We start from the raw sequence: 130,410 nt of genomic DNA, 5'->3' as shown, positions 1-130,410 counted from the left end.
GGGGTGAAAATCAAGGTAGCCAGGGCTGCTTCCTTCCAGAAGCTGCAGGGGGAACATTTCTTTCCTTGTCCCTTGCAGCTTCTTCCAGATGCCACCTGCATGCCCTGTGTTGTGGCCCCATCTTGCGGGTGCGTGACTTCTTCCTCTGTCCTCACATGTCCTTCAGTGGACTCTGAGCCACCTGCCAGCCTTTTGCCAGGACCCTGGTGACCGTATGGGGCCTGTGAGGATAAACAAGGCACTCCTCCATTCTGAGGTCCCTCATGTAACCACAGCTGCGAATTCTCATCACCACAGGAAGTCACATGTGGACTGACCTACTTGCAAGAGTATTATTTAGCCTTCTGCACTTGCCTTTTGCTACGAAGTTTAATTATTGTGTGCTAAATCGGCGTCTTCACAAAGTTTTTGGAAAGATTCTTATTGTGGGCCCGGCGGCATGGCCTAGCGGCTAGGGCCCTCGCCTTGAACGCACCAGGATCCCATATGGGCGCCGGTTCTGATCCCAGCAGCTCCACTTCCCATCCAGCTCCCTGCTTGTGGCCTGGGAAAGCAGTGGAGGACGGCCCAAAGCCTTGGGACCCTGCACCGGCGTGGGAGACCCGGAAGAGGTTCCTGGTCCCGGCTACGGATCGGCGCGCACCGGCCCGTTGCGGCTCACTTGGGGAGTGAATCATCGGAGGGAAGATCTTCCTCTCTGTCTCTCCTCCTCTCTGTATATCTGACTTTGTAATAAAAAATAAATAAATCTTTTTTTTTTTTTTAAAAAGAAAGGTTCTTATTGTGAAAAACTATGCAAGAATTCCAATGTTTTGCATCAAAGTAAACTTGATCTTTAAATTCTACATTTTAAGAAATACTCATTTATGTATTTACTTATTTTGAATGTCAGAGTTTCAGAAAGGGAGATACAAAGAGATTTTCCATGCATTGATTCATTCCCCAGCTAGCTGCAACTGCCAGAGCTGGACCAGGAGGTCTCTCCAGGCTTCCCACATGAGTGGCAGCAGTCCATGCTCTGAGCCATTGTCCACTGCTTTTCCAAGCCATTAGCAGGGAGCCAGATCGGAAGCAGAGCAGAAGGGGCACAGTACCAGCATCACAGGCTGTGGTTTTACTTGCTATGTCACAACACCAGTCCTTAAATTTTATTTTAATAAGCATGTTTATTTGAATGGCAGAGCAACAAGGAGACATGAGAAACAGATCTTCCGCTCACTGGTTTCCGCCCAAAAAATGGCCACAAAAGCCAGGGCTGTGCCATGCTAAAGCCAAGAGCAAGACATTCCATTCTGGTCTAGAACATAAGTGACAGGGACCCAAGTTCTTGGGCCATCAATTGCTGCCTGCACAGGTGTAATAGCAGGAAGCTTGAACCTGTATTGTGTCACATTGATGGCTTCTTAAGTTACTTTTTTTTCCCTGGGACTGTTTTGAAGTATCCTCACCTTGTATATGAAAGGTTGAAGGTGAGTCACATTTTTTCCCAGAACTTCCCTGCTCCAGTCCATTTCTCTATTAAACGATGTTACTTAAAGGAGTGGGGCTTCAATCCAATAGGAAACCGAGTTGAGTGAGCTGCAGCTGGTACCCCTAGTCCAGAAGCTGAGGTCTTTGCTGTCTGGCAGTCTCTCCCTCCATCTCTGGGCACTGAGGGTCGGTGGTAGATGGTTGGCAGCCCAGTCCTAAGTGATGCCTCTGCCCTGGTCCTGCCCCAGTGGCTCAGGTAACACACAGGATAGCTTGCACCTGCAGCCTCTGTGTATGCTAATCTGGTGTGGCAGGCATCTAAATAGTGAACCGGCAGGCAGAAGTTCTTTTCCTCTCTTGGTGTATCTCCGTTTCTCTACCGCTCAAGCAAGAGAGGGAAAGAGGTGAGGGGGGGAGCAAGTCCAACCTCCAACCTTGACAAACACACTCAGGGTGCCCAAAAGCACCCAGCAGGCCCATCTCACCTGGATGGGCTCTTCCTTCTTTGCTACCACTGCTGCATGTCGCTAAAAACACTATGTGTGGGGCCCGGCGACGTGGCCTAGCGGCTAAAGTCCTCGCCTTAAACGCCCCGGGATCCCATATGGGCGCCGGTTCTAATCCTGGCAGCTCCACTTCCCATCCAGCTCCCTGCTTGTGGCCTGGGAAAACAGTCGAGGACAGCCCAGAGCTTTCCCTGTACCCGCGTGGGAGACTTGGAGGAAGTTCCTGGTTCCCAGCTTTGGATCAGCAAAGCACTAGCCGTTGCGCTCACTTGGAGAGTGAATCATCCGACGGAAGATCTTCCTCTCTGTCTCTCCTCCTCTCTGTATATCTGACTTTGTAATAAAATAAATACATCTTTAAAAAAAAAAACCACTGTGTGTACTGTACCCTTGCGTTTCCATTGGTCCTAGTTTTCTGGTTATTTTGAGGAAATATCAATGACTTCTGATACCCATCATGTCCTACCTGGAAACACAGGCTCCTGGGAAATACCACTGAGCATGCTGGGAATATCTTTATAGTTCCCTTCCCCCTCTTCCGGAGGGAGAAGTCAGCCTCCTGCCTCTTCTGCACAAACATCACAAAACACAGGCCATGCCTGCTAAAAGGTTTAATTAAGATCTGTCTGTAGCTCCTTGGTCTCTGGGCAATGTTCTTTGTTTACTCAGCTCCTGAGTGGCTACAAGTATAAACATAGTTACCTGCCTGTGGAGAGCTTGCTGTGATGGGACTGCTCTTCCTGAAGGTTGTACAAAACCATTATGATTTCTAGGATTTTTAGTGTTTTTCACATTTTACATTTAATACTGTGAAGATTAAATATAGACTAGACTGCACAGTGAAGTCTTTCTTGCCTGTATTTTCCCCATTTCTATACCTAATAGAACACATGATTTTGTAGTTTTGAGGTTTATCTGTTTATTTATTTTAAAGGCAGAATGACTTCTTTTCTTCTTCTTCTTGTAAAATGTATAGAACAGAAAATTCCACACCCCCTTTATTTTTTTGTAATTTTTAGTTGCCTGAGAGAGAAAGATATTACCCATTGTTCCACTTCCCATTGACCTGCCCGCACGAAGCCAGGAGCCTGGACGGCAGTCCTACTCAGTGGACAGGCACCTGACCGTCCATGCCGTCACTTGCTTGCCGTCCAGGCTAGAAGCTGATGTCAGCTGCAGAGGTAGCATGCAGATCCAGGCATTCCACTATGGTGTGTGGGTGTCCCAAGTGGCAATTCAACTGCTCCAAACCCTTGATCCAAATTTCACCATTTTTAAGTGTATGGGTCCCTGGCATTAAGTGTACTCACACTGTTGTGAAAAAACCATCACCAACCATTTCCAACCATCCTAAGGAGAAAATCTACCTTTTGAACAGTGCTCTCTTACCTCCTCCCACCAACTCCTAGTTACCACTATTTTACTTTGTGTCTGAGAATTAAAGGGACCCCCAATTAAAGACAATCAACCAGTATCTGTTGTTTGTGACTATTTCTTTCATTTAGCATAATGTCTTCAAGGTTTAGCTATGCTGTAGCTTATGTTGAAATTCCCTTCCTGGGCCTGGTACAGTAGCCTAGTGGCTAAAGTCCTCGCCTTGCATGCAGTGGGATCTCATATGGACACCGGTTTTAATCTTGGCTGCTCCACATCCATTCTAGCTCCCTGCTTGTGGCCTGGAAAAGCAGCAGAGGATGGGCCAAAGCCTTGGAACCCTGTACCTGTGTGGGAGACCTGGAGGAAGCTCCAGGCTCCTGTCTTCAGATTGACTCAACTCTGGCCGTTGCAGCCACTTGGGGAGTGAATCAACGGATGGAAGATCTTTCTGTATTTCCTTCTCTCAGTAGATCTGCCTTTCCAAGAGAAATAAATGAGTCTTTTTTAAAAAAGTCCGTTCTTTTTTAAGCTACATAGTGTTTCACTGCATGTCTAAGCTGCATTTTGTTTACCCATTCACGGGCAGCGAGGCACACCTAGACATTTCTACCAATTAGCTGCTCTGGACTTAGGGTACAGTGGATTGGGGTATACACAATATTCTCCGAACAACAGCCAGAAAAATCTTTAAAAAAAAAAAAAAAGAAAACGTTTTTAATTGGGAAGACAGATTTACAGAGTAAAGGACAGAAAGATCCTCCATCCACTCACTCCCCAAGTGAATGCTTTTCCAGGCCACAAGCAGGGAGCCGGAAGGGATGTAGGGCAGCAGGACATGAACCAGAGTCTGTATGGGATCTGGGAGATATGCCAGGTAAGGATTTAGCCTCTGAACCATCATTCCGGGCCCAGAAAGAGCTTTCTAAAGTGGATAGCTAAGCAAATAATTTCCCTCCTGAATACTTCCTATGGCACACTAACATCAAAATAAGACACCTGTAAGTGATTTCTAGACAGCTAAGGTGAAGATGACTGATGGTTCTAAGTGTTGTTGACAAAGATGCAGCGATAGACGTTGATATTGGTGGCAATGTAGGATGGCTGAACATTGACTATGAATGGGGAAGCTTGCAGCCTAGCAATTGAGGGGCCCAAGTCCTACCTTGAGGACCTGGGTTCTATTCCTGGCTGTGGCTGCTGGCTCCTGTTTTCTACTGCAGGGCCTGGGCAGCATCCCTGAGGGTCCAAGGAGCTGCATTCATACCACCCACCTGAAGACTGGCTGGAGCTCCTGGCTTCCAGCCTGGCTACGGGCTGGTTCCCACAGCTGCAGATATCCTGGGGAAGGACTCTCTCTCTCTCTCTCTTTAAAAAAGATTTATTTATGTTATTGCAAAGTTAGATATATATAGAGAGAGGAGGAGAGACAGAGAGAAATATTTTCTATCCAATGATTCGCTCCCCAAGTGACCGCAATGGCAGGTGCTGCGCCGATCCGAAGCCAGGAGCCAGAACTTCCTCCAGGTCTCCCACACGGGTGCAGGGTCCCAAGGCTTTGGGCTGTCCTCTGCTGCTTTCCCAGGCCACAAGCAGGGAGCTGGAAGGGAAGTGGGGCTGTCGGGATTAGAACCGGTGCCCATATGAGATCCTAGCGCATTCAAGCCAAGGACTTTAGCCACTAGGCCATGCTGCCAGGCCCGGAATCTCTTTTTTGAGTAAATAAATAATAAATACACTTAGCCTAAGACACAGAAATTCCGCTCCTATCTGTTTACCCAAGGGGAAAAAAATCAATACATTTATTTACAACAAGACTTTTGGTTGCTTTATTTACTTATTATAGCCAAAGGAAATTATTCAAACATCTATCAATAGATGAATAAGCTGTGTGGTGTTCATAAAGCATATTATTGTTAAAATATAGATTTTTAAGATTTATTTACTTGAACGAGTTACAGAGAGAAGAGGGAGAGACAAAGAGAGAGAAAGAAAGAGAATCTTGGGTCTGGCGGCGTTGCCTAGCGGCTAGGGTCCTCGCCTTGAATGCGCTAGGATCCCATATGGGCACCGGTTCTGGTCCCAGCAGCTCCACTTCCCATCCAGCTCTCTGCTTGTGGCCTGGGAAAGCAGTTGAGGACGGCCCAATGCATTGGGACACTGCACCCGCGTGGGAGACCTGGAAGGGGTTCCTCGTTCCTGGCTTTGGATCGGCGCAGTACCAGTTGTTGCGGCTCACTTGGGGAGTGAATCATCGGATGGAAGATCTTTCTCTCTGTCTCTCCTCCTCTCTGTATATCTGACTTTGTAATAAAAATAAATCAATCTTAAAAAAAAAAAAAAAGAAAGAAAGAGAATCTTTTAACTGTTGGTTCACTTCCCAAATGGTCTCAACAGCCAAGGCTGAGTCAGGCTGATGCCAGGAGCCAGGAGCTTCCTTTGGGACTCCAGTATAGGTGGCAGTGCCCAAGTACTTGAACCATCCTCCGTTGCTTTCCCAGCTCATTCGCAGAGTTGGATGGGAAATGGATGTGAACTAGCACTCATATGGAATGTGGGCACTGCAGGCAGCAACTTTACTCACGATGACACAACACAAGGTGTGAAAAACACTTTAAAGATGACTATCATACAAACATAAAAAGGTCACAGATTTTATTTGACTAGCAAATCAATGAGTGATTCAAGAAGATGAGCTGATTCAAAGGAAAATGCGAAGTACTACACAATGAGGAATAATGAAATAACTTCACAAACTGGTGCAAAAAACAGCACAACTGGTCAAATTGAAGTTCACATTCCACTGAATGCAATGCACCTTTCTATAAACAATAATGAATTTGTAAAAAAGACTTGTTTTTATGGGAATGGCAGGTCATATTCACAGAGAGAAGCAGAGGCAGAGAGAAAAGATCTTTCATGCACTGGTTCACTCCCCCTAAATTGCCACAATGGCTGGAGCTGAACTGATCCAAAGCCAGGAAGCAGGAACTTTTTGTGGGTCTCCCATGTGGGTGCAGGTCCCAAGGCTTTGGGCCATCCTCAACTGTTTTCCCAGGCTATAAGCAGGGAATTGGATTCGAAGTGGAAGATCTGCGATACAACCTAGTGCCCATATGGGATCCTAGCACTTAAAGGAGGAGGATTAGTCATGGCATTGGGTCATGGATTTTCTCGTTGTTGTATAGCTCACAGGCATTGCATCAAGTCTTTCACTGTATTGCCTGAGAGAAGCCACTCAAAAAGAGAGGTGCAGGGCCTGCTCCCCATTTTTGGTTTTTCTGGCCTTGCCTCAGTTGCCTTAGCATTGTCCCAGGATCCTGGCCTTAGATTTTGCATCATACGCCTTCCTTGTCTCACAGGCCTCATGGGCCTTAAGCTGAGGTTAGGGGTTAATCCTACACACACCCAGGATACTACCAGCTAGTGGGTGTACTGTCACTGTGTGTGCGGCTGTCTTCCTCTACCACGGGCTAGGGGCGCCCAAGGCAGCCCACAGGGCCTGGCATGCTGGAAGGTGACAGAGGTGGCCACAAGGTTGAAGAATGCAGAGGACAAAAAGCCAAAGGGCAATCAAGGAGTTAGTTGGTAGAAAGCCCATTTCAGGGACTGCCAACTCTCAGTGGGCTCTGACTGTCCCACCAATTCTTTGGGTAAAACCAGTGGAGGCTGAGAGTCAGCTGTGATATTCTTTTTGGTTAATCCCTCATTGCTTTGTCCTGTCTCTTAGGCTGCTTCTTGCTTGGCCAGTCTGCTATTCAAAACCTGCCTGGTCTTCCATGCAGAAGGGGAACCCAGGGGGCAGTTTGACAAGAAGGTGTTCTGTTTGTCTGCCATCTGCAGTGTTTTGGTTGTTACAACATTTAAACATAGGTAGATTGCACACAGATACTCCAAAATAGAAACAAATAGCCACTTAACAAAGGGTATGGCGTAAACATCAGAATGTTAAGGAATACATGCCCACAGGTTACAAGGGAGCAAATTAACATACCCATCAACTCACAGCTACCATTTCATCATTTCTTCTTTTTTTTTTTTTTCGTGTGTGACTTGCTTTATTGTAACTTCCGTTCAAAATACACTGGGATCTTATCTGTGCCTCGGGCAATGCTGGGTGTCCGGAGTTCTCAGCACTGGTACAACTGGGAGGGCACCCTGCGTGGCCCACACACCCTGAGGCCCACGACCCCGGCTTAGGACCACTTCTTGGTGACACTGAGGTGCTCCAGCTGGTCGACCATGAATTGGTGTGGGCAGTAGGGGAGGAACTTGGCAGACACTGGCCGCCTTCAAGGCTTTGGCCCTGCGCACCGCTGCGTGGCTGCACTCCTGCTCCGCGCTCATGTAGCGTCTGCTCGGCCAGTAGTGGTTGCCGGCCTCGACGTCAGAACATCGGGGCATCATGTCCTGCTTCATGAAAGTCGACATGGGCCGTGGCCCCAGGTACTTCCCGCTCCACTGGCGGCCCGGAAGTGGCTATGAAGGAGCGGGCGGTGAGGAACATGGCGTCTGTGCACAAGAACCCGAGCTGAAACCAGCTCCACAGGCCGGAGAGCACCCCTCAATGCCGCTGGGAGCCCGGCTTAACATCCACAGGGGACGGAACGCCCCCCACCCCACCATCTCCTCAGGCGCAGCCATTAGCTTCTTCTTCTTCTTTTTTTTTTTTTTTTAAGATTTATTCATTTTTCTTGGAAAGGAAGATCCGATTTTTTTTTTTTTTTTTGCAAAGTAAGATATACAAAGAGAAGGAGAGACAGAGGGGAAGATCTTCCGTCCAATGATTCACTCCCCAAGTGAGCCGCAACGGCTGGTGCTGAGCCAATCCGAAGCCAGGAGCCAGGAGCCCTGAGCCTCTGGAGTCTCTTCTAGATCTCCCACATGGGTGGCAGGGTCCCAGTGCTTTGGGCCACCTTCCACTGCTTTCCCAGGCCATAAGCAGGGAGCTGGAAGGGAGGCGGAGCAGCTGGCACATGAACCAGTACCTATATAGGATTCTGGGGCTTGCAAGGTGAGGACTTAGCCATTGAATCATCATGCTGATCCCCTCACCCCCATTTATTTTTTAAAGTTATTTGGAAGACAAATTAAGAGAGAAAATGAGGGCCCAGCACGGTAGCCTAGTGGCCAAAATCCTCACCTTGCACACACCAGGATCCCATATGGGTGCTGGTTCTAATCCCGGTGGCCCCACTTCCCACCCAGTTTCCTGCTTGTGGCCTGGGAAAACAGTCGAGAATGACCCGGGCCTTGGGACCCTGCACCCGCGTGGGAGACCCTGAAGAGGCTCCTGGCTTCTTGGGAAGTGAACCAGCGGATGGAGGATCTTTCTACCTCTCTGTAAAATCTGACTTGCCAATAAAAATCAAAACAAAAACAGAGAAGTCAAGAAAGCAGAAAGACACGGAAGGACAGAAAAAAAGCCTAACCCGGCCTCACAGAGCCCACTGTCCTGTGGAACGCAGGCTGTTTGCCACAGCAGGATACCCGTTCCCTCAGAGGACCCAACCTCCCTTGAAGACGCCTAAATCTAAGCCTCCACTCAGCGCCGGAAGTCAGGGAGGTTCACTACGGTCACCTGACCCGCCCTTCTCGGTTCTGATTGGGCTTTGAGAATACGTGCCTCTCCAGGCGCGTACGGTGATCCCTCCCACCGCTCGAGGGAGGAGGGGCGCAAGTGCCACGGGACGGAGGCATTGGTCGGGATCCTCAAGACGCAGCCAATCGGGGCGTGCTGTCTTCCGGCGCCAAGCGCTTGACGCCCGCGCGGGAACGGGGCTGGCGGCGCGCGGAGTTTGGATCCGGGTTCTATCCTCCAGGAAGCTGCGGGACAGGTGAGTGCGGCGCGCAGGCCTACGGGTGGTCCCCGCTTCGGCCCAGCCCCACCGCCCTGGCCCGCCCGTCGGAGACCGCCGCCGGTTCCCTGAGATCCCGGCTGGGGTTGGCGGGGCAGCCAAGGGCTGTGTGTGGCAAGCAGTCCGCGAACTCCCAGGGGCGCACGGAGGCTGTGGGAACCTTCCCAGGCCCCTGGCGCCGGCACCCCCCAGTGTGCTCTAGAGGAAAGTCAGGGCTCGTTGCGTGTGATCCCCCTTGGTCGTGAACCCGGCTGTTACTTCGAGTGGGTCTGTGGATCTCGCGCCTGGCACCTTCTGCCTCGAGTGGGTTCTATGGGTCTCGCGCCTGACACCTGCTGCCCCGAGTGGGTTCTGTGTGTGTCGTGTCTGACACCTGCTGCCCCGAGTGGGTTCTGTGTGTGTCGTGTCTGACACCTGCTGCCTCGAGTGGGTTCTGTGGATCTCGCACCTGGTACCTGCTGCCTTAGGTGTGCAGCTTCGCCGTAGCCAGGGTGGGCCAAGTTGGTGAAAACCTACACTGCACACATTGCTGGGGTTCGAACCCTGGTCCTGCACGTTTTAGCTCTGTGGCTCTCTGTATGTGATGCTTTTCGTGTATCCTGATTTTCCACCCTCATTCCATGGAATTGATCTCCTGCGGCCTGGAGTCCTTTTAAGGGTTCAAGTAATCTGATGTATGCAGAAGGTGTTTGCGAGAGGGCCTGGTGCATGTTTGCCACACACGAATGGGTGAAAGTTGTCCTTGTTTGAGACAGGAAGACTCGGAAACACGAGAAGGTTGCCTTTGTACTAAAAGGGTTTTGGGGGACAGAAATAGGAAGTGAACCAAGAGCTCCCGACATCATGTGTTGCCCCAACCTGTGCTGGTATCATGGAATTTCAGACACCTGCTGGTGTCTGATGAAGTGGCAAGGGACAGGCGTGGGAGTGGCTGCTTGAGAGCACACGAGGGATGGGCCAGGCAGAAGTATTTTGTTTGCCGAGCAGTGTAGCAAATCAAATTGAACCCACATTTTGTTAGCTGGGTTGCTATACTGTTTGCAAGTGGGTCTTGAGCCACTTGCAATGCTGGTCTTTGTGGTAGTCAGCTTATACATAGAATTTCTCATCTTAATCTTAGTTTGGAAAAGTAGCTGTTGCCTTCATTTTGCCTAGGAGGAAACAAGGAGTTTAAGAAATTAAATAGGGGTTGGCACAATGGCTCAACAAGCTAATCCTTTACCTGCAAGTGCCAAAATCCCATATGGGAGCTGGTTCTTGTCTTGACTGCTGTACTTTCCATCCAGCTCCCTACTTGTGGCCTGGGAGAGCAGCAGAGGATGGCCCAAAGCCTTGGGACCCTGCACCTGTGTGGGAAACTCAGAAGAAGCTCCTGGCTCCTGACTTCAGATTGGCTCAGCTCTAGCCGTTGTGGCCACTTAGGGAGTGAATCAGCAGACAGAAGGTCTCTCTGTTTCTCCTCCTCTCTGTAAATCGACCTTTCCAATGAAAAAAAGTAAATCTTTTAAAAAATAAAAGAAATTAGACAAAGATCTGGTATAGCAAAAACATGCACAGGGGAATTATACACATTCACTTTAGCATCACAGGGTGGAGGAGGAGAGGGAATAGATAAGGGGAGTGATTGGGATTTTTTTTTAAGGATTTATTTATTTTTATTTAAGTGTACCTGGAATGTGCTATATCTTCCAAAGAAACAGAACTGAATTTGTATGTATCTTTATTTTTAAGAGAAGAAAGGATAGAGAAGACTTCAAGGCAACACGCAGTAACCTTGGGAGTTGAGTGCGGGGAGTGCCAGGGGGTCCCATGAGCTGTGGGGTGAGAGTCTGGACCCCTGTGAGTATCCCAGCAGCCACCACGCTAAGCAGTGCTGTTCCTCCTGAACCCCTGACTGTGCCTCCTCACAGCCTCTGCCTTGTCCACAGGCTTCACCTGTCCTTCAGGGTCCAGTTCATGTGCCAGAATGTCAGAAAGATGCGTTCACTTCTCAGATGGATGGCTACAACAGCCAGGGCTGGGCCAGGCTGAAGCCAGGGGCCAGGAGCTCCATGGGGGTCTCCTCCTTGGGTGGGGGCTGTTCACTGCTTTCCTAGGCGCATGAGCAGGGGGCTGGATTGGAGATATAGAAATAAAGCAGCCAAGACTCAAAATGCTGGTTCTAATTCAGTGCTGTTGAAAAGCTGCTCTAACAGGCATTGTGGCCATGCCAGAGGGTTAAGCCACCACTTGCAATGCTAGCATCTATAAATAGATGGGAAAAGACAGAGATCTTCTGTGCACTGGTTCACTCCCTAAATGGTCACAGTGGCCAGTGCTGGACTTATCCAGAGCCAGGAGCTTCTTCTGGGTCTCCTACATGGATACAAGGGCCCAATGATTTGGGCTGCCTTCTGCTGCTTTCCCAGGCCATAAACAGGGAGCTGAATTGGAAGTGGGGCAGCCATATGGAATGTCAGTGCCATAGGCAGAGGATCAGCTTGCTATGCCACTGTGCCAGCCCCAGTATCTCATACTGATGCTGATTTGCATCCTGGCTGTTCCACTTCTGATCCAGCTCCTTGCTAATGCACCCCAGAAAGCAGCAGAGATCAACCTAGTTCCTTGGCCTCAGAGGGAGAGCCGGATGGAGTTCCAGACTCCTGACTTCAGCCAGGACCCAGCCTGGCTGTTTGTGGCCATTTGGGTAGTGAACCAGTGAAAGATTTCTATCACTCTACCTTTCAAATAATAAATAAATCTTTTAAAAATTCATTTATTGAAAGAGTGACACAGAGACAAGAAATCATCCATCTGCTGATTCACTCCCCAAAATGGCTGAGAGACCAGGCTAGGCCAAACTGAAGCCAGGGGCCAGGAAATTTCATTCTGATCTCCCATGCAAAGCAACTGGGCTCTCAAATTGGGACCATCATGCTCTACCTCCCATGACACAGCAACAGGAAGCTGAACAGCTGGCAGAGTAGCTGAGATTCTAACCAACTCCATTGGATGTGTCAGCACCATAAGCTATGGCTTAGTGCACTGTACCACTACACCTGCTGCTGAAGCCAACAAGTTTTTAAGAAAGCACTTTGTGGAGCCTGGTGTGGTAGCCTAGTGGCTAAAGGCCTCGCCTTGCAAATGCCAGGATCCCATATGGGCACCAGTTCGTGTGTCAGTGGCCCTGCTTCCTATCCAGCTTGCTGCTTGTGGCCTGGGAAAGCAGTTGAGGACGGCCCAAAGCCTTGGGACCCTGCACCCATGTGGGAGACCTGAAAGAGGCTCCTGGCCCCTGGCTTTGGATCGGCTCAGCTCTGGCCATTGTGGTCATTTGGGGAGTGAATCATTGGACAGAAGATCTTCCTTTCTGTCTCTCCTCTGTATATCTGCCTTTCCAATAAGATAAATAAATCTTAGAAAGAAAGTATTTTGTCAGCTTTTCCCTGTTGTGTGGTGATTATTTGTTGGCATGTCTATTTCCTCATAGTCTGGCAGTTTCCTGAATGCGGTTCTTATGTCATGTAACTTCAAGGCCTGACCATGATGTCTGGCACAGTATATCACTGGGTAAATAGTAACTGAATGAAATGTACAAGTCTAAGAGGGGAAGCTCCGGGAGTGACCATTTATGAACTTTGTTCTCTAGAATGGCAAGTAGCTCTTCAGTTTGTTTGAACATTCCTGTATTTGGTCCCATGATTAACAGCCTTCCCCTGCATCTCCACACCAATCCTATATCCCATCCTGAAATGCATTGGTTGGAGTCCTGGCTCCATTTCCAATTCCGACTTCCTGCTAATGTACACCTTTGGAGGCCCCCAAAAGTTGGGTCCCTGTTACCCAAATGGGGAGATTTGCATCATGTTCCTGTCTCTGGGTTTTGCCTGGCCCAGCTCTAGCTGTTACAGGATAGTTGGGCAGGGACCCAAGGATTTGGGTCACTGTCTGCTGCCTCCTGGGTTACATTAGCAGGAAGCTGATTTGGAAGCAGAGGAGGTAGTCCTAGAACTGGTACTCCAGTATGGGCAGCTTCACCCAGTGGGCCACACTGCAGGTCCTGGGAGGCAGCGAGTGACCGCCCGAGCAATAGGTCCAGGTGGCCGGCCTGCATGGAGTCCTGGCTACCAGCGTTGGTCTGGCCCAGGATTGATCACTGAAGGCGTTTGGGGAATGAACCAGCAGATAGAAATGCTTTGTTTTTATCCCTCTGTCTGTCTGCATCTCTCTGTCTCTTGTACATTTTTAAGAACATCCTGTGTCTTATTGAAACAATGTCAGGAAGAATATTACACTCATAATCCTTTTGATCACTTCAGCTTTTGGGGTTTGCATAGGTCCTTTCCAAGTTTTGGCTATAAAATAAGCTATACAGATTGCGCTGTATACATTTCCTAGGTAGCTTATAACATTCAGTGTTTTGCATTATGTTTTTCAATGTTAAACTATTACAAGTAGCTCTTCAGTCTTTGTGGTTGTCATCTGTTTCTTAAATTGTTACAACATTGCTTTGCCGCTTGGTTTACTGGATCTGGAACAGTGTTCTATAGAGTTAGCTGTTAGGAGAGTCTGTCATTTTCTCTGAGTTTATTTAGTATCTGTGGGTTCTGATGAGCTGTATGTCAGTTCCCTGATCATTGGTCATAGAAATTCAAATGCATTTTGTACATTTTAAATGTTAACTCCTTACCTATTGCTCGTTTACTAATTTCTTTTTAGAAATGCTTTACTGTGAGAAACAAGATACATTAAAAATACATTACATACATAATTGAAAGCATGGAAAGAGGAGGCCAGCGTTGTGGCATGATGGGTAAAGCTGGTGCCTGTGACACCAGCCTCTCATATGGCATCGGTTTGTGTCCTGGCTGTTCTACTTCTGCAGCTGCCAGCTAGTGACCTGGGCAAAGCAGTGGGAAATGGCCCAAGTGTTTGGGCCCCTGCACCCACATGGGAGGTCTGAATGACGCTCCTGGTTTTATCCTGAACCAGTGCTGACCATTGCAGCCATCTTGTGAGTGACCAGTGAATGGAAGATCTCTCTCTCCCTGGAACCAGAAGTCTGGAGCTCCGTTCTGGTCTAGCTCGTGGGTGGCTGGATTTGAACACCTGGATCAGAAGCAGAGCAACTAGTGCTTGAACCTGTGTGTTCCCATAGGAGATGTCAGTGTCACAGCTTAACCTGGTGTGCTACAATGTGGCCCCCTTGGTATAAATTTTTGAAAAGATTTATTTGAAAGGCAGGGTGACACATACCTACACACACACAGAGGGAGGGAGAGAGAGGCCTTCCATTTGCTGATTCACTTCCTAAATGGTAGCAGCAGTTAGAGTTGGTCCAGTCTGAAGCTGGGAGCCAGGAGCTTCTTTGAGGCACCCAGGAACTTGGAGCATCTTCCACAGCCTTCCTAGGCCATAAGGAGGAATCCAGAACAGAAGTAGTGCACCTGGGAATTGAAACAATGCTCATTTGAGATGCCAACACCACAGCTAGAGGATTAGCTTGCTACCCCACCACATGGCCCTGAGAATTTCCATTCCTTTGATCCCTAAACACAGAGGTTCCTTTCCCCTGTTCCTCATTGGCTGAACAACTTGGAAGGCATCATCTGAAGCCAGGTCTCCTGTGTGGGTGCAGGAGTCCAAGCACTTGAGCCATCTTCCACTGCCTTCCCAACTGCATTAACAGGGAACTGAGTTAGAAGCAGAGCACCTGGGTCTTACTGGTGCCCCAATCTGCGATGTCAGCATCAGAAGCAGAATTAACCCACTGTGCCACAGGGCTAACCCCTGCCAAATTTATTGTGCAGAAACATTTACCATGAGGCCTTTTCTTTTTTCTTTTCACTCTCTCTTTTTTTCTTTTCTTTTTAAGATTTATTTGTTTTTATTGGAAAGATAGATAGATAGATAGATAGGAGAGACAGGAAGATTTCCGGCCACTGATTCACTCCCCAAATGATCACAATGGCCGGAGCTGAGCCGAACCAAAGCCAGGAGCCAGGAACCTCTTCTGGGTCTCCCATGCGGGTGCAAGGTCCCAAGACTTTGGACTGTCCTCAGATGCTTTTCCAGGCCACAAGCAGGGAGCTGGATGGGAAGTGGAGCTGCCGGAATTAGAACCAGCACTCATATGGGATCCTGGCATTTGCAAGGCGAGGATTTTAGCTGCTAGGCTACAACTTTTTTTTTTTTTTTAACTTTTTCCATTTTTTTTTATTATATTTTTGACAATCTTTACATAGTTAATTAGGGTAAAAAGGTTCAAGGGCTACAGGAAAGTGGGTAACACTATTATTTCCACATTGTTTTTTTCATGTATCTGAGGTAAAGGGGGATATTAAGGGAAAGCCCCACCCAGGCTGCCACCTACCCCAGGTCCCTGATGTGGGGCATGCTCTCAGGGACCTGCTCAAGTGGTTTTGATAGTTCACCAGTTATGATTTGCTGCCAATCTTGCCATTGGCAAGCATGGTGAGGTCAGTGAAGAGTCCACTGACTGACATAGTACATCTTAGAGTCTCTGTTTACCCAGTTTTTCACTGCCAACATATGGCTGAAGTAGTTGACTGACTTGTTCTGTCCTCCGTCTTTTCATGGTTAGGGTTCTGAGTCCGGCAGTTCGATTGGGGAGATCCTCAAAGAAACTTTGTCTGAGGTGTTCCCAGACCAGATTCTTGTATGTACTAGCAAGTACAGGGCCCGGTACAGTCCATTGCCCCAATCAGCTGGTGGTTGCAGTTGCTGGGTTGGTTCTGTTTTCAGCCCCGACTTCCACTGGAATGAATGGGTGTTGCAGACCAGCCTGGTTCTGCCCAGCACATACTTGGCCCTCACATAAACCAATGGGAGTTGCAGCCTAGTCAGAATGACCCACAATAACCCCCACCAGGCCCGCCCCCTACCCTGGTTTGCCACTATGTGTAGCAGACTAGTCCAGTCTGTCCCACATTCCATTTGGCTCTTGTACATGTTGATAGGTATTGAAGCTTAGTTCCATCTAACCAGCTCAACTATCCAGCTCTCACACATGCTGTTGGGTGCCTTTCTGTTTAGCCACCCCAGGCCCTGTCCTAGTTTTCATGCCCTCCAGTGGGAGTGGCAACCCAAGAGGGAGGAGCCCACTATTTCCCTTCTAGGCCACTCCCACTCCGGGATTATGCACTCTCCAGGTGGTTCTGTAGTGTAACTTGACAGAATTAGCCCCCAGTGCCAGCTTCTGCCAGCTGATGCTGAGGCTAAGCTCAGACAACCCTCACCCACCCTAATTTTTGTTTGCGCCAGGAGGAATAATCAGCCCAGCCTGACTTTTCCCTGATCTAGTCCACATGAGGTGCACAGGTGTTGTAGCTCTGATTAGTCTGGTCTGCCCCCATCCCAGCCCACACTCTCCAGTGGAAGTAGCTGTCCAGCAAGGGAACCCCTCTATATTTCCCCTGCCAGCTCTGCCCCCTCCCTCCCTGGTTCTCACATGTGCTGGTTGGGTGCTGCGGTCATATCTGGTACAGGTAACCTCACCTTGGCATTCCATATTGTGTACTGGTTTTTGTCACGGCCGAACCTGACTCGAAGCACACTCTGTTCTGGTGCTTGAATTTGCCAGTAGGTGATGTGAACTGGTTCAGCCTGGTCTGCCCCTGACCCATGCCAAATGTATGCCAGTGGGAAACTTTCCATGGCCTGTTCTTGGCTGTTTCCTAGCATGCTTCTTGCGCTTACTTGCAGGGACTATGTCCTGCCAGGGGTGTTGCCCAGGCTCCTCCATCAGAACCTCTCCCAGTGCCAGATTTTGCACATACCAGGGGGTCCATGAGCCAGCCCTACTCAGTTCACCTCCTGTCCTAGCAGGTACAGTGGCTTTTCCTGACTGGCTTTCAACCCAATCTGGTTCTTGCTGTTGGATGTTTCAGCCCAGCCACAGCCCACATACAGCCACATACCCACATACAGCTCACACATGGCTCAGAGGGGTTGAGACCTAGCCTAGTCCGTCCCACATCTACCCTGGTCCTCCAGAGCACCAGATGGTGTTGGATTCTGGCCCGGCTTGGTGCTTCCAGTCTCAGTCCACACTTATGCGAAAGAAGACTACAGCCATATCCTGATCGCCCCTTGGTGGAAACCTCCACCCAGTTAGGGTGTCCCCTTAGCTCCCCAACCGGGCCTGTTCCAAGCCATAGATCACGTGCATGCCAGTGGTTGTTCTGACTCAGCTTGGCACAGCCCCTCACTTGTCCCAGTGGGAGGAGGAGAGACAGAGAGGAAGATCTTCCATCCGATGATTCACTCCCCAAGTGACCGCAATGACTGGAGCTGAACCAACTTGAAGCTAGGAGTAAGGAACTTCCTCCAGGTCTCCTTCACAGGTGCAGGGTCCCAAGGTTTTGGGCCGTCCTCGACTGCATTCCCAGGCCACAAGCAGGGAGCTGGATGGGAAGTGGAGCTGTCAGGAGTAGAACCAGCACCCATATGGGATCACAATGCGTTCAAGGTGAGGATCTTAGCCGCTAGGCTCCAGCACCGGGCCCCCTCTTTCTATCTTTTGATAGAAAGTCACAGTCTTCTGTTGGCTTAGATGAGCTGTCTTGTGTTTCGTTTTTGTCTGGGTGCATTCTCTAATCTTGTGCAAAGGGCAGCGACTGATGTAGTCCAGTCCTGCAACATGTTCTCCAGGATCAGACCACATGTCTGTGATTTTCTCTGAGGTCAGGGATCAAGTGCAGTGGTCTAGTTGGGGAGCCCTCTTAGAAACCTCACCTGGGAGGTCTTTGGACCTTTATTTTATGTTCCAACTGGTGCAGGGTCTGGTTCAGTCTGTCCCCTGCACCAGCCAATGAGCATGCCAGTGGATGCAGCTGCCTGGTAGGTCCCACCCGTAGTTCTGGCTCTCAAACCACCGGTTCTGCAGATTAGTTCAGCCCAGGCCCAGCTGTGGTGTGCACCAGTCAATGCTGTGGCCTAGATGGGGTGACCCCGAAGAACTCCTACCTGGCCTGCCCCCAACCTCAGTTTTCTCATGTTCTATTGGGTGCTGTGGCCTAGTCTACCCACTCCCAATCCTGGTTCTTGCATGCACCAGTGGGTGCTACAGCCTAGCTCAGCCCAGACTGCCCTAACCCCAGCTTTTGCATGCACTGGCAATGCTGCAGCCCAGCCCAGCCCCAACACTCACTGCTATTGGGTACTGCAGCCTGGCGTGGCCCAATCCACTGCCAAAGTCAGCTCTTGTGCAGATTTGCAGGTGCTTTGGCCTGACCCGGGGAGTCTCTCCAGATTTCATTTCTGATTCACCTCTCTCAGCTCCGTTGATACCTGTAGGTGCAGTGACCAGTTCATGGAAGCCCTAAGAAATCATTTTATGTATGTCAGACAAGTCCTCAGTGGTTCCCATTCCAGTCCATCCCCCACCCCCTAGCAGTGCACCGCCCTCCATGGGCTCATGGCAGTGGTGATGGTGGTGGAGTGGCTCTAGCTGATGAACATCCATGGTGGCACAATGGGCACTCTACTCCCTTCCCCATAGATCTTTAAAAAAAAAAAACAGGCAACTATGCTGGCATGCTGGTAGTTGACATAGCATTTGCTAGGGCTAGGATGCCTGTTGACTGCTAGCTGCTGTTCTCTCTGCAGTGTAACCCTTGCCTAGGTACAAGGCTGCTGCCCACAGCTGGGGCAGACCTTTCCTCTTAACAGATTTTCAAACAGATTTTTAGTTACCTGCAGGCACAATGCAGAGCTCCAGAACTTCCTCAATCTCTTGGTTCTACTTGCCTCTTCAGTCTGTCTTAGGTGCCTCACTCATCTAACTGGAATCATGCAATATTTGTTCTTCTATGAGTGGCTTATTTCTTTTAACATAATGTCTCCTTCAGGGTTTATTTTGTTCCATAGTGTGGATTTTTTTTAAAGGGTGAATACTATTGCATTGTCTGTATATACTACAGTAAAAGAAAACTCCCCTCTTTTGTGTTCCACACCCATTAAATACAAATGGTTACTGACTTAGGATCTGATTTTACTTCACAATTCTCAACTTTATGACAGTGTGAGAGCAGAACCCACTCAGTAGAGATTTTGCTTAGGGTTTTGAAGGGGTCCCTGAGCAGTGACAAGCACCAGCTGTGAGTCAGGCCTGCAGGCACGAGGGGAAACTTTGGATGCACTCTGGCACGACCAGTTGCTGAGCCAGGCTGCGTAGGATGGGGGGTGGGGATGTGTTTCCCTTGGTGGCTGGATTCTTGGGCTTCCCCTCCAGCAGCTCAGTTCTCCACGATACCTCCTGGCTTCCCTGTGATTTAACCTGCTCTGACACTGCCTGGAGTTGTGCAGCCACAACGCTGCCCCTGTCCCTGCAGACTCTTAAGTGCTGCTGGTGGATGCGGACGTTAGGCACAGCTTTCTGTTTGGGTTTGAAAATGTTCCAGAACAACTCCCAGGACCCAAAGCAAACAGTCTACTGATGAAGACAGCTCAGGGGCAGCAGAGAGAGAGAGAGAGAGCAGTGAGGCACGGTGCAGGGGAGCAGGGGCGCACCCTGTTGTCTCCTATCCCCCACCCCCTGCCGCCCCCAGAACACACCTGGGCCTCCACAGGTCCCTCAGCCTGGAGCTCTCCAAACCCGCTTTGGAGTTTACAGAAGGTGTTGCCTGGCTGTTAGGGAGGAGTCTGTCGACAGCCCCTCTCCCTTGTCTGGAGGGAGTTTGTGTTGAATGAACTTTTGGGTCACAAAGTATGTGTACATTTTCCTTTACTATCCCCCCCCAAATTGTTCTCAGCCAAAGTGTTAGGCTGATACACCATTACAGATAGGGTGCATATCAGGAATGCAAAGGATGGTTCAACATTAAGATCATTACTTTTCACCATGTTAATAAGCCTAAGGGTTCTATTATTGTGTCTTTAATAATGTTATGTATAATATCATTATGTCTTAATTACCCAAAGATTAACACCTAGTTATGGTGAAACCACTTATGCAGTTCCATTATGATTGACACTGCCTAAATATAATGGCTGTCTCTTCACACACATGTCTAGGCCAAAGGGGAACCCTAGAGGCATTTTTAGTAAGGTCAAGAAAAAGAGAAAGATACTCGCCAATTCCACTCATATTCAGCATTGTACTGGAGCCTTGCTGACTCAAGTAAAGAAATCGATAAAGAGGCATAAGATTTGGAAAAGAAAAGTAATACTGTTCCTATTTGTAGACAGACAGCATATCTAGACTGCTACAGAAAATCAATAGTAAAACTAACTCAAAAATACAGTAAGAACAGCAGAATATGCAATTAATGTGCACAAGTCAATAGTCTTCTTATACACAAATAACCTTTGGGGTAGATAATGGTTTGGGTAATCCCATTTATGGTGACAGCAAAAAGAAATAAAATATAGGTATATAAAACCACCCAAGACTTTAATTCTTCTTTTTTTAAATTTAGGGAGCTGCATGGTAGCCTAGCGGCTAAAGTCCTCACCTTGTACATGCCTGGATCCCATATGTCACTGGTTTGTATCCCAACTGCTCCACTTCCCATCCAGCTCCCTGTGGCCTGGGAAAGCAGTCGAGGACAGCCCAAAGCCACGTGAGAGACCTAGAGGAAGCTCCTGACTCCTGGCTTTGGATCAGCTCAGCTCTGGCCATTGTGGCCACTTGGGGAGTAGTGAGCCAGCAGACAGAAGATCCTCCTTTCTGTCTCTACTTCTTTCTGTATACCTGCCTTTCTAATTAAAAAAATAAATACTAAAAAAAAAATATTTATTTGTTTATTTTGAAAGACAGAACTACAGAGAGAGGAGAAAGAGATCTTCCACCTCCTGGTTCTTTCCCCAAATGGTCACAACAGCCTTATACCAGGAGCTATAAGCTTCTTCTGCGTGTCCCATGTCAATGCTGGGGCCCGAGCACTTGGGCCATCCTCTGCTGCTTTACCAGGTACATTATCAGTGAGCTTGATTGAAATGGAGCAGCCAGCACCCATAAATGATGTTGGCTTGGCCGGTGCCAGCTTAACGCACTACAGCACAATGTACGCCCCAATCAAATCTTTAAAATACCTCTGGAATGCAGAAAAATGCTTTTAAATATGTTAGAAGAAATCCTTGGTTTTGGGATAGGACAGTCAACACTATGAGTATTTGCTTTGTGTAAGTTAATGTATAGTTAGTGACATTTCTATAAAAGTATCAGCAAGTTGTGTGTGTGTGTATGTGTGTGTGTGTGTGTGTGCTAGGCAAGTTGGTTCTGTATTTTATGTAGAAAAAGCACATTGCAAGTGTCTGAGAATCAGATCTGAGACACTAGACCTGTAGATGTTGAAGCGTTCTGCAAGTTTTGTCATGAAAGTTGTACAGACCAGTGGAGTACAATGAAAAGTCTAAAAATCTCCCCCTTACAAAGAGAAATGTAGTGTATAATAAAGATGCTGCATTCGATTATTGAGACAGAGATGAGTGTCTTAACAAATGGTGGTGGGACCACTCCAGCAGCCATTTGAAAACACAATATTATATCCATAACTCATATCAAACCCAGAGAAGAACAGATGAGTATTCCTTAACTTGAGTGTGGCAAAGGCAATAAAACAAAAAGATAATATTCACTCTATTAACTAAGTTCTTCATTATAGAAGAGAAAAAGTCTCAGAGTAAATGTTTAAGGATGAATGAGACACTAGGAGGAAGGATTTACAATGAACATATTAAAAAACTATTGTCATCAATCCAAATTGTAAAAGAAGTACCAAAATGTAATAAAGGACAGAAATACGTGGGCAGATATAATTTTTTAAAAAGACTTATATTATTTGAAAGGCAGATCAGATTTTACAGAGAGGAGTGATAGAAAGATCTTCTGCTCGTTGGTTCACTTCCCCAAGTGGCTACAACAACTAGAGCTCAGCTAATCCAAAGCCAGGAGACAGGAACTTCTTTCGGGTCCTCTCATCCTAATGCAGGGTACCAAGGCTTTGGGGCCCTTCTCTACTGTTTTCCCAGGCTACAGGTAGGGAGCCAGGATACAAACTAGTGCCCATTTGGATCTCAATGCTTGAAAGGTGAGGTTTAGCCACTGAGCCATCACACGGGGCCTGAGATGCAAATTTTTAAAAAATTTTTAAAGTGCTTAAATACTGGGGGAAGGGTAATGTGCAGTTTTCCTCGAAATAGGAATTGAAAATCAGACTGCTCTGAAGCACTGTTTTTCACTTCTCAAATTGCAGTCATCTCAATGCTTGACAGGAAACCCTGTGACTGAGGCTGTGGGGTGACAAATGGGAAGTGCCCTCAGAAAACCTAACAGACTGTGCATGCATTAAATCCCACTGCAAGAATATTTCCTGAAGACTCATTTGCACGGCTGTGTTATGGAGAACCCAGTAAGGCTGCCGCCTACAATGCCAGCATCCTCTATGGGCAATAGTTCAAGTCCCAGCTGTTCTACTTCCGATCTGACTCCATGCTAATGAATGCTCTGGGAAAAAAAGAGATGACCCAAGTTCTTGGGTCCCCTGTTCCCACATGAAAGACCTAGAATAAGCTCCTGGCTGCGGCCTGGCCAGCCTGATCTGTTGCGTCCATTTGGGGAGTGAATCAGTAGATAGGTCTGTCTCTTCTCTCTCTGTAACTCTGTCTTTCAAATAAATCTTTTTTTTTTTTCTTTTTAATTTATCTTATTTTTTTGCAAAGTCAAATATACAGAGAGGTGGAGAGACAGAGAGGAAGATCTTCCGTCCAATGATTCACTCCCCAAGTGACCACAATGGCTGGAGCTGAGCCAACATGAAGCTAGGAGCCAGGAACTTCCTCCAGGTCTCCCACACAGGTGCAGGGTCCCAAGGCTTTGGGCTGTCCTCTGCTGCTTTCCCAGGCCACGGGGAGGGAGCTGGATGGGAGGCAGGGCTGCTGGGATTAGAACCAGCGCCATATGGGATCCAGGCACATGCAAGGTGAGGACTTCAGCCGCTAGGCCACATCACCAGGCCCAGGTCTTCCTGTTTTTAAGATTTATTTGAGGGCCCAGCATCGTGGTCTAATGGCTAAATTCCTCATCTTGCACGTGCCTGGATCCCATATGGCGCTGGTTCTAATCCCAGCAGCCCTGCCTCCCATCCAGCTCCCTCCCCGTGGCCTGGGAAAGCAGCAGAGGACAGCCCAAAGCCTTGGGACCCTGCACCCACGTGGGAGACCCAGAAGAGCTCCTACCTAGCTCCTGGCTCCTGGCTTCGGATTGGCACAGCACCGGCCATTGCGCTCACTTGGGGAGTGAATCATCGAATGGAAGATCTTCCCCTCTGTCTCTCCTCCTCTCTCTATATCTGACTTTGTAACAAAAATAAAGAAGTCTTTAAAAAAAACAAACAGAAAGACCTGTCAAAATGTTAAACGGTAACCTCCTAGAGAAAATTCTGTATTACTGAAGTTTTGATGATCTGTGATTACTTTAAAATTTGCTGTACCTGAGATAATTGGCCCTTTTCCATTCAGTTAGTGTTTATAGCCATTGTCTGTATTCCCACAAAGCTAGAATATTTTAACTTTTTAGCAAGTTTAATTGCTAAACTTCTCATTCAATCTAGTATTAAGCCTTTTTACTATAACATAAATGAATATGTTATCTCAAAAATTTTAAAAAGGGAGAAGAAAGAGACTGGGAGAGAGAAGAGAGGGAGAGGAGGAGGAAGGGAAGAGCGTTATGTTCCTACAGTTGTGTCTACAAATGATACTGAGACTGTTCAAGACTAAGAATTTTTTTAAATAAAAATTATTTGGATCCTATAAAAAGGCACATTTGTAACAGCAGGAAAGTACACATGCAAGGTTATTTAGCACAGTGTTATCTGTAATTTGTAAAATATCGCGGAACACTGAAATGTCCAAACAGGAAATGTGTTGAATATATCGCAACGCAATGGAGTGGTGCGCCACCACACAGAGGAATGAGGCAAAGGGTGTGCCTGACTGTAATGTGTAGGTGGGAATGCTGTCCACCTTTTATGTAAGAGAAGGGAGAAATCAAGAGACTGCTCATTTTCGCAAAAACAAAGAAGGAAGAATGAGCCAGAAGTTTGTTTATTTATTTATTTATTTTTTAAAGATTCACTTATTTTTATTTCAAAGTCAGATATACAGAGAGGAGGAGAGACAGAGAGGAAGATCTTCTGTCCAATGATTTACTCCCAAGTAACCGCAACGGCCGGTGCTGCACCGATCTAAAACCAGGAGCCAGGAGCCTCTTCCAGGTCTTCCACACAGGTGCAGGGTCCCAAGGTATTGGGCCGTCCTCTGCTGCTTTCCCAGGCCACAAGCAGGGAGCTGGATGGGAAGTGGGGCTGACAGGGTTAGAACCGGAGGCCCATATATGATCCAAGTGCATTCAAGGCGAGGACTTTAGCTGCTAGGCGACGGTGCCGGGCCCTGAACCGGAAGTTTAATGAAGTTTGTAAAACCCTCAGGAGATAGAGTGGCAGAAAGTTCTAAGACAGGCTACTTATGAAGGAAAAAAGGGTGTTCTAAAAAAGATCTATTTATTTTTTGGAAAGTCAGATTTACAGAGAGAAGGAGAGACAAAGGTCTTTGTCCACTGGTTTGTTTCCCAAGCGGCTGCAACAGCTGGATCTGAGCTGATCCAAAGTCAGGAGCCAGGAGCTTCTTCTGTATCTCCCACGCGTGTGCAGGGTCCCAAGATGCTGCTGCTCTCCCAGGCCATAAATAAGGTGCTGAATAGGAAGTGGAGGAGCTGGGATAGGAACCGGTGCTCATATGAGATGTCCGCACTTGGAGATGGAAGATTCACCAATTGAGCCATCATAATGCCGGCTCCTGTTGTTTTAGATTTGGTTTTCACAGTGGGAAGATGTTGTGATTCTGAAACTGCTTCCTGTAGTTTAGAATTGAATAAATGAAAGAGGGTGGGATTTTTGTGTGTGTGGTATAATAGAAGGGTGTGTTGATACAATTGTAGAGGTAGTTACATTACTACAGAAGTTTAAGTCCATGCAGGTTTTTTCATAAGGCACATTTTTCAAGAACTTTTCACCTAGTACTTTCACAATATCATCATAGAAAGACACTTTTTTTTTCCTAGAGCTTGGCTGCCTTAAAGATCTGTGAACAATGACAGATATCAATGAACCTAGCTAGGTTTTAAACTTTTTTCTAAGTGGAAGAATCCACAATACTCTGGGGAGGTGGTCAGTTCCATGCCCCAGCTCTGCTCAGTCTAGGAAGAGGGTGAACAGGCTGTGCCAGAGAAAGAATGCCCTGTAACTGATGGGACCATGGGACTACTGGATTCACTGTGGAACCCAGTGAATCAGAGGAGAAATCACAGGGGAAATTAGAAAACAGTATTGAGGCAAGTGAGAACAAACACAGTCCAGCACAGCTACTGAGCGGATGCCGTCACAGCAGTGTGCATTTCCTTGCACCAGAAATATGCTTGTATTTAATAAGGGATTTACAGCTATAAATGCTTCTCCCTTGAAGATCTTATATCAACAACCCAGCTTTACATTTTAGGAAACTAGAGAAGGAAGAACAAGCCTATCCCAAAGGTAATAGAAGGAAGAAAATAAGATTATAAGATAGAGAAGCAAAATAGAAAATTGAAGAAAGGTAGAGGAAATCAGTACAACTTGGAGTTAGTTCTTTGAAAAGATATATAGGGCCCAGGCTCGGCAGCGTGGCCTAGTGGCTAAGGTCCTCGCCTTGATCCCATATAGCCGCTGGTTCTAATCCCGGCAGCTCCACTTCCTCTCTCTCCTCCTCTCAGTATATCTGACTTTGTGATAAAAATAAAATAAATCTTTAAACCAAAAAAAAATATATATATATAGGGCCCGGCACCGTGGCCTAGAAGCTAAAGCACCAGGATCCCATATTGGCGCAGGTTCTAATCCCAGCTGCTCCACTTCCCATCCAGCTCCCTGCTTGTGGCCTGGGAAAGCAGTCGAGGACGGCCCAAAGCATTGGGATCCTGCATCCGCGTGGGAGACCTGGAGGAAGTTCCTGGCTTCTGGCTTCAGATTGGTGCAGCACCGACTATTGCACTCACTTGGGAAGCGAATCATCGGATGGAAGATCTTCCTCTCTATCTCTCCTCCTCTCTGTATATCTGAGTTTGTAATAAAAAAATAAAAAATAAAAAAAAGAGAAAAGATATATACATATAAACCTTTAGATGGGCTAAGAATTTTTTTAAAAATGACTAAGATCAGAAATAGAAAATGGAATATTGCAACTGATTTCATAGAAATGAAAAAGACTTGTAAAGAAATGTTGTGGGGCCCAGCGGTGTGGCCTAGCGGCTTAAGTCCTCGCCTTGCACGCACCAGGATCCCATATGGGCACCGGTTCTAATCCTGGCAGCTCCACTTCCCATCCAGCTCCCTGCTTGTGGCCTGGGAAAGCAGTTGAGGACGGCCCAATGCATTGGGACCCTGCACCCGCGTGGGAGACCCGGAAGAGGTTCCTGGCTCCTGGCTTTGTATCGGCGCGCACCGGCCGTTGCGGCTCACTTGGGGAGTGAATCATCGGAGGGAAGATCTTCCTCTCTGGCTCTCCTCCTCTCTCTATATCTGACTTTGTAATAAAAATAAAATCTTAAAAAAAAAAAAAAGAAATATTGTGGCAACAAGTGGATAATGTAAGGAAATGGACAAATTCCTGCATTCACATAAGCACAAAGATGGGGTCATGAACAAATAGGAAACCTGAAGGGATGTAAAACTAGTGAGGAATTTGAGTCCATGATCAGGAATCTCCCAACTAGGGGAAAATAAAAAAAAAGCACCAAATGCCTTTGCGAGTGACTTCCACTACAGTTTGTTTATGAAATTTTTATTTAATTATATTTGAAAGGCAGATTTTTGCAGAGAGAAGGAGAGACAAAATCTCTTTTATCTACTGTTTCACTCCCCAAATGATTGCAGTGGCTGGAACTGAGCTGATCTGAAGCCAGAAGTTAAGGAGCTTCTGGCTCTCCCATGCTGGGTGCAGGGTCCCAAGGCTTTGGGCCATCCTCTGCCTTTGCAAGGTCACAAGCAGGGAGCTGGATGGGAAATGGAGCAGCCAGGACATGAACCGGTGCCCATATGGGATGCTGGTGCTTGCAGGCAAAGGATTAGCCAGTTGAGCCATTGCACCAGGCCCCTGTACCAAGCATTTAATGAGGAATTAACCTGGGTACTCCTAACCCTCCAGCAAATCATGTCGGGATATGTAAAGCATCTCTGCAGGGGCCAGTGTTGTGCATAGTGAGTTAGGCCTCCGCCTGCAACTCCAGCATCCCACATAACCCACTGCACTTCCAAACCAGCTTCCTGCTAATGCACCTGGGAAGGCAGTGGAAGATTGCTCAAGTACTAGGGTCCCTGCCACCCACATGGAAAACCTGGGTGAAGCTCTTGGCCTTTGGATTTAGCCTAGTCCAGCCCTGGTTGTTGTGACCATTTAGGGAATGAGTCAGTAGATGGGAGATCTGTCTCTCCCTCTTTGTAACTCTGCCTTTCAAGTAAATACGTCTTAAATAACAAACACCGGCTGCAGGTCAACAAACAGCAAATAAAACCAGATTTTTTTTAAAGATTTACTATTTTTATTGGAAAAGCAGATATACAGAGAGGAAGATCTTCCGTCTGATGGTTCACTCCTCAAGTGGCTGTCACAGCCAGAGCTGAGACAATCTGAAGCCAGGAGCCAGAAGCTTCTTCCTGGTGTCCCATGCAGGTGCAGGTTCCTGAGGTTTTGGACCGTCGTTGACTGCTTTCCCAGGCTACAAGCAGGGAGCTGGATGGGAAGTGGAGCAGCTGGGATTAGAACCGGTGCCCATATGGGATCCCAGCACGCGTAAGGTGAGGACTTTAACTACTACACTATCACGCCAGGCCCAATAAAACCAGATTTAAAAGTGAAGAAATGGGGCTAGCATTGTGACATGGCACGTTGGGCCACTCCTTGTGACACTGGCATCCCACAGTGGATGCCAATTAGAGTCCTAACTGCTCTGCTTGCAGGTGTGCCTCAAAAGGTAGCAACTGATGGTCCACGTACCTGCGCCTGTCACCTATGTGGAAGACTTGGATGGAGTTCCGAGCTCTTGGCTGTGGCCTGGCACAGTCCTGGCTGTAGTAGCCATTTGGGGAGTGAACCAGTTTTTGAAAAATTATTGGTTGCTGGGGACTGGGAGGAAGGGGAGATAAGAAGCTACTGTCTCTGGGGTATGGAGTTTCACAGTTACAAAATGCAACATTTCTGGAGGCTTGTTGCACAACAACATGATGAAACTCAGCAGTACTCAATGAACACTTAAAAACGGATGGTACGTGGTATCCCGTGTGCTTTTAACTCCCTCTGAAAAAGGAAAGAAGTCGTGGCTGTCACTCCCAGTGGCTAAATAGGAAACAGTATGAGCATCAGAATAAGTGATGATAATGGATTAAAACCCTGAATAAAGTAAGTATTCTGACTAAAGAATAATAATAATAGGAAAGGGCAAAGTTTGTTGTTTTTTTTTTTTTTTAAGATTTACTTTATTTTCATTGGGAAGTCAGATATACGGAGAGGAGGAGAGACAGAGAGGAACATCTTCTGTCCACTGATTCACTTCCCAACCGGCCACAGTGGCTAGAGCTGGACCGAGCTGAAGCCAGGATCCTGGAGCCTCTTCTGGGTCTCCCACGTGGATGCAGGGTCCCAAGGCTTTGGGCCGTCCTTGACTGCTTTCCCAGGCCACAAACAAGGAGCTGGAAGGGAAGCAGAGCCGCCAAGATTAAAACTGGTGCCCTTCTGGGATCCTGGCACATGCAAGACAAGGACTTTAGCTACTAGGCTACTGTGCTGGTTCCAAGGGTAAAGTTTTTTTTTTTACAGTGGAATGCCAACTACTGCTGTAAAGAAAGGATCTACTGGTACAGCGCGATGGCCTAGTGGCTAAGTCCTCACCTTGCAATTGCTGGGATCCCATATGGGCACCCATTTATGTCCCGACTGTTCCACTTCCCATCTAGCTGCTTGCCTGTGGCCTGGGAAGGCAGTAGAGCATGGCTCAAAGCCCTGGGACCCTGCATACACATGGTCTTTTTATTTGAAAGGCAGAGTTATGTGGCTCACTCCACAAATGCCTGCAATGGCCGGAGCTGATGAGATCTGAAGCCAGGGGCCTCCTACAGTCTCCACATGGTTGCAGGGTCTTGGGCCATCTTTCTCTGCTTTGCCAGACCATAAGAAAGGGAACTAAATTGTAAGTGGAGCAGCTCGGACTTGAACTGAACTGTTGCCCATAAGGGATGCTGGCACTGCAGGTAGAGGCGTAGCCTACTTGCCACTGCACCAACCCCCAAGATTTTCTGTCTTACAAGCTTTTTCTCGGTTGCTCTTTGCTTATATTCTTTCATTCTCATTTTTTAAAAATTCTCTTTTTAACATTGTTTAAATGGTTGAGAGGGATGCATGCCTATGTGGTCTTCTAATTAGGATGGGGAAGTTCAGATACTGAGGAATGTGAGTGGGACAAGTGTTTCAGTGTTTGTTTTTTTTTTTTCTTGTGTCCATAGGGGAGGAGGAGGAGCTTGTCTTTGCTGTCAAACCACATCAGCACCTGGGGATGAAGAACATTCATTTGGTGATACCTTAGAGCTCCTCAGGTGGGGATGAGTGTTCCAAGGGTGTCATTCGAGTAATTTTGATAGTTCTGAGAAGTAGTTGGTTTCATTGCTCCAGGGTTGAGAAAATTTTTCTAATGTCTACTGGTTGACAAAGTCCATCTTACTGCATCCACAGACCCAGGAACGTGCTGCAAAGCTTGGCCAGGAGAATTGTCCACCTGTTTTGTTTTCCATCCTTTGATGAAGCTATTGATGTCCCTTGCTGGTCTATATGAGCTGGCCAACATGTCCCTTGTGCGCATTTGGGCATGCTGTTCACTGAACAGGCACCAGCAACTGAGGAGACCCAGTCTCAATATGTGCACTGCAAGGTCAGACCCCACATCCTGTGGTTTTCCCTGTGGCCAGGGTCTGAATCCAGCCATGTAGTTGGGGAGTTCACCAAGAAACCTGGTCTGGGGTGACCTCAGACTTGACTCCTGTGTGCGCCAGCTCGTGCGGGTTCATGTTCAGTTTGTCACCTGCACCAGCCGATGCAGCTGCCTGGCCACTCCTGCTGCAAACACATATCATGCGAACCGATGGGTGTTGCTTCCTAGCCTGGCCTGCCTGCCTCAGACCCAGTTCTCAGACATAACAATGGGTGCTGTGGCCTAATTGGGGCGACCCTCAATAACCCCCACTGGACTTGCCCACAGCCCTAGTTTTATGTGGGTACTAGCCTTTGCTGTGGCCTAACCCTGCCCAGTCTGTGTCCTGTCGAGCTCTCGTGTATACCCATGGGTGCTGTGACTCAGCTTAGCCTGACCCGGCTCTCTCACATGCCGACAGCTGCTACCACCTTGTCTAGCCTGGCCCACTCGTAGCCCTGGTTCTTGTGCTCATCAATGATAGGTACAGGCTAGCAGGGAGGTGCCCACAGTTCCCCTGCTGGACATGTTCCCAGCCCCAGATCTTGTGCCTGTCAAGGATTATTGAGGTCCATCTTGACGTGACTTATATCGAACCCTGGAACTTGCTAGCTGGTGTTACAGCCTAGCCCCGATTGGCCTGCCCCCAATACCAGCCCACTCCCTATCCCAGCTCTCATACTCACAGTGGAAGCAGCAGCCCAACATTGGAGCCCTAAAGTTCCCCTAGTAGGTGTGCCTCTAGCCCCAGTTCTTACATGTGCCAGTGAGTGCTGCAGCCCCATATGAGATGGCCTACACCCCTTACTAGAAGGTGGTGCAGCCTGCCTCAGCTCGATCCACCCCAAGTCCTAGCTCTTGCTGGCAAATGCAGCAGCCTAGTCCAGCCTGGGGTAATCCTAGCCCTTGTGTGAACTGGCAGGTTTTGCAGTCCTACCTGGCCTGGCCTGCATTGTGTCTTGGCTCTCATTCATGCAAGTGTGTGCTGTGAACTGACTCTCCTTGGCCCATCCCCAGACTGGGCTCACACATATGCCAGTGGGTGAGACAACCCAGCCTGCTGTGTCCTGCTCCCAGCTCCAGCTTTCATGCTCACCAGAGGGAGCTGTGGCTTAGCAGCAAAGTTCCCCAAGTTCCGCTACCAAGCCTGCTCCCAGCAACAGATCTCACATGTGCCTTTCAGTGCTGTGTCCTATCCTGACTGGTCTGCAGCTCTCACCAGTGGTTGCTACAGCTCTGCACAGCCTGGCCTACTCCCAGATCTGGCTGGCTCTCATGTGACCTGGTGGGTGCCGCAGCCTAGCTCAGCCTGTTCACACTCATTCTGGCTCTCGCAAGTGCCAGCAGGTAGTGGAGCCTAGCTCAATCTGGCTCATCCCAGACTTAGTCCATATGCATGCTAATGGGTGCTGCAGCCTTGACCAGTCTGGTCCACCCACAGCTCCTGCTGTCATACTCACCAGTGTTAGCTGCAGCCCAACGGGGGAGTCTCCAGAGTTGCGCACGCTGGCAGGTGCTTTGATCGAGCCTGGCATGGCCCACCCACAGTCTGAGCTCTCACTGGCAGTTGTTGCAGCCTAGTCCAGCCAGACATGGCCCACACCCTGTCCTGGCTGTCTTGTATGCCTGTGGGTGCTGAGGCATGTTCTGCTCCAGCCCTGGCTCTGTGCTCCCAGCAGGAGCTGCAGCCTAGTAGGGCATTTCTCCAAGTTCCTCTGTCAGGTCTGCTCCCAGCACCAGATCTCACATGTGCCAGTGGGGATAGTGGTCCCAATTAGCATGGTTGGCCCTCAACCTCAGCCCTTGCATGTGCCAGTGGGTGCTGCAGCCTGGCCACACCCGTCTTCCCAGCCCCAACTCTAGTGTCAGATTGGTTCTTGGAATAAGCACTGTGGTCCAGCCAGGCTTGGCTATTACCACCCCCAGCTCTGCTTATAAACTGGTGAGTACTATAGTTCCACAGAGACAAGCCCACAATTTGTCTACAGAATCTGCCCTCCAGATCTGGTTCTCTTGCATTCTGGTGGGTGCTGCGGCCTAGCCTGACATGGTCCACCCCCTTTGCCAACGCTTGTGGATGGGTTCTGCAGCCTAACTCAACTAGGCATGCTCCCAGCCCCAGGTTTTGTGTATACCAGTGGGTGGTGGACAGTGCTATTTAGCCCATCCCAAGTCTCCCTTGACCTGACTCAGACATGCCGTACGGTTACCCCACTTGAAACCACTCTGTCAGCTCCCTCATCTACCTGCAAATTCAATGGCTTGGTCTATGGAAGCCCCCAGAAGACATTCCTCCCCTGCCAAACATGTCCTCAGCTGCTCCCACTCCAGTAAGTCCCCAGACTCCCTGCCCCAGGCAATCTGTAGTGTTCCCTCTCCTCACCTGGGGTTGGGGGTGCCCAGGTGGCATTTCCCAACCCAGAGTTCCCACCTTCCCCACCTATAGAAAAATACCAAATAATAAGCAACTGTGCTGGTATTCTGCTGTAGTTAACAGTAATTGACACTAACCAGCTACTTAACCAGCTACTGACTTTTTTCCCAGCAGTGTAACACTTGTGCAGGAACAAGGCAACCTAGGATGCCGCCTACAGCTGAGGCCTCCATTTTCTTACTGCCAATCTTTCAACATACTTAACATTTTACATGTGTCTCTTGTAGACAGCAAGTTTAAAGTCATCGTTTTCCTCGCTTAGATTACTATTCTTTGTAACTAAAGCAATTTGTCGATTTACATTTATTATAACTAATATTTGAATTTAAACCTCTGTGTGTGTGTGTGTGTGTGTGCTTTGCATTGTGTTTTTCCTTTTGTCCCTCTTTTGTGTAGCTTCCTTTGAGGCAAGGGTTGGTTTTCTTTTTAAAAAATGATTTCCTTTTCCCCTTCTAACTAGATGTTAGTGCCACATGCTGCTTTTTATTTTTACCCAAGAAAGCACAACTTGCACATTTACCTTTTCCGTGTATAAAGCTCATCTGTGCTGTTGTGTTCCTCCTGGGGATTGAGGGCACAAGGACTGTGTATGCATTAACTCCCCACCTCCCTCTTCACTTTTGTGTTATTGTTGGAGTGTTATTTGTTCACGTATTTCACATTTTCATTTTATTTCATAGAAAAAAAAAAACTCTTCCTTAAAAAAAAAAAGTCTGGGACAGAGGTAGAGAGGATGAAGTCTTCCATCTGTTGGTTCGTTCTCCAAATGACAATACCTATCAGGTCAGAGCCAGGAGACTTCTGTCACATACTGCCTAGGGTTGCTCTCACACCATGGTTCAATAGTTATGAGACTGACTGGTCTGTAAAGACAAAAATATTTATTGTCTGGCTCTTTACATAAAAGGTTTGTTGACCACTACCCTGGGTTACTGCTGGATAAAGATAAGAAATTCTTAGGCCCAGTGTGGTGGCCTAGTGGCTAAAGTCCTCGTTGTGAACGCGCCAGGATCCCATATGGACTTAGAGCAGGGAGCTAGACCAGAACTGGAGTAGCAAGACCCAAATCAACACCCAAATGGGACGTGATATTGCAGCTTTACCCATGATGCCATAGCACTGGCCCCCTTTCTCTTTCTTTAATATTTGCAATTTATTTGAGATATCAAGGTAGACAGCTTTTATCTGCTGCTTCACTCTACAACTGCCCACAATGGATAGGACCAGAACTGGGAACTTCATTAAGTTCTGCATATGTGGCAGAGACCCAGTTACTGGAGCCAATTCCTGCTGCTCCCTCCCTGGGTCTTCACTGGTGGGAAATTGGAGTCAGGAACTGTAGCTGGGGTTCAGCCCAGGCACCCCCAAGGGGAATGTGGGCATGCTAATCACTAGGTTGCAGATGATCACATTTCAATTATCAGATGTTATTTAGAGCTCCTCACCTCGTCCCATGCTTTTGTCAAATAAATTTTAGAGGCATTTTTGTTGAGTTTTGAGACATTCTTTTGGTGTTCTAATTGAAACTTTGTTAACCCATGAATTGGTGAAGAGTTGCTGTCTTCCTGATGTATAGTCCTCCTCATTTAAGGACATGAGATGCTTGTCTGTACAAATCCGTATTTCTTCCAGTCATATTGGGTCGTTTTCTTTGTATCAGTTATGTATGTCCTTTGTTGGGTTAATTACTAGTTGTTGTAGTATTTGTCATTGCTATTAATTGGGTACGTTTTTAAAATTGTATTTTCTGGTTAGTTATTACTACTACATGAGAATACGTTTGACTGGAGGATTTATATTCATCTTTTATTTAACCACTTTTCTGAAGTCTTAATTATCCATTGTTGTTACTGCACTTTTTATGGATTGTGCTAATATATGATCAAGTTGTCTGCATGTAATGATAATCTTCTATTTGGAGTAGTTTGCATTGGCAAGAGTGTCCAATATGAGCGTGAACATGAGAGCAGTCTTGTTGACCCCTAACTTTGATCAATTTGCCCTTAGTGTAAAATACTTTTGGTTTGAAATACTATTTTTTTTCCTTTTTAAGATTTATTACTTTGCTTAAAAGGTAGAGTTACAGACTAGGGTCGGCGAGACAGAGAAATGTCTTCCATCCTCTGATTCACTCCCCCAAAGACCACAGTGACTGGAGATGGGCTGGAGCGAAACCAAGAACTTCTTCCAAGTCTCACGTGTGGGTGTAGGAACCCAAGGATTTGGGCTGTCTTCTGCTACTTTCCAAAGTGAAAAGTCAGCATTTGAACTGGAGGCCATATGGGATGCCAGCACCACAGGCTGCAGCTTTACCCTTTACTCCAGCTGCCAGCCCCTTAAAATACTTCTAGTTCTGTGTATTAAATCCATTTGTCAGAAATGCTTTGAGTTTTATCAGATGCCTTTCAAAATTACTTTGATAACACATGCTGCTATGTGGTTCTATAGAAAAAAGCAAGAATTGGGACTGGCATTGTGGCATAACAGTTAGAGCCAGTGACTGAGGGCCCAATGCCATGGTTCAACTGGCTCCAAGTGCCAAGATCCCATATGGGTGCCAGTTTGTTTCTGACTGCTCCACTTCCCATCCAGCTCCCTGCTTATGGCCTGGAAAAGCAGTGGAGGATGGCCCAAAGCCTTGGGACCCTGCACCTATTTGGGAAACCCAGAAGATCCTGGCTCCTGGCTTTGGATTAGCTGAGCTCCAGGTGTTGCAGACACTTGGGGAGTGAACCAGCAGATAGAAGATCTTTCTGTAAATCTGCCTTTTCAATAAAAATAAAATTTTTTTAATTTAAAAAATAGCCTGAGACGCTCTATTTGGACCCCTGTGACCCATCAGGGAGACCTGGATGAAGCTCCTGGCTGCTCGTGGCCAGCTGGGGGGTGAGCCAGAAGATGGAGGATCTCTTGCTCTCTTTCTATTTTTTTGTCTTCTCTCTCTAACTCTGACTTTCAAAATGAATAAAGAAATCTAAGTCCAGAGAAGCTAATGTAACTGGTAAGGACCTGGGGTTCCTTCCAGTGGGATGCTGGGAGTTGAGTTTTTTCCCAGCCATGTGTCCATGAGCCAAGTACTGAGCCATGCACTGAAGGGTGGAGTGCAGTCCTATAGGGGAGTACGCCTCAATGGAAGCAAATCCCAATCCCAAACACCTGCTCATCTGATCACGCTGGTTTTTATTATTTGGTTACATTCATGTGTCCATCAGTGGTTTCACTTGACGTTTTACTCCATTTATGTCTCTGGGATAACCCCTGGTCATTGGGATAAACCTTTTAAGACATCCTCTCTCCTTTAACATTTTTTTGTCTTCTCCAATACATATTGACTGAGTGCTAGACACTGTAGATTGCAAAACCAGCAACCCATATTGCACCAGCACTTACAGCCTGATGGAAGAAATAGCCCACCAGGCAGTCACCAAAGTGAATGCTGTGGTAAACACTGCTGTGGGAAGCCATTTATCTTTATGGTTATTGCACTTGGCTTTATCCAGCACGCAGTACTGCTCACAGTCTGCCAAGCACCGTTCTCAGTGCCCCCCAGATACCAGTTTGCCTAGCAACCACGTGAAGTGGGCGTTAAGTGAGAAGGCTGAGGTGCCAGGAGGTCAGGGAGACGTCCAGGGACACTTTGGTAGGCGGCAGAGCCAGGGTTAACTGTGTCGTTTGTTCAGAGCCCATGCTCTGTGCCACTGGCAGCCTGCTGTCTCAGTAGGGTGTTCACCTAAGGGAAGTAATGAGCAGATCACCTGGACGGATCTGTCAAACAAGGACTGAAAAAAGGCATTAGTTCACTCCCCAAGTGTCTGCCACAGCTGGACCAGACTGAAGTAGCAGCTAGAGCTCCATCCAGGTCTCCATAAGAGTGGCAGATCCCCAAGACCTAGAATCATTATCTGCCTCCCAGGCTGCATTCACAGTAAGCTCGATTGGAAGTGGAATAGTTGGGATGCAAACATCAAGAGGTAGCTCAGCTGCTGCACCAAATATTTTCATGGAGAAAAATATTTAATTTAGATGTATTTATTTGTTTGGAAAGCAGAGTTACAGAAAGACAGATGCCTTCAGTCTGTTGATTCACTCCTCAAGTGGCTGCAACAGCCAGGGCTAATCCAGGCCAAAGCCAGGAGCCTGGAGCTCTAGTCTGGTCTCCCATAGGGGTGCAGGGGCCCAAACACTTGAGCCATCTTCCATGCTTTCCCAGGAGCATTAGAAGTTATGTTGAAGTAAAGTAGCATGCGTGTGGAATGTTGTCATCAGAGGTATTCCACTGTGCCACAGTGCTGGCCCCTTAGAAGCGTTTTTTTGGGCCCGGCCTGATAGCCTAATGACAAAAGTCCTCTTCTTTCATGTGACTGGTATCCCATATGGGCACCAGTTTGTATCCCAGTTGTCCCACTTCCCATCCAGGTCCCTGCTTGTGGGCTGGGGAAGCAGTAGAGAACAGCCCAAAGTTTTGGGACCCTGTACCTGTGTGGGAGACCCAGAAGAAGCTCTTGGCTCCTGGCTGCAGATCAGCTCAGCTCTAGCTCTACCTGTTGCAACTACTTGGGGAATGAACTAGCAGATGTAAGATCTTTCTGTCTCTCCTCCTCTGTAAATATGACTTTCCAATAGAAATCAATAAAATTTTAAAAAAATTTTAAAAAGACATAATAATCTAAAAAAGGCATAGTGGATAAAACCAGTTCCTGTGATGCTGGGAGCCCGTATAGGTGCCATTTGGAGTTCCAGCTCCCTGCTAATGGTCTGGGAAGAGCAGCAGAAGATGACCTGAGTGCCTTGTCCTTACCACACACATGGAAGACCTGGAAGAAGTTCCTGGGTGCTGACATCGATCTAACCCAAACTCACCCAGTGAGCCCATCTGGGGAGTGAGTCATCTCTCTCTCTAACTCCAACTTTCAAATAAATAATTAAATAAACACACCTTTTTAAAAATGCATTTTTGTATTTTACTTTTGTTGTACTTAGTTGCATGTTTTCTAGTTAGTAGTCTTTTTCCTTAGTATTTTTTCCCCTTTTTAAAGACTTGTTTATTTATTTGAAAGGCCAAATAACAGGAGGCAGTCTTTCATCTTCATGTTTGCTCCCCAAATACCTACACCATCCAGGACTGGGCCAGACCAAAGCCAAAAGCCAGGAACTCTATCTGACTCTCCCAGAACGTGGCAGGTGCACAAGCAGCCACACCATCCACTGCTGCCCCCCTGGGTGCACATCAACAGAAAGCTGAATGGGAAGTGGGGCTTGCCAGCATCCCAGGTGGCAGCTTATCTGCCAGGCCAGATGCGCCTGGGTTTGCTGTTTGCCACTGGTCCTGTCTATGGGAGGAACCTCCTGTATCTGCAGTGCTGCCTGTGCACCAGCTCTGGGTGGTTTTCACACCATCTTTCCCCTGATTTCTTTGATTTCTTCTTCTTCCCTTCTTTGAAAATGGTTTTCTAGCTGCTTTTGTTCAACTCAGCACATTTTAAAATCAGCCTTGTGCTGATTTGTGTTATTTTGTATATGTAAAAGAGAAGTATAATATGCCAAATTACCCTTGTGATTCTGGTGGTGAGTTGAATTCAGGAGTTTGGTTTTAAGCTTTGGCCTTACTGTTTTGTGCCTTTTCTTTTGTTTTGTGCCTTTTCTTTTGTGTTAAAAATGATTTTGCCCATCTCAGTTTGTTTTCAGTTATTTTTCCTTTTGTCTGATCTTTACTATTGTTGGTGAACAGTTTTTTTTTCAAATATCTGATAGTTTTATTAATACTTTAATGGAATACTTTGTGTCTCAATATTCACCAACTTTTTTTTTTTTTTGAAGATTTTATTATTATTGGAAAGCCGGATATACAGAGAGGAGGAGAGACGGAGAGGAAGATCTTCCATCCGATGTTTCACTCCCCAAGTGAGCCGCAACGGGCCGGTGCGCGCCGATCCGAAGCCGGGAACCAGGAACCTCTTCCAGGTCTCCCACGCGGGTGCAGGGTCCCAAGGCTTTGGGCCGTCCTCTCCTGCTTTCCCAGGCCACAAGCAGGGAGCTGGATGGGAAGTGGAGCTGCCGGGATTAGAACCGGTGCCCATATGGGATCCCGGGGCTTTCAAGGCGAGGACTTTAGCCGCTAGGCCACGCCTCTGGGCCCAGATATTCACCAACTTTTTAAAAGATTTATTGTTTTTTTTTATTTGAAAGACAATTACAGAGAGATAGAGGGAGGAAGGGAGATCTTAAAGCAACTGATTCACTTCCCAAATGGACACAACAGCTGTAGCTGGACCAGGCTGAACCCAGGAGCCCAAGGACCTGGACCATCCTCCGCTGCGCTCCCAGGCCATAAGCAGGGAGCTGAGTGGGAAGTGGGAGACAAACTGACACACATGTAGGATACTGGCACATCTAGGTGGAGAACTAGCCAACTATGCCATTATGCTGGCCACCCAAGTGACTACTCAATCACTGTGCCACATGCTCACTTCTTATTTTTTAATTGATACTTAATTATCATATTTTGGGGGAACAGCACTGATATTTTCATGCATGTATGCAATGTATAATGATCAAACCAGTGTAACATATGTATAACCTCAAATGTATTATTTCTTTGTAAACTAGGCTTCTCACTTATAAATGAAACACAAGCTATGTAGAACTTCCAGCTTCCACAGGTTAACACAGAGCATTGTTAATCCCTGCTCCTATAGTTTGTGGCACAGATAAGGGTAGGTCTTCTGTAGAAATGACTGGCAGAGGGCTTGTCATCCACAGGGGAAATGAACGCTTCTGCTGTGCCGGGTGACAGCTTCCTCTCGCCCCATAGTTTTTTGTGTGTTTTTGTTTTGTTTTAAAGATTTATTTGTTTTTTGGGCCTGGTGTGGTGCATAGAAGCTATGATCACGCCAGGATCCCATATGGGCGCCGGTTCTAATCCTGGCAGCTCTACTTCCCATCCAGCTCCCTGCTTGTGGCCTGGAAAAGCAACTGAGGACGATCCAAAGTCTTGGGACCTTGCACCCGCGTGGGAGACCCAGAAGAGGCTCCTGGCTCCTGGCTTTGGATCAGCTCAGTTCCAGCTTTTGCAGTCGCTTGGGAAGTGAATCATCGGATGGAAGATCTTCCTCTCTATATCTGACTTTGCAATAAAAAATAAATCTTAAAAAAAAAAAAAAGATTTACTTGTTTTTCTTGGAAAGGCAGATTTACAGAGAGAAGGAGAGACAGAGAGAAAGAGTGAGCCCATCTACTGGTTCACTCCCCAAGTGGCTGCTGTGGTTGGAGCTGAGCCAATCAGGAGCCAGGAACTTTTTTTTGGTTTCCCATGCAGGTGCAGAATCCCGAGGCTTTAGGTCATCCTCCCATTGCTTTCCCAGGCCACAAGCAGGGAGCTGGAAAGGAAGTGGGGCATCTGGACTCAGACTGTTGCCCATATGGAATCCTGGTGTATGCAAGGCAAAGACTTCAGCCACTGAGCTATCTCACCATTGCCCCAGTTTTAAAGTGGCCTTTAAGGTTTGTTCTGCTGGGCAGGAATTCAGCAACCCTCACGTTTGTAAAGGTGCTGAGTGCAGGTCTTCTGTCAGCTGAACCCGGGTGAACAGGACCTGGTGACCTCTTCCCCACCTCCACATCCTGTGCCACACTTCTCTCAAGCCAGGTCCCATTTTCCTGCAAGCCCTTTCCTAGTAACCCTTTGCTAAGGGGCTGTTTCTTTCATCAAGTGAGCCTTCAGGTCGTTAAGGATTGTGCAGTTCAGATGTCACTAAAATACCCAAGAAAGTCTGATTGCTGTGAGCATGGAGAGGACGGTGCCTGCTTAAAGCACCAGATCCTCTCTTTCCGTCAGGAAGTCTTGTGACTGATGGAACCCCGACTCTACTGATAACTGTCTTCCCTCACTTTGTAGAGTCATGGCTGCTGTCCCTCAGAATAACCTACAGGAGCAACTGGAGCTGCACTCAGCCAGAAAACTTAACAACAGGTCAAACCTTTCCAAACCCAAAGCTTCGTAAGTATTGTGCGTGGCTTTCTGTCATATGTGTGAGATCGCTCCCTCTCCTCTCTCATTCTGTGCATGAGGAAATGAAGTGATGGGGTTCCAGGCTTTTCCTGCCTGGCAAATTAATAACAGAGTGACTTGGCAGCATTAGCTAATAATTTATCCAACATCTCTTTTGAGTTCCTGGCAACATATTTTCCTAATAAAGATTGGCTGTGTAAATGAATTTTTAAAAAGATTTATTTTTATTAGAAAGTCAGATTTACGAAGAGAAAGAAAGACAAAAAGCTCTTCCATCTGCTGGTTCACTTCCCAAGTGGCCGCAGTGGCTAGAGCTGAACCGATCTGAAGCCAAGAGCCAGGAGCTTCTTCCTGGTCTGCCATGCAGGAGATCCAGGCCTTGGGCCATCCTTGACTGCTTTCTCAGGCCACAAGCAGGGAGCTAGAAGGGAAGTGGAGCAGCAGGGTCATGAACTGGTACGCATACGTGTGCATGCAAGGCAAAGATTTAGCCACTGAGTCATCATGCCGGGCCCCAGAGTGTCCTTGTAATGCTCTCTCCTGCTGGCTAGTATCTTCATCAAGATGTGGACACCGTTCCGGGTACCTGACTTTACAGGCACCACTGACCTTTACGTCCCTGAGTCTGGCCAGTAGCCAGGAGCTGGCCTCCTTTATGTGTCCTTCAGGTCTAGGCAGAGCCTGCCGCTTTAATTCTTTTCTTTTTTTGCCTTATAATCTGCATGAGCAGAGCAAAAGTAGCCACGTTGGTTTCCTCCCTTTTTCATTTAACACCATTGCTTCCCTCTGGAGAAGGCTGTGTTTAAGTACTTCACTAGGTAATACCACCCTGAAAATGAGCTCCTGAGAACTGAGAGTCTCAAGACCCAAGAATTCGCTTCTCCATGGGAAGCACCCAGAAAGAACACATTGTACTTTCACTCCCTCAATACTTTTTAAAAATCAGAGCCACGTGTATCCTCTGCTCATTTACTCATTTCTAATACAAGTAATATAATTGGCCATAGACATTAGTAAAATAAAAATCGTTTTAGAGTTGGTGGCTTTTTTTTTTCCTTAAATGAATCCATCTAATTCATTGTCTTTCCATTGCTTTTTTAGAGGTTTCACTTTTAAAAAGAAAACCTCTTCCGACCACAATGTATCCGTAACTAGCTTGTCAGTAGCCAGGACACCTGTGTTGGCTGAGAAGGATGTCAATGTCACGGAGGCCTCTGCCTTCAGCGAGCTGCAGTCCCACACTGCCAGTCAGCAGACGAGGATTGGCGACTTCTTTAAGAATGTCCCCACAAGCCAGCAGACCAAGGGCACTGAGGCACCCCCGCCACCATGGCCTGCATCGCAGCCTCCCCAGCCAACATCCTGCACTCCCCAGAACGTGCTGGTTGCAAAGACACCTCGCAGCACTGTCCTCAAGAAACTGGACTTCAGCTCCTCCCCAGACTGGCTCAGTGCCCTCCACGGCTGGGACGATATGGATGACTTTGATACCTCCAGGACCCCAAAAGCACTTGCCACACCCTCCAGAAAGCCCGGGGTGAGAGTAAGCACTGCTCAGAAGCCAAAAAGAGCCAAGAAGAACTTTTGTAAACCCAGTACCACAAGGCCCGGCTCAAGCCCTGCCTCCATGGCCTGCAAGCAGGTGGACTTGACTGAGAAAGACTGGGGAGACTCGAGTTGGTTGGGTGGCAGCGTGATTTGCATCAATGATGATGATGATGATGACTCCATTTCCCAAGTGCTAATAGAAGATTCTCAGGAAAACCAGTTGCTGGAAACCCACATGGGAGATAAAAAAGGTAAAATGGACCGTTGTCCCTCGAGTTCAGTGTGGTGATTGGCTCTTGAAAGACAGGACTGGGCATTGAGAGCAGCAGTGAACCTGCTGGAGCTCAGAGAGCTGTGTGCTGTATTGAAGTGTTTCTTCTTGTTGAATGTGGCTTTGGGCCACATTCTCGAGGCAGGTCACAAACTGAAACGAAGGGTTTAATTGTGCTGGTGTCATTTTTTCTATCAGTATCAGGGGTAGCTCTATGGCTTTGCACATGGAGACAGTAAGGTCTACAGGGTGAAAACAGCCAGCTCACGGTAGAATTGCAAATGAAACCAAGCCTTTCACTGTACATGGTTGCTATATGACTTGGTACCCTCAGTTGTGCACTTGTTGATGCATAGTGTGATCTTGTGGCCCGGTTCCAGTACGGGCACATGGTGCTTAATGACAGGGTATGTCCTGGGGGAAGGCATGGGTGAGCTATGCCATCACTGCGTGACATCAACAGAGGGACGTGTGGGTGAGCGATGCTGTTACTGTGTGACATCACATCGTCCTTCCCAAACTTGGGAGGCGTAGTCCACTGCACAAGTGGACCTGGATGGGGGTGGCAGGTATGACCTGCCACCAGCAGGTGCCTCTGCTGAGTACTGGAAGCAGCTTGCTAAACATAGAACAGGTACAGTAGCAATATGACATAAAAGGTAAATGAACAAACAGAACAGTAGGGCACTTCCTGTGACTGGCATTCCCAGTGCTGGAATTTGCTCCAGTGAGTCAGCGAGTGTGAAAGCCGGGCCGCTGTTCTCTGCTGCCATAAACTTTCTAAGCGCTGTGTGCTCTGCCTGCACCCAGTTCAGGACACACTAACTATCAGGGCTGTGGTTTCCTATGTAACTATGTTTGTGGAATACCACTGGAAAAGCCCTCCTGAGGCCACAGTACTCTTGGAGTTTTTGTTGCCATGGTCGAAGGAATACACTATAAAATGACAACGGGCAGGAGTCTGGCATGCTGGGGCTCAAGGCGCAGCTCCACTCTACCACAGCTTCCTGGGGATCCACGCCCTGGGGGCCACAGTGATGGCTTGTGTCATTGAATCCCTGACGCCCACATAAAAGAGCTGGCTGGAGTTCCAGCTCCTGACTTCCACCTACCACAGCCCCGGATGTTGTGGGCTTTTTGGGAGTGAGTCAGCAGGTGAGAGATCTTTCTATCTCTTTGCTTGTCAAATGACAAATAAGATTTTCTAAGATAAGATGCCTTGAAAATAGGCATGCATAAAAAATAAATAAATGTAATATACCAAATTCATGAAGCACTAATACAGTTACTTATTATCAAATATGTGTTGTATTATTGTGGTCAGTATATACTGTCCCTAATTATATGAGCTATACTTGTAAATACTTGGAAGCACAGTGGGTTTGTTTAAAGATTTATTTGAAAGGCAGAGAGCTAGAGCTTCCATCTACTGTCTTACACCCCAAGTGGCTGCAGTGATTGGGGCCAAACCAGGTCAAAGACAGAGACAGAAAACGCCATCAGTCATGTGGGTGGCAGGAGCCCAAGCACCCTGATCAACTTCTGCTGTCTTCCCAGGCAGACTGGTAGGGAACTGGATGGGAAGTGGAGTATCTGAGACTTGAACTGGTACTCATGTGGGATGCAGGTGTTGCAGGAGGAAGTTTAACTTGCTGCTCTACAATGCCAGCCCCCACAGTAGGTTTGCTGACAGCAGCGTCGCCCCAGAAGCTCGAGTAGTACATATGCACTGTACTACCATGCTGCCACACTGCCACGCTGCAGCATTCCGGCAACACGCACAGGGATGTCTGAGCCCCCTTGTTACCTGCCACATACATGACCTGTTGCTGTGTGGCCCATGAATGTCATAAAAAAATGGCATGCAGCACATTTCCCACTTAAGCCTTATAGCTACTAGGTACTCAGCACTTGACTGAGCTTAGCCAGTGTGGCATAACCACCTTACAAGAGAATTGTAAATATGAGGCTGAACATTCTGAACACATGAGAGGACTGAAACTGTGTGGCTGTCACTAAAAGTGTGAAAGTGACCTGAGAGCAGGCCTGGTCTTGTGCCATCCTATGTGGCCTGGAGGTCCTGCCGCAACCAGGTCCTGTGGCTGAGGCAGTCACCTGTGCAGGCGGCCACCCCTGCTCATGCTCCTACTGCACTTAGTTGTTCACTACAGCTGTGTGTGAATGCAAATAGAAAACAAAGTGTGCGTGTTGACACTAGGTAGGGATCACATGATTTAACGAGAGATAGGCAGGAAAATCCCTGAGCAAATCTTAGGCCTCAACCCCAGACTTCACCAGACTTCATCCAGGGACTCTGTAACCTGACTGCTGTGCACGTGAGAGGGTTGTCAGGGCTTGGGCCAGGGGCCCTTTCTGCCACCCCCCCTTTTTTTTTAAAGATTTGTTTATTTTTATTGGAAAGGCAGAACATAAGATATTCCACCTGCTGGTTCACTCCCCAAGTGGCCACAATGGCAGGAGCTGAGCTGATCCAAAACCAGAAGCCAGGAACCTCTTCTAGGTCTCCCACGCAGGTGAAGGGTCCCAATGCTTTGGACTGTCTTCCACTGCTTTTCCAGACCACAAACAGAATGGGAAGTGGAGCATCCTGGATATGAACAGGTGCGCATATGGGATCCCGGCATATGTAAGGCCAGGACTTTAGCCACTAGGCTACTGTGCTGGGTTCCCTTTCTGCCCTTTTAATCATCAGAAGGACTTGTGTTGATCTGCTGTTTTCCTTCAGGTGACAGTGAAGACCAGAAGCATTTGGAGGTGATGGAGTCAGATTGCAATAAGGAAGTCCCACCTGTCGATCTGGATGATGATAACTATGATGTGGATTTTGTTCCGCCCTCCCCGGAAGAAGAGCTCTCTTCCACCACCTCTTCCTCTTTGCGGTGCTCTAGGTAACATGTTGCTGCAGCATGTTTATTGCAAGTTTGGACAAAAGCATTAAAAGTCCTTATTTATATGTTTTATTTATTGAGTTAATAGTAACTTAAAGATGTACCATCTCATCAGTTCCACATAGTTGATTTTTGGCCTGACTGCATTGCTGAAAATAGCAATATTTGACCATTTCATTTGGCATTTGCTAAATTTTAGCAAATGAGTGATGAGATTGTTGTCATCATGTACTGTCACGAGCAAACTTTCTCCATGACTGGTGGAGAGTGTAGATTCCTGTCTGCCACATTTCCCGCATCCTCAGCTCAGCTCCAACCCCTTGCAGTGGAGTGGTTTGTTAATATTACATGCATGTCATTTGAAGAGCAGCAGATCCCTGTGCGTACCCTCAGCAGGGAAGGAGGCCAGCGTTGTGTATGAATGACCCAGTCTTGTTTCCCTCGGTTTGTGTTTTAACAGAAGCACTAGGAGGTCTGACAGGTGGAAGAGACAAGTAGAAGAGGAGTGTTTTCTGTTGAATAACTGAACTAAGGAACGGTTAGCGCCCTCTCTTTCTCAGTTCAGTCATGATCATAGCAAGCTTTAAAGCCAAGTGAGGTCCTTAGAGAATCCAAGCCCATAGTCTCCTGAGTGACACGGCCAAGGCCCTAGAAGAGCCAAGAATTGCCACTCATGACAATGGGCTGGGACCAGCATAGTGCCTTCCCCTGGCCCTCCTGGCCTCCTGGTGGAGGCTTGGCACTCGTTATAACCAGCCTTCTACATAAGAGTGAGGAAATGCTTGTAGTCCCCCAGTTCCAACAAAGGAAACAGTGTCTTTGCCCATGTTTGGTTTTCATCCTGCTCCACATATGTGTTTGATTTTTGCATTGTTGTAACCCATATGTAACAATAAATTCACATTCTGCTGCTTTTAACATTATTTTTCAAAACTTTCCCCATATTGTTGCATGATTCTCTTCTTTGTAATAGCTGTGTAATTTATTAGGTTGTCATACCATAAATAACTTTACCTGCATTTTTTTTTTAAAGATTCATTTTTTTTTTATTCAGAGTTACAGGGAGAGAGGGAAAGACACAGAGAGAGACTGAGAGATCTTCCATCCACTAGTGAATTCCCCAGATGGCTGCAACAGCCAGGCTGAAGCCAGGAGCTTCATCTGGCTCTCCCACCATGTGGGTACAGGGGCCCAAATGCTTGGACCATCTTCAGCTGCTTTTCCATGCCATGCCATGCCATGAGCAGGGAGCTGGGTAGAAAGAGAAGCAGTCAGGTTATAAACCAGTGCCCGTTGCCGCAGACAGCAGCTTTACCCTGTAAAGCTACAATGCTAGCTTCTGCCTACGTTTTCAGCAGTTGGAAAAGTGATCATTTCTGATTGATTCTCTTTATTTTCCATTGCAACCTTATACACAGTTTTCACAGATGTTACTTTGGTTTATGTTAGGTATACATTTAAATTTTTGCTACTATTTATTTATGTATTTATTGCTTTATTTGTAAATATTTATATATTTATTACTTATTTAATGCTGGCTATGACCTGACTTTTCCAAGGTTGAATGATCAGACAATAAAAAGAGACATGGGTTTGTCTCCTATATTCCAGATTTCTTTAGTTGGCGCTCAATTCTCCATCTATTGGCCCTAAATGACCAATTCTGCTTTATCTCCATTTATGCCCTTTTGCAATAACCCTAAAGTTTCAGTGAGCCTGATGAGACACACTGATAAACGTTGCTGATAATATGACAGTTTTCTTTAATTACAACATGTTATCATTTAAGAACCAATATATTGTGGGCCTGGAATTGTAGTGTAGCTGGTTAAACTGTTGCCTGCAATGCCAGCATTCCATACAGGCACTGATTCAAGTCCCTGCTCCTCAACTTCTGATCCAGCTCCAACTAATGCACTTAGGAAAACAGCGGAAGATGGCCCAAGTACCTGGAGCCTGGCCACACATATGGAAGACCTGCATGGTGCTCTAGGCTCCTGGCTTTGGCCTGGCCCAGCCCTAACCATTGCGGACTTTTGGGGCATGAGCCAGTGGAAGATTATCTGAGTATCTCTTCCTTTCAAATAAATATTTAAAATTTTTAAAGATCTAGTATATGCCCTTGTCTTGATTTAGTTAGAATATTGTATTTCGGAATCCTGCTTTAGGAGAATGCAGTTGATCCTGGGATGCCAAGCTGATAAAATTGTCTTTTTTGATTTTTCCCAAACCTGTCTTTCAAGGCTTGTTCAAATTCCGCCTCCGTGGAGAAGCTTTCTCAAATTCTGTCAAGTGCTGTCTTTGTTCAGCTTTCCACAGGACCCTCACTTAAACACTCATTGAGTATTCATTGATTTTGCTACTTTTAAAGTATTTTATTTACTGATTGTGTATTTTCAGATTTGTTTATTTGAAAGAAGCAGTGTTAGGACTTCGAAGCACTGCTTTACTCCCAAAATGACTGCACCAGTCAGAGCTGGTCTGGGCCAGGGCAGAAGCCAGGAATCTGAACTCCATCTGGGGTCTCCCGTGTGGGTGGCAGGGCCCAGGTATTTGGGCCATCATCTGCTGTCTTCCCAGGCATGTTAGCAGGGACCTGAGTTGGAGTAGCTCTGGGATTCAAACCAGCACTCTGATCATAGGTGTGGGTATCAGGCAGGAGCTGTACCACAACACCACCCCTCTTTTTATATGTTAATATATTTGTGTGTAATGTGTATGATTTCATTATTTGCACATAATATGAGAAGTTGGAATAAAATGCCTTAAATTTTAAGAAGAAAGGGGCCTGGCACAGTAGCCTAGCAGCTAATGTCCTCGCCTTGCATGTGCCAGCATCCCATATGGGCACCAGTTCATATCGCGGATGCTCCACTTCCCTGTTTGTGGCCTGGGAAAGCAGTGGAGGAGGATGGTACAAGGCGTTGGGACACTGCTCCCACATGGGAGACCCGGAAGAAGCTCCTGGCTGCTGGCTTCAGATTGACTCAGCTCTGGCCATTGTGGCCACCTAGGGAATGAATCAGCAGATGGAAGACCTTCCTATCTGTCTCTCTTCCTCTCTGTATATCTGCCTTTCCCATAAAAATAAATAAATATTTTTTAAAAAGAAGAAGAAGAAGAAAGAAAAAAGAAAGGAAGCACAGATTTTTAAATTGAGAGAAGGTTGAATACCCCTTCTCTCTGACAGATAGCTAGGAGCCTGTGAGGATTGTAATTGACAGGGTGAGATTAGAATCAGGTGTTAGGGAAAGGGCACCATGAGAGAGAAAGCTGAGGACTCTTGGATTCCAAAGCTGGGAGAATGGGGTCCGGCTTCGAGAGGGGTTAGAATGGAAGAGGTAGGAAGCCACGCCCCTGTTCTCTGTGATTTGTCTGGCCAGTTGTAAAAGAAATGATGCGTTTGTTTGGCTTGGCATGAGGCCTGATTGGATAAGAGTTTTGCTTTGCAGTGTGTTAAAGGACCTTGACACCTCACACAAGGATAGCCTGAGCATATCAGAAGACACTTTGTCAATTCCTCAGAAACGGACCCCGCCAGAACCTGATCCAGGAACCACAACAGGCTGTGAAGGTACAAAATGTTTTTAGATGAGGCGCGTAATGGAGCTACTTACTTTGCATGCACCCTAAGACTGTGTCTCAGCCTATGACTGTGTAGCACGGAACAGCAAATTGACAGTCTCCTTTGTTCTGCTTTCACAGAAGCATCCTTATGGGTGTCAGCATGTGCTAATCTAGTCCTCTGATGAGCTTCATTCTGTCTCAAAGATGCTGCTTATCAGGCCAGCACTGTAGCGGAGCGGGCTAATTCTCCATCTGTGGTGCTGCTCCACTTCTGACCTAGCTCTCTGCTAAAGGCCTGGGAAAGCAGCCGAGGGTTGCCCAAGTCCTTGAGCCCCTGAATTCATGTGGGAGACCTGAAAGAGGCTCCTAGCTTCAGATCAGCTCAGCTCTGGCCTTTGCTGCCATTTGGAGAATGGCAGCGGATGGAAGATCTCTTTCTGTTTCTCAATCTCAGTAATTCCCAACTTTCCTTCAGAGGAGAAGTTCTTACATCTACTGACTGACTCCCCAAGTACCTGCACTGCCCAGAGCTGGGCCAGGCTGAAGCCAGGATCCAGGACCCTGTCCGGTCTCCCTGTCGGGGGACACACATTTACATGTGTGTAGCATGGTCTGTGCATGGTGTTTGTTTCCTCTGAACTTCTGATTTTTGGTCTCTGAATTTTTTGCGGAGGATGTTCTATCTGATGGCCTGTATTCAGCAACCTTGCAGTATTAACACAAGTCTCACACTGGCCCTTCCTGCAGTTTTTGTTAGCCCCATTCTACACATGGGGAACTCGGGTGGGTTGGCTGGCCGCATGAGTCAGAATCAGATGGCAGTAGGCCCGCGACCCCAACCCAGCAGCTTGCGCTGATAACCTGTGAACCAAGCTGGCTCTGTGTCGGTCATTTTCACTGATAAAGATGGTTAGCGAGGACAGGGGCAAGGACAGTCCTGCAGAACGTCCTGGGGGCCTCTCTCTCTGCTGACACCAGTCCAGTTGTCGTCACTTGCTTCTGCCTGTCAAGTCACGTGTCTCTCCCTTGCCCTTGTGCATGCCAAAGGCCTGGTCGTGGGACTCCAGAATGTTCCAAGGGCAAGGAGAGATGCTAACCCAGTGTAGAAGCAGCCCTCCTCATTTTCTTCCTCTTTCTCTTCCTCCTCTTCTTCCCGACGCCCACCCTACACTGTGGCTGTTTAATTTTTCTCCTGAAGCATGAGGAAAGTTACACCCAGCTGGCTTGGTAGTTGTGAAGCAGGTACACGGCTGTCCTTCCATGAGTGGGAGACGTTGTGACCTGTCGTTCTCATATTCCGTTTAGGGAAGTATATGCACTAAGGTGGCTGATAGGGTTACCTCTGTAATTGTTTCCTTTCCGTACAGCTCACAAAACAGCCATCTGATAGCATTTCTAGAATTTTCCCTTGTATTGATATCCAGATCACTTTGGGCAGGCCCTGTGAAGTGTTTCTGAAAGCATTTGCAGGGGCAGCATTTGCATGGCTTCACCTGGCTCCATGCCATGATTCCTGTCGTTGCATTTGTCAGTGGCCAGGCCCCAAACCTGGCCCGGGGATCTTGTTTGTGTCCTGGGGTACAGCCTGCCTGACAGGGAACCCAACTCCCTTTCTGGGAGCTGGGACTCGTGCATCCTTCATGCAACCTGCCAGACACTGCCCCCTACTCTGCAGCCTCAGGACCATCCTCCTCACCTAGCAAATAGAATCACCTGGGGGCCTGCAGGTGCCCTGGCACCCTCATGGGCTGCTGGCCCATTTGCCTCTGTCCCTGGTCATCCCCCGTCTATTTGTTCCTTCCTCTGCCTCTGCCTGGGGTCCCTCCATGACTGCTGTCCTTCAGCAGGTTGTACTGGCTTCTCTTGCTCCTTGGAGCTTTCTCTTCCCTGTGGTTCTTGTGAGCTCCTGAGAAAGCAGTTTTCCCCGCAGCCTACCACACTGAAGGTGGAGCAGGCATCTTCTTGCTCATCACCACCCTGAACTGCCTCTTTACTGCATCTAGAACCCCAACTGGCATGGCAGTGAGGTCCTTTCTGTCCAGCTCTGTTTAGAGCTGGTGCCAGCTGGCTGCATTCCATAGCACAGGCTTCACCATCAGGATTTCTCTCCTCTCTCTCCTCTGGCTGTCTCTCATTTGCAACCCTCACTACCTTCTTTCTATTTTCTACCTTCCTTAGTGTCTCAAGTTCTTTTTGTGTGGGGGCAGGAGACCAGCAACAACTTGTCATGCCTGTTGAAAGGAGAATTTCCCTTTCCCAGCTGGTCTACCAAAATTCCAGAGCTGGGACCAGCTTTATGGTGCAGCATGTCAGGCCGCCACTTAAACGCAGCTGTCCCATATCAGAGTCCGATTCCTATCCAGCTCCCTGCTGATGCTAATGCCTGGGAAAGCAGTAGGTGAGGAAGAAAGTGCCTGGGCTCCTGTCACCCACATGGGAGACCTAGGTGGAGTCCATGGGCCCTGGCTTTGGCCTGGCCCACCTCTGACTACTAGATCCACGTGAGAAGTGAAGATCTCTTTCTGGGCATATCCTCCCTCTCTTTGTGTACCACTTAAAACGATTAGTCCATCTTTAAAAATAAAATCAAATTTCCCAGAGCTGATTCCTATTATACCACCTCAGCTCAGATGCCCACAGACGGAGTTGGGAAAAGCAGAGCAAGGGGCTGCCAGCAAAGGGAAGCCTGGGGCTGGGCAGGCCAGGCAAGGGGGCCTCTGGCCCGGCTAACCCTTAACTGCACACTTTGGGTTGACACAGAAATATTTACACATGAAGTTATTAAACAATCACAGTATACTGAAAGAGCTTCATGCCTTCCAACAACCTTGGTTACCCTAAGAAAACTTACTGTCCTGAGATTCAATGGAAATACTCTCATGGCACAGAATAAAGACAGTCTGATTGTGCAACAACGCGTGGTTGTTTACAATCTCGTTTTTCCATACTCTGTACTTTCCATTCCATTGCCTTGTAGCTGGGCAGGTACATGTGCGGCAGCAGCTGCTCCAGGTGATGCATCTCATCTGCGACTTGGTTGATGCCATCCCCACCGAGGCACTGAGAGCCCTAGAGGGCGGGAGTGAGCTGCTCCGGCAGCGGGACACAAGGTACTTTTATGTCGTTCCTTCCCGAACATGTCTTTCGGTGTTTCTAACCCCCTCTTCAGTCCAGAGCAGACAGAGCTAATGGTCCAGCTTTCCAGCCTGCGCATTGCATGAGGGTGCTCATCATGTGGCTCTGTTCTCACTGTATTCACTCATCAAACCATTCCCTTAGCACTGGATTCAGACTCTCAATAGGGAATGATGATGCGTTTTGCTACAACTTCTATTTAGAGTGAAAACTGAGGGTGCACTTTTGTGGCCGGCCGTGGTAGACTCCTGAGTTTAACAGGCCGTTCCCTTTTCTCCCTTTAGAAGGAAGCTGCTGGCTGAAGCAGGTTTTGACAGAGACGAGCCCCATCTCCTGGGTTCACTGTGGAGAGTTGGGCCCGATTCCCTGGGGAGCCCCGTGCACAGCGATCCCTGCCCCTCGGCAGCTCCTGCGAAAGCGCTCTATTGTCCTCGCTTCCCCTCAGCTTCTGTTTCCACTGGGAAACATTTGACCACTGGCCCAGGAAAGATGAACTTCTCAGCCCCAACAAAACATCTCTTCGAAAGACCCTCCTCGAGTTCCCATTTACAAAAGTCCTTTGTGGGCAGCAGTCCCTTGTGGCCTGAAATCTCCAGGACCCAGAAAGGAAGTGAGGGCTGCTCTTTCCCAGGAAGCATGCTCACCAGCACTGCGGTGAAAGAGCAGCGTACACACACGGCCAGGAACGCCCAGGCCACCTGTGTCATTGACAGCTTTGACATAGATGACTTTGATGACGACGATGACTGGGAAGACATCATGCATAGCGTAACCACAGCCAACAAGTCGTCCACAGCCGCGTACCCCCCTATTAGGGAAGGGGGGCCGCTGAGGACAGCATCCGAGAAACTCTCCTTGGCCAAGAGCAACCGGCTTACAGCGGTGACCACAACGCCCTGCGGACACTTCTCGGAGTCCATTCAGAATGACGCTGGTAAGCTTAAGATCAAGTGAATGCTTCTGTATTATGGGAAAACAGGACTGTCCAAAGCAGGAAATGTGTAATACAAGGCCACAGCAAGTCAGGGTTGCCTGCAAGCCACCGTTGCTTCTATGCAGATTTCTACTGATAATATGAATTACAAATCACACTTTGAAAAGCAAGTTGCTCTTTTGTCTGTGCCGCAGCTGTAGTTTTATATAGTGTGTAATTATCACCTATTGTAGTAAAGCTCCAAAGTCATTACAAACGTGCCTTTCAACTAATGGGTCTTTAGCCTCAAAACAATAAAGCTTGAGCTCGGGAGGGCCAGGTTTTTGATGATTTGGGAATGGGGAAAAGATAAGATGAATTCTTAGCAGCCAAAACTTGATTAATTTATGACATTGGGGATCAGTTTGCCCACCAAAGATTGATTGATTGATTTGAAAAGCAAGATCAGTCTTACAGCTTCTGGTTTTCTCCTCCAATGGCTATAATAGCCAGGGCTAGGCCATGACAAAACAAGGAGCCTGGACCTCCAACCAGGTCTCCCATGTGGATGGCAAGACCCAAGCACTTGGGCCATCTTCTCCCGCTTTTCTAGGTGTGTTAGCAAAAAGTTGGATTGGAAGCAGAACAGCTGGGACAGAAAGAGGCATTTATATGACTTTGCTGGCATGACAGGTGGTGGCTTAACGCACTGAGCCACAGCACCAGCTCCAGGGAGCATGTGTTATGTCTTCTTTTTTTTTTTTTTTTTTTTTTTTTTTTTTGGCAAAGCAGATTTAAAAAGAGAGGATAGAGACCTGCCATCCACTGGTTCATTCCCCGAAATGGCTGCAACAGCCAGAGCTGAGCCAAGAGCTTCTTCTGGGTCTCCAGCCACTGCCGTCATCCACTGCCGTCATCCACTGCTTCCCCAGGTCATTGGCAGGGAACTGAATTGGAAGTGGAGCAGCCAGGACTTGAACTGGTACCCATGTGGATGCTGGCTCCACATTTGGAGATTTAACCTACTATACCACAGCACTAGCCCCTCCTTAATGTCTTGAAAGGATAAACTGTGAAGCCATCTGAGGCAGAAGAGTCAGAAATCTCTGGATGTAGTTAAATGATTTCCTTGTGCCTTTTGGGTCCTGCAACAGACATGTGTTGCATGCTCGCCCCGTGCTGTGTACTGTGTGAGTTCTGGTTACACCCTGGTGTATAAAGGAGTAGTGAGCAGTTCCTGCCCTTTGGTGCTCACAGTATAAGAAGAGAGAAGCTGTGGGGGACTGAGGTTAGCCACTGTAAAAGCTCCAATGAAAAACCCAAATGAATTTACAGGCTTACCACAATGCTGTGAGGGTGTCGCAGGATGTTTCTTAGTGAAAGCGAGCTTCTACGTGCCAGGTTGCGTAAAGCACAGCCCTTGCTGCATTTGCCGTTGACAACTTAACACCTCGGAAGCTATTCTGACAGTCATGCTGCTGACCTTTCAAATAACCATTAATTTATTTTTGTATCAAGTTAGAATGTGTCACACTTGACGTTGGCAATTATGTACGAGACAATGGGGTGTTGGGTTAGAGTGGGTGCCAGGGCTGGCACGAGCGCGTGTTGCTTTCTGTGCTGTGTCCAAGTTACGACAGCCAGGAAGGAGTGAAGCAGGATGAGCGTGAGAGATGCGAGGGAAGGAGAGCCAGGCAGCTCAGAGAGTCCCCGGCGAGTGGGAATGCTGGATTGCCAGCAATCGGGACGGCAGGTGTGGAAAGGAGGTCAGACAGCCGTTTTCAGACTCACTGGGCCTGGAGTGTCAGGAGCAGCCAGGTGACACCGAGTAGGGCTACAGAGGGAGGCCTGGCGTTCTCCGCATGTGGGCAGTATTGGAGGCCCGAGGAGTAGGAGGGCCTCAGACAGATGGGGAAAAGAGCCCCCAGGAGTATCCGAAAGGCTCCCGCAGGTGCAGGACAGATAGGCTGAGTGCAAGCCAGGAAAGGGAATTTCAGGCCAGTAGAAGAGCTGTGGTTGTTCTCAGGGTCAGGGGTTTGTAGAATCTGCAGGACTGGCAGGCACTCCTGCAAGGGCCAGGCCAGGCGTGAAGGTGGGCTCTGGGCTGGGTGGCCAGCGGTCACTGTCTGTGCAGTGTTTTCTTTCGAAGAGTAGAATGCTCTCTCAAACCCAGGAAAGAGGGTTTTGATTGTTTTCACCATAAAGCAATGATTAATGAGAAGAATTAAACACACCTTGCAGGCAATAAGGACGAGTGTTGAGACATCACATGGTACCCCATAAAGAATGGGTCAGTCAGAAATTTAAAAAGAAGTGAACCAGGGGAGGCTCTGTGAGGAAGAGGAGGGCTGGGACTGACTAGTTACATTACATCAGTGCACTCAGTACCTCTTAACATTAATTCTTTTTTTCTCAGACAAGCAGACGCAAAGTTTAACCTCCAGAAACGTGAAACATGAACGTTTCCAGAGTCTTGACTTTGCCCATACAAAAGACATGATGAAGATTTTCCACAAAAAGTTCGGTCTGCATCATTTCAGAACGAATCAGCTAGAGGCCATCAACGCCGCTCTGCTCGGGGAGGACTGCTTCATCCTGATGCCCACCGGTAGGTATTTTTAGACAGGAATTGGCAGCAACTCCCTGGCAGATGTTCAATGAAAGCCCTTCACAGAAATGGAAAGCACGCCTCCCCAGCATCTCTGCCACCGAGGGACCTCTTAGACCTGCTGGGTGAGAGGAGGAACATGTGCTAGTTACCTCAGCCTTGCACCCACATGGTTAGCGTGATTGTTTGGACAGCCCCCCAAGATCTTCCAACTTGACACCCTTCGTGTTGAATTAATCTAAGTGTTTTTCCTTGGTAAGTTTTCTTTGCTCCAGCCTAAATAAATCTGGTGATTGCAGTGGACTTGACGTAGGCTGGTATTAACGTGGTGAACAAATTTGGCAGCTCCAGGGTGTGGCTTGTATGCAAGGCAGTGTGGCAGGGGCTTGGCCCTAGCTCCTCCTGTGTGGCTTGAGGAGGTTGATAATAAAGAGTCCTGCTCCCCAGAGGGCCACAAGGATTAGGTGAAAAGCGCTTGTCCCAGTTTGGGGGAGTCCAGGACTTCCCACCATGCTCCCTGAGCTGCTCAGCTTTCTCCCCGAAAGCAAGAGAGCATTTCCTGGAGAGTTTGGAGGGGCAGCTCAGAGCATCCCAAGGGACCTCAGCACCTGTGTGTCTCCTCCCTATGCCTTTGACTTGCCTTGCGCTGATCTTCAGCAGGTCACTAGTGCCATCATTGTTAAATCGCATTCACTGGGTGTCTGAATTTTAAAATCACTTTTAAAATTTAGGTGATGATGGTTTCAGTAATCGACATTTCAATCTGTATTAATTTGTTCAATGCATGTCTTTCAATTTGACTCTAGTTTGGTATCCAAAACTCTTAACATTGGAAAGGCCGTTGGTGATGGACCAATTCAGTGATATTCAGGGCTTTCCAGAGTCTTTTAGGGCCTTTAAATATACATATACATATACATATACATATACATATGCATATACATATACTTAGAGACAGAGCGTGCACGCCAGGACTGACTTGCAGCCTCATACCAAACACCTCCTGCTTGTTTGCTTGCTTTTCTTATTTATCTGGAAGGCAGAGGGATCTTCCTGCTGCTGGTTCACTCCCCAAAAACCTACAACATCCATGACTGGGCCCAGCCCAAGGTAAGATTCCAGAACTCCACCCTGGTCTCCTGTGTAGGTTGCAGGGACCCAGGTGCTTGAGCCATCACTGCTCCTAGGGTGCACATTGCAGGAAGCTGGATCAGAACTGGAGGAGTCAGTACTCAAACCAGATAACATAAAGACTCAAGGGGCAGGTATTTGGCCTGATAGTTAAGCCACCACTGGAATTGCCATGTCTAGTATTGAAGCGTCCATTGCTGAGCCCAAATTCCTGCTAATGCACACCCTAGGAGCAGCCCTGGTGGCTCAAGTCACTGGGTTCTCACCACTCGTGGAAAATTTATATCAAGACCAGGTGTTGTAGGTGTTTGAAGAGTTGAACCTACAGGTAAGAAATCTCCATTGCTGCTCTTCCACTGCAATTAATTAATTAACTGATTAATTTTAAGAAGAAATGAGCAGCTGAAAGCCTTCGGTTTCATCCTAGGAATAGTAAGGCAAGTTTTGTGTGGTCTTTAGAACTGTGTATTTTATTACGTTGTAATTACTATTACTTTCTACATTGTATAGGAAGTAATTCTTTATTTTACCATGATTGTTAGAATTTCCTGCCCTGATTCTGGCTTTTACTATTGGAGGTATCTGTGTAAGATGTGCTGGCAGAGTATTATTATGCGTGATGGAGTTGGACTCACTAGCTTGGCTCCTTCTACATAACATGTTGTTGGTGCCCTGCACAGCACCTCTTGGTGTCCTGTTAATATTGTATGTGATTTCCTTTGTGACTTGTTGCTCGCAGGATAGAACCTGACAGGTCTTTGTTCACTGTGTCCCTTTCAGGAGGTGGTAAAAGCCTGTGCTACCAGCTGCCCGCCTGTGTTTCTCCTGGGGTCACAATTGTCATCTCTCCCTTGAGATCACTAATAGTGGATCAAGTCCAAAAGCTGACTTCCCTGGATGTAAGTTATGACATAAAAACACTAGTAGAAGCATGCTTTGGGAACCATTCTAGTTCTGTATACAGGATAACTGATAACCTTCTTTGTGAAAGAACTCGTGACTTAACAGAACATAGCAGATTAAGTTGTGTTGTTCAGCACAAATTGTCGAAAATTCTGAAACGGGTAACTTGTGGTTCATAGTTAAGTCTGACTTTATTCTACAAGAATGTATTTTCAGTTGTGTTTTGCTGATGTGACTTTTTTTGTCATATAAAAGGATTTCCTTTTCTATGCCTGCCAGATCAGCATAGTTCTCTCTCCCTTGTGTCTTAAAATGCAGTCACATGCACATGCCCACACACATATGTCCCTTTTTCCTCAAGGCTGAATTTAAGGAAAGGTATGACTCCATTCCACTGAACTCTTCAGATTGTTTTCAACAAAGACTGCTTTCACAGTTGTGAGTCACAATTTCTCAACAAGGCCACTGGTTTGTTTTTTTCTTTGTTTTTTCTAAAAAGTGTCTTAGTACAATGAAGGTGGCCAGGCATCTGTGATATTGTAATGTTGTAATGCATTAAAATCCTCAAGATATATTAACCTAAAAATATAGGCATCCTGGGGCTCCGGCACAGTGGCCTAGCGTAGCGTAACATAGCAGCTAAAGTCCTCACCTTGAACACGCCCCAATCCCATGTGGTTCCGGTTCTAATCCCAGCAGCTCCACTTCCCATCCAGCTCCCTACTTGTGGCCTGGGAAAGCAGTTGAGGACGGCCCAAAGCCTTGGGACCCTGCACCCATGTGGGAGACCTGGAGGAAGTTCCTGGCTCCTGGCTTCGGAACAGCACCGGCCATTGCAGTCACTTGGAGAGTGAATCATCAGACGGAAGATGTTCTGCTCTGTCTCTCTTCCTCTCTGTATATCTGACTTTGCAATAAAAATAAATAAGTCTTTTAAAAATATCTATATATAGTCATTCTTTGGACCGTAATCTCTTTGTGTTAAATTCCTATTTTATTTAAAATAGGAATAGCAAAGCAACCATAGAAAAGGAAGTAAACAGGCTGGTGGTATAAAGGTGCCGCCTGCAGTGTCGGCATCCCAAATGGGTACCACTGAGTCCTGGCTGTATCCAGTTCTGTCCAGATCCCTTTTAGTGCTCGCTGGAAAACAGCAGTGGATGGCCCAAGTGCTTGGGCCCCTGCACCCATGTGGAAGACCTGGAAGAAGCTCTAGGCTCCTTGCTTTGGCCTGGCCCAGCTCTAGATACTGTAACCATTTGGACAGTGAACCAACAAATGGAAGATCTCTCTGTAATTCCACCTTTCTTTCTTTTTTTTTTTTTTTTTTAAGATTTATTTTTATTACAAAGTCAGATATACAGAGAGGAGGAGAGACAGAGAGGAAGATCTTCCGTCCGATGATTCACTCCCCAAGTGAGCCGCAACGGGCCGGTGCGCGCCAATCCGAAGCCAGGAACCAGGAACCTCTTCCAGGTCTCCCACGCAGGTGCAGTGTCCCAATGCATTGGGCCGTCCTCGACTGCTTTCCCAGGCCACACGCCGCCGGGCCCATAATTCCACCTTTCAAGGTAAAAAGATAATAACAATAATAACTTTAAAAAAAAAAAAAAAAGGAAGTAGGGCCCAGCGGCGTGGCGTAGCGGCTAAAGTCCTCGCCTTGAATGCCCCGGGATCCCATATGGGCACCGGTTCTGATCCCGGCAGCTCCACTTCCCATCCAGCTCCCTGCTTGTGGCCTGGGAAGGCAGTGGAGAACGGCCCGGTGCTTTGGGTTCCTGCACCTGCGTGGGAGACCTGGAGGAGGTTCCTGTTGCCCGGCTTCGGATCGGCGCGCACTGGCCCGTTGCGGCTCACTTGGGGAGTGAATCATCGGACGGAAGATCTTCCTCTCTGTCTCTCCTCCTCTCTCCTCCTCTCTGTATGTCTGACTTTGTAATAAAGTAAATAAATCTTAAAAAAAAAAAAAGGAAATAAACAATGGGAAGACTATTGAATTTTGCTTAGTAAGAATTTTTAAATCACACATTACCACTTAAGCAGTATTCTCAACAGGCTGCACATCAGGGGCCCTGGAATGACATCAGGTGGCCTTCCGCCATTTCTGGATACTGATGCGGTTGGATTAGTAGGAGTGGCCCTCTCTACTTCTTTCTCCACTTTCCCCAGATATAGGAAGCAAAAAGGAGATTGGAGGTAGTGTCTCATCTACTTTCCCCCATTCCTTGACTCTTCCCCACCCTAACTGGTAGTCTGCATGGGCATGCATCCCTCTTGTAAACATCATCAAAAATAAAAGGAATTTATTATTAATTAAGAAAGAAATCACAGTGATTTCTTTTGTTACTTCCCCCTTTTACAAGAGGTGAATGACAGCAAGGGAAAGCCAGGGGGAAAGAATGAACTTTGATCCAGTTGCCCCAGTGGTTGGCGTGGACCAGGCCAAAGCCAGGAGCCAGGACTCCACTCAGGTCTCCCTCTTGGGTGACAGAGACCCAAGTACTTGGCATTTGTCTGCCACCTCTAAGACCCATTATCAGGAAGCTGGATCAGAAGCAGAGCAGGCACTTCCCTACAGGAGATGGCCATTCTAGTTGGTGGTTTGACTCACTGCAGCCACAACAGTCTTGACAGATTAAATGTGTGATTTGTGAAACATTTTGAAACCGAAGAATAAATATAATCTTAATTCAAATTAGTGCATAAACTTTAAATCCTGTATTGCTTTTGTGTTTAGATTCCAGCTACGTATCTGACAGGTGATAAGACTGACTCAGAAGCTGCAAGTATCTACCTCCAGTTATCCAAAAAAGACCCAATCATAAAACTCCTGTATGTTACTCCAGAGAAGGTTTGTGTGCATACCATTGTTTTAAAATACTGTAATCTTTTTAAAGACTACTATAGAAATGCTTGCATGAACATTTTTTTAAATTTTGATGTTTTTGGTATACAGCATAATGTAGCAAATTCCAGAAACTTGCAATGGTAACATTTTACTATAATCATTTTATTGTCCTTTTTCTCCAGTTTTTTTTTTTTTTTTTCCTCAAACACTTGGGAACAGGTTGAAAGCATGATTTCCTTAACCCTAAATATTTCACTGTGCCTTTCCTAAATATAAGGAGCCTTTTCAGATAGTCTCAGTGCAGTTACAAAATCAAGAAATGCACGTTGATACAATGACATTACTTAGTTTCACTAGTTGTTTCACTGGCGTCCTTTACAGCAAAGGAAAAGCCCAGTATCCTCGATTTGAGAGCAGCACTCTCTCCCTTTCCTGACTCTGGCAGCTTTCAGGAGTGAAGGCCAACTGTTCGGGGAGCTGTCCTTCGGCTGGCATTTCCTCCAGTTTAGATTCCTGCTGTTGGTTTTAGCAGAAGCGTCTTGGGAGTGGGGCTATGCGCTTATGCAGCCCGTTAGGAAGCATTCAGTGTCCATGCAGCCTGTTAGTGATGTGCATTGGCTGATCCCCTTGTTAAAGCAGTGCCAACAGTGATTGCACCTTTTTTTTTTCTCTTTGTCCTTTGTAATCTGCAGACCCCTGTTGTGGGCACTTTATGTCCTATTACTCTTGAGCCTTTTACACACAGCTTTGAACAGTTATTCAGGATTCCTCCCCAGATCACTCAGTACTGTGATGGTTTTTCTTAGTTATTTGGCATCCTTCCATAATAGAGGAAGACCATGTATTCCATGTATTTAAACATTGGTGTCAGTATTAGCTCAAGGGTTCTTCATTTCTTCAGTGGGTTACAGTCAGTTGTCATTATACATTCTGGTGGCTTCATTGTCCTAGATGTGACCATGTCCTTTTGGGCTGCTTCTGTTGAGCTGTGAGTACTAGATGTACCTCTGGCACTGGGCTGCCATGGCTTTCAGGTGCTGTTACGAGACAGACCCCGGAATCCAAACACAAGCAGCAATGTTGTCCACCAAAATATATGCCCACATGCCTTTAACACCTGTTCCCAAATTAAAAATAAGTTTAAAAACAAACAAAAAAACCAAAACCACCTGTTCCCGGTGTAAACGTGCAGTGGCCTTCAGACACTTTGGGGCCTGAAAGTGTTTTAGAACCACTGACCTTGGTAACTGCAGCTGACTGTCCGCCATGTCTACTTGCTGTTTTCTACTTCTGCCATTCTCTCCACAGGTGGAAATAAGAACCAGTGTTCTCTGCAGATCGTAATGCAGCCATAAGTTAATAAGATGACAACTTTGGCATGGTGCTATGTTTAAATGTCCCTTGTGTTTCTGGTCTAGGTATGCGCCAGTAACAGGCTGATCTCTACCCTGGAGAACCTGTACGAGAGGAAGCTCCTCGCCCGTTTCGTCATTGATGAAGCGCATTGTGTCAGTCAGGTAACTGCTACCCTTCCGTCCTGCAGTGTCGTCAGGTGCACGCCACCATGAGCCCGCATGTGTGTGTAGGACTGAAGGCGGACTCACACTCATTGCACACGTCTGCTGTTCCATTGCAGACCAGAGTCGTGCTTAGTATGCTGACCAGTTTGCTTTTTCCATAAGGAAAATCTGAGCAGTCTGAAAATCGGTGTTTCTGTTTCAACTAGTGGGGACACGATTTTCGTCAGGATTACAAAAGAATGAATATGCTTCGTCAGAAGTTCCCATCAGTCCCAGTGATGGCTCTCACGGCCACGGCCAACCCCAGGGTCCAGAAGGACATCCTCACGCAGCTGCGGATCGCCCAGCCCCAGGTGTAAGTTGTGGAGAGACCAGAGTTTCCCAGAGCTGCTAGCACGTTAGGGCCGCCCATGCCAGCAAATGAGCATGTCAGCCTGAGACAGTCCCTTCGTGGGTCAGTGGGCAGCAGAGGCCTTCGTGGGTCCAGTGGGCAGCAGAGGCCTTCGTGGGTCCAGTGGGCGGCAGAGGCCTTCGTGGGTCAGTGGGCAGCAGAGGCCTTCGTGGGTCCAGTGGGCGGCAGAGGCCTTCGTGGGTCCAGTGGGCGGCAGAGGCCTTCGTGGGTCCAGTGGGCAGCAGAGGTTGGAAACTGGAGCCCTGGGGCTTTGCTTCGCTTGGTAAAATCAAAACTCCCAGCAGCCGCTTGGGATGTAGGGATGAAATGCATGCTGTACCTGGTGACCCCGTGTGATCCTGGAGTGGATAGGCTTTTCCTCGCCTGCTTTTGGCCACCAGGTACTCCAGGGTTTACTGCACAAAAGCCGGCAGATGACCTCGTTTTACTGTTTCCTCCTCCCCCCCAGAGTCCCACTCATACCCAGGATGTAGAGAACATCACAGAAACCATGTAGAACAGCTTTTCTGCCATATTTTTATCCCTTCTTGCTTCTACCAGTTCCGTGATTGTTCAAAAACAACAGCAAATCTCACTTCTATATCTAAGTTGGGCTGAGTGAGTCCTACTCCACCTGGGATTGTAGTGTCAGATGTGGTTTTTGTTGTGTCCACTGACTGATTAATTGCTTCTTTACCATCTGTTGCATACCAAGGTTAGAGTATTATTTTCCCTTGCACTTTATTAGCAAGCACTTTGAATTTGAGGTTTCAGGCCATTAATGGTTCTGGAATGGCCTAAGGATTCATGAATGATGAAGAGAATAAGGTGAGTTTTTAAAACCCATTGTTTGTTCACTTAAATGTGGAGACAGACTGGCTCTCTAAATACTTTGGGTGGTGAACCCCTCAGCAGTAACTCCCAGAAGGTGGGGAGGAAGCTGAAAGTGGTGCATGGTTGGGCATGAGGGCAGCCTGAGCTCTTGATGGCCATAACAGCCTTGGCAGAGTAAACTGGAGGCCTCTAAATTATCTGATCTCAAACAGGGAAAACGAGAACGAGTGTTTTGGCTGTCTGCCAGCCTTCAAGTTGTTTAGTTCCAGCCTAAAATATTTTGTTGCCAATAGTGCTTTTCTTATCGCACTAATGATCATTCTCAAGTACAGGAATTCTGGAACGGGATATTTTAACTTAACTTGCATTTTAACTCACTTGTAGAGAATTATTTAAATTTTTATGGGGAAAGATACTTTACTTCAATTACTGAATTGCCCTATAATGGTATGTTTGAAGGTTTTGTTTTTTAATGTTATTTGAAAGCCAGAATTCAAAGAGAGTACAAGGGTGGGGGAATCTTCCTCAGCTGGTTCACTCCCAAAAGGACCACAGCAACAAGGGCTAGCTCAGGCTGAAACTGGGGCAGGGTAGGGCCCAAGTACTTGGGCAATGCTCTGCTGTTCTCCCAGCTGCAGTAACATGGAGCTCCGTTGGAAATGGAGCAGTTGGCACTTAGTGAGATACAGGGAGAAGCTTAGCTTGCTGTTAAGCCCCTATACCACCATATTTACGATTTAGGTTCTAACAAAGAAAGCATGTACTGTGAATTTATTTTTATAAGTACCTCCTTGGGTTATAAAATTTATTTTTTAAATAGATTCTTGTTTTTAGCTTTTTTTCTATTGGTTTGTGCCAGATGCAATCTGCTGTCCTGGTAGGTCTGTTGCATTCTTTGACAGATGCCCATGGTTAGTGCCTTTCACCTTCTGAGTGAGCGTTCGTACTTGCAGGTTTTGTGACCTGTGTTTGTGTAAGCACTGCACACAGCCCTGTAGAGGCGGAGACCTGGAACCTCTTTTGTTAGTGCTGTGGAGAGGAGATCTGCCTGGGAAAGCAAGATTGCACATTTTCAGACTCTAGCATGTGGTGCCTTTTCGTACCTGGCACGCAGTAAGAATTAATAAGTGAAATGCATGCAGGCGTTTTGGTGAGCGTGGGTACTGCGTTTACACTTGGGTGAGTCCGTTGGCTGCCTGCTCTGCTTGATCCTTCTTTGCATTTGGGAGCGGTCCATCTGCGTGGAGACCGAGGATGCTAAGGAAGAATGCTTTCTGCTGTACTGTTTCCTGCCCTTCCCTCCAGTCAGGGTAGCTCTTGTGTCATGACCCCAGGGATGGCAGGTATTCCTGGGGTCAGAGCAGTGGCCCCGTGGCTCCTGTCTCCTACCAGTCTGTATGATACCACTCCTATCTAGGAAAACAAGGGTGGATACAGAAGCCAGTCTTTACACCATTCCTGACGGATCTTCAACTTTGAACTGGGAGACAGCAACAGTAGACACGGAGAGTTGACTGTTAGCATGGCAGTGGCTATGCCTGACTTTGTGCATGTACTAACTCTTGTCTGAAGGTTTCTCAACTGGTTACTCCTGCTTTTTCTGTTCTTTGGATGACAGAACTGAGGCAGAAAGAGATTAGTTGTATGGTATCACACACCTAGCAGGCACTGCAGTGAGGACTTAACACCAGCAATCTGGCTTCAAAACTCCATTTTTAAAAAAGAAAACAAAATTATTTTTATCCACTTAAAAGAGCAATAGAGTTCTTTCATCTACTGATTCACTCCCCAAAGACCTGCAATTTGTATACCATAAAATGTACACTTCTCTGGTGTGGGTTTTTTTGTTTGTTTGCCTGGAGTGTTGGGTTGTTGTTCTTCCACCGTGTCAGTAGTTATGCAGCTGTCACTGCTGTGTGATTTTTAGAACATTTTTGTCTCTCTCAAGAGACTTCATACCCATTAGTAGCTGGCATCCCCCAGCCCTAGGCAGCCAGCCGTTTCTCTGCTTGCTCTCTCCACACTATGTTGTCTATTCTGGATGTTCCGAGTGAAGGAGCCACACAGTACGTGGCCTTTGGTACCTGGATTCTTTCGCTGAGCCCAGGTATGGTGACCGCATGAGGAGCTAACCACCTGTTGACAGCACCTGTGCCATTTCCCATCCCCGTGAGCAGCGTGTGTCGGCTGCTGTAGTTACTCCACACGCTTGTCGGCGCTTGCTTACACCTGCCTTTTGAATCATAGACATGAAAGACATAGACATGAGTGGGACATTAACAGGGAAAGATGAGACACAGGGCTAAGGTTTAAGCATGAAAGGACAGGTCAAGTCCAAAGCCCAGTGAGTAATCCACCAGATGGAGAAACATGGAGAAGGGTCACCCTCAAGAGGCAGCCTGAGGCCAGGTCACAGAGTCTGGCCTGTCGATGATGGGAAAGTGCTTGGGTTTAAAGACTGCTCAGAAAGCACTCTGGTCTGAAGTGGCAGCTCTGGTGGTACAGTGGGTGACAGAGGGTGGGATGCAGAGGTTAAGCAGGGCAGCTGTTAGGGGACATCTGGTCTCCTGCCCTTGTCCAGGAAGATGCTGCCACTGGTACCTGCAGAAGGGGAAGGAGATAGACTCAAGAGTGAGCAGAGTTGAATTCACAGTGCTGACAGCCGACTGAGAGGAAAAAAGTAAGAGCAGTGGAAGTTTATACCAATTTCCTAGCAGGCGACAAGTCCCCCTGACTTGTGGAGGGAGGACGGGTAGCAACTTGGGAGTTGGGGGTGTGTGAGGTTTGGAGTTTTTGAGGGATGTGTGGAGACAGACAGTGGTCTGCCTGCTTTGTCTGGCTCCATGTACCTCCTACTGGAGGTTTGGAAACCTTGCAGCCCTTGGACATTATCTAGTTGAAACTTGGAATTTTTCCAAGTCAGTTTAAATAAAGACAATACAATCTGTTGCAGTGTCAACATTTTAAAAACAATTGTTACCTAGCTCTTCAAAATGTATCCTCCAGAATAGAAATAACAGCAGCAATTTTGTACCCCTTATCAAGCATTTAAAAAACATTAAAAATGTTTTAACAATTTTTTTTTCCTTTTAACTCATTTCCTCACAGATTTTCTTTTTTTTTTTTTTTTTATTTGCTCAAGTGGTTTTAATAGTTCTCCAGTTATGAATCGCTGCCAGTTTCGCTTGATGAGGTCGTCCACTGATTTATATGGTCCATCATAAAGGCTCGGTTTGCCCCATATTTCGCTGCCAACATATAGCTGAGATGAATGATTGACCTGTTCTGTCTTCTGTCTTTTCTTGGTTAGAGTTCTGAGTCCAGCAGTTCGATTGGGGAGATCTCCAAAGAAACTTTGAGGTATTCCCAGACTAGTTGCTTGTATGTTCTAGCAAGCACAGGACCCGGCCTCACAGATTTTCACCCTAAGATAATCTACTTTATGGGTGAAGTCTTTTTGCTTCCCGTCGTTTTTTACCTGAAAATCAGAAGTTTATAAATTAAAACTTTTTTTTTTTAAAGATTTATTTATTTTTATTAGAAAGGCAGATCTACAGAGAGGAGGAGAGACAGAGAGGAAGATCTTCCGTCTGATGATTCACTCCCCAAGCGGCCCCAATGGCTGGAGCTGAGCGAGTCCAAAGCTAGGAGCTTCTCCCAGGTTTCCCACGTGGGTGCAGGGTCCTAAAGCCTTGGGCCGTCCTGCATTGCATTCCCAGGCCACAGGCAGGTAGCTGGATGGGAAGTGGAACTGCCGGGATTAGAACTGGTGTCCGGGCCCGGCGGCGTGGCCTAGCAGCTAAAGTCCTCGCCTTGAAAGCCCCGGGATCCCATATGGGCGCCAGTTCTAATCCCGGCAGCTCCACTTCCCATCCAGCTACCTGCCTGTGGCCTGGGAAAGCAGGAGAGGACGGCCCAATGCACTGGGAAACTACACCCGCGTGGGAGACCCAGAAGAGGTTCCAGGTTCCCGGCTTCGGATCGGCGCAGCATCGGCCCGTTGCGGCTCACTTGGGGAGTGAATCATCGGACGGAAGATCTTCCTCTCTGTCTCTCCTCCTCTGTGTATATCTGGCTGTAATAAAATGAATAAATCTTAAAAAAAAAAAAAAGAACTGGTGTCCATATAGGATCCTGGCGCCCTCAAGGCAAGCACTTTAAACACTATCCCATAGTGCCAGGCCCAAGCATAGATTTCAGTTGAGAGTGTGTTTCTTAATGAACCACAACTGTGTTTATCAGTTAGCTCATGACTATCTGGACAAACTGAGTCAGTTCTTGTTTCTTGTTTTCATAGATGTAAGTAAGTACTGAGACATGTTGCTCACATAAAGGCATTTTTTTTCACAATTTATTTATTTCTATTGGAAAGTCAGATATACAGAGAGGAGAGAAGAAGGTTTTCCATTCAGTGGTTCACTGCCCAAGCAGCTGCAACGGCTGGAGCTGAGCCATTCCGAAGCCAGGAGCCCTTCCGGGTCTCCCACATGGGTGCAGGGTCCCAAGGATTTGGGCCGTCTTTGACTGCTTTCCCAGGCCACAAGCAGGGAGCTGGATGGCAAGTAGAGCAGCTGGGATTAGAACTGGCGCTCATATGGGATCCTGGGCATGCAAGACAAGGACTTTAACCACTACACTATCGCGCCAGGCCCCACATAAAGGCATTTTATTACAGCAGTAACACTCAATTATTTGAATTGTTTCTGAGACATATGCCAAAGTTACATCATAATTTGTCACCAAAAATTATTGTTAATGATCTGTCAGCTGACATTTCAGTTAAGTTGTCCAAATATGTGGTGAGCAAAGAATTGGGAATTATCTGTCTGACAACTTACTCATTTCGCTTATGTGGGGAAGAGCCCTGAAAGACTTCACTGAGACCTAACCTAGTGACTGTGAAGTGTTTTTGTCACTCTTTCAGTAAGAATCCTGTACTCTGGATCCAATATATTTGGAAGAGTTAGGAAAAATCAAAGTATGTTTATTTCAGTATAATTTTTTTTTCAGTGCACCTTTCTGTTAGGATATTCTTAACAAAATATTTTTGTTGTGTGATGCAGTTTTCAATATAGTTTTGACAAAACTTTTGGGGCGGGCATTTGGCCTGGTGGTTAAGACACCAGGTTGGGACATCCCATTCAGAGCGCCAGGGTTCAGTGCCCAGCACAGCTCCTGACTTCAGCTTCCTGGGATGCAGTGGTAAGGGACATCTCAAGTGGTTGGGTTTCCTGCCACCCACTATGAGAGCATCAGATTGAGTTCTCGGCTCCCAGTTTTGGTCCTTGGCCTGGCCCAGAACTATCTACAAGCATTTGGGGAATATCTCCTCTACACTCCACAGCATCCTACTCGCAAATGAATTAATAAAAAAGGATATTTCAAAGCCTTTGTAGCTATACGATTAGCTTTTTAAAAAAATATTTATTATTTTTTATTGGAAAGTCAAATCCCAGAGAAGATAGAGAGAAAGATCCTATATTTACTGATTCCACTCCCAAAGCAGCCACAACAGCTGGAGCTGAGCCCATCCAAAGCCAGGAGTCAGGAGCCTCTTCCAGGTCTTCCATGCGGTGCAGGATCCCAAGGCCTTGACCATCCTCCACTGCTTTCCCAGGCCCCAAGCAGGGATTTGGAAGTGAAGTGGAAGAGTTAAGACACAAACCAATGCTCACATGGGATCCCAGTGCATGAAAGGCAAGGATCTACTCACTAGACGATTGTACCAGGCCCTGATTGTCTCTTTCAACTACCATCCACCAAATTGACCAAGCCCATCTTCATTGCCAGACAAGTCAGCAAAAAGTAGATCTGTTTTCTCTCTCTCTCTCTCTCTCTCTCTCTCTCTCTCTCTCTCTCTCTCTCTCTTTCTCTCTCTCTCTCTCTCTCTCTCTCTCAGACACACACACACACACACACAATTGTTTTTTCAGTTCACATAGACTCTTCATAGACAATAGCCTCTGTCCCCAGCGCCACAGGAGATGAGCATTAATTGGTTCCATTTGCTCATATTGTCACATTGAGTTGCCCTGTACGTGACACCCTGAGCCTGGGTGTTTGCCCCACTGGTAGTTGTCCCTGTATTCACGTGCGCCTGACCTCTTTCACATCACGATGCTTTCAAGGGGTCATCCTGGAGGTCCATTGACCAGTTTCACTTACCTGCTCAGGAATTGATAGAAATTGACTCTCTTGCTTTTCTTTTCATTTTTGTATATTACTTTGAAGGGTAGCAAGACAGGGATCTCCCATCTACTGGTGCCTGAAGCAGCCAATGCTTCTGGATCAGGTTAAATTAACCTGGCTCTGGGAGTTGGTCAGCTCTACCACCTCGATGGCAGGCCCCAGCAACTGGAGCCGTCACCAGCCGCCTGCCAGAGTGCATGATAGCAGGAAGCTGGGACTCGTACCGAAGTGCTCTGCTGTGGATATGGGTGACCCACACAGCATTTAAGACACCAAATGCCCATCCTGGAGGAGAACTCTCTGTACCAAGAAATTTAGTAATCCCAATGTCTTATTTTCTAACAGGCAAAGTATCATTTTGTTGCATTTGGTAAACTCTGAGGGCCTATTTTTGGACATCTCGTATAAACAGAATCATGCCCTGTGAGCTCTGTGACTGGCTCCCGTTGACTTGTTTTCAGTGTTTGTTGCTGAGTAATACCCTGTTGTATTATAACTCATACTCCTGTGAGGATTCATGTGCCAGGCTTTTTTGATGCCTTTCAGGGTTGGTTTTTATTTGTTTGAGAGGTAGGGACTGACCATCTCCCTGCAGGTGGCCAGAGCCTGGAACTGGAAATGCAGTCCTGGTCCTCCTTGTGCATGTCAGGGCCCACTGCCTTCCCAGCCCTGCTTTACTGGGATGCTGGGGTCAGACCCTGTGCCACAAGGCAAGTGTAGGCACGCTAGCAAGAAGACACAGTTGTCTTTTTATTTATTTATTTTTACCTGTTTCTTTCCTTGAAAGGCAGAGTTACAGAGAGAAAGATCTTTCATCCATTGATTCCCTCTCTTAATAACCACAATGGCCAAGGATGGGCCAGGCTGAAGCCTGGAGCTCATGCCAGTCTCCCACATGGGTGGCAGGGGTCCAGACACTTGAACAATTTTCCATTGGTTTCTCAGGCCATTAGCAGGCAGCCAGGACTCAAACCTGCCCCCACGTGGGATGCTGGCATTACAGGTGGAAGCTTTGCTTGCTACGCCACACCACCAGGCCTGATACAGCAGTCTTCATTGCTAGACCGCACACCCAGCCCCGTTTGTATGGACATAGATTTTTGTTTCTCTTGCATGTGTTCATAGGCATACAAGTGTTGAGCCTGGGCCAGATATAATCATTCCTCAGTGGTGAAATCCTTACATTGCGTATGCCAGGATCCCATATGGGTGCCGGGTCATATCCTGGCTGCTCCACTTCCCATCCAGTTCCCTGCTTATGGCCTAGGAAAGCAGTAGAGGACGTCCCAAAGCCTTGAGACCTTACACCCACATAGGAGACCTAGAAGAAGGAACTCCTGGCTCCTTGCTTTGGATCTGCTCAGCTCCAGCCATTGCAGCCACTTGGGGAGTGAACCAGCAGACAGAAGATCTTTCTGTAAATCTGCCTTTTCAATAAAAAGAATTTTTTTTTATTTCAAATTTTGAATTTTATCATACAATTCTGTAAAGTCTGGTATTCACCTCCCCCAATTCCCACCCCTCCAACTGATTTTTCCCATATTGTCACAACAGTACATTCCTTCATAAGGAGTTACAACTCCATCAGTCTGCTATTTAAGTGTGCCCTGACGTAGCTGGTTCAGACAGTGTCAGAAAGTCCATCATCCCATTGTCTAGATATGTCCAATACTTTCACTGGGAGTCCATCTTTTGTTTGGAAGTAGGGATGCATGTTGTATTGTGTCTTCACATCTGGATATGGTAGTCTTCATTACTCCATCACTATACATTCGAATTTGCGTGATGATTTCCTTATATTAGAACATATGTTATTTGTCTTTTGGGGATTTACTTATTTCTTTGAGCATAATGGTCTATAGTTGGGGGACCATCTAGTTGCAAATGGAGTAATTTCATTATTTTTAATGGCTGAATAATATGCCATGGAGCTATCATGAAGAATAAAAACCAAGCTGCAGGAATCACAATTCCAGGCCTCAAAGACATACTACAGAGCAGTGGTCATCAAAACAGTCTGGTACTGATACAGAAACAGAAAATAAGATCAGTGGAACAGAATAGAAACACCAGAAGGGAGCCCACACATACATAGCCAAATAATCTTTAATCAAAAAAAACTGAAAACAATCCAGGGGAAAAGCCTGGTCTATTCAACAAATGCTGTTGAGACAACTGGATAGCAGCCTGCAGAATTAAGAAGCAAGACCCACACCTGTCACAAACATCAGCTCTAAATGGTTCAAGGACCTAAATCTATACCCAGAAACCATCAAACTATTAAAGGAAAGTATAGGAAGCACTCTCCAAGAAATAGGAATGGGAAAAGTCTCTTAGAAAAGATGCCAAGAGCACAGGCAGTCAAAAAGAAAATAAACAAATGGGACTACATTAAACTAAAAAGCTTCTGTACAGCAAAGGACATGATTAACAAAGTGAAGAAGCAATGAACGGAATGGGAAAAATAAATCTTTCCCAAACAATTTGGCCCCATTTGCATTCCTGCCAGCAGAGGACCCCGAGTCTTCCGATAGCCTCCCCACCACTAGATTTTGACCTAAAAAATTTTTTTTAGCTGACTGTAGAGGACTCGTCTGAAGTTATGGTGTAGTTCACACGGCAGGTTGGGGAACAGCAGCTAGGTGGTTCTTGGGGCAGCCATCCCAGCACTCCTGCAGGAGCGAACAGGGGCTGCCTTCTCAGCAGAGACCGAGTCCATGCAACCACACTCAGGACTGTCTCCGCTGCTCTCTCGCGCTCCTGGTCAGTCCTTTTCACACTGTTAGTTTCAAGCCATCAGTTTCCACCCCCTGCAGCAGAGGTGATGAGTGACTGCCTTTCTGGCCCAGCCAGCTTTACGTCATTCGCTGTTTTAAGCCAAGAACTCTCAGTGTTTCATACACATAACTGATACCCCAGGAGATGGCTCTGAGGGATCATCCCACCTTCTGTGGCAGGATCAGGGAGGAGAGAAGTAAAACGCAGCTTGCCCTCCCCACCTTTCCTCCCAGAGCACGCTTGTGAGGCCTGGAATCCGAGAATTCCGATGCTGTGCTCTGCCCTCAGCACAACTAAGTGAAACTCAGGAGGCCGCCCAGGCCTGCCAGGCCTCCCTCAGTGCTTTGACAGAACGGAATTTTACCCGCATTCCAACTGCATCCACAAGTGCCGTGGTTTTCTATTGTGCAGTGCAGGGTGCTAAGTGTCAGGATGGGCAAGAACAGAATTTATTTTTAAGAAGTGAGAGGACACCGGGTCTTTCTGGTTTGTTTGTGGAGAGGACAGTTTAAAGGCGGAAATGGGCCAGGAGAAAGCAACCAGGTACACGACCGGGAACCCTGTGACATCCATCTTAGGACCATAGAAGATGGCCCTGGCTTGTTGGCCCTCACATTGGCAAAGCCCAGGGTGTGTAGGCCATAGTCTCAAATCACTGTTCTCTAAAGATTGGAACTGGCTGAGAAGCATCTAAGCCGAGGGCAAAGGCTGGCCTTGTTGGAGTAAGGCCTGTGTGCTGGCTGGAGCAGTCAGGGAGTAGAGCAAGGAGAGAACAGAGAACAAGGTGTTTGGGGCTGATTCTTTCCCAAGGGATAGACAAAGGAAGAAATGGGGAGGAAAAGGACAGGGATGTTGGGGTGTGGACAGAGAAACGTGCAATTGTCCGGGCCCTTGGAAGGTTCTCATCTAGCCAGCAATGGCCTGGGAGAGAGAAGACCTTCCTGCTTCCTGTCAGATAAGGGAATGAATCTGGGACTGGCACCATAGCGAAGCAGGCTGGGCCTCTGCCTGCAGCTCTAGCATCCCACATGAGCACCACTGAGAGTCTCCACATCCAGCTCCCTGTTTATGGCCTGGGAAAGCGGTGAGGAAGGGCCCAAAACTTGGGGGCCCTTACACCCACATGGGGGGAACTCTTGCTGTGGTGGCCATTTGGGGATTGAACCAGCGGAAAGAAGATCTGTCTTTCTGAAATGCTGCCTTATCTAAAAATTTAAGAATAAATGAATGAATCTCTTATTTTGAAATGTGTGTATTTCCTCTGATTTTCCTGTTTTTGTCCCTTTTTTTTTTTTAAGATTTATTTTATTTTTATTGGAAAGTCAGATATACAGAGAGGAGGAGGAGAGACAGAGAGAAAGATCTTCCGTCCGATAATTCACTCCCCAAGTGACTGCAACAGCCGGTGCTGTGCCGAAGCCAGGAGCCAGGAACTTCCTCCAGGTCTCCCACACGGGTGCAGGGTCCCAAGGCTTTGGGCCATCCTCAAGTGCTTTTCCAGGTCACAAGCAGGGAACTAGATGGGAAGTTGAGCTGCTGGGACTAGGACCGGCACCCATATGGGATCCTGGCGCATTCAAGGCGAGGACTTTAGCCACTAGACCACACCGCCGGACCCGTCCCATTGTTTGTTTGTTTGTTTTTTAATTTTATTTCTTTGACAGGCAGAGGTAGATCTGCCTGCTGGTTTCCCCCAAGATTCTCACAACAGCCAGGGCTGGGCCAGACCCAAACCAGGAACTCAACTTATCTGCGTCTCCCATATGGATAGCAGGGACTGAGTACTGAAGACCTCTTCAGCTGCTGCCTCCTAGGGTGTTCAGCATCAGAGATCTGGAATTGTGCGTGGAGTCCCCCCCACTCCCCCAGTGAGGGATGGTAGTTTCCTGAGTTGCTGTGCCAGCATCATGCCCCTGTTTTGGTTTGCTGCTGCTTTATGCTCTGACCAGCTTTGTTCTCAATCAGCCTGTTCTTCGAGACTGCACTCCTGGCTTCCATTGTCTTTCCTACAGCCTTCCACAATCCTAACGTTTTGTCAGCTGGCCCTACAGATATTCCTTCTATGTCACCATCCTTTAACCCTTCCCGTACTTCCTGTTACAGAATCTGCCAGTGACGATACTCAGATGCAGGCAGCATGATATGTAGATTTGTACTGTAGATTTTTTGATAGTGGCTGGTTTAGTCTGGGCTGCTATGAAAAGAATAGCATAGACTGGTGGTGTTTTAAACAATAGCAGTTTATTGTAGAGCCCAAAATCCAAGAGCCAGCAGTTGCAGTGTTGTGAGGAAGGGCCCATTTGCTGGCTGACAGGTGGCATCAGATTTGGGGAACAGGGAGCCACTGGGACCTGCTCGGAGCCTAATCTCACTGCAGGTTTAGCCCTGTGACCTAATTGCTTTACCCAAAGCCCCTCCTCCTCTGTTGTGGTAAGACTGAGGATTTGAAGGACACATTTTGTGGCTAAAAGTGCATGTTATCCTAATAACTAAATATCCTGTTTGTCTTCTTTTAGGTTTAGCATGAGCTTTAACAGACATAATCTGAAGTACTACGTATTGCCAAAAAAGCCTAAGAAGGTAGCATATGATTGCTTAGAGTGGATCAGGAAGCACCACCCATGTGAGTACCCATGTGATGAATCATATGTACAAGTCATAGATGAATGTTTTTTTGGTATCACAATAGGCATATACAGTTGAGTATTAGACATTTCTCTTCACATGTGATAGCACAGCTGGCTATTTATAGAGCAGAATATTGCCAACTCTCTCAACTCTGGAAATTGCAAAATCTCATTCGGTGTGATAACAATAAAGCCTAACAAAATCTATTAAGCATCCCTCCTACACAGCTTCAAGCCTTGCTTCATTGTCTCCCCTGCCTTCTGTCAGAGTCTCTCTGTGGTAGCAGCTTCTCCCGGACATGCTGTCTTTGAGTCAGGTTAACAAGCTCTGAAAATCCTAGCAATTTTCCATGGAGAACTTTTTTGGGAAACATTTCTGTTATGTGTGTTAGAGGAGTGTGTTGTTTCTGTGTGTGTGTGTGTGTGTACAAACACACTGTTGTCTGCCTCCCTCAACTTTGGTTCTACCAGAGAAAACGGACTTTTCCTCAATGGCTTTTATTTTCTGATTTGAGAATTAACATAGAGAGGGGTAGGTATTGGTCCTAGCAATTAAGACAGCAGTTAGGACACCCACCCACCAAACTAGAGTACCTGTGTTTGCCTCTTTGCTCTGCTCCCAATTCCAGCTTCCAGTGCACCCCAGCACTGGGAAACAGCAGGTGGTTACCTAAGCAGTGGGTTCTGCCACTCATATGGATGACCTGGATTGAGTTCCTGGCTCCTGGCTTCATCTGGCCCAGCCCTAGCTACTACAGGGGAGTGAGTAGGAGCTCTATATCTCTCCCTGTTGTCTCTCTGGCTCTCAAATAAAAAACAAATATGCATCAAAACAATAATAAATAACTCTTTAAAAGCCAGAATTACAGAGAAAGGGAGATACACACAGAGAGATCTTCCTTCTACTTCCATTCCCAAATGTCTACAATAGCCAGGGCAGGACTAGGCTAAGGCCAGGAGCCTGAAACTCCATCCAGTCTCTCATGTGAGTGGCAGGAGCCATCTGCTATTCTTTCCCAGGTGAATTAACAGGGAGCTGGCTTGTAAGCGGAGCAGTTGGGGCTTAAAGCAATGCTGGTATGTGGCACCAGAGTATCAGGCAGCAGCTTCACTTGCTGTACCTCAGCGCTGACCTCCCACAGTAATTCTAAGGCTCCTACTGTGTGTTACATTGTGCTTTATGCAAAAGATAGGTAAGGTGTCTCATGCCTTCCCGTTGTTTATTTATATTTATTTAAAAGAGATCTCCCCAAATGCCCCCAACAGGCAGGGCTGGGCCCAGGCTGAATCTGGGACCTGGGAATGCAGTCTGAGTCTGCCATGTGAGTGGCAGGGACCCACATCCTTGGGCCCTCACCTTGCTTGCTGCTTCCAAGTGGGGTGTTGGCCAGATGCTGGAATCAGAGGCAGAGCCAGGACTCGATCCCTGGCCCTGCAGGATGACGTGCAGGCATCCTTCATGGTGCCTCCGCCACTGTGCTAGGCATGTCTCTCTCTGCCTTCCTGTGTTAGGCCTCTGTGCAGCAGACCCAGGATTTGCCCAGGCTCCCCTCCTCCAGCCGGTCACGTGCAGGGGACTGGATTGAAAGTCACATCTTACTTCCCATGCGTGGGAAGTTGATGCTGTAATTGTTGTGCCTGTGTGATTGTCCTGTCCTTTAAGAACACCAGGAACTCTTGTTTATCTTCAAGCTGTGTCAGCCATGCTGTTAACCATGTGAGAAGCTCTTGTTTCTCAGCTCTGTCTCCCTTTTCGGCAGATGACTCAGGGATCATTTACTGCCTCTCCAGACGCGAGTGTGACACGATGGCTGACACGCTACAGCGGGATGGCCTTGCTGCTCTCGCGTACCATGCTGGCCTCAGTGACTCGGCCAGAGACGAAGTGCAGCACAAGTGGATTAATCAGGACGGCTGCCAGGTAACCGCATTACCCGTCAGCGAAAGGAGCTCTCTTTGGTAGTATGCTCTCACGTAAGCAAACTTGTGCATGTGAAATGCATATTGTTTCTGGTTTTGGACTAGTCATTCAGTCAGTCATTTGAAAAGTACAGCAAGAGAGGGATAGATAGAGAAAGATCTTCCATGCACTGATTCGTCTCCTAGATGGCCGCAGCATCTGGAGCTGACCCCATCCAAAGCCAGGAGTCAGGAACTTCTTCCATGTTAAAATAGGGTTTATCAAAATAATAAAACTAAAACAGCAAAATTATCTAGTAAGGCACCAGCAGAGGGCTGGTGTTGTGGCACTGCAGGTTTAATCACCACCTTCAACACTGGTGTCCCATAAACAAGTGGGAATAGAGGGCTGGTTCCAATCCCAGCTGCTTCACTTTTGACCCTGGGAAAGCAGTGGAAGATGGCCCCCATGTGAGAGACCAGACGAGTTCCTGGCTCCTGGTTTTAAGACACATGTGTTCTCACACACACACACACACACACACACACACACACACACATATCTATGTAACTGTGTCACATAATACAATGTAATTAATGAAGTTAAATAATAAATAATTTAAAAAAAAAAAAAGACATGTGGGCTAACCACATGGCAGGTGACTACATCATGCTGTAGTCAGTGACTGGAGAATGTGAAAGGGGAAGCAGAGAGGAACATTCAGGTAGAGGGAATGAAAATGATATTTGCCAGCTGGAGATTAGAGATTCCACCTAAGAATAGTAAGAGTACCCAAGGGGAAAAGCGGGGTGGTTAAAACGAATACATTGGTCAGATGTGTTATAAATAAATAGGGCATGGGTGAGGGTTTCTCCTTCCGGGTGACATGCCGGTCAGAGGCCCCGCATGCAGTGTCACAGTGCAGCATCAGAAGGCCTCTGCTGCCCTGGTGGCCCCAGCTTCCTGCTGGTGCAGACCCCAGGGCCTGGATTGAGTTCCCAGCACCCAGTATTCCTCCAGCCACCAGGCGTCTAGGGAGTGAGTAAGCTGTGCTGCAAGAAGCTTCCTAGCTCTCTTTCTGCCCGTCAAAGATTTTTCTTTTTTAAATAAAAACAAATATAATCAGGGGAGGACAAACACTGTAGACGTGCATACCAGCTCATGGTCTTATATGTTGGAAGCCAAGAAAGCACTTCCAGAGATGCAAGAATGTGTTACTGAAATTATTAGAGATTTAAATCAACTCACATGAATGCACGTATTTAATCCAAACTCCAGTGTAATCCTCTTTGGTGGGCTTTACCTAGAGCTTACCTGAAAGAATGTTCAGGTGAAAATAGCTGAATTGGACAGGGAACACTTAACTCTGGTTTTCTTTTTGTTTTGTCTTTATTTAAGATTTATTTATTTTTATTGGAAATTCAGATTTACAAAGAGAAGGAGAGACAGAGAGAAAATATCCTCCATCCACTGGTTCACTTCCCAGGTGGCCACAACAGCCAGAGCTGAGCTGACCCAAAGCCAGGAACTAGGAGCTTCTTCTGGGTCTCCCACGTGGGTGCAGGGTCCCAAAGCCTTGGACCATCCTCGACTATTCCCAGGCCACAGACAGGGAGCTGGATTGGAAGTGAGCAGCCAGGGTATAAGTCGGCATACAAAATGCGATCCTAGTGGTACATGCAAAGCAAGGACTTTAGCCACTAGCCTACTGCACCAGGCCCTTAACTCTTATAGAATAATGTGTTGCCTGGTCTAGAAAGTAAAGCCAGTTTTTAAAAAATTATTTCAGGGAATTTGGCACCCCCCAAAAAACAACAGCAAAACAAAAACAAAAACAAATTGCTTGGGTGTATCTATTAGATCAATTGAATAGAAATCCAAAAATAAGAAAATATGAGGAAAAACAATATGTGATAAGGATGGTACTAAAAATTGAGAATACTGACACTGTGGCACAGTGGATTAAGCCCTCACCTACAGTGCTAGCATCCCATATAAGCACTAGTTTTGAGTTCCAACTGTTCCACATCCCATCCAGCTCCCTGCTAATGTACCTGGGAAGGCAGTGGAAGGCGGCCCACATGCTTGAATCCCTGAACCCAACTGTTAGACCTAATGGAGTTCCTGGTCTCATACTTGCCTAGCCTGGCCATTGTATCCATTTTGGGAGTGAATCAGCAGGTGGAAGATTTTCCTCTCTCTCTCTCTCTCTCTCACACACACACACACACACACTCTCTCTCTCTCTCTCTCTCTCTCTCTCACTCTCTCCAATTCTTTCAACTAAATAAATTTTTAAAATGAGAAAGGAAAAAGTATTTGACTAAGAGTACTGGTTACCTGGTGAGGGGAATCGCTTTAGATTCTCACACCAGGTAAATTACAGAAAAATTAAGTTGAATGAACTCTCAGTGAGGGAGAAGCTGAGCTTGAAGCAATCCCAAAGGACGTGGCTGCTTGAGGTGATGGAGAAGCATAACACTTCTATATCAGGAAACAGATACAAGGGGACAGCACACAAGGACACCATCCTCAGCAAAGGAGAACATCCGAGCGCATTACGGCTTTGATTAGAGTGTGAGTTAATTAGCCCAGGCCATCAACAGATGTTAGAAATGGGGGAATATAAATGTTCTTCACCGTTCAACTTTGCTAATCAAAGAATCTCCCACGTGGGAGCAGTGAGGAGGCTGCCTGTCACCATGCTGTGGGGGGCCCCCAGGGTCTTGTGGAGCAGAACCCTCCCTCGGCATGGCGGGGACCCTAGTGCTACCCGCAGTGCCAAGCAGCCTAATATTTCCATACCAAGTAGCCCAAGAGAGACAAAGTGTGAAGATGGCCAGGTGCCGGGGGAGGGGACAGATAGGGGAGACCAGGGTGCAGAAAGGAGGAATGTTACTGTCCAGTTCTTTAAAACTGTATGTGTGTCATAGGTTGGAACTGTTGTACTGTGAAGGCATGTGTGTGAAAGGGAGTAAGGTGGTTCTTCCTCTGTAATCGTGTAATCGTGTGTGCACCACACCCTCTGCTCACCCTCCTGGTGTAGAGGCAGAGTGAGCCAGCTGCAGTCAGACAGCCTTGACCTTGTCAGACTCCTGAGACAGAAGAAAGCCCCGAGGAACGGCCGTAGCCTCAAGTTTTAAAAATAAAATTTAAAAAAGGAAGTATTGGTTCAAAAAAGCCAGTTTCCCCAGTTACGAGACCTCTGAGCTGTGGCCTCACAGTGGCCTCGTTCAGTACCTTGCAGACCATGCCCCGCAGCCACGTGCCCACCCCCTCAGCCCACGCCTACTCAGCTTCTACACGAGTGGCCACTCACAGGGAGTGGCCACAGGGGGACTGCTGTTGGGGGGATAGATGAGGAGCCTGCCAACCAGGCCACTGCCATCACCCGCGTTGGTGACTGCCCATTTGAGCTCTCGTCCTGGGAGCCTGCAGCCTCTTTCTGGCTGTTCATAGGCACTGAAATCGAGTCATTAGCCCCCATCTTGCTGCCAGATATTTCAGATGCTTTTGAAAAAATTTTTTAAGTGCTGACAAAGGAGGTGTAGCTTTATTTGTATGGTGTAATTTTGCCTGGAGAAATAACATTTTGCTCTGGATTAACTAGGTCCTAAATTCACAATTGAAATGAATACTCTCAGAAGACTGATTTATCAAGCTCGGATATGTCACCTTGCTCCCGCTAAGTAATTTGTATGGGCCAGTAGCCATAGTCTCTGGCCTTTTTTTGTTTGCTTGTTTATTTTTGTTTTCTTTCTCTTCTTTCCTTTTAAGTGTAAGTGACTCTCAGATTGTTACATGTATTTCCAAAAAATTCTACCAGTTTTGACATTGAAATCAGCTGATGAACAGAAGGAGCTGAGGTGTAAGCAGCCATGCCCCTGGGGACCATGGGGCACCCAGGGGCAGGTGAGGAGCCAATGTCCCTGAGTTGTGTAGGGCTCATAGCTCTAGAAACAGCCAGAGCCCCCACGCAGCATGGTGTACACAGCATGGTCCTTCTACACAGAGACAGAAAGACCTGGTGACACAAGAAGACCTGGCTCCCTGCATCCCCTGCCACACTGGGCTGCTGCTCTTGACCTCCTTGGGAGTTGCGAGCTCAGCCACGCCAAAAAGCGGGACCAGGTTGCACTGTTCGATTGTTATCATGCGTGATGCACTTCTGGGTGCTCCTGAGGTTGCCATGTCCCTGTCGCTGTGGTCCTGGGCTGATGGCTTTCTGCTCTCCCCTCAGGTGATCTGCGCGACCATTGCCTTTGGGATGGGTATCGACAAGCCTGACGTGCGGTTTGTGATCCATGCGTCTCTCCCCAAGTCTGTGGAGGGGTACTACCAGGAGTCTGGCAGAGCCGGAAGGGACGGGGAAATCTCTCACTGCGTGCTCTTCTATACCTACCACGATGTGACGAGGCTGAAGAGACTCATCATGAGTAAGCTCCAGCATGCACTGCTCCTGTCCACCACAGCTCCCCATCCGCTGGCTTTATGTAGTTAGAAATGGCCTTTAGGTCGCTTGCAAAGTAGGTTTTCTTTGAAAAGCCGTACTTTTGTTTGCATAAGAGTTGAATGGCACAAGGCAGAAACTTCCCAAATACCATCTTACCCCAAGAAGCAGCCCTAGTTACTAGTTTACTTGGCGTCCTTCCAGACCCATTTTACACCTGCATCCTTGCATCAAATGTGTCTCTGAAAGGTGAATGGAGATCAGAAGGGAAAGATGATTAACTCACACAAGTAAAAAAACCAGTTATCCACGGGCAGAGCTTGCCCTGCCCTTTCCCTCCCCCCGTTGAAGGCAGTCTCTTGTATCTGCTATTTACTTGACTGACATGTACTTTTTTTTATGTATTGTGACCTGCTGTTTTTCAGTCAACAGTAGGATATAATTGTCACCCTAACTAGCGTGTGTAGCTTGCCTGCATAGGAGTCCATGGTATGGTTATTCCATGTCATTAAGCCAGGCCCTTTTTAGATATTTAGGTTGTTTATTGGTTTGGGTTTTTTTTGTTTTATTTTTCTTACTGTTAATCAGTGGTGTAATACTGAGCAACTATGAACAAATGTCATTACCCTATTTGTACTGGATATTTTTGAGACTTAAGACTCGCTGGGTCAGATAGACTCATATTTCCTTTTGCCTCTTATCCACTTTTCTGCCAGATTATGCTTGTTAAATACATGTACTGATTTTGAGTCCACTGCTGAATGAACTTGGATAGGTACACAGCTCACAGGAAAAGGCCAAACACCCACTGCATGTGGCTCCTCGCTCCCTTGTGTGCTACCAACAAGTAGTTCTAAGGGGAGAGTCACTCTCACGAGAGGTGTGCGCTTCAGAGAGGTTTGTTTGCAGGCAGGGTCACTGGCAGACACGGCAGGTGCAGGGGCCTAGCAGCAGTAATGACTAGGCTGGATGATGCTGCTTTAGCAGGCCCTATGTGCTGCTCCAACTGTCTGACATATATCAGCCTTGCAATCTTGACCACACCCCTACAGGATCAGAGGAGGGGCATAAGCTGTGAGAGAACCCCAGTTCATCTGACTCCGGAGCCACGTGTTTCTTGTGCAAAACTTGTACCAAAATGACTGTCAGCGGGAAAAACAAAGTGGTCCCGGAAAACATGAAAGGCTCACGCCTGATGGCCCATCTGTATTCTTAAACAAGCCTTTATAGGTGACCCACATTGACAAGATGGTTTCACATACCACTTTTCAGCCTCATTGTGCAAAAGCAATACCAGTAGAGTTGAAGTTGCATCTCATCCTGGGCCCCTACTCCGTGATGCAACACACCCCAGTGGTGGTGGTGCTGGGCAGCGCCATGAACCACAGCTGCCAGTCATCCTTGCCATCACTCTACGGTGCGCTGTGTTGCTAAGCTACAATGCCCTGTAGGGCAGGTGTACTGAATGTGTTTTTCTTTTTTTTCTTTTTTTTTTTTAAAGATTTATTCATTTTATTACAGCCAGATATACACAGAAGAGGAGAGACAGACAGGAAGATCTTCTGTCCAATGATTCACTCTCCAAGTGAGCCGCAACGGGCCGATGCTGCGCCGATCCGATACTGGGAACCCGGAACCTCTTCCGGGTCTCCCACGCGGGTGCAGTGTCCCAATGCATTGGGCCGTCCTCAACTGCTTTCCCAGGCCACAGGCAGGTAGCTGGATGGGAAGTGGAGCTGCCGGGATTAGAACCGGCGCCCATATGGGATCCCGGGGCTTTCAAGGCGAAGACTCTAGCTGCTAGGCCACACCGCCGGGCCCCTGAATGTGTTTTTCATTCTGCATGTTTCCAACTCAAGGCAACTTAGAATATAACCCTCAGTCAGGGAGCGTCTGTATTTAGTTAACCCCAAACAATGAAACCAGCATTTAGGTTCTAATAACTTAGCAACCATGTGAAAACACAATACTCAAAGAAAAAAAAATTTTTTTAATATTCATTTATTTATATTTGAAAGGCATATTTTTACAGAGAAGACAGAGAGATGGGTCGTCAATCCAGTAGGTCACTTTCCAAATGGCCACTATGGCCAGCCGTGAGCCAGGCTGAAGCCAGAATCTGGGGGCTTCTTGGGGATCTAAACAAGGAGCCCAGCGACTTGTGTCACCGCTACTACTTTCTCAGGGCATGAACAAGGAGCTGAACCGGAAGTGGAGCAGCCAAGTCTGGCATGATGGCGCAGTGGCTAAAATTATCACCTTGCAAGTGCTGAGATCCCCATGGGTTCATGTCCCGCCTATTCTACTTCCCTTCTAACTCCCCGCTTATGGCCTGGGGCAGCAGAGGAGAAAGACACAAAGCCTTGGGACCCTACACCCATGTGGGAGACCCAGAAGAAGCTCCTGGCTTCTGTCTTCGCATCACCTCAGCTCCAGGTATTGCAGATATTTGGGGAATGAGCCAGTAGATGGAAGATCTTTATCTCTCCCTCTCTTTGTAAAATCTGATCTGCCTTTCCAAAAAGAGTGGAACAGTACCCAAATGAAACGCTGGCACCACAGGGCAGAGAATTAGACTGCTGCACCAGCCCCTAATTTTTTTTTCTCAAGGATTTACCTATTTATTTATTTAAAAGAAAGTGTTAGAAATAAAGAAAGATCTTCTGTCCACTGGTTCACTCCACAAATGTCCACAAGGGCCAGAGCTGGGCCAGTCCAAATGCAGGAGCCAAGAACTTCTGGATCTCTCACACGCATACAGGGGCCCAAGTACTTGGGCCATCTTCTGCTGCTTTCCCAGGCCCATTAACAGAAAGCTGGATTGGAAGTGAAGAAGCCAGGACTCCAACCATAGCCCATGCGGGATGCCTGAGCTACAGACGGCAGCTTTACCCACCATGCCACAGTGCCGACCCCTAACTGTATTCTTGAGTAACAACAAATGCTCAAGAAAGTGTGCAGCTGCTTTTCTCAGAACTTGGCAACAAATCACAGTACCACACTTAGTATTTCCTGTTTCTCATTTATTTTCCCTGGAAAGAACGCAGTGAGCTAATAAACCTGTTGAGCTGCAACAAGCTGAGAGTATGGAGTGAAGGAGATGTTGCATAGTGGTATATTCCCCTTCACTTTCAAATACCCTGTTCCTGGGAGTTCTCTGGACCCCAGGAGTTGCTGAGCTGCAGCTTGGCACGGCACCTTGACCCCAGGTAGGCAGGAGGTATGTAGGCCCTGCTATGGAGTCACACTGACTTGCCCTGTGCCCACTTCAGTCTGTGCCTGTCCAACACATGCAAGTCTTCCTTTCATCACTGAGGATCCCCAATGAATATTTGGGGAAAAAACAAGAGTTTTTCCATTTGCAAAACGCAAAAAAAATAAAATAAAATAAGCTTCCTGTACCATTGAAAACATGAGGGACAAACATAATGACCAGTGCGTTACAATATAGGGTGACATCACATTGACCTCCTGTGATAGTCAAAGTATTCTCAGTATTTTAAGTTCTACTAACCCCTTCTGCTCCTCATCGGTCTCCTGCTGCTGTAGGATGTATGATTTACTTGTGCTCTTCATCTCTTCTAGTGGAAAAAGATGGAAACCGGCACACGAGAGAGACTCATTTCAACAACCTGTACAGCATGGTACATTACTGTGAGAACATCACAGAATGCAGGAGAATACAGCTTTTGGCTTACTTTGGTGAAAACGGATTTAATCCTGATTTTTGTAAGAAACACCCAGATGTTTCTTGTGACAATTGCTGTAAAACAAAGGTAATGTAAGAAAATCCTAACTTTTTTGTAATTAAGGAAATTGCCAACATTTTTTTCCCTTCTTGTGATCTAGAAAAGTTGATACATGTTGGAGTGCCATAGGTGAGCCCAAGGGGTTAAGCAAGGGAAAAAGGACTTATTGTAATAGGATTTTTTTGAGATTTAGTTTTTATTTTTATTGGAAAGTCAGATTTGACAGAGAGAAAGATCTTCCATCCACTGGTTCACTTCCCAAGTAGCCACAACAGCCAAAGCTGAGCCAATCTGGAGCCAGAAGCTTCTTCTAGGTCTCCCACACAGGTGCAGAGTCCCCAGGGTTTGAGCCATCCTTGACTGCTTTCCCAGGACACAAGTAGGGAACTAGATGGGAAGTGAAACAGCCGGAATATGGATCAGTACCCATATGGAATCCCAGTGTGTGCAAGACAAGGACTTTGCTCACTAGGCTGTGCTCACTAGGCTACTGCACTGGGTCCAGAACTTTTATTTATTTATTTATTTATTTATTTATTTATTTATTTAGGTAAGAGTTATTTATTCTTTGAAAGGCACAGTTACAAAAAGAGAGAGGTCTTCTATCTCTTGGTTCACTCAGATGGCCACAATGGCTGGGCACAGACCAGACTGAAGCCAGGAGCTTTATCCAAATCTCCTGTGTGGCTGGCAGGGGCCCAAGTGTTTGGACCATCTTCTGCTGTTTTCCTGGGCACATTATCAGAGAGCTGGATCAGAAGTGGAAGAGCCAGGACTTGAGCCTTCTGCTGCCTTCCCACACACAGCGGTGGAGAGCTGAGTCGGAAGTAGAGCAGCTGGGACTGGAACCAGTGCTCATGTGGGATGCCAGCGTCGCAGGCAGCAGTTTAACACACTGTCCCACAACACCAGCCCTGGGAATAGGAACATTGTAAAGTAATGCAGTGCAATATTTTTTTCTTTAGAATTAGAAGATTTTTTTAAAAAGAAAGAGAGAAAGAAAGAAAGAGAGGAAGGAAGAAAGGAAGAAAGAAAGATTAAAATGCAGTAGGGGCCAGTCTTGTGGCATAGCAAATACAGCTGCAGCCTGCAATGCGGACATCCCACGTGGGCACTGGTTCCAGTCCCAGCGCTTCACTTCCAACCTGGCTCCCTGCCACTGTGCATGGGAAGGCAGCAGAGGATAACTCAGTGCTCAGTGAACATGGGAGACCCGGAAGAAGCTCCTGGCTTCAGCCTGGCTCAACCCTGGCCGTTAGAGCCATCTCAGGAGTGAATGAAGAAATGAAAGCGCTCTCTCTAGAATTCTGACTTTCAAATAAATAAAATCAACCGTTTTTAAAAAATGCATTCTCAACACCTACCTGTCTAGAATATTCCAGTTATGTATGTGTGCTGGTAATTACAGGATATTTTAGAAATATTAATGCATGAACATCCAGAAAGATCCAAGGTGGGCAGGTGGACTGTTTTAAATTCAGTTACAACCTACATTTATTTAAAGATCTCTTTCTCCAAAGAAAACATCCGTGTGCTGCATGTTTGAGTTAAAACCAGTTACCTCGCCCCATTGTTTCTTCACAAAGCCTGTAAACCACAGTGGCAGTGCTTTCTGGATGCGTTGTTCATTGTCATTGTCCTGAAATAACCTGGGGAGGTTGTGAAACGCAGTCATCATCTAGGCTGGCAAGTCAGTGAGGTTTCACTTTTGTTTTGTAAAGATTTATTTCTTTTTATTTGAAAGGCAGATCTGCAGAGGGAAGAAGAGACAAAGAAATCTTCCATTAACTGGTTCATTCCCCATATGGCTGCAACGGCTAGAGCTGATCTGATCTGAAGCCAGGAGCTTCTTCCACGTCCGGAAGGTGTAGGGTCCCAAGGCATTGAGCCATCCTCCACTGCTTTTGCAGTCCACAGGCCAAGAGCTGGTTTGGAAGTAGAACAGCTGGGGCACAAACTAGCGTCAGTATAGAATTTGGTGCCACAGATTAGAGGATTTACCTGTGTGCCATTGTACCAGCCTGATTTGTTGTTTTTAAGATTTATTTTTGAGAGGAAGGGATAGAGAAGGCTTCCATCTGCTGATTCACTTCCCAGAAGGCCTCAGTAACTAAGGCTGAGCTGATCCAAAGCCAGGAGCCAGGAATTTCATCTGGTCTCCCATGTGGATACAGGATCCCAAGGACTTGCTCAGTCTTCCATTGCATTCCTAGGTGCAGGAAGTTGGATCAGCAGTGGATCAGCCAGGAATGAACTGGCAACCATATGGGATGCCAGTGATTGCAGTCAGCAGCCTAACCCATTAGACCACAGCACTGACCCCTTCATGTCAGCTATACCTGGCTTTTACAGAGCAGTTTCACAATTGATGTACTGCCTAGAAAGTCCAAGGAGGACGCTGAAGGTTCACTAGTGAACTTGGTAGGGGCTGGTTCATAAACTAGGTATGACTCTGTGTGTGCGTGTGCGTGTGTGTGCGCGCGCGCACACACACACATATCAGAGAAATGTGCTGTCACTATCGTGACCGAGATAGGGAGCACTGGCCCTAGCAGGAGGCTCTTTGCTCTTTGAGCAGATCAGTGAAGCAAGCGCTGTCCTGGGAATGTGAACAGAATAAAGCCCCTAACCTTGTAGAGCTTTTACTTTCCAGCAGAGGGAGGTCAGTTTCAAGGAGGCAGTCAGAGGGGACAGGGCTGCATTGCACAGTAAGTTGAGCTGCCATTTGCAGATGCCAGCATCTCATATTACCACCAGTTCAAGTCCCAGGTGCTTCACTTGCATACCAACTCCCTGCTAATGAGCCCCTACCACCTGCACAGGAGACCTCAGTAGAGTTCTGGCCCAGCCATTTAGGGAGTGATGCAGCCAACATAACATCTCTTTTTCTGTCTCTCCCTCTATCTTGCCTTTTTGAAGACCCCTCAGATACACTAAATGTATGTTCATGTGGTAAGGAGACAGGGTGATGGGTGGGGCACAGGGTGAGGAATTTGCCACGTGAAATCTGAGCCACACTTGAAGAGGGCACTTAGCATAGCCTTTGCCCAGGTGTGGACCTGGCTGGCCAAGGCACTGGCTTTCGCCAGTCCCCAGGGTAAGGAAACCAGGGTGCATGGGAAGGATGGCCAGAAGGCTGTGTGGACACACAGGGGTGAGAGTCACTGGGGAAGGGGTGCAGAGGACCAGAGCAGTCACCCGTGGCCGAGAAGGGCGAGGTAGTTGGGCAGGGAAGGTCAGGAACGCATTTTTGGGAGTACTGAGTCAGCCAGGTCTGCCGAGAGTCAGATTCTGAGGAGGGCATGGGCTAGTGCTTGTGCATTTGGGAGTGATCGGCACATCATAGATGAGACCTAATCTGTGAGCTCAGGTGCAGCCTCTTGGAATCTAGGTTCAAACAGAGGAAAAGAAAACCAAAGACTCCTCCCTGGTACATGAAGAGGCTGAGGAGAAGAGAAGGAACTAGGAGGGGATAAAGCTAGGGATAGATATGGGGGGTGCTTCTGTCAGGGGCTGCCACTGAGTCAGGTGCAGAAAGGACTGGAGATCACCAGTGGATTGGGCATCACCGCAGTCACAGTGGCCTTGCTCAGCTGCTTGGTGCTGAGTGAGCACAGCTGGAAGCAGTTAACGTGTAGGGGTTCTTCCCAGTTTTGCCACAAAGATCGGGCCATAGGGGCTTAACTGGCAGGGGAGGCTGAGTGAAGAAAAGACGGAAGGAATAACATGCTGGTGCGCTGCAGTGTGTGAGGGGAGGGGAGGCTGGCTCAGAGCGGGGCCTTTGGGGCCAGGGAGGAGGGTCCCTTGGAGAAGCAGAAAGGTGACCTTGGGTGCAAGCCTGCCTCATACAAGTGCAGTGGCCAGAGGGAACATGAGACATGTGGGAACAGAAGCCGACCAGGGAGGCACACAGTGATGGGAATTGGTGAACATTCTCCACCACTGGCCTCAGTCTCCCAAATAGGCGGCAGGCCATCAGCTGACAAGAAAGGAAAAATATGGGGCAGAAATAGGAAACAGCCAGCAAGCGTTTCAGACTTTGCCACCATGTGATCTCTGTCACAACTACTCAATATTGTGACAGATTAAACAATAATACAGCATACAGCACCTTCCAGTCATGTTCCATGACTGTTCTAATAAAACTTTATGAAAGCTGGGATCGGCTGATAGGCTCCTGATTGGTGTGAGGGAATGAAAGCTGGGCTGACACTGTGCCTCACAGAGCACTCAAATCCGATAGCGGAACTCCCGCGTCCAATCTCGCTGCCTGCAGCTGCACCTGGACAGCAGCAAATGATGGGTCACACAGGAGACCTGGTTGCAGTTTCTGGCTCCTGGATTCAGCCTGACCCTGTCTCTGCTGTTTTGGCCTTTTGGCGCAGTGAACCAGTGAAAGATTCTCTCTCTTCCTTTCAAACAAAGTTTAAAAACTTTGAAAGGAGAGGGAGAGAATTGAGGAGCCGGTCATGTGATTCCATGAGCGTGGTGGCCGCGTACTGCAGTTAAGTTAGGAATAATCACCCTGGTTGGTTATGTTGTATCTCCAGCCAGGTTCAGCCACATAGCTGCAGACCCGGAAGAGGTGACCACTTGGAAGTAAGGTGATGTGACCAAGGGCAGTGCCGGGGAGTGTGGGGGTCCAGGCTGAGTTGGGAGGACTCCTGAGGTGGAGGCTTAGAGTCGTTGGTGTCAGAGTCCTGCACAGCATGCGTTGGAATTGCCATTTCCTGGGTTCTGTGTGGGTGAGGCTGTGGTGAAAAATGTGACCTTGAGAGAGAGAGATTGGCATATGTGGAGGACAGGCTCAGTGGGGCAGAGCAGGTCAGCATGCCAACAGCCAGGGTGACTGAAACCACTGACGAACTCAGACAGGAGTGGTTTGGGAGTGACAGGTCCCAGGGTCTACCAGTTGTTGATGTGAGACAGAAGCACCTTCATGTCCAGGTCAGAAGAGGCAGATCCAGTGATCATGTGACATGAAGGAGGGGGCGGCGTTTGGGGGAGCTGAGGGCAATGAGAAGTACCTGGCAGGCAGTAATACAAGATGGCTGCCTGCGGCAGTGAGAGCCCGGAGAGGGGTAAACTCACCTCTGAATGGCAGGGTGAGGCTATTCAGCCAGGAGATGGGCAAGAGCTCATATATATTCACACACATGCTACATGGATGTCAAGGCAATTTTTTTATTATTATTATTTTTTTTTTTCTTTTTATTGTATTGTTGTTGACAATCTTTACATAGTTAATTACAGTTAAAGGAAAAAGAAGGAAAAAAAAAAGGTTTAGGGGGATAGGAAAGTGGGTAATGCTATTATGTCCATATTGTTTCCATCACGTATCTGAGGTAAAGGGGGATATTGAGGGAGAAGCCCCACCCGGTTTCCCGCCCACCCTAAGTCCCGGATGTGGGGCATGCTCTGAGATATGTGCTCGAGTGGTGTTAATAGTTCTGCAGTTATGAATCGCTGCCAGTTTCGCTCGATGAGGTCGTCCACTGATTGATATGGTCCATCATAAAGTCTCCGTTTGCCCCATAATTTGCTGCCAACATATAGCTGAGATGAATGATTGTCCTGTTCTGTCTTCTGTCTTTTCTTGGTTAGAGTTCTGAGTCCAGCAGTTCGATTGGGGAGATCTCCAAAGATACTTTGAGGTATTCCCAGACTAGTTTCTTGTATGTTCTAGCAAGCACAGGGCCCGGCACAGTCCATCACCCCGATCAGCTGGTGGTTTCAATTGCTGGGTTGGTTCTGTTTTCAGTCCCGAGTTGCACTGGAACCAATGGGTGTTGCAGTCCAGTCTGGTTCGGCCCTTACATCACCCAGTGGGAGCTGCAGCCTAGTAGGGGCGACCCACAATAACCCCCACCAAGCCCGCCCCCTACCCTGGTTTGCCAGAATGTGTAGCAGAAGACCAGTCTGTCCCCCATCCCATTTGGCTCTGGTACTTGTCAATGGGTATTAAAGCTTAGTTCTATCTAACCAACTCAACCATCCAGCCCTCCCAGATGTTGTTGAGTGCCTCTCTATCTAGCCATCCCAGCCCCCGTCCTAGTTTTCATGCCCTCCCACGGGAATAGTGACCCAAGAAGGGGGAACCCACTTTTCCCTCCCAGGTCTCTCTGTCCCGGTTTATGCACTCTTTAGGTGGTCCTGAGATTTGACTCGACAGAATTAGTCCCCAGTGCCAGCTTCTGCCAGCTGATGCTGCGGCCCTGATCTAGTCCACATGCAGCGCACAGGTGTTATAGCCTTGCTTGGTCGGGTCTGTCTCTATCCCAGCCAAAACTCTCCAGTGGGAGTAGCTGACTGGTGAGGGGACCAGCCCCTTAATCCCCCCGCCAGCTCTGCCCCTTCCTTCCTGGATCTCACGTGTGCTGGATGGGTGCTGCATTCACATCCAGTACAGGCAGCCACGCCCTGGCATTCCATAATGTGTACTGGTTGTGTCGCAACCAAACCCGGCCCATCCCACACTCTGTTCTGGCGATCGGATTTGCCAGTGGTTGACATGAACTGATTCAGCCTGGTCTGCTCCTGACCCATGCCGAATGTATGCCAGTGGGAAACTTTCCATGGCCTATTCTGGGCTGTTTCCTATCATGCTTCTTGCGCTTACCTGCAGGGACTGTGTCCTGCCAGAGGAGTTGCCCAGGCTCCTCCATCAGAACCCCTCCCAATGCCAGATTTTGCGCTTGCCAGGGGGTTCTTGAGCCAACCCTACTCAGTTCACCTCCTGTCCTAGCAGGAACAGTGGTTTTTCCTGGCTGGCTTTCACCCCATTCTGGTTCTTGATGTTGGATGTTTCAGCCCAGCCATGGCTCGTCCATACCCACATAGAGCTCACACATGGCTCAGAAGAGGAGTGAGACCCAGCCTAGTCAGTCCCACATCTACCCTGGTTCTCCATAACACCAGATGGTGTTGGGATCTGAACCGGCCTGGTGCATCCAATCCCAGCCCACACTAGTGCCTAGGGTGACTACAACTGTTTCCTAGATAGAACGCAGCAACGCAGCTCATATATATTCACACACATGCTACATGGATGTCAAGGCAATTTTTTGCACCAAAACTAACTTACCTTTTTTTTTTTTTTAAACTTACATTTCATTTTATTTTCCATGACCTCTTTGCAGTGTCTCCTATATGCCTATCCACAGAGAGCTACCAAGTGATTGGCAAGTGATTGAAAAAACAAGATGTGTGTCTGGGCATTAGTAAATGAGATAGATGTCGTAGAGTGCTAGTTAATTCTAGAAGCTGGACAGCAGTAGGCATTTGAAACTTCCTTAGCTTTCTTTAATCTTTGTTTTAGTCTGACAGCAGGTTGTCCTGAGGCCACCCACTACAGTCAGTGTTAACCCTTGTAACACCAGGCTCATTACCTCAGTAACAACAGAGGGGATCTCTGTGTTCACAGGACTTCAAGACAAGAGATGTGACTGACGATGTGAAAGATATCGTACGGTTTGTTCAGGAGCACAGTTCATCACAGGGAGGGAGAGCCATGAGCCACGCAGCTCCTTTGGGGAGGTTCACCATGAACATGCTGGTCGATATTTTCCTGGGTAAGTCGCCATCAAATAACCTTTGGGGATAACAAAAGCAAAGCAGTTGCTACAAATCAGGATTGACAGAAGTCGCCACAAAAGTGAACAAAACTGAAGTGCACCTGTATGAGTGGCCAGCAGCCCAGGCCTCAGAGCCCACTGGCTTTCTTGCTTGAAGCCCTGTGAAGAGACTGGTAAGGAAACCAGCTGGAAATTGAATCCAGAAGAACATAGCGAGCAGGAGAGGGAGCATCAGATGAGAGGATGAAACAATGCAGCCAAGCCATGAAGTACACGCAAGACAGGATCTAAGTGGAGGAGTCCTGTCAACTGGGCCCCGCACCGCACCTGGCAGGCCACAGGGCAGGCGTAAGAGCATGGGAGCCAGACTGGGAGAGCAGTGGTTGGGGTAGGCCTGCCACAAGCTGCACAGTCTCAGAGCCCCGGGTGGACCCTGAGTGACAGCTGAGTGCAGATCCGCCTCTGGCACAGCCAGGCAGCCATGCGCCTGAGTGGGCGGGTAGCAAGCAGAGAGGTAGCTAAATCCCTCTACATAGGTTTTCCCAGAGACGTGGCTTGGAGAGGGAGGACTGGGGCCGCACAGGCTACCTCAAGATCAGGGGGAGAGCAGAGGAAAGTGAGCAGCCCTAGGCCATGCTGCGAACTGGAGCTGGCCCCCTCGTGGACCAGAAGGGAAGGGGCAGAGCCGTCAGCTTCCATGGTGCGTGTGTGCTCAGGCTTGGTCTCATGGCTTCTCCTGAGGTCTCTGGGGAGGTGCCATGTTTTGGAAGATAGAAGGTTTCGGGAACTCAAATGCTTTCTGCTCCAAATAATGTCTGTCGTTGGCACCATGGCCTATTCTGGACCCCTTCAAGGCCAGCCAATCCTGAAAGCTTTGAAAAGAATAAATCAGGAACTTGTAATAGACTGGCACCAGATTAATATCCACAACCCTGGAGACCCATAGGCCAAACAAGTGAAAGCCGTCATGATGCAGTCAGCAGTGGGACTGACCATGGTCCCCATGAGAAAAGATCCCATGTAAGGGCGAGTGGCTGGGCAGTAACCAAGCTAGCAAGCAGCAACAAAGTCAAAAAATATTAGCTCCCAGGCCAGTTCTGTGGTATAGCAGAGTAAGGCTGAGGCCTGCGGCGTCAGCATCCCATGTGGGCACCAGTCCAAGTCCCAGCAACTCCACTTCAGTCCAGCTCTCTGCTAAACTTGCTGTGGTCCTTGCACCCATGTGGGAAACCCAGAAGAAGCTCTGGCGCTCTGGTTCCTGGCTTCAGAACAGCCCAGTTCTGGCCATTTGGGGAATGGACCAGTAAATAAATCTGAAAGATCTCTCTGTCTCTCCTCCCTCTCTGACCATCTCTGTCTCTTACAGAAAGACCTATACCAGCCTGAACGTGCCCGCTCTCATCTGATCTTACAGAAAGACCTTCAAATAAATCTTAAAAAAAAAAAAAAATCTTAACCAACCAGTAGATAGTTTGCTAAGAAAGCTTTATCAGTAACAAGGGAAAACAAAGGTTATTTTTCAACAAAAATAGGAGAAAGACACTGGGAGGTTTCAGGGAAGAGATTATACAGAAGGGCCAAGAGCACCTAAGGCACAGGAAACATGATGTGGCATGCCAGAGCTCAGCCTGCTCCTTTGAGTTGTACAGGAGTTCCAGTTTGTGCTGTTCCAGCTAAGAACGGAAACTTGGGTGAGTCACAGTTGGAATCCATACGTAGCCACACAGAGGCAGCACAGGGCGGAGCGTAACTGCTCCTCTTAGTAACATGAAACTATAAGCACAATAAGTAAAAGGAGTGTGGGAAAGGTTTGGCTACTACAAGTAGTAATCACTAAAGGTTCAGAAAGGCAGGATGGACATTGTGACACAGTGGGCTAGGCCACCACCTTTTTCCTTTTTTCTTGACAAAGCCATCAGTTTTTTAAAGTTCATCTCAGATGGGGATTGCAGACCCTTGTGGGTCCCTGGTAGGGATGGCGGGTCAGGGAACAAAGGAGAGATGAGGCTGCATTAGTGGCGGGAACAGAAATGGTCTATTGAAGCCACATCTGGGGCCTCAGCATGACCTATTCCATCTGTCCTCAGAGGGTCTCTTCATTCTCTCGTATAAGCTCTGAGACCTGTAGGTTGTCCATGTCTACCTCAGAGTGTCCACAGGCCTAGGTGCTGTCTCCGAACTTGGCCTGATGTGTTGTGCCACTCCTTTTTCTTCCCCGCTTTGAAGAGTATTTGAGGTTTTCCATTGGATCAGAAGAGCCGGTTGTCTTATCCTTCTTGTGCCTCTGCGTATGTTCTTCCTTGTTTCTCTGAAGCTGGTACAGAGATGACCCAGTCCCACCACACATGCCCTATGGTCAGACCATATGCTCATATGTCCATAGGATGTTCCCTGAGATCAGGGATCCTGTCAATCTAAAGTAATATTGTGATACAGGGGGCCCACCCCTGACCAGGACAGCCTGCTTGGCCCACTCCCCAGTCCTGGTTCTCACACTCCTTGGCAGGTGCTACATGCCATGTCAGGGTGCCTAGATTCAAGTGCTGGCCCCACTTCCAACTCTAGTTTCCTACTGGTCCATGCCCCAGTGTGGTAGCTCAGGTGACTGAGTCCTGCCACCCAGGTGGGAGACGTAGATTGAGTTCCCAGCTCCTGGCTTCAGGCCAGCCTAATCCTGGCTAGGTGATTGATTTGTTTTGTTTTTATCATTGTTGTTGATGACGATGAGGGAAAGTACCCACAGCCACAGAAGTTTTAGAGTTCTTTACAGAGAAGTCATTTCTGGCTGTGCCGCGGTTTTACTTGCAGAATAACGATATGATTCTGTATGTCCAGCTACATCCTAATGACATCTTATCCTCCCATGCCTGGGGCCCTCACTCATCCAGCCTTCTGTGCCTTCTCGTTAGGGAGCAAGAGTGCCAAGATACAGTCGGGCATATTTGGCAAGGGCTCTGCCTACTCACGCCACAACGCTGAGAGACTCTTTAAAAAGCTGGTCCTTGACAAGATCCTGGATGAAGACTTATATATCAACGCCAATGACCAAGCAATCGCCTACATCATGCTGGGAACTAAAGCCCAAGCCCTATTAAGTGGGCACATAAAGGTATGGTATTTTCAGTGTTTTGTTTTGTTTTTTTTTTATCTTGCAGTGAGTAGGTCAGAATATGTTACTACAAAGTGCAGTATCTTTTCCAAAACTTAAAGATCCTGAGTTCCCACATGCTGAGCTATAGGAACACATTCTGTTTGTCCTTTCGAATGAGCTTTTACAAATTGAACCCACTTAATTCCCATCTGTCAGAGTGAATGGGCAAACAGAACACTCTGTCTTCACGTGCCAGCAAAGGCAGTGCTTATCCAGGCTGTCCTGAACATGGCACCTGCCCATGCAAATGGCATGTGTGTGGCTACTTTTCCCAGCTCCCTGACAGGACAGGAAGACAGAAAAACGCGTGCGCAGAGGCGTGAGGGGAAGCCCCTGCCAGGGTCCGGCTGGGCGCATATTCACTCCTCTGATTTTATCTTCTGTCACTAAGGTAGACTTCATGGAAACAGAAAATTCCAGCAGCATGAAGAAGCAAAAGGCTTTGGTGGCCAAAGTCTCTCAGCGGGAAGAGATGGTGAAGAAGTGTCTCGGCGAGCTTACAGAAGTCTGCAAGTCACTAGGGAAAGTGTTCGGGGTGCACTACTTCAATATCTTCAACACTGCCACCCTCAGGAGGCTCGCAGGTAAGCCCCGGTGTGTCTCCTGTCTCAGGGGCCTACTGGAACCAAGCTGGGGGACTTGTTTCTGAGTGATAACTGTGTCTCAGTCTGCATGTCTCGATTATAGACTCAGAGGTAATGCTTTCAGATACCGTGCTTGATAGATGGGGCACAGGGCCAGTGTTGTGGTGCAGTGGGTTAACATACCATCTGCAACACCAACATCCTATATGAGAGCTCATTTGAGTTCCGGCTGCCTCACTTCATGTCCAAGCTCGCTGCTGATGCACCTGAGAAAAGCAGCAGAAGACGGCCCCAGTGCTTGGGCCCCTGGCTTCTGCCTGCCTCAGCCCCAGCCATTGCAGCTAATTGGGGAGTGGACTGGTGACTGAAAATTTTTCTTTATATTATAACAGTAGGGTGTGTGTGTGTGTGTGTGTGTGTGTAATCACTGTTCAAATCTGTGGTCTAATTTTAATACTGTGTTCTAAAGCCAGTTGCCAAAATGTGCATGAATGAAATCACTGAAGCCAGAGGTCCTAGCTATTGATGTGGATCACCTGCCAGCCTCCCCACGGTGTGTCGTGTGTGTGTGTGCGCGCGTGCACGTGGGCAAAGGCCCAGGTCCCCGTGGAGAGACGTGCCACCCGAGCCTGACCATCCTGACCGAGGCTGGGCTGCATCTCCACACGGTCCCAGCCACCTGCTCATCCAGGTGCTCTGAGATTGGGGGAGCCCAGCCCAGACCCGGAGCAGTAAAGGCCCCAAGTTGCTCCCAAGGTTGCTGGCCCGCAAGGGAATCCCTCTGCCTCATCTGCCCTCAGCTGCTGGGAGACAATCCTGTAGATTCAGTCCCGACTTTGTTTAGGGGGAGTCCCCTGTGACTGACTTGTTCAGGCGTAGACCTGATCTGCATCCCTGAGTTCATTAAACAGTACTGGGTGTCTAATCCAAGCGAATGGACTTAGGCATTTGGAAGGACTCGCACTCAAAGCCTGACTCTTTTAGGTCATCTTCTCCCTCCCTTGTTGTCTTTGTCCCGTGTCGCCACCATGACTCACATAGCATCTTCGACGTCTCCCACTGCTTTGCTGATACTTTATTCCATGCGTGCGTAGGCGTCCTGGGGCTCAGGCCGGGGAAAGAGTTGCAGTGAACAGGATTGCAGCAACCATGCCCCATATAGGTGGGCCCAGGCCAGGCATGGGCAACACAGCAGGGAGACGAGGCTACCTGGAGGGGCTCACGGGAGGCACCCCAGGTCTCAGGAACCAAGTCTTCGCCACCTGCTGCATCCTCAGGTCATGTGACACCCTGGTTGTGCTTTCCCTCAGAGGCAGACAGAGCCTCTTTCTTCACGCCCCACCTCAGCTTTCTTGCCTTCCCAGTCATTTTCTTCATGCTAATCTCTGAGGAGAGCCAGGCATTTTCTTCCCCTAATACTCCACCCGTCTCTCCTTAGCTGTTGCTGCAAGATTTGTGTACCCTTGCTTGGTGTTCATGTGCTCCTAAACCTACAGATACTGACCTCTCCAGACAGCATGGGTTTCCCCAAGGTTGCCACCAGCCCCTCCAGAAGCCCCTGTTTTGTCACAGCCTGTTTGTTTCCTAAAGTCCCACCCTCTGTTCAAGCCAACACACAGGGGCTGTAACTTCCCTATCCCCATAACCATGGCGCCAGGCAGCCCTCCCAACCCAGCCCCTAAAGCATGGGCACATCCACCCACCACGACCTGCTCACTTCTGGGGCTGCCACCAAGCTCCCAACTCCCCGCCCTGCCCGTCCCACTTCTTTGCTGCATCCAGCCCCGAGCCTGTTGGGCCATGTGTCTGCAGAGGATGCCCCGAGGAGACTGCAGGCAGGACCCTGCGTGGGCCAGGGCAGTAACAGGGCAGTGTCCTTAGGCGGGATAGGCAAGCCTGGGGTGCAGGGAGGAAGGTGGAGCTGGCAATCATGATGTTCTCAGGTAGTAGAGGCTTAGCCAGACATCCTGGGTGAGGCAAGCAAGAACAGGGTCTGCCTGCACCACACACAGCACAGTGGCACCCTCAGGGCCTGCCTTCCTCCCAGCTGCTGACTTGGTCCCCTTGCCCAACGTGCTGGAGGGGTGAGCATGCACCAATTGATATTTCCGGTTTTATGCCTTTGCACAGAATCTCTGTCTTCCGATCCTGAGGTTTTGCTTCAGATTGATGGCGTGACTGAAGATAAGCTGGAAAAGTATGGCGCAGAAGTTATCCCGATATTGCAGAAATATTCCGACTGGACACTGCCAGGTTTGGAATCCAGCCCAGGGTGCGTCTGCCCATGGAGCAGTCCACCCCCCTGAGCCGTGTCATTCTCGGGTTGTGTGCCTATGCCAGCCCCTCAGCAGGTGCTAGAGGTCCTGAGGGGTGCCAGTGGGTGCAGAGGCTGCTGGTTCTGGTGAGGCAATTGTCCAGAGAGTCAAGAGCCCCCAGGGCCTGTCCCTCCAGGACCCGCGGCAGCCAGCAGCATCTTTTTTCTGAGAAAGCACGTCATCTGTGGGACCATCCACAAAGCTCATGGTGCACTTTGCACGTTTTGGGAAAGTGAGCATTCAGTGAGAAGGCTGCTGCGTTAGTGTCCCTGAAGGAGTGTGCCCACATGAGGGCATCAGTAGCCTCCCTGGTTTTTATGCCAGCCAGCCAGGAGCACCTCCAAGACTGAGCCTCACCACTCAACCACACAGAGTCCCGACCTAGAGCACTGAGAGTCGAGAGTGGCGTGGTCCAGGAGACTGTGGCCCACAGGCAGGCCAGCCCCACTCCAGGCTACGGGTTGCTCAAGGCTGACGACAAGCAGCGTAGAGACGAGTGAGGGCTTCAAGTGTAACCGCGTCTCTCTCCCCGCTTAGTTGTCCTTTAACAAATTGCTGAAAAGCAGGGTTTTCAGAAATTCTTTTATTTGATTATTATCCCCTTATAAAAGCCTTGCAACAGGAATGGGCTTTTAACCCCATTACAGGCCAGTGGGGAGTGGCCTGGTGGCCCCTTGCACTGATTCTGTGTCCCTGTGCCACTCAAAAAAGAAAGAAAAAGAGAAAGCCTTGCTCTAAATGCACTTGGCAATGTGGTTAGAGCCGTGGGCCATTGAGTCCTTGCCTGGACACAGCTGTTGCTGACCCAAGCTGGGACTGCTGCTCTGTGGAAGCAGCCCACAGGCCTGGTGGCACTGCGCTCACTGCCACCCAGGAAGGGCCTTGGCAGACCCTGGGCCACAAGCTCGTCCACTTTTGTGCTATTTAGTCCTCGCAATGCCCATTTTCCAGCAAGAAGAGTGAGGCTTTTTCATAATCTCAGTCACATGGCAGGACTCCACAGCCCCCCAACGGGATCAGGATTGGGATGGCCCACCACAGACTCCTGCCATGCCCCTACAAAGGGCTTCCCCAAGTCAGTAAGGCAAACTGAACCGACCAGGAGGTGGAAAAATGAAGACCGAGTTGGTTGTCCCCCACCCTGCCCCACCAGGATCCGTGTGTTTAGATACCAGGGATGCACATAGAGAAGAGAGCTGTGTGCCCAGGGGTTTGCCTGCGGGTGCTATCCTGCAGGCCGCTTCCTGTGTGGGGAGGGTGGGGAAGTGGCTCCTGTCTGGTGCGTGATCTCCAAGGAACTGTTGTTTGCAGACATAGTGGAAACGCAGCTCACGTTTCTACACCAGCCCCTGAGTGCCCAACCTTGGGATGGCGCCCAGTGGCAGCAGGGTGCCTCTCATAGATTGTAAAATAATGAGTTCTGATTCCCTCTCATGAAAAACAGACCGTTGAGTACTTGGGGCCCCATGGGGTGTTTGGTCACTGCTGACTTTGGAAACTGGCAATGGCTGGGACTCTTGGCATAAACAGTGCCCCACCCCCCCCGTGTCTACGCGGAGACCCCAGCCTGACCAGTAATCTTGTGCTCTCTCACCTGCAGCTGAGGAGGGGTCCCCACAGACGAGTCCATGCAGTGGCAGGAACGCCCCTGAGGAGCAGGATGAAGACACCCCTGTGTCGTCTCACTATTTTGCAAACTCAGCCAAGAACGAAAGGAAGAGGCGCAGGATGCCTACCTCGCAGAGGGCCAAGAGAAGGAGAACCAGTTATGGTGGACACCCGGCCAAGGGGTATGTCCCGTGGGGCTCAGGAAAGGCACAAAAGGCAGTGGGGTCCCCTCAGGCTTGCTTTGAAGCAGTTGTTGAAATAAGCCACTAGTAAACATTGCCTTCCGTTAATGGAGTGATGACTAAGGCTTAGTGTGAGACGAAAGCGTCACCTCAGATGTTGCAAATGCGAGTGTCTGCTGCTAACCAAGTGCCCTGTGACTCATGTGTTCTCGGCTACAGAAACCCTCTGCAGCCCCAACCCTACCTTAGATGGGTTTTGGTTGGCTTTGGATAACTGCCCTTCTTAATAAGGTTTTTCCTCCTACCAGAAGTCAGCGGCTAGCTGAGTTGGTGACAGAGGCTTCAGTGTCCTTGCTCCTTTTGAGGCACTTGACGCTCCACTTCCACAGCAGCGGGGTGTGGTGCATGTCCCTGTCCTGCTGGGGTGACTGGGAGAAGCAGCCTTTCCTGCCTGGACACAAGGCACCCCATAACAGGGCCCCCCGGGCTGGGACACAGCTGCTGTGGGCAGGTCCCCATGGTGTGCCTGTCCTCACCCCACTGCAGGGCCCCCCAGGCTGGGACACAGCTGCTGTGGAAGTCCCCACAGCATTCCTGTCCCCACGCCATTGCAGCACCATGGTCCTGGGAGCCTACGGGTTGCAGGGTATGCACTTGCAAGAGCCAGAACACTAGCCCCCAGTGAGCTTCTGCAAGCTGCTGTGTTTGCTGCTTCCTCTACTCCCCCCGCCCCCGCCACACACACACACAAGGTAATAAAAATAAAAATGAAAAAACTGAGCAAGGGAAGAGAGAAGGGAACAAATGTTACCAAACTATTGTTTGCCTAAACCCAAAAGCAGGCATCTTATGTGCTAATCCCTGCCGCTGAGGCCAGCAATGGAAGGCCTGGGTAAATGTTAGTTTAATTGCATGGTTTTTAGTGCGCAAGTGGCCAGCTGGTTTTCCTGTGCTTCAGAAAATGCTTGTTTCCCCGTGGCCCACACAGTGCTGACAGCCTGGGAAGGCATCTGGGCCACTCCCCTGGGGTGCTTAAGAATGAAGCAGAGGCCCGGGCTAGGGAACACTGACCAGGCCAAGCTGGGCCCCAGCCTAGTCCTGGCGTGCCCACAATCCTTCCATCAGGCCAGGAGGTCTTCTCCCAGAGTGAAGCAGGTGTGTACATGCGTGTACGTCACTGACAGCTGACGGGTTCGCTTTCTTGACCCACAGAGCATCCTCTTTGTACCCGGGCCTGTTCTCCCAGCTCTGCAGGCCCTGCCCAGCAGTACTCAGTCTTCCCACAAGGTTGGAGTCCCTGTGGACTCTTGACAGAGACCTGGCATGCAGTGAGCCACTTGTGCCCTGGACCCCGTGACGGGGGCAGCTGGTTGCTGGTGGGCCCCTACTGTAAATTGGCGTGCACAGCAGGTGTTCGCTTGCTTCATTTCTCAGGGAAGCTGGAAGCTGCAATCACCTCTGCCAGGCCTGCAGGAGGCTGCCTCAGAGCAGGAGTTTTCAATGTGGGGAAACCAGGAAGGCGTTAGCCACAGGCTAGGGTGCTAAGACCCTGGGCCCCAGACCCAGAGGTGGAGCCACCTGCCGCTCGTTGCCAGCTCCCTGTAAACACGCCACCTGGGGAACTTCATTTGTCTTTTGTCTTATTTGGGAGAAGGTGGTTGAGGGAAAAGAGTGCTGGAGGCTTGTCACTGGCTGGTCCCAGTGGTTAAAAGGCAGTTGAGGAGGCAAGAGCTGGCAGCTGCCCGTTGTGGCCCCAACAGAAGTGGCAAGGGCCCGGCGGCGTGGCCTAGTGGCTACAGTCCTTGCCCAGAACGCACCGGATCCCATATGGGCACCGGTTCTAATCCTGGCAGCTCCACTTCCCATCCAGCTCCCTGCTTGTGGCCTGGGAAAGCAGTCCAGGACGGCCCAAAGTCTTGGGATCCTGCACCTGTGTGGGAGACCCGGAAGAGATTTCTGGCTCCTGGCTTCAGATTGGTGCAGCACTGGCCATTTCAGTCATTTGGGGAGTGAATCATCAGACGGAAAATGTTCCTCTCTGTCTCTCCTCCTCTCTGTATATCTGACTTTCCAATAAAAATAAATAAATCTTTAAAAAGAAGAAGAAGAAGTGGCCAGACCTGGGGGACAGGCCTATCCCCAGCCTTTTCCTGGTCTGAGGTTGCCCAAGAGGGGACCCAGCCCTGCCCCTGCCGATCACTCAAGGGCTGCCCTGTGTCCACTTGGCTGCTTGCTCCCCACCATGCGGCAGGGGGAGGAAGGTGGTCACTTCCTTTGTTTTGGGTCATGCAAGTGGGGGTCAGCAAGAGGGGCCATAGCAGGTGGGGGTAGAGTGTGGGTCCTGTGGGTCAGCTACAGTCACGAAGGGAGAAGTAGCCATGGTATTTTAGAATGACACCTCGGGACAGGCAGCAAAGGCAGAAGACACAGCCACTTGGCAGGTGGCCAGCTGGGAATCCGCAGGTTAGAAGAGATGGCAGTCACGTAGCTTTTGGTGACTTTTCTTCCTGTCATTTCAGGGCGTCAACAGCACGCAGGAAGCCAGCTTCCAAGGCCAAGGTTTCCTGTGCAGCCCCGAGGGACTCCCACACACCTGCCCATAAGCTGGGGCTCATGGCCCCACCCAAGCCCGCGAACCGGCCTTTCCTGAAGCCGTCGTTCGCCGTCTGCTAACACCCAGCTCACTGCCGCCACCAGGAGCAGAAGCTGCTGCTGCCAAGGGAGAGTTCCCCTCTTATCCAGTAATCTGTAAACAAACGCTCAGGGTGGTAGTTCTTATTTTGAAAATAAACGTCTTTTTAACATAAGCATGTTGTGGCTGCCACTTCTCTGAGCAGCGGAAGTGAGTGGCAGCAGGTCCTAACGGACATGACACCAGAGGCAGAAACGGGGCCAGCGGAGGATGCCACATGGCCCCAAATGCATGAGGATCAGGGATTGCTCTCCCGCATAAGAGCACAGCCGAGCCCACTCCAGGAAAGGCAGCTACACAGCCTGCCTGCTGGTGAGACTGTCACCTATCACTGGCTGCTAGCATGGGAGGCCTCCACACAGGGCTGGTGTCACTCAGCATCTCCTGCCAAAAGATCAGTCACCTGGTGGCTCGCAGTGAGGAAGTGGCCGGCAGCTTCCCCTTTACATGGGGCCCCTTTACATGGCTTCCCCTTTACATGGGCTGCAGAACCGAGGCAGACCCCATCCCCGCCTGGAGAACCACCCACACCCTGCTGGCTTCCTAAGGCTGAAAGGAGGGGTGGAACCTACAGGGAAGCCAGCCACTGTGGGGTCAACAGGGACACACTCAGCCTCCAGGGCTTTGGTGGGGCAGAGGCCATGTACAGATCCTGCACTTTCCACCACAGCCCTACACAGGTCCCAGCAGGAGCCTAAGCCCTGTAGACCTTGGCCTTGGCCACAGCAGAGCAACTGCCAGTTGCCAGGTCGGGCCCCACAAGCAACTCCTGGAAACACCAGGTTGGAACAGGCCCTGCCACCCCTGCCTTTGCCCAGTCCCAGTGGCAGCCACGCAGCGGAGCCCCCATGGCAGGGCAAGAGCAGTGGGAATGACCGAGCCGAGCTGCCCTGGGCAGGGCCCGTGTCCCACTGAGCATCCCCTCGGGAGCCCCTACACTGCCGAGAGCTGCTGACATGGCTGCTGGTCGCCTGCACATGGGGCCCCTGCCGCCACCACTCTCCCCACACACACAAGCACAGAAACTCCTGGACTGTCCTCTCCCTCCATGCTTGCTGCCGTCCGGGAGGCAGGCCAGGCAAAGACTCAGTAAGGCAAAGACTAGAATCCAGAAAGGTTACGTAATTCCCCCAGATGCGCACAGCAAAGAGGAGGCGGTAAGTAGGTGACACATATCCATCGGCACTGGCCCTAAAGAATCCCCGCCTGCCACCCTGCTCCAGTTCCAGCTGCAACCCTGGGGCCCCTGCCATTCCAGCTGGGAGCCGCACCCCAGCTGCTTCAAGGCCCTGCTCTCCCTGGGGCCTTGTGTGTCTCCTTTCCCGGGCAATAGAACCTCTCCCAGGAGCCACCCGGAGGCCCCCTTTGTACCCCTGGCTCCTCCTGTGGCTCTGTGCAGCTGCCTGGCTGGGCGGGGGCAGGCAGCAGCCCTGGGCCTCCTGCAGCCCAGGGAGCCCCCGCTGGCAGAGGCTACGAGGAGTGTGCTGCAGCAGCCAGCATGTCCAGCATCCATATCTCCCTGCAATGCAGCTGCTGTGTCCCCCACCCAGCAGCTACAACCCAGAATGGAATGCCAGGACACTTCTGTCAAGGTAGGGGACCAGGTGTGCCACCACTGGGGAGGTTCCTGGGCTCCATTCTGAAAGCTGCTTTTCTACAACGCCCTCACTCCCCAAGGCACTCCCTTGCCTCATGCCTACTGGCAAGAGACCCAAGAAAGGTGGGCCCAGGACCCTTCCAGAACTGGGGCTGGAGCCGGGTCAGGGTTGACCCAAAGGCTTGGGCTGTTGCTTCCTGTCCCCCCAAGGAAGACAGAACAAATCAAGTGATTTGTGCCCAGGGAGGGCACAGGCCCCCTGGAACAGGACCTGAACCAGGTCCATGGGGCTGGCCACGTGTCAGCGATGGAGCTGGGAAGCCTTACTCGAGAGAATGGTTCCCCTCAAAGCCACAGAGAACAGGTCACCTCTGAGGGCCCCTGACACCAGCCCTGCCACACACACATACAGGCCACAAGCATGTTACCCTGAGCATGTGCTGGTCACTGATGTGCCTACCGCCCCCCGAGGAGACTGCCTGGGCTGGCATCCCCTAGGGGTGGGGAATGCTGGGCCCCCCAGTACATTCAGGGAAGGTCTGAGGCCCTAGACAAACATCATAGCAGAGGCCTATAGCACGTGGAGACCCGTGCTCAGAGCCCTGCTCAGCCCAGTGCTCCATGACCTCTCCCCAGGGAGACCCTCCCCCTGCTGGCCTCCCACACAGTATCAATGTCAGCGGCTGCCAATGTCAATGTCACAGCCAAGGTCAGCCCCACCAGACACCTGCCACTCAAGTCCCGCTGCAGGAGTGTCCCTATGCTGTGAGCACTTGCCATGAAGACAGGGACCATCCCATCCTGTATCACCATGAGGTCCCCAGCGTGCAGCCCAGGGACCTTGATAATGCCTTGGTCCCAGCTCAGCAAGGTCACCAAGCAGTGAAAAGATGAAGCAATATTGCAGGATGGAGGGAAAAGGGTAAGTGACAGTTTCCAGGCTCTACTAGGGTTGGTCAGGCAAGCCTGGAGCGTGTGGGAAGGGGCAGGAGTGGCCCAGTGGCCTCAGGAAGTCCATAATGCAGCCAGCCCCTCGGGAGGCCCTCTATGTACCTTCCTCTGCCCTCCCCACCTCACCTTCTAGGAATAGCAGAAGAAACACAGAAGGTCCCCCACCGGTCACGGGGGCCACCCTCCTTCCTGGGGGCTGAGCACCCAGACCAAGGCTCTGTCCAAGGGCACATGGCACATGGCAGGGTGCCCAGCTGCAGCTTGTTGGGTGGGTGGAAGGAAGGATAAAAAGATGTATGATGGTGGAAGATGGGTGGACTGATGGGTCAAGTGCTAAGATCTGTTTCCAGTTCCCCTTTCCATCCAATGCACCATGGAAGGAAGGCTTCTCTGAGGACCAGGGCACAGGTGGAGGTTGGTCTCTGTCTCTGCCTCCTGACCCACCAGACTGAGCTCCCACCCCAGCCACAAAGGCCCTGGACAGTGGCACCCACCTTGGCCACAGCCTCAGCTGCCAGGACCAGTGAAATCAGTCTCTCTTTTCTATCTTATTAAAATTACTAGAGAGGCAGAGAGAAGATCTTGAATCCTCTGCTTCACTCCTCAAAATTCCTGCAACAGCTGGGGCCAGGCCAGGTGGAAGTCAGGAGCCAGGAACTCCATCCCATCCAGGTCTCCCATGTGGGTGGCAGGAACCCAAGTATTTGAGTCATCACCTAATGCCTCCTGGGGTACACACTGGCAGGAAGCTGCCGTCCAGAGCTGGAGCCAGGAATCGAACTCCGGTACAGAGGACAAAGGCCCATTTTGAAATGCAGTTTCCTGCTCCAAGCTTCCTGGAATTTCAGTCCCAGCCTGTGGTAAGGCATTCTCCTCCTTCCAGCTTAGGCTACCAGCTGTAAGAATGACAGCAGAGAGTCCTGGCCTTCCTCCTGGGTGGGCCTGTGGCACGGAAAGGCCTTGCCCAGAGCAAGCCATCTCAGGACAACTCCTTGCTGTGTCCCATGGGGCCTAGGCCACAAGAAGCAGGATGGCCATTCCCAGCAGGCTGGAGGCAGAGGAAGCCCCGTGGGAGCAGGGCAAGTGTGAGTTGACAATTCCCAGGCCTGGTCAGCCTGCGGGTCCAGCGAGGTCACATTACCATCCAGGCTCGCCTTTGAGTAGTGTTGGCTCCCAGCCGGTAGGCTGAGGCCACTGTGTGGTACGGGTTATGGGGGACTTCGGGCCAGGGCACAGGCTCCAGGGACCAATGTGCAATGGAGGAGGGGAGATGCTCTAAAAAAACAGAATTTCCAGGGCCAGGGTTGTGGTACTGAGATTTAAAAGGATGCCTTGGAGCCCTGCACCCACATAGGAGACTCAGAAGAAACTCCTGACTCCTGGTTTCAGATCAGCTCAGCTCCAGCCATTGCAGCTGCTTGAGAAGTGAGCCAGCAGACAGAAGAGCTTTCTCTATCTCCTTTCTCTGTATATCTGCCTTTGGTGGTTCAGACATGGTGACTAAGAGAACAGGCAGCATGGACCTCCCTAGACCAGGCTGCTGCACTGCTGGCACATGGGAGAGTCAGAACTGGGCATGGACCAAGTCAGGAGGGTCAGCGAATACCTTTAGTGGCCTCCCCTGGCTGGGCGAGAACACTCACAACAATGCACTAGGACCAGGACTGATGGCATGCTGGGCCAGCAGCCTAAAAAAGCCAGTGCACAGGGACTGTATGTGCATGGGTGGGGGGGCACCCACAGATGGTTGAGGGTGTCAAGAGCCTGGGCGGTCATCACATGCTATCTTCAGACACGTCAGAATCTCTGATCTCAGCGACCAGGAACCGTGGGTGTACAGCCTGGCTCCAAATGTACACATTGCATGATTAGGCCACCTATGTTGCTGACTTCTTCACAAACAAGCCACAACTTCTCAGAGGAAAGAGGAAGATGGGGCCCGACGGCATGGCCTAGCGGCTAAAGTCCTCGCCTTGAATGCGCCAGGATCCCATATGGGCACCGGTTCTAATCCCGGCAGCTCCACTTCCCGTCCAGTTCCCTGCTTGTGGCTGGGAAAGCAGTCAAGGACAGCCCAAAGCCTTAGGACCCTGCACCCGCGTGGGAGACCTGGAAGAGGTTCCTGGTTCCCGGCATCGGATTGGCACAGCACCGGCCGTTGTGCTCACTTGGGGAGTGAATCATCGGACGGAAGATCTTCCTCTCTGTCTCTCCTCCTCTCTGTATATCTGACTTTGTAAAAATCAATAAATAAATCTAAAAAAAAAAAAAAAAAAGAAAGAAAGAAAGAGGAAGATATGCAGGGCTGTTGCCCCGCTAGGCACTGGTTAGAGTCCCGACTGCTCCTCTTCCCATCCAGCTCCCTGCTTGTGGCCTGGAAAGACAGTAGAAGACAGCCCAGATCCTTGGGCCTTTGCATCCATGTGGGAGATCTAGAAGAGGCTCCTGGCTCCTGGCTTCAGCCTGGCCCAGCAGCAGTCATTTTGGCATTTTGGGGAGTGAACCAATGGATAGGAGATATCTCTTTGTATTCTTTCATAAATAAATAAATAAAAACTGGAAGCCTTTCTGAAGACAACCAAGATATTCAGCTATGCAAAGCTTGTAATAAACCCCCAAGTGAACACAGGGAGGCGTGGGAAGGATGGGGGAGGTCTGGGTGTGATTCCTCCATCATAACAGATCGTAAAACGCAAAATGCTAGCGAGAAGATGGGGGAGCGTATATAGGACCTACTAGCACACAGTTTTTGCTTTGTTATTTTAAAACATCTCAGGAATAAAGTTTACAAAAAAGGAATGTTTCAGAGAAAAATAAAACTGCAGCTTGAAGGTAAACAATGAAGTTTCTTTTCCAGTTTCTTCACAAAAGACAAACAATAACAAAAAAAGGCTAATAAAATATTTGTCACCTTGTGGGCTGGGTCAGTGTGTGACCACGCCCGGCCTTCCTGAGGAGCAGGCTGTGTTCCCGGCACCGGGCCACGTGTGTTGGGCTCCACTTTGCTTGTCCCCGCTTCCTGCCAGACATCTGAATCATCCAGGACGGGTGCCCGGGACACATCGGGCCACTCCTGGCCTGGTTGAGGTCACCAGGCTGCCTCACCCAGGGCTCCTGAGTCTGTGGGTCACCGTCGGGACCCAGTCCCAGCTCCAACCGTGCTGGCAGCTCTGTCCCAGTCCCTGAAGCCACTGCGGCCTCACCTGACCCCCACCTCGTGCCCAGGTCCACATTTCCCAAAGCTTCAGAGGGTGTGGGGAGCACAGGTTAGGCAAATTGGCGGCAAGGTCACTGCCCTGGGAGGTTGAGGATGCGCAAGGCCACCCCTTCCCCCAGACCCTGCCGCCCTCCTGGGAGCACAGGAACAGGACTCCCTGGGCAGGGTACTTCCCTCTTGGGCCTCAGAGGCTGCCCCAGTCAGGGTGTCTGGCACAGTTGCGTTTCTTGACCGTACATCCATATCACCCATGGAACAAGACCAGGGGCAGGAATACATCCCACCTGCACCCCCTGCCTCTTGGGTGGAATGACATCTGGAGTTTGCTGATTTCAAAGGGTGGAATAGGGGTAGGGCACAGGTGATCCTCAAGCCGCTGGGCACGCTGTGCCTGGGAAGAAGGTGGCCTACGGCTGCCGGTGTCTAACAGACATCAGGAACAGGCCTGAAGTCCCAGCCAGGATGGCCTCCCAGGCCACGGACAAACAGCATAGGGGCCGGGCCCTGTTCCCCTACCCCGGGGCCTTGCAGTGGCCATCAATCCCATGACCGCCATCCAACACTTCACCCAAGGACTATGAACACCCACAGGAGCTGGAACCTGCCGGGTGGCGCTGAGGACAAAAACAGCAACTTACAGCCCCAGGAAAGGAAAGGCACGCCAGCAGCAAGAGGGGTGGAAAGTCCACGGAGTCTCAGAGGTTTCCCACAGGCAACGCCCACGGCCAGCCGGCCCAGCCACAGGGTCTGCCTGGCCTGCTGGAAAGCAAGGCCAGCAATGACCCCCACGGGGGCCAGCTTTATGGAGAACACGGAAGAGGCCAGAGAACATAGTCCCCGAGAGTCCTTGCAACAGAGCACTTAAAGGAATACGCTTCCAAAAATCTGCATTACCTCAGAGGGACAGAGAGAGACAAAGAGAGAGCAATATTTCATGCGTTGGCTTCCCCCTCCCTCAAATGCCTGAAACAGCCAGAGCTGAGCCAGCCAGGGCCAGGAGAAGCCAGGTGCTCCATCTGGGTCTCCCCTGTAGGTGACAGAAGCCTGAGGAGAGGGTTGGCAGGAAGCTAGGTTAGAGGTAGAACTGGCACTCCTATAGTGAATGCAGGCGCCCCAAGCAGCAGCCCAAAGTCAGCCCCTATAGGGGCTCATTTTAAGGTAGAACAGCTTTTCATACAAATATAAACTGGACTCACACCCAGGGTTTTCATTTAACTCATTAGAGACTGGGTGAGTGTGTAGCCTGACGGACAACACGCCATGTCCCGCATCATAATACCCAGATTTGATCAGCTCTGGTGCCTGGCTCCAGTGTCCGGCTAATACGCACTCTGGGAGGCAGCAGTGGTGGCTCAAGGACCTGGCTTCCTGCCACTGACATGGGAGACCTGGCTGGGGTCCCAAGCTCCCAGGTTCAGCCTGGCACAGACTTGAATAGTGCAGGTATCTGGAGTGTGAGCCAACAGATTTGAGATCTGTCTCTCTCTCTCTCTCTCTCTGCCTTTCAAACAGATAAATAGAAAAAAAATGCTCAGACCCGGCGGCGTGGCTTAGTGGTTAAAGTCCTTTGCTTGAATACACCAGGATCCCATATGGGCACCAGTTCTAATCCCGGCAGCTCCACTTCCCATCCAGCTCCCTGCTTGTGGCCTGGGAAAGCAGTCAAGGAAGGCCCAATGCTTTGGGATCCTGCACCTGTGTGGGAGATCTGGAAAAAGTTCCTGGATCCTGGCTTTGGATCAGTGCTGCACCGGCTGTTGCACTTACTTGGGGAGTGAATCATTGGATGGAAGATCTTCCTCTCTGTCTCTCCTCCTCTCTGTATATCTGACTTAGTAATAAAAATAAATAAATCTTTTTTAAAAAGAGAAATGCTCATTAAAAATGTTAATGAGTCCAAAGTGATGACTCAGAGGCTAAATCTTCACCTTGCACACCAAAGATCCCCTATGGGCGCCAGTTCTAATCCCGGCAGCTCCACTTCCCATCCAGCTCTCTGCTTGTGGCCTGGGAAAGCAGTCCAGGACGGCCCAAAGCCTTGGGACCCTGTACCTGCATGGGAGACCTGGTTCCTGACTTCAAATTGGCTCAGCTCTGGCCTTTGTGGCTGCTTAGGGAGTGAACCAGCAGATGGAAGATCTTTCTGTCTCTTCTTTCTTTTTAAATCTGCCTTTCCAATTAAAGAAAAATCTTTTAAAATTTTAATAAATAATTAAGGAGTAGGTCATGTATTAAAACTAGTCCAAATGAGCAGTGGAGACACACATGGGCCTCTAGGGAAGTAGGGTTTTCTAAGATGGGTTCACCGTGGAACCCCAATTGATCAACCAGCTGTTTTCTAGCATCTGCACTGCCATGAGCTTTTTCTATGTGGTCACTGCATTGGCTCTCAAGGACCCCCATCTGGGGGCCAAAGTTGGGCAGCAGCAATGCAAGGCAGGTGCTCCGTAGGTCGGGGCAGGAACCCAGCCCCCGAGGCCACCCCTACTGCCTACCAGGGACCACATGGGCAGGAAGCTGCAATTGGGAGGCAGGATTAGAATCCAGGCCCTCGACGGTGGGTCATGGGCATGTGACCCAGGAAATGGGTCAGGTGTAAGTCTCCCCACCTTGAATTTGGGGAAGGACACAGGTGCCAAGGAATGAGGGTGCCAAAGCCTCTAGCAGGCCCCAGGGCTGCTGCTGCAGAGTCCTTAGCACGGCACATCCTCTTAGTACAAGGAAAGTTTCATTATGGAGAGAGAGCTCTTGCATTTCTGGTTCACTCCCTGATGCCCATACTACCTGAGGCTGGGCCAGGCAGAAGGCGGGAGCCAAAAGTTGCTTCCAGGTCTCCCATGTGGGTGCAGCGGCCATCTTCTGCTGCCTTCCTAGGCATGCAGGTAGGTAGCTGGATTGTGAGGCAGCTGGGACTCAAACTTGTTTTAGATATGGGATGCCGGGGTGATGGAAGTAGCAATTTAACTCACTGGGCCCAAGGGCTAACCCAAATATTTTTAGTTTTAAAATATGATACAATCCTACCTTTAACAACAACAACAACAAATTCTTTTTTTAAAGATTTATTTATTTTATTACGATGTCAGATATACAGAGAGGAGGAGAGACAGAGAGGAAGATCTTCCTTCCGTCCGATGATTCACTCCCCAAGTGACCACAACGGCCGATGCGAAGCTGGGAACCAGGAACCTCCTCTGGGTCTCCCACACGGGTGCAGGGTCCCAATGCATTGGGCCGTCCTCGACTGCTTTCCCAGGCCACAAGCAGGGAGCTGGATGGGAAGTGGAGCTGCCAGGATTAGAACCGGTGCCCATATGGGATCCCGGGGTGTACAAGGCGAGGACTTTAGCTGCTAGGCCATGCCGCCGGGCCCACAACAAATTTTAATTGGAAAGACAGATATACAGAGAGAAGGAGATACAGAGAGAAAGTTCTTCTGTCTGCTGGTTCATTCCCCAAGTTGCTGCAATGTATGGAGCTGAGCTGATCCAAAGCCAGGAGCCAGGAGCTTCTTCCAGATCTCCCATGTGGATACAGGGTCCCATGGCATTGGGCCATCCTCAACTGCTTTCCCAGGCCACAAGCAGGGAGCTGGATGTCGAACAGCCAGAGTATGAACCGTTGCCCATATGGGATCCTGGGCATGCAAGGTGAGGATTTAGCTGCTAGGCTATTATGCCAGGCCCACAATCCTATCTTTTTAAATAATTTGAACCCAGGCCAGGATGAAGGTGCAGTAGGTTAAGCCGCCAGTTGCAATGCCGGCATCCCAACTGAGTACTGGTTTGGGAAGGAGATGGCCCAAGTATTTGGTCCTCTGATACCCAGGTGGGAGACCCAGCTGGAGTTCCAGGTTCCTAACTTTGACCTGGCACAGCACCAGTCAACATTTGGGGAATGAACCAATGGGAAAAAAATTTCTCTCTCTCTGTCACCCTACCTTTGGTAAACCTCCTGTGTGCCAGTAAGTTCTGGGTACTTCAAGTGCAGTCAACAACAGAACATATGCAGGTCACAGCCCACAGGCGCTTGGCCACATGGTGAAGACTGGGTGAGGTTGCTGAGGCTTGTATCCACCTGCCTGAGTTGGACTCGGGGCTCCGGTTTTCTGCTTCTGCAGACGCTGGAGGGCAGCCGGGATGGTTCAAGGACTAGGGTCCCTGCCCACACAGGGGACCTCAGTTGAGGTACCAACGCCTGGCTCTGCCTCTGCCACTATGGGTTTTTGTGGAGTAAACCATCGGATGGGGACTCTCTCCAGTAAGTAATTTCTTTCCAATTTTAGTATATGTGCTGCTGAAACAAGCACAGTAAGTAATTTCTTAAAAATGCAATTTCTGTGGGGCCCAGAACGGTGGCCTAGCGGCTGAAGTCCTTGCCTTGAAAGCCCCGGGATCCCATATGGGCGCCGGTTCTAATCCCGGCAGCTCCACTTCCCATCCAGCTCCCTGCTTGTGGCCTGGGAAAGCAGTCAAGGACGGCCCAACCCTGCACCCACGTGGGAGACCTGGAAGAATCTCCTGGCTCCTGGCTTCAGATTGGCTCAGATCCAGCCATTGTGGTCACTTGGGGAGTGAATCAATGGATGGAAGATCTTCCTCTCTTTCTCCTCCTCTCTGTACATCTGACTTTGCAATAAAAATAAATAAATCTTAAAAAAAAAACCCGCACATTCTGTAATATATCCTGCTTTATGGGAGCTGGCATTCTAATAGGGGAAATGTATTACTTCATTGTCTGTACTTCTTAAAAAAAAAACAAAAACATATTACTTTAACTTCAACGTCAGAGTTACAGAGCAAGAGAGAGGTCTTCAGACTGTTGGTTCACTCCCCAAATGGCCACAGCAGCCAGAGCTGAGCCCATCCTAAGCCAGGAGCTTCCCCTGGCTGCAGGGTCCTAAGGTTTTGGGCCGTCCTTGACTGCTTTCCCAGGTTACAAGCAGGAAGCTGGATCAGAAGTGGAGCAGCTGGGACTAGAACAGGCACCAACGACACGTGGAAGATTAACTTGCTATGCCATCACACCGGGACCTGTATTTTTTTCGGTATTACTTGTTTGGTGTCATTTGAGAATGAGCACATACTATTTAAACACAGTTTGTTTTCTTTTTAATTTGAAAGCAGATGAGAGAGAAATTTTCCATCTACTGGTTCCTTCTCCGGATGGGACTGAGCGAAACTGGAACCAGGAGCTGTGAATGACATCTGGGTCTCAGGGGAGTGGCCAGGACCAGCATTGGAGCCAACACTTGCTGTTTGCCGCAATGTGCACCAGCAGGAGGCTGCATGTGGGAGTGGAGCCTCAGCCCCAGCCTGTGTGGGGGCGCAGGCACCCCGAGCAGCGGCTCTTCTGTTTATAAAAGCAGCGGTCCCAGCACACGTGAGTGGTGACTCCCCAGAGAAGCCGTGCATTTCACCTGGGTGAGTCACTGACACTTGAGTGCGAATGAGTTGCACAGGAAGACAGAGAGAAGACCGGGCATCCTTGCAGGTTCCACATAAAGGTGAATTCCCTGCCTGGAGCCCAGGAGGAGCTGGAGGACCGGGAGGCACCTGTAGCTCTGCTTGTTCCTGTCCTGGAACCCACAGCTCTGAGGCAGGTGCCCATCCCAGGGGCACAGGGTCTTGGCACCCTTGCAAGGTGTCTGAGGCACACCTGGTGGCGCTGTCTCCCCTGTAGCCACACTGACTCCCCAAGCCCTGCTATCTGTCACACCCACCCCCTCACCTTCTGCCCTGCCCATTTGTACCCCAAACTAGCCACCAGTTCTACTTCTCTCACACATGGCCTTCACACTTGTTTCTTCCTGTCTCGTCCCTCCTCACCCTGGAGACCCCACAGTGCCTGCTGTGAGCCTCTGACTGCCCTGGCTACCCTGGCCCTGCCTCAGGCTCAGAGCCTGGAGCCCATCAGGGCCTGGTGCCCACGGCAGCTGGAAGGCTCATGGCCTCTTCCCTTGCCTCTGGGAGACTGTGTCTCCAGTGTGAAAGCAGCAACACGATAAGCTCCTGGATAGGAATAAAGGAGACAATGTGTGAACTCTGTTCGCTATTTTTAGTTTAAGGTTTGTTGAAAGAATGTTAATGAGAAAGGAGCTGAAGGGTGGTGGGAAGGAAGTAAAGGGAAGCCACCAACAGGTCTAGAGACACCCAGTTCCGCTTTCAAAGGACCCAGGGAAGGGGCCAGCACCATAGCATAGCAAGCTAATCTTCCACCTGTAGCGCCAGCAGCCCATATGGGCACTGGTTCATGTCCCAGCTACTCCACTGCAGATCCTGCTCCCTGCTTATAGCCTGGGAAAGCAGCAGAGGATGGCTCAAGTCCTTGGATCTCTATACCCACGTGGGAGACTTGGAAGGAACTTCTGGTTCCTGGCTTTGGAAAGGCCATTGCAGCCATTTGAACCAGTGCATAGAAGATCTTTGTGTCTGTCTCTTCTTTACTCTGTAAATCTGTCTTTCCAATAAACATAAGTAATTTAAACATAAAATAAAGGTCCAGGGAGCCCTGAGTGGGTGCTGGATCCTAGGTGAGCTGCGCTGGGGTCTCCAGGCCCTGTGTGCCCCTGCCTCAGTGTCCCCATGCTGCTCATACAACCACAGCTCACTGCCTGACATGGCGGCTTAGCGGCAAACACCTGACAGGTAGGGCAACTGAGGCCAGCCCACCCCAGCAAGGCTTATTGCTACACCCTGGGGCACCCTCCCTATGCCAGGAAATGATTGTTCCTTCCCCACCAGCAGGATCCAGCCATCAGCCAGCCCCAGGGAAAAGGAGTGCGGTCGCTGCCTTTGCCCCCTGCTCTGCCCCAGCTTACTGGTGCGCCTACAAGAATATGATGTCAGCTAAGGGTGGTGTCCTGACAGGTGGGGCCCGACATGGCCTGAGTCTGGTCTTCAGATGCTGGGACAGTCCCTACATTTTTCCCCAGCCCTCTCCCTGGGGCCTTCTTCCCAGTCCTGACTCCAGGTTGCATTACGGACATTTAAATTTTTACAGGTCCAGAGTGGTGGCCTAGCGGCTAAAGTCCTCACCTTGAATGTGTCACGATCCCATATGGGCGCCGGTTCTAATCCTGGCAGCCCCGCTTCCCATCCAGCTTCCTGCTTGTTGCCTGGGAAAGCAGTTGAGAAAAGCCCAAAGCCTTTGGACCCTGCACCTGTGTGCAAGACCCGGAAGAAGCTCCTGGCTTCCGGCTTCAGTCGGCGCAGCACGCGCTGTTGCAGTCACTTGGGGAGTGAATCAATGGACAGAAGATCTTCCTCTCTGTTTCTCCTCCTCTTTGTATATCTCACTTTGCAATAAAAATAAATAAATTTTTACAATATATATTTCTTTTGCAAGGCAAAGTAACACAGAGAGAGAAACAGGAATCTTCCATGGGTTCATTCAATTTCCAAATGCCCACAACAGCCGGGCTGGGTCAGGGCAAAGCCAGGAACCAGGCACTCCGTGTGGGTCACCCATGTGAATGGCAGGGACCCAAGCTCTCAAGCCATCACCTGCTGCCTCCCAGGATACATCAACAGGTAGCTGACTCAAAACTGACTGGTGTAGATGGCACAGCAAGTTAGGCTGCCACCTACATACCAAATGGACTCCCATTCAAGTCCTAGCTGCTCGACTTACCATTTAGCTCCCTGTGATGGGCCTGGGAAAGCAGCAGAGAATGGCCCTAGTGCTCGAGCTGCTGCACCCGTTCGGGAGACCCAGATGGAGTTCCTGGCTGTTATGGTCATTTGGGGAGTGGACTGACAGATTTGTCTCTCCTTGTCTCTCTGCAACTCTGTCTTTGAAACAAATAGATCCTTAAAATTTAAAAATATAAAAATACAGAGTAGGTGGGACTCAACCCAGCACTATGAGAGTAGATATGCTGACCCATAGAGCCACAGTATCAGCCCCTGTGCTACTGCCTTGGCACGCAGTCCCAATCCTGGCCTCCTCCTCCACGAAGGCCTCACTGGGTACTTCAGCCACAGGGAGCCAAGCCAAGAGGTGCCCAAGCTGGGTCAGTCCTTGGGGAGAAGCAGACAGGCGCTCCCCCAGGTGTGCAGCTGCCCAGGGCTAGGCTGTTGGAGCCCCAGCCAGCTACCCTGAAAGGCAGGCATCCCACAGTGCTCTCAGATGGCTGCCCCAAATTCTTTTGCCTTTTCTTTTTTTTTTTTTCCCCTCCTTTTAGTGCATTTCAGGAATTTTTTAGCTAATTGATTTAAGAGCTCTGTGCCTGGGGCTAGCAAATCTAGCAAGCATTTGTGGAATCTCCCTGATGTGGACGCAAACAATGGGACACACCTCTGCTTCAGCTCTAGCTCCCGCCCTGCTGCCCTGTCTGGACCAATCAAAACAGAGTCGGCGTGCTACTGACAGCAGTCACACTCTGGTTAAGGACACTGGAGGAAGCCAACAGAGCCCTGACCAGGGCAGCTTTGTTTTCTGACAATGGGCAGAAAAACCACCTGAGGGCCCGGCGGCGTGGTCTAGCGGCTGAAGTCCTCGCCTTGAATGTGCCCAGGATCCCATATGGGCGCCGGTTCTAATCCCGGCAGCTCCACTTCCCATCCAGCTCCCTGCTTGTGGCCTGGGAAGGCAGTCAAGGACAGCCCAATGCTTTGGGACCCTGCACCCGCGTGGGAGACCTGGAGGAGGTTCCTGGTTCCCGGCTTCGGATTGGCGCGCACCGGGAGTGAATCATAGGACGGAAGATCTTCCTCTCTGTCTCTCCTCCTCTCTGTATATCTGACTGTAATAAAAATGAATAAATCTTTAAAAAAAAAAAAAAAAAAAAGAAAGAAAGAAAAAGAAAAACCACCTGAGTCAGCAGAGTCAGGAAGTCCACAAGGTGACCTGGGCTGGCCTGAGGTGAAACAATCAGCAAGAAGTTGCAGAAACTGGGGCTACTTTGATTTGGAAAACACAAATAAAAGTTGGTGGGGGCCCATGCTGTGGCGCAGAGGGCAGAGCTGCTCCCTGTGGCAGCCCATATGGGTGCTGATTACCAGTCTTGGCTGCTCCAGTTCCCATCCAGCTCCCTGCTAATATGTGTGAAAAAGCAGCAGAGGATCGTCTGAGGTCCAAGTGCTGGAGCCCCTGCACCCACGTGGGAAACCCCAGTGGACCTTCTGCCTGTTGCAGCCATGAGGAGAGTGACCCACTTCTCTGTAACACACACACACACACACACACACACACACGCAGCCCCTCCCCAGGCAGAACTAAAACAGACCCCACCCCACCCCAGCTGGAGGCGGGCTCCTAAACATGACTCAGCCTGAGGCCAAGCTTTGGTAGGCAAGGTGTTTTCCTAACAGCAGGGAGCAAAAACCAGGACCATCCAGTCGCAAACACCAGCCCCATCAGCTCCCTACCTGCAAGCTGGGTCTCGGAGCCTGTGAGCCCAGGCTGGACATTGTCTTGTCCCCAGAATGACAGGATGGGCCATGTACCATGGTCACCTACTCACCTGAGAAATGAGGGAGGCAGACAGATTAGGTAGCCCCACCCCCCACCCCGCCGGAGGGCTGGTGCCAGCTGTGAGCTCCAGTCTGGGACCAAGATCCTGGGGTCCATCCTATGCTGGCTAGGCCTGAGCCTAGGGGAGGAAGGGATCATGGTACAGACAGGCCATCCTAGACCCTGGGCTTGGAAATGGGGGCACTTTTCTTTGTCCGGCAGGAGGGCTGCCCCTCGCAGGATTTGTTTCCTGCCACCCCAGCTGCACTGTATTCCCCGGGCAGGGATCAGGCTGTTCCTCAGCAGGCATTCGCCAACTTTGGCCTATCTCCCTCATCTCAGCAGACAGCACCTGCCAGGTCATGTCCAAAACCACATTGAGAAACAGAGACCTTCCATCTGCTGATTCACCCCCTCTGTGCCCACAACAGCCAGGGTTGGGCCATGCTGACATTAGCATTCTGGGAACTCCATGAGAGGCTCCCAAGTGGGTGCAAGGGGAGTGCTTGAACTGTGGCCTGCTGTCCCCCGGGGTCTGTGTTAATTAGCAGCAGCCTGCAATCTGGAGCCAAAGCTAACAACACAGACATCTGGTCTGGGATGTGGGCATTTTGATTTAGTTTTATTGGAAAGCTAGATTTTGCAGAAAGAAGGGGAAACAGAGAGAAAGATCTTCCATCTGCTGGTTCACTCCCCAAAGGACTGCCATGGCCAGAGCTGAGTCAATCCAAAACCAGGAGCTTCTTCCAGGTCTCCCATGCAGATGTAGGGTCCCCAGGTTTTAGACCATTCTCTGCTGCTTTCTCAGGCCACAAGCAGGGAGCTGGATGGGAAGTGGAGTAGCTGGGAAAGAAACTGGTACCCAAATGGGATGCCAGTGCTTATAGCTGGAGGATTGGTCAATTGAGCCATTGCACCAGTCCTAACATGAGCATTTTGGCACCAGCTTCAAAAGCAAAAACCTTGGGCTCAGCAGCGTGGCCTAGTGGCTAAGGTCCTTGCCTTGATCCCATATGGCTGCTGGTTCTAATCCCGGCAGCTCCATTTCCTCTCTGTCTCACTTCCTCTCAATATATCTGACTTTGTAATAAAAATAAAATAAATCTTTAAAAAGAAAAAGCAAAAGCCTTACCCCCAAGTCCTACATTCTGGCTAGTCCCATTTGTCCCCAACTTCCCGGCCTCCGGCCACTTCTCAGCCAGCCCCTGAAACTGGGCTGCTGACCTTTTGTTTGCACACCTGCCAACTGACCACTGCCCTTTGACCCTGACCTCCTAAACCCGCTCCCCTCACCTCCAAGCGAACTCAGATGTCCTGTCCATTTTGCAACCTGAGTCCTCCTGTGGGGACCTGCCAGGTTAGGAAAGCATTCCAAAGCAATTAAGGCAGAATGTCTTGGGTGTCAGATTTTGTGCAAAAGCGGAGACTGGCAGGGAAGCCCTGAGGCTGACCACGGGTGCCCTGTGACAGAGCCAGTAACCAGCGGGGAGGACAAGCGGTGCTCCCTGCAGGAAGGTAAAATTAGCTGCTCACCTAGCACCATGCACACAGCTCCTCATGGGCACAGGGCTGCCGCGGGGAAAACAGAACACGCCCACGTTTAGACAGAAATACAGGGGAGTGTGACCTCTGGACAGGAATACTTTCCCTTCTAAGCAAGTATTTTGTCTGATCATAACACACAGGTAGAACCCAGGTCATCAATGTGCAACTAGATAGAAGTTTCCTAAAAATACAGTTATTTATCATAAGCAGAGTGATAGAGAGAGAGCGAGCGAGAGATCCACTCCCCAAATAACCACGATGACCAGGACGGGACCAGGCTGAAGCTGGGAGTCAGGAACTCCATCCAGATCTCCCACACGGGTGGCAGGGGCCCACACGCCTCTCCTCTCTGTAAATCTGCCTTTCCAATAAAAATAAAATAGATCTTTAAAAGAAAAAGAAAGTCTATAGATCAGCCAAAGGGAAGTGGTGGGGGGGAAGGTAGCATCCATAGAAGATATGCCATGCTCTGGAGAAAAAAATAATTGCCACACACACACCAATGTCCCCTGCACGTGTGAAGGACAGGACAAACACCATCAAAGGATGGAAAAGAAGCAGAACTATGGAAGGAACATCCCCAGTCAAGAAGAAAGAAACCTATGCAAGAGGCAGGAGTTCCAGCAGACACCTGGCAGTGAGAGCAGCCCCCACGGCCACGTTCCCGTGGAAAGGGGCTGTGCCTCACTGCGCACAGAAACGGAAAAGCAAACAAAGAGCCACTAGGTCTCTCCTATCAGATCAGCAGAGACCTGTTGACTTTACCTTTAGCACTGCCTCTGGGCTGGCGGCACTGAGGGGCTAAGCTGCCATGTGCAACATTGGCATGCCATTTGGGATCACTGGTTCCAAGCCAGCTTCCCTCTGATGCACCTGGGAAAACAGTGGAACAAGGCCCAGGTGCTTGGACCCCTGCCACCCATGTGGGAGCCCCTGATAGAGTTTCTGGCTCCTGGCCTCAGCCTGACCCATCCTGGGCCCTTGCAGTCATTTGGGGCACTAGCAAGCGGAAGCTATCTCTCTCTCCCCGCCTCTATCACTCCACTTTTCAAATAAGCAAACAAATTCTTTTAAAAAATATTTATTTGTGTATTTTTAAATTATTTATTTAATTTTATCGGAAAGAGAAGACGACTCAGAGAAAAAAAAAAAATCTTCCAATTGCTGGTTCACTCCCCAAATGACCGCAACGGAGATGAGCTGCTCCAAAGCCAGGAGCCAGAAGCTTCTTCCAGTCTCCCAAGGCTTTGGGCCTTGGGTCGTCCTTGACTGCTTTCCCAGGCCACAAGCAGGGAGCTGGAAGTGAAGTAGGGCAGTAGGGGCACTAACCAATACCTATTGGTTATGAGATCCTGGTACATTGAGGATTTAGCCACTATGGTATCACATGGCAGGCTCAACGACATTTTTTTTTTTTAGGATTTATTCATTATTTTTATTGAAAAGGCAGACATACAGAGAGGAGGAGATACAGAAAGAAAGATCTTCTGTCCACTGGTTCACTCCCTAAGTGGCTGCAGTGGCCAGAGCTGAGCTGATCCAAAGTCAGGAACCAGGAGCTTCTTTTGGGTCTCCCACGGGAATGCAGGGTCCCAAGGCTCTGGGCCATCCTTTACTGCTTTCCCAGGCCACAAGTGGTAGCTGGATGAGAAGTGGAGCACCTGGGATTAAAACTGATACCCAGGGCCCAGCACGATAGCTTAGTGGTTAAAGTCCTCGCCCTGAACGTGCCTGGATCCCATATGGGCACCGATTCTAATCCCGGCAGCTCCACTTCCCATCCAGCTCCCTGCTTGTGGCCTGGGAAAGCAGTCCAGGACAGCCCAAAGCTTTGGGACTCTGAACCCGTGTGGGAGACCCGGCAGAGGTTCCTGGCTCCTGGCTTCAGATCGGCACAGCATCGGCTGTTGCGGTTACTTGGAGAGTGAACCATCAGACGGAAGATCTTCCTCTCTGTCTCTCCTCTGTATATCCGCCTTTCCAATAAAAATAAGTAAATCTTAAAAAAAAAAAAAAAAAAGAACTGATACCCAAATGGGATCCCAGCACATGCAGGCAAGGACTTTAACCACCACACTATTACATTGGGCCCCAACAAATCTTGAAAAAAAAAAAGATCTGGCAGATCTGTGAGGTCATCAGAAGGGGCAGAGGGTACCTGGGCAGATGGATGGTGATCCTGGTATAGGCACCAGGAGGAAAGACCCGGAAACATCTTCACAGACTCCTACGGAAACAGGCTTAGGGAAGGCAGCCGTGAACCATCAGTCAGATGCGTCAGGCAGCACCCGCGTGTCCGGGTGTTTGCGTGTCTGCATGTCTGCGTGTCTGCTTTGCAGCACGTATGCTCCAGGGGCCAGAGGCTGGCAGGAACCTCCTGCAACCGGTAGATAGTAAACCTCTCTGCCTCTTCCTCTTCCTATCTCAGCTTGAAAGAGAGAACCGGTTAGGAACCAGGACGTAGCACTGAATCTGTGTTCATGCTCTGAGAGTGAGCCGCGCGGGAAACCCGCAGGCAAACACACACCTAGGTGGCCTGACCGAGGCTGGGCTAGTTCTCCTTCCAGGTGCCTGTGAGGTACTTGGAACTGGCCTGGGTGCTCAGAGGAGCGCCGTGGGAAGCACATTTCTTCCCCTGCCCCCACCGCAGGGACCCTCAGGCTGAGGTGGAGCAGCTCCTCCTCTCCCCACCTTCGGGTCAGCTCCTGCCTTTCCTGCCCAGCCCCCCTTGCTGGCCCTGGGAGGTTGTGGCTCTGGCCACACCCACCGGGGCCTGACTCCCTGCCGGGAAGTGGGCCAGGCAGATGGAAGTGGTGACTAGGGACCGTGACGTCGCCGCAGCCACATCCTTTCTTGGGTCCTGCTGCGTCTGCTGCTGAGTCAGGGTCTCTTTGCCCACCCCCCAGGCGGAATGTGGCAATGCTTGCCTCAAAACGCACGCAGCATTTAATTCCCCCTTTTCCACGAACTTTTGGAAACAGCTCCCCTGCACCCCCTTCCTGTCTTCCTATGTCCACATCTCAGTAACCAAAGAAATACCTCTGCTCCCTTGGGCCCTTCCCGACCCTTGCCACCCTCTGCCCCCAGATGTGGGCAGGTCAAGGTGCCGCCATGTTGAAAAAGATGTGGTGAAAGTGATGGTGGTTGGCCTCGGAGGCCAGGTCACAGGAGGGGTTAATTCCCAGCTGACCTCACATCATCTACACAATAAGGCCGAGGGGGGATGTTCCAGCCAGCCTCTCCCTCAACATCACAATCCTCCATCAGGAGGCCCCAGCCATGGGATGCAAGGGATTTGATGTGGAGGGTGGGGGCAGTGTGATACCCTCACCCTGGGGTGGCCTGCCTAGGCCATGTGCAGAGTGGAGGAACCAGAGGCAGGGAGGCCAGTGGGGTGGTTACTGCACCAGGACAGCCATTGCGATTTGGGGCTGCAGGGCAGAAAAGAGGCTTCAGGGTGAGGTGCTCCATAAATGCCTGGTTATTTCCCCATCTTAAAAAAAAAAATGTGTTTATTTGAAAGGCAGATTCACAGAGAGAGAGTGATCTATCTCCTGGTTCACTCCCTAAACGGCTGCAATGATTGGGGCTTGAGCCAGACTGAAAGCAGAAACCAGGAACTCCTTCTGGGTCTCCCAGCATCTTTCACTGCTTTTCCCAGGTGAATTAGCAGGGAGCTGGATCAGAAGTAGGATAGCCGGGACTCAAACCAGCATCCACATGGGATGCTGGTGTTTCAGGTGGTGGCTTGACTTGCAATGCCACAGTGCCAGTCCCTCTAGCTATTCTTTTCATCCTATATATTGGCCAGGGTTTGTTCCTGGGCGCCCACGGGCACCTGTTTGGAGATGTCTGGGTCACTCCTCCAGACAAAGTGAAGGCCTTCTTCCCCTTTGCCCTTTCTCTAAATTCACAGAAACTGATTTCTGTCCCCCTCCAAGATTGGCAGAGGTCTTTTGGTTCTGGTCCCTGCAGAGTTGGTGGGAGGGGTGTAGCTAGGATGAGAGATGTGGGTCATAGACTGGGACGGTCCTGGGGTCAGGTCACTGCTCCAGAGCACTTGCTGTGTGCCCACAGCTTGATAGAACTCACTCATCCTGCCTGGAACAGCTCAGCACAGGAACTATCTCTCATCCCTATTCAGTGGATGAAGATATTGAGCCTTGGCAAAGAGAGGCACCTGTTGACTTTCTCGTTGATGAAACAGATATCTGAGGCTGTGGACAAAATTGGTCCAGCTGGGGCCCGGCGGCGTGGCCTAGCGGCTAAAGTCCTCGCCTTGAATGTGCCCAGGATCCCGTATGGGCGCCAGTTCTAATCCCGGCAGCTCCACTTCCCATCCAGCTCCCTGCTTGTGGCTTGGGAAAGCAGTCGAGGATGGCCCAAGGCTTTGGGACCCTGCACCCGCGTGGGAGACCTGGAAGAGGTTCCTGGTTCCCGGCATCAGAATGGCGCGCACCGGCCCGTTGCGGCTCACTTGGGGAGTGAATCATTGGATGGAAGATCTTCCTCTCTGTCTCTCCTCCTTTCTGTATATCCAGCTTTCCAATAACAATAAAATCTTAAAAAAAAAAAAAAATTGGTCCAGCTGGCCCAGGCCTGAATGCTTCTCTCTGGGACACTGTCCCTGTGGCTGGACATTTGTCCCAAGAGACTAGGAGTACTTGTGTGATCCCCACACCACACATCTGTAGGTAGATGCCTTTCCTGGTAGTAGGGAGTGTGCCCTGGACACAGGCTCCAAGGTTAAGGCTTAAATGGACATGTGTGGTCAACAACCCCATCCCAGCTATCTAGCCCCTCACTTTCTGTCCACTGCTGCCCTGCTAACTTACAGAGCCCAATATGGTGCCCCTTTTGGGGGGCACAGCTACCCTAACAACAGTCTCCCCTCATAAATGAACCCTGATAGATTAGCAGTGTCTGGAGCCTGTGTCATGATGGATTAGCAATGTCTACCATGGACTAGACAAGAATGAGGTGGATTGCGTGACATCTAGGCCACAAAGGTGACCTCTAGAAGTTCCCCTCATGCTCCCCTTGGGCTTGAGGTGTCCTGTGACCCAATTCTGTGCAAACAGAGACCTGGGGGAAACCGTGGGCTTCTTCTCACAGCCACTTCCTGTCCCAGATCTGCAGCTCCCTGCCTTGCCCCAGGGCTTACCTGCCTGGTTACCAGTGCTGTCTGGGACTATGATTGCCCCCTGAAGGCCACTCCCCTAAAGCAACATGCAAATCCAGACCTGGTTTCTGGGGCTGCCAGGGCGGGGCCTCTGGGGCTCCAGCCAGGGTAGAATTCCAATCCCAGACATTGGGGACACCTCTGGGGACAGGCAGGCAGATGCTGGTGCTCTGCCCAGGTCCCAGAGCAGCTCTGTGTGGCATGCTCTCCAAGTCTCCCTTGGCTCCCAGAGAACAAGGGAAGACTGTGTGGGAAGCATTGCTCAGCAGTCCCCAAACCCCAAAAGGATTCAATAGAATCTCCAAATTTTCCCATGGATTCTTTTTTTTTTTTTAAGATTTATTTATTTTTGTTACAAAGTCAGATATACAGAGAGGAGCAGAGACAGAAAGGAAGATCTTCCGTCCTATGATTCACTCCCCAAGTGACCACAACGGCTGGTGCTATGCTGATCCAAAGCCAGGAGCCAGGAGCTCCCCTGGGTCTCGCACATGGGTGCAGGGTCCCAAGCCTTTGGGCTGTCCTCAACTGCTTTCCCAGGCAACCATCAGGGAGCTGGATGGGAAGTGGAGCAGCCGGGATCAGAACTGGCGACCATATGGGATCCTGGTGCGTGCAAGGCGAGGACCTTAACCACTATGTTATTGCGCCAGGCCCCAAAGATTTATTTTTACTTTGATTGGAAAGTCAAATGTACAGAGAGGAAGATCTTCCATCTGACGATTCACTCCCCAAGTGACTGCAATGGTCAGAGCTGAGCCGATCCAAAGCCAGGAGCCAGGAACCTCTTCCGGGTCTCCCACGTAGATGCAGGGTCCCAAGGCTTTGGACCATCCTCGACTGCTTTCCCAGGCCACAAGCAGGGAGCTGGATGGGAAGTGGAGCTGCTGGGATTAGAACCAGCACCAACATGGGATCCTGGCACATTCAAGACATTGAATTTAGCCACTAGGCTATCGAGCAGGGTCCTGGAAAGTGGTTTCATGATACTGCCCAGGTCCCTCGTGAGGAATGGGGCCGTTGATTGATAATCAAGTGGGGTTTATACAGAGCAGTGGGATCCTAAGCCAACTACCTACCTGTCCCATTTCATTTTCACTCAGAAAGTTCTGAGTCTTATTTTAAGTGTGCTGAGGAAGCTGATTCATCACATCTTTTGTAAGTTACTTCCTGCTGTTTAGGGATATAGGGCTTGTCCAGCCTGGATTCAGAACTCTCTGTCTCATCTAATGGAGCCCTCTCATGAGCTGGAGAATTTCTACTGAGTGCAGTGGGTGTGTCTCCTGCATCTTAATCATTACCCTGAGATGCTGCTGGCTTCGTTACGCAGGAGTCAGCAATGTAGGTAGCTTACTTATGAAACGTGTGGCAGTAATGTAAAAAAAATTTTTTTATTTAATTTATTTGAAAAGTAGAGTTACAGAGAGACAGAGAGAAGGAGAAAGCAGAAAGAGAGAAATCTTCCATCTGCTGGCTCATTTTTCTTTTTCTTTTTTTTTTAAGATTTATTTTTACTTTGATTGGAAAGTCAAATATACAGAAAGGAGGAGAGACAGAAAGGAAGATCTTCCGTCCGATGATTCACTCCCCTTGGCCATATGGAATCCTGGTGAGTGCAAAGCGAGGACTTTAGCCACCACGCTAGGCTACCATGCTGGGCCCTCTTTTTCTTTTCCTTTTCTTTCTTTCTTTTTTATTTTTAAGATTTATTTATTTTTATTGGAAAGTAAGATATATGGAGAGGAAGATCATCCATCCGTTGATTCACTCCCCAAATGGCCACAATGGCTGGAGCTGATCCAATCTGGTTTGCAGCTTTACGTACGCACCACAAAGCTAGCTGAGCCAGTCTGAAGCCAGGAGCCAGGAGCCTCTTCTGGCTCATGCTGGTGCAGGATTCCGGGGCCTTAGACTGTCCTCAATTGTTTTCCCAGGGTGTAAGCAGGGAGCTGGTTGGGAAGCAGGGCCACCAGGATACAACCTGACGCCCATATGGGATCCCGGCCAAGGTGAGGACTTTAGCCACTAAGCTACTGCGCTGGGCCCTTGTTCATTTTTCAAATGATCACAACAGCTGTACTGGGCCAAGTCAAAACCAGGAGCCAGGAGTTTCATCAAAGTCTCCCACATGAGTGCAAGGGCCCAAGTGCTTAGATTATCTTCCTCTGCTTTTTCCAGGCCATTAGCAGGGAGCTGGATTGGAACTGGAGCAGCTGGGACTAGAACTGGTATCCGCATAAGATACAAGTGTTGTTGGGCCCGACACGGTAGCTTAGCAGTATCTAACAGGTATGTAAGAGTTGACTTCTAGGGAAGTTCAAACTCAGTTGAAAAGGTTAGAAACATCTAAACCCAGGCCTGCTGAGCCCAGGGATGGCCTTGTTCAGGAACTGTCGAGCCACACACCTGGAGCCCAGGGGAACGAGGGGAACTTAACCTTTGCAATCCATTATGTTGACCTAAGACCAAGCCAAATCCAATCACCATGTGGAGCATGAGGCCAGACAGAGTGGCCTGGGTAGGAGTGCTGGGGTGGGAAGAGAGGAACAGGGTATATCAGCTGTCACTGGCCTGAGCTCAGGAAGGGGGCTGGCTGCTGGTGGCCTCCCTTGCTGTTCCCTGGATCTGGACCTGCCACCCAGGAGAGGGTTTTGGAGAAACAATGGGAAGATCCTGGCATAGTTGTTTGAACCTCAGCATCGACCACAGTCCTCAGCAGTCTAGGCGGCCCTTGCTCCCAGCTCAGGGTCGCTGGCCAGGAAGGTGGCAGGCAGCTCCCACTGGAGGACACAGCTGGTTCCCTGCATGCACACTGGAGCCCTCCACATGTCCTTGGTCCAAGAAGCCGCCAGAGCACAGACATTCTCCAGGACTTGGAAACTGAGTGGGGACAGAGGAGGTCCTGGTTCCTGGCCTACCTGCTTGTCCTGCCTGTGTCCTAGAGGTGGGACTACTGGTTCAGGCACAAATTGGGAACAAGGAGGAGCCCAGGTCAGGCAATGAACAAGTGGGCAGTGGCAGGAGAGGAGGGGGAGCGAAGGAAGATAGGGGGCAGGTGGGGGTGGGAGGATGGATGGCTGCACATAGGCTGGGAGTGCAGTGATCATGCCACATGCCGTCACTCGGAGCACTGCCTAGTGCGCCCAGCCAGCCAGGGCACTGTACGGGAACATCCTAAACCCTTTCGTGCCAAACCAGGACCCAAAAAAGGGCCATTGCTTCAGCGACTGACATCAGTTGATCTGTTCCAAAGGGCACCTGTGAGTGTGCCTGTGTTTGTTTTGGTACCCAGAGGTACGGCCTCCGGGCCACACAGGAGGTTCAGTGCGTTTCCACCCTTTGACGTCCAGACCCTCACAGAGGTTTATGTCCACTACACTGCCCCAGGCCCGCGTGTCCAACCTGGCCCAGCGTAGCATGACTGGCCAGGCTGGGACAGTTGTGGCCAGGTAGTACAGTCCATGCCCCTGTCACTTACCAACCCTCAGTGGGCCCTGAGGTCAGACAGACCCAGGTTCAAGTTCTAACTCCATTGCTTCCTGTACATGTGACCTTGAAGAAGTTTAGATAGGCTCAGTTCTTACTGCTGTGGCCATTTGGGGAGTGAACCAGCACATGGAAGATCTTTTTCTCTGTCTTTACTTCTCTCTGTAAATCTGCCTTTCCACTAAAAATAAATAAATCTGGACCTGGTGCGGTAGCCTAGTGGCTAAAAGCCCTCACCTTGCACGCCCAGGATCCCATATGGGCACCGGTTCTAATCCCGGCAGCCCCACTTCCCATCCAGCTCCCTGCTTGTGGCCTGGGAAAGCAGTTGAGGACAGTCCAAAGCCTTGGGACCTTGCACCTGCGTGGGAGACCCAGGAGAGGCTCCTGGCTCCTGGCTTTGAATTGGTTCAGCTCCAGCTGTTGCAGTCACTTGGGAAGTGAATCAATGGACGGAAGATCTTCCTCTCTCTTCCTGTCTGTATATCCGCCTTTCCAATAAAAATAAAATAAATCTTTAAAAAAATATAAATAAATCTTTGAAAAAAAAAACACTTACCAAGGAGTCAGTGCTTGCTGGAGGTGTGGGGAAGCAGCTGCCATGTGAATGATTGAACCTCTCCCCACTTTGCTCCCTGGCCACATGACCCACTGACAAGTCATTGTTAACAGAGGATTTTGCTGCCTGGGCCTGCATGCGCGTTTATAATTGTTACTGGCACCAAACGGGCCTTTTAAATTGCTGCTGGCTTCTGAGAAAAGAACAGAGGCAGATTTAACATGTAAATGATGCGTGGAGGCCAAGTGATGTCATGGCCGTGGTGCAGACCTGAGGGCTGCGGTCCTTCAAAGAGAAAGACAGTGGGGGCACGGAGTCCCTCCCCAGCCCATGGCAGACATGCACCAGCTACCGACACCCTGTCCATTCACCTGCTGCTGTTGATGTCCCCGGTCCTCCTGGGATGGCTGCTTCCTGCATATACATCACGCAAACCTCTCCGGTGTGGACGTGTCACTAACTGAAAACACCTGCATTAGGTCCCCTTTCCATAGGACTGAGAGGCCTCTCATGCCTGGGCATTTGAGACACATGAGCATCTCCAAAAAGGAAACTCATGGTGGCTAATAAACCATTTCTTTTTCACCAAAAAACCTTTTCACTCCATTTATATATTGATATGGAGATAACTATCACGGCAGATACACAGATTGCTTTATTTTTCCCCCAGAAACATTGCAGAGGGTCTAGTGTTGTGGCGCAGCAAGTTAAGCTGCCACCCACAGGCCTCTATTTCATTGGAGCCCCAGTTCATGTTTCAGTTGCTCCATTTCCCATCCAGCTCCCTGTTAAAACAGCTGGGGAAAAGCAGCCAAGGATGGCTCAAATCCTTGGGCCCCTGCATTCATGTGGGAGACCAGGATGGAAAGCCTGGCCCAGCAAGGGAACAGCAGATACAAGACATCCATTACCCTCTCTGTCTGTGTGTGTGTGTCTCTTCCCTCTTCTCTCTCTGTAACTCTTACAAATACATGAATAAGGTCTGGTGCGGTAGCCTAATGGCTAAATCTTTGCCTTGCATGTGCTGGGATCCCACATGTCACTGGTTCATATCCCAGCGACTCCACTTCCCATCCAGCTCCCTGCTTGTGGCCTGGGAAAGCAGTCGAGGATGGCCCAAAGCTTTGGGACCCTGTACCCACTTGACAGAGCTGGAGGAAGTTCCTGGTTCCTGGCTCTGGATCAGCACAGCACTGGCCACTGCGGCCACTTGGGGAGTGAATCATCGAATGAAAGATCTTTTTATCTGTATATCTGTCTTTCCAATAAAAATAAATCTTAAACAAACAAATAAATATTTTTTTAAAAAAGACAACACATTGGAGGGAGAAACCCAATCCTTTACACGCCAGCACTCAGATATGGAGTGGAAGGCACAGCAACATCACACCGTGTCTT

At 49.1% G+C, this 130,410-nt stretch overlaps 1 protein-coding gene across 1 annotated transcript; it reads left to right on the top strand.

Moving 5' to 3' along the window:
* The first annotated feature begins 40,472 nt into the window (after positions 1-40,472).
* On the top strand, positions 40,473-103,116 carry BLM (BLM RecQ like helicase). The gene is made up of 21 exons (XM_004578307.2): positions 40,473-40,630; positions 41,744-42,441; positions 45,208-45,370; positions 48,823-48,944; positions 51,915-52,047; positions 52,357-53,006; positions 55,402-55,593; positions 57,505-57,623; positions 60,365-60,478; positions 61,894-61,992; positions 62,202-62,350; positions 74,704-74,810; positions 76,575-76,735; positions 80,955-81,150; positions 84,750-84,940; positions 92,337-92,484; positions 95,397-95,596; positions 96,030-96,222; positions 98,353-98,475; positions 100,138-100,327; positions 102,847-103,116. Exons 1-21 carry the CDS (start codon positions 40,533-40,535, stop codon positions 102,998-103,000), a joined length of 4,200 nt encoding a protein of 1,399 aa, XP_004578364.2. The 5' UTR covers positions 40,473-40,532; the 3' UTR covers positions 103,001-103,116.
* The last annotated feature ends 27,294 nt before the right edge of the window (positions 103,117-130,410 follow it).

This window comes from Ochotona princeps, chromosome 6, assembly GCF_030435755.1.
Source record: "Ochotona princeps isolate mOchPri1 chromosome 6, mOchPri1.hap1, whole genome shotgun sequence".
Taxonomy (NCBI): domain Eukaryota; kingdom Metazoa; phylum Chordata; class Mammalia; order Lagomorpha; family Ochotonidae; genus Ochotona; species Ochotona princeps.
This window is presented reverse-complemented; position numbering and strand designations above follow the sequence as displayed.

What these genes read in the sequence shown, in the direction of transcription:
- BLM (XM_004578307.2), top strand. Translation starts at nt 40,533, where the DNA reads ATGGCTGCTGTCCCTCAGAATAACCTACAGGAGCAACTGGAGCTGCAC. An exon ending in CTTTCCAAACCCAAAGCTTC is followed by an intron (nt 40,631 to 41,743) that starts GTAAGTATTGTG and finishes TTGCTTTTTTAG; the next exon opens with AGGTTTCACTTTTAAAAAGA. An exon ending in TTAATCAGGACGGCTGCCAG is followed by an intron (nt 76,736 to 80,954) that starts GTAACCGCATTA and finishes CTCTCCCCTCAG; the next exon opens with GTGATCTGCGCGACCATTGC.